Consider the following 141790-nt stretch of genomic DNA (forward strand, 5'->3'; position numbering starts at 1 on the left):
AGATCACGTCCAACAGCGTTGACGTCTTGAAAGCCTTCCCTGCAGGAGATCATGCTAAGGGCATTAAAGATCTTTACTTAGATGGAAGCGCAGTACCCACACAGCGAAGCCTTGGATTGAGTTGGGATGTTAAAAGGGACACATTCACCTTCCAAGTGTCAGTCAGTGACAAGCCATTCACACGACGTGGGATTCTCTCCACCATAAACAGTCTTTTTGACCCTCTCGGCTTCGTCGCTCCTGTGACCGTTCAAGGCAAGTCATTGCTGAGAGAGTTGACCTTAGATGGAACTGACTGGGACAGTCCACTCCCTCAGGACAAATGTAAGGTTTGGGAGACATGGAAAAATTCGCTTCAAGAACTGCAACATCTTCATATCCCTCGAGCGTATACCACCACCTCCTGTTCCAATGCCAGTCGTAAAGAGGTATGCATCTTTTCAGACGCTTCAACCAAAGCAATTGGTGCGGTGGCGTACCTCAAGACAACAGATGCAAACGACCAGGTTCATGTGGGTTTCATTCTTGGAAAAGCTAGACTTGCACCACCAACTGAACCTACCATACCTAGACTGGAGCTGTGTGTGGCAGTGCTAGCCGTAGAAATTGCTGAGTTCATCGTTCAAGAGATCGATATCCAAATCAATGCAGTCACCTTCTACTGTGACAGTAAAGTGGTGCTGGGCTACATTCATAATCAGTCCAAACGTTTCTATGTGTATGTCCACAACAGGGTCCAGAGAATCCGCCAGTCCACACAACCGAATCAGTGGAGGTATGTACCTACGGAGCATAACCCAGCTGACCATGCTTCTAGGTCCGTTCAAGCCTCACAGCTCACCAGAACCAACTGGTTCACGGGTCCAACATTTCTATACAAGTCACAGCCAAGCAGCGAGCAACAAGAGACCTTTGAGTTTATCAACCCAGACGCAGATGTTGAGATACGACCACAAGTTACAACCTGTGTTACAAGTCAAAAGGACAAGTTGCTGGGTTGTGAGAGATTCACGAAATTCTCTTCCTGGAAGTCCATACGGAGAGGAGTTGCAACACTCATCCATGTGGTTTGTTCCTTTAAGGCAAGCAGCCGAGGAACCAATGGATGTAATGGTTGGCATTGGTGCCCTAAACCTCTCACAGCTGACGAGTTGTCCAAGGCAACTACAGTGATTCTTCTTGCTGTGCAACAAGCTTCTTTCCTTGAAGAGCTAGATGCTCTCTCCAAGGGAGCCGATGTTTCCAAGAGAAGCGCTCTAACGAAACTCAACCGGATCATAGATGCAGATGGTCTGCTAAAGGTTGGAGGCAGGTTGACATTAGCTGACTTAAGCGACAAAGAAAGGCATCCCGTCATTCTGCCAGGCAAACACCATGTATCCACGTTGCTCATCAAACACTATCATGAGCAGGTCGAGCATCAAGGTCGTACCATCACAGAAGGTGCCATTCGAGCTGCTGGCATATGGCTAGTTGGCGGCAAGCGATGCGTGAGTACTGTTCTTCACGGATGTGTCACCTGTCGAAAGCTTCGTGGGAAAAGAGAGAAACAAAAGATGTCAGACCTGCCGCAAGAGAGACTAAGCACTTCACCACCCTTTACCTACACTGGTGTGGACATTTTCGGTCCTTGGGCCGTGATAGCCAGGCGCACAAGAGGAAGTATTGCTCAGAGTAAGTGTTGGGCCGTTCTCTTCACTTGCATGAGCACACGTGCAGTCCACATAGAAGTGATAGAGTCTTTAGACATCTCTTCGTTCATCAACTCCTTGAGAAGATTCTTTGCGTTCCGAGGTCCTTCTGAACACCTATACTCAGACTGTGGAACCAATTTCGTTGGTGCTTGCAAAGAGTTGGAGTTCCAAAAAGTTTTGTCGAAGTCAGAAGTTCAGAGATACACCAACAATCGCGGATGTACATGGCATTTCAATCCACCTCACTCCTCGCACATGGGCGGTGCGTGGGAACGCATGATAGGAATTGCAAGGAGAATCCTAGACTCAATGCTGATGCGTACTCCCTCCTCCAGTTTGACCCACGAAGTCCTGTGCACCCTGATGGCGGAGGTGACGGCCATCATCAACTCCAGACCGCTTGTCTCTGTCTCGTCAGATCCTGACGTCCCTCAGATACTTACCCCAGCAATGCTTCTCACTCAGAAGCAGAGTGTTCCACCTCCTCCAGGGACATTCACTGAGAAGGACCTGTATAAACAACAGTGGCGCCAAGTGCAAAGATTGGCTGACCAATTCTGGAATCGTTGGAAACGCGAATACTTGCAGACACTGCAACTTCGTTGTAAATGGCAAGAAACCAGCCCAAACATCGAAAGAGGTGATGTTGTCTTGATGAAAGATGATAGTACATGCCGGAACGACTGGCCCATGGCTCTTGTAACAAACACTTTCCCCGGTGGTGATGGAAAGGTCCGCAAGATCGAGATCCGGGTCGTCAAAGACAGAGTGGCCAAAGTGTACCTCAGGCCTATAACGGAGGTTGTTATGGTTTTAAAGAACCAGGACTGAAAAGGTTATGTTGTGGTTTGAATATTGATATATGGCATCTTAACAGATACCAGACGGGGAGTGTTCCGCTCTTAATTTATTGCAATATAGGCGCTCTTTGCAATGAGCTAATTTTATTTTGAAATTCGTTTTATTTTGAAAACCAGTTTCAGAAAGTGACAGGATGTCAGCCATGTTTGTTTAGTTCCTAGCGGATCACATGTGGGGAAATTTGATCCAGTGACATCTGCCTTTTGTTTGTGCCATCGACACCACCGTCTGTAAGTTTCATTTGTATTGAATTGTAGGATTGTATTTTATGTATATTTTGTGGAAATATTTGCTGTAGATGAATACTTTAGTAGCTGTGTGCTAACGCTAATGGATGTGTATTGGAATCTAATTTTGTTGTGCTAATGATGCTAGGTTAATTTTAGCTATGTTATTTGTATTTCAGTTTTACTCCATGAGGAAATACTCACTAATTAAAAGGAGTTGGACGCTACATCCTGACTTCGCGCGTTATTTCGAGTGGAGTTAGGCTACTGCTGAATTGTGTAGCGTACACACACAAGGAGAGCAGGATAGATACGATGTCACATGAATGTGGATATTACCTATATGACCAAAATTGGTTTAAGATGTTGGCTTTGTTTTTGTTTTCCACCTTTGGAGGTTGTCACTTGGTCATTCAGCTGTCGCTTTTTATTATGGGCATTCTAAGAAACTATTCCTAAAGAAAATCTAACAAAGGGGGGTTACTTTATTAACTTGGAACACCTGCTTCCAGAAACAGCAACTCTGGTAATGCTTTTACTGTGAAAACTGGGAAAGTCACTCATTAATGGTTGTTACCTTTTGTTTTTCAAATCCAACAAAGTGCGACTTAAAGAAATGTTCCCTTCTGTGTAGAGTCATGCACAAAATCCAAATGTATGGAAAACGTATGTGGAGGAATTTTTTTATTATTAGTACACCACAAGACAAGGGTTAGAAAACATCTGAAAGGCCGCACAAATCCATCTCCAGCCCATCTTTCACTGATCCGTCATCACCACGAGCAGTGACCTTAGCAGAGGCTGCAGAGGTCAAACCATGCTGTCCATCTCCGTTACTCAGTTCATGAATAAACAGAGGCCAGTGTATGGGCGTACACGTCCGCTAGGGTGATTACACGCACGCAGAAACATACGCATGCATGCTCAAACATCCTCGTGCCGATTCCACTGGCATAATTAGAAACATTTGGGATCATTTGCAAAGAGAACACAAGCTCTGATGGGATCCAGATGCACTACTGGGTTTCACTGAAAATACAGGAACCCTTATTTATGAGGGGCCTTTGCTGGTTCCTCACTCAGGGAAGTGTGTGTGTTTGTGTGTGCTGCCCAGTTTTTTCATATACTAAATGGGTGTTTGGGAGCAGATCATCCGTATTCAGGTCATACTTAGTTTAATGGCTTTTGTTTTTGTGAGAAAATGAAGGTTTGCATTTCTCAAAATTTCACTCAAATTAAAAAAAGAAGCAGTTAGTGGATCACAGAAATGCCTGATGACGGTTACGTCCCTCTGAATGATACTTGTTACATGTTACTTCAAGAGGTTTGCTCCAGTCATCTTCTTGTTTTGATGTCACCAAAATGTTTGCTGTGGAGAAAAATAAAACAAACCATAACCATTATGAACTAAGTCATAACACAAGACTCAGTACTAGTGATCTCTGGTGCAAGGCACAGACAGTGTTGTTACATGTAGCACAATGCTTCCACCTTGTGGATAAGATATGAACAAACACTTTAAGATCAGTGGGAGTTGATAGATCTCACAGTGGGGTATTGGCAGGAGAATTATGATGACGCGTGATAGCCCCTAGCAAGCTTCTGGTACAGTTTTGGAGGGTTTTGGTCGATCTTCTTATTTAAATTGGTTGGTTTTCTGGCACCAACCAAGCTTTTAAGCATAGTCTAAAACTTTTAATAGGGTTGAGTGTGGGGCTTTTTAAAGGTTAGTCTGCCTTATCCATTCCAAAACACAATCTACATCAATAACATTATTATTTCTCATTATCCAGACACTCACCTATACATCAGATATTCTGTGCAGACATAGCCATACTGTGTCTCCAGCCTCTCTGCTCTTCTATCCCGTCTTTATTTCTTTGAAAAACAAAGATAAACTTTCATTATTAGTTAGAAGCACAGCCTCTTAATCTAATAAAAGTTACATTCCTTCATGTCATGGCACGTTATGTAAGATGTTAGTGTTAGCAACATTATGCCAAATTACAATGTTAGTTATGTAAGAGCAGTGTTTATCCCTGTGGACTATCAAACACCATTAAATAGACTTTCCAGTGTCTTTCTGACAGTGATAAAAAGTGACCGTGTAATCACATATGACAAAACTCCCACAGGCTTTTTATCACAGTGTTGCTGTCAAGTCACATCAGCTGACGCTGTGGAACATTCCTGACCTTTCTACAGTGTTGGAGTCCATTTATGAGATCAGCTTAATGTTCCTGTCAACTGATCAAAACAGCTTTATCGGCCGTTCTCCCTACAGTCTCCGTCGCCACTCCCTGCTTTGTTCTAAAGCACACGGTTGCTTCAGATGATGCTGGCGAAGCAAGACGATGAGGTCACTCATGAGCCAGCGAACTGATCAATTGTAGGAAGAATCCCTGGTAAACAGGCAGACAAGTGGGTGAAGTCGGTGCATGTAGAAACGTGTATGTGCGTGTGTGTCAGAGTGCGTATTTACCTGGTGGAGGACGACAGAGGGTCAGCTGAACTTCAGGTGGAGAAGTTTTGAAAAGCTTTAGCACCTTCTGCAGGATAAATAGTTGATAACAAACAAAAATGCATGCAGATATTTTTGAGATTTTAATCATCGTATATACTGCATATAAACCAAGTTCAGTAGCATTCATACATATAAAATCCATCGTATCGTAAGGCTATATCTGATTTGAATGGAAGAAAATCAAAGCCCACTAACAAAATTAGCAAACACAGATGATTAAGCTTAAATGGACGGTTCACACCAAATTAACAAATCTTCCCTCTTGCCTGCAGTGCTGTTTATCCTACAGATTGTTTTGGTGTGAGCTGTCCACTTTTGTAGATATCAGCTGTAAAAATGTCAGCCCGCTCTTGAATATAACAGAACTAAATTGTACTTGCCTTGTGCTGCTCAAAGCACCAAAAAAGTACATTTGAAAAACTCAGCAGTGATGTCTCTTTCCAGTAATCATGACCCAGTTACTCAAAAAGATTCTCAAGTAAATCTCAATGAACATCTACCACAAAATCTACAGCCCCAAGGATGAATTTGCATTTGCACTGCCTACTTTAATTTAGCATCTCCACATACTGGATAGGACAGCTCCTTGAGCGACTGGCCATTGATGGCCAGCAGGACATCTCCCTCCTGGATTCTGCCGCTCTGCTGAGCAGGCTGACCCGGGAAAAGCTGCTTTATCCAGACGAGGCTCCCAAAATCTCGGGTGGGCGGGTCCAGCTCACACATCAAGAAGCTGAAGCCCAGCCCACTCTCATTCTTGATCAGAGTCACTTCCTTGGTGTTGTCTTTGAGGTCGAGGATAGGGCCGGTAATGGGATAATGATAAGGTGAAGCATTGGAAGGGCAAAGGAGAAGAAGAAGAAGGAAGATAGAAGAGTGTGTAGTAAATGCCTTCATTCAATAACGTCTCTGTTAATTCATGTTGCTTAAATGCTTACGAATATGTTACACCAACTCCTAAAAGTTCACTTATTCACCTATTCCTTTTTCCTTTTTTTCCTCTCTGGAAGGATTATGTGATAGGCCAGTCTGAATCTGTATTGTTTGCTCTTCAGTCAAGTCAGAGTGATGTCTCCTGTTTTCCCCACTACACCTTTTTGTGTAACAGTTTTTGTAAAGATAGTGGTCCAAAATCCCTCCTGACTAACTACATGAAACATCTCATTGATGTGCTTGCCATTAAGCATTTTGTATTAATTTTGTATTAATGTATTAATTTCTAAACCTGAGCTGAGGTGTCGTACCATCAGTAACAAAGCTGTACTCGTTGGGCCGATCAGATATCGTGTTTAAAGTAGTGCTCACAGATGAGGAGCTGTTGAGTCTTAGCTGGCTGGTAGATGAACTCAGGCTCGGATTGGATACAGTGCTGCTGGTGTCAGCAATAAGAGAGACCCTGGGTAGGTTGACCAACTCCCTCTCCACAACCAAGGACACTACCTATGATAGAAGAAGACAGGACAAGATTGGGATTTGGTTAAAAAAAAGGGGGGGAGAAGGAGATATGAGAGTAACAAAAGGAAAAATGTAAATGGATGGCCACGGTGGAACAGAATTCAGTTTGATATGAAGCAAAAAGATGAGACCGAAAACTGACAGGATAAATCCATTTGCAGCTGGACTGAAATGGAATTCATGTTGGATTTCTACTAATGTGGCTCAGTCTGGACGCTGTGCTCGCTCATATCTCATCTTTAAGTGTCTTTGGAGACACAATGACCACAGGACGTAGAACTCAAATCCAGAATCATGGAAGTGAACTAAATCCATCTTTATACTGTCAGGGTATTATAGTTGGCACCATGGACAGCAGCAATAGACAGAGTGCAGCACCGGCACTTTAGTGAGAGATTATTTTAGACCTTACTTTAGATCGCTTGAGATCCAATAAAGATACAAACTGTATCTAATATGAAGGCAAATGATTTTCAGGAGTTTTTCTGAGTCTGAGCACACAAATCTGATTCTATAATTTTGGATAGTTCATCATGCAGTAGTTGTTTCTCACATTGACATCCACAAATCCACATCATTAGTATGGCTAAATCATAAGTCACCATCAAATGCAGACACTGGTAATCCTTGGTCCCTTGTAGTCGCATTTCATGAATTTACCTCCCCAGTTTTACTCAAGCACTCCACAGCCTGCTGGTAGGTGAAGCCCTGGAAGTTAGTGCCGTCGATCTCCAACAGTCTGTCACCTGAAAATGAAAGAGTTAAGAAACAGTTAACTCTTACTATAACACTTCTTCCTTTTACAATTACAAATGTGTGATATTGTAGTTTTGACTCCTTTGTGCCTCCGTGTTATTTGCTTTTGGGTTGTTGGTTTTTTTAAATTTATTTGATTAAACCATTAGGTTTTAGCATTGCTTGATTTAACACAGAGTGTAAGAGATGAGAGATGAGATAGCCTTTATTTGTCAGTTGCAGTTGCTCACAACCGAGATGACAGACCTTGCCGACCGTACATACAATACACAAACATCACATTGGGGAGACAGGTCAGGCTAGGTAGCAAGGGGGAAAAAACATCGAAATGTGTAACACAAAAGGATAATCCAGGAATGCACAGATATCAACACACCATAACACAATAAAACACAGACAAGCAACATAGGAGAGTATTCCAGTGTGTACAGCTGATCTGGGACCGCTGCAATCTTCGATTGCGCCTCCAGCTGATCCGTTGTCCACATCGGATGGGAGGTAAGCAGGAGGCGTTGGATTCGGGGGAGGGAGGGTGATAGTGAGGGCGTGTCAGTATCAGTGTACATGTTTCGTGTGTGTGCATGTGTGTATCCCGTGTTCAGCTGAGAGAAAGTGTCACCACGCCCGGTTAAGCGAAGGTCAACAGTCTCCAGTGGACCCAGGTGGCCTTGAAGGAGGGACAAAGAGTTCTGACAACAATCCTGTTATCATGGGAAGAATTTGTTGTTCCAGTCGGCTTCAACCTTGGCAGGACTTCAGCTGGCGCCAGGGGGGCCGCATGAGTGAAGCTGATGAATGTTTGGGTTTAGTGCGAACAACTGCATCCAATTTTTACAGTTGGTCTAATGTCCATCACTGGTCACCAATTATCTCAATTCCCGTTGTTCTTCTCCAAGATCTTATCCATATTGCGTTCAAAACACAGTCTGAGTACTCAAAGCCCTGCTATCGTCTATCATGTCTGCCAGCCTCATAGGATTTTGAACAGCTGTAGCCGCTTCTTGTTCTTCGATAAGCCAGCTCCAATCAGCTCGAACTCTGTTATCGTGGTTCCAAATTGGTAGATGTCGTTCATTGTCCTCCGTCGAGAGTGTCGCCAGACACACGACGCAACCGACCATCGAGTATCCGGCAGCAAACGTCTCCGCAGGACAATCGGGCTCTCCCAAGCCTAGCAGGGTGTCAATTCCATTACAGGAGCAGTTGATCAAATCCATAATTCTTTAGGTTTTAGAGAACAAGACTGGGAAACTCTTTGAGGGTTAGAGTTAGACGAGACTAGACAAACACATAGAAGCAGCAGCAGGGAAGATAAGAGAGGGAGAGGGAGAAAGATGTGTCCACCTCTTCCGAGAGCCAAAGAACAAAAGAGTGTAATACCTATATGCAAACGTCCATCTCTCTCAGCAGCCCCTCCTGGAACAAGGCTCTTGATGTAGATTCCTCCATTAGGAAGGTTAGTGTTGATGCCACCCTAAACCATCATTAACAGAAGACCTTAGTTTAACTTGATGACAACATAGATATAATCAGAATCAGAATCAGAATACTTTATTGATCCCTGGGGGAAATTATTTTTTGTTACAGTGCTCCATTTTAAACCAACATTAAGACAAGACAGACAATACGCTAACTAAGAATAGTACAATATATACATATATATACATACATACATGCATAAGTCACTTATAAATAAATATTTGGAAAAGAAACATGTGTAGTTGTAGCAGCAAACAGTGTGTTAAGTGGATGCGTTGTACAGGGAGATGGCCACAGGCAGGAATGATTTCCTGTGTCGTTCAGTGGTGCTTTTCGGTAATCTCAGTCTCTCACTGAACGAGCTCCTGTGACTGACCAACATGTCATGGAGTGGGTGGGAGGTGTTATCCAACATTGTCTTTATCTTGGACAGCATCCGCCTCTCCGACACCACCTTGAGGGAGTCCAGCTCCATCCCCACAACATTGCTGGCCTTACGGATCAGTTTATTAAGTATATTGATAATTATACTGTGATATACTGATAATAAAGTTGCTTAAAAAGTTTATTTTGAATAAAATAGGAGAGCAACCTCTGTGATAGATTCTCAGCATATTCCAGTCAATCTGGGTCAGTCTCTTTGCAATGGAGAACTCAACTCAGCTGACTGTCAACTGGTTGTATCCTAGTTATTTTCCTAAATCGTCCATTCTGCGTGTTTTTATTGAAGAACATTTAAGGAGCTTCAACTACAAAGTACTTTACAGTGTCGTATTGCTTACTTTTCCAGTGCAGATCAGGTCAAGAAAGGTAACTCTCTCTAATCCTGTCAGACCATAGATGTTAATAAGATTGGCTGCAGTCTACTGCTGGAGATGAGCTGCTGTACTAATTGTCCTCCATGACTGTCAAGCCTAATGTTTTTAATCGAATTATTCTTCTTAACACGTTAGTTAGATGCGTACAGGCTATTGAACGCTAATACCAAAAAAGCTATTTTCAAAATCTCACTTTGTAGTCCACATCTTAAAAATGGGCAATACCCTGCCCAATCTGTTCATTCTATATTCATTCATGTCACAAACTTACAGATATGCTAATGCCCAGATTTCCTGATATCTTCCTGAGCTCCATGCTGATCTCTTCCGGCTTCACGCAGTTCATAGATGATGACAGAGAACAGCTATCCTGAACATAACACAGACATTAACAACACAAAGTTCAAGCTTCATCCTTACCTCACCTGAAGTATGCTTAAAGAAGGTTGTTAAAGAGATATTTAGCAATTAATTGTGCAGAATTATCACAGTTTAAATCCCTAAACTGCTTGGATGTTACCTGTGTACTGAGAACTCGAACTTCAGGGGGGAAGTGTAGTTTCTTGCTGGTCTTTGGCGTCATCATGACTGACACAATCTCATCGAGGCTATCATCTCTCGATCGTCCATCTGTCATTAGTGTTGTCTGGGATATATATTTTCTCAACCCAGGAGAACGACAATTATTACTGCTGGGACTGATGGGAACTGTGGATAATGGCAGCGACACTGTAAGAAAGAGAAACAGTATTCAAAGAATTGTAAATGAAAATGTACAGGATAATTTTGCAACAGCAAAGATGGTGGTAGTGCAAAAACTTTTTAAACCCTACTATAAGTGAAAAAAGAAGGGTTTAAAAAAAGTAGGGTTTTTTAAATTTATCTAAGCTAGCTAGTTGCTAGAGAGCATATGGGAGAAGGACGCAACCCATAACAACAATGCTCAGTGGCTATTGGACCAAAGAGCAGACCATGTCAACCTTCCTGAAAAGGGTCCAGTGACCATCACAGTGGCATATATCCAAGAAATGGTCCCAGTGTGAAGAATTACATCACTAGGCCCTGATATAATTCATGCCTACTGGCTGAAAAAGGCTGACTGCACTCCGTGAGCATCTGGCAGCACAAATGAACCAGCTGCTTGTAGATGAGAGACACCCGGAATGGCTAAGTTGAGGCCGGACAGTCCTGATCTCCAAGGACCTCCAGAAGACAACAGACCCATCCAACTAGCAGCCAATAATCGGCCTCATTACCACATAGAAGCTCCTGTCAGGCATCTTAGCAGCTATGATGAACAGGCACATGGTTCAATAAATGAGCGGGACACAGAAAGGAATTGGCAGGAATACCAGAGGGGCAAAACATCAGCTACTGGTAGACCAAGCAGTCGCTCAAGACTGTAAGACCACCGCCTGGATTGACTACAAGAAAGCCTATGAGTCAATACCCCACACATGGATGCTGGAATGCCTAACTATACAAGATCAACAGGACCATGAGAGCCTTCATCAGGAACTAAATGGCAGCACTAATAATGGCGCACGATCTGATATCGTCGTGTTGGTGTTGTTCCCAGATTAACATAGTAAATGTTGTTCCAGGATCAGCATTGCAAGTGACCAGTCAGAATGTTGTGATGTCATACTTTTGTGACTTCGGGAAAAACCGCCGTAAAACAAAAAACTGTACTTAAGCTGTGAGAAACCACCTCTGTCCGCCGATCAACGGACCCTGACCCTAACCCTTTAATAAACGCTAAGCAGAATTGACGCCCAGCTGGAAACACCTCACGCAAGTCGAGCTGCCCGAGATTCACAGAATTTACAGAAAATGTAAAATTTTTGTGATTTATATCATTATCGGGACAATAGATATCTTATATCAGGATATGAGATTTTGGTCATATCGCACAGCCCTACAGCACAGGAAGGGGGAGGCTGAGATCTACCACACCAGGCAAGACCCCAGGTGTGGGCTGTGTAATGCCCCACATGCCCTAAAGACAATCCAGCACATATCAGCAGGGTGCAAGATGCAGGTAGGGCATACATGGAACGCCATACCAAGTGACTGGCATAGTACACATAACATGTGTGCCATGTGTGACCTGGAAGTCCCGAGGTCAAAATGGGTAGTCAAGAATGACCGAGCTAAGATCCTGTGAGACTTCCAGGTACAGACAGACAAACCGGTGATGGCTAACCAACCTGCCATGCTAGTGGTGGACAAGCAGAGGAAGATGGCTGTCGTGGTAAATGTAGCTATACTGAGCGATAGCAAAATCAGGAAGAAGGCTGAGAGAAGAGCTCGAGAAGAAGTCGGGAGTGAACAGTGATCCCAGTGGTAATCGGAGCCCCCTGTATTGAGTGCTTCTGTAGTCTCTTTTTGATAGCTAGGTCTATACAAGCTAGCACATGAACTGAAACCTGACTAGTAACAAAATAAGTCTGTTGGGTACTTGCTAGTCTTGCAATCTGTCATCAAATCTTCTTGAAACTCTTGGACAGAGCAACAGTGGGCAGTTTCCCATTATAAATACTTATTTTTTAAACAAAGTTAAACAGAATCTGCTTGAAAAAATATTGCTGGTTTTAAATAAGAACATGTAATAAAATTATTCATTTACATTGATCTGAATCTTAAAATCTTAAAGTATACAAGCCATTTACGTAATCCTGTTTTATGTTTCTTTTTTTTAAATGGTAAATGGCCTGTATTTATATAGCGCTTTTACTAGTCCCTAAGGACCCCAAAGCGCTTTACATATCCAGTCATCCACCCATTCACACACTGGTGATGGCAAGCTACATTGTAGCCACAGCCGCCCTGGGGCGCACTGACAGAGGCGAGGCTGCCGGACACTGGCGCCACCGGGCCCTCTGACCACCACCAGTAGGCAACGGGTGAAGTGTCTTGCCCAAGGACACAACGACCGAGACTGTCCGAGCCGGGGCTCGAACCGGCAACCTTCCGATTACAAGGTGAACTCCCAACTCTTGAGCCACGATCGCCCCATAGCCACGATCGCCCCATAGAGTGCTATGGGGCGATCGTGGCTTACTTTAAATGTAAGGCAAAGCAGAAAGAATGAAATGCTAACACATATTAACACTCTCAGCATTAAGTCAAAATGGAGACTGCGGTTTCAAGCTTTTTATAGTGACAATGGAGGCTGGAAGGTGGAATCAACAAAAAGCTGAAATGTTGCTAGCAGGCTAAAAGGTAGAAAAAATTAAAAACCAGCTGAATCCTCAATATTACACATAAAAGTGGTCAAAGGTCACAAGTACTCAAGTATTATTACACACATACAGTAACCACACACACACATACATCCATACACACATGCACACAAAGCACCTTTCGGCTGTGAGATAATAAGCTGCACCTCCTCTGGGCTGTTTTGCATGACCTCTGCTGCCTCGCTGAAGGTAACACCTTCCAGGCTGATGTGGTTCAGAGAGATCAGACGGCCACCTGTAGGCAAAGGTCATGGTGAAATTAAATGGTGCTAGTGTCCAGTGACAGTACATGTACAGACTACATGTGACCTCAAACACCCCATAGACACCTCAAGTGCCATCTTTGTCCTCCTTTCTTCTTACATGCTACATATTCTCTGCATCATTTTTCTTAGAATAAAAGACGATGCTGGATGAAACAGTCAGCATAATATATTGGAATCCGTTTTCCTTCTTTCTAAGTGTTTTATGTGGTGTTACTTAACTTTAAGTAAAATATCCACATGAGTCCATACCAGCTCTGATGCGTCCATCTTTATCAGCAGGTCCACCAGGCACAATAGAGGCTACAAAGATGCCCAAATCATAACGCCCTACTGTGTCCTCGCCAACTATTACTATACCTGTAAAAACATAAACCAGATGAACAGAGAGTTTGTTGGGTTGAACATATTCCAGAGGAACCATCTGTCATGGTCCTGCGACCATGACTCAGTGACTTTATGTTTATGTTCTTTATTGTTATTACTTTCATTATTATTCATGGCTGTTTTGGGATGGTTTGTGTTTGGGATTTTAGACACTGGGTTCTGGGTTTGTGCTCCCTCTGTTGGTCCCTGGTGTTAGTGTTCCCCTGTCTCGTCAGGTTAATCAGGTCCAGCTGTTTCCCCCACCTGTGTGTGATTTCCCAGTGTCTCTTCGTGTACTTATAGTGTGTGATTTCCTCTGCTCCTCGTCACGTCGTCTGTGTTCATACCTGGTGTAATCCCCTGCGTGCTCTCCCTGCTGTTCTCCCTTCATGCTCAGGTTTGCTATTTCTTTGTGTAGTTTCTCCCAGTTAGTTCATCCTTAGTTCTGTTTTACCATCCCCACTTTATATTGGATATTATCAATAAATCACCCTCACACCTGAATAAGTGCTGCGTTTTGAGTCCTCCTTCCGCTCTCCACACGGCCGCTGCCCCGGACCGTGACACCATCACACATATTTATACAGAATAGTACTAATATGTAGCAGAAATGGCACAGTGATTGTATCTAACATGTATTAGTTATGTCCAGCTGGTTTTGAAAACAGCATTTTATATATACAAAGTGAATTTAGCTTACCTAGGCCAAGCTTTGGGTCTTTCTTTAAGGAAACACATATAACTTCTCTCTCAGATGGTGTCCCTAGTTTAGTTGGAGTTTCTACAAAAAAATATAGTTTAACAGTGGAGTTAACATGTGGGAAAAGCAGCTGTGTTTCAATGACTTGATGATGGAGCATTGAATCACAAGGCAACCAACCAGAATTAAACATTTTTAAGATGCTGCTCTATCATAAGAGTACTTGGTGTAAACCACCTGTCATATGTCGGTTAAAGTGGCTGAAAGTGTATTTGGTTATATAGTGTACCTTGGGCTGCTGGCGAACCACAAGGGGCTTCAGATCCACTCCTCTGAGAGCACGATGGTGAGAGCATAACACTGCTGCTGCGCTGACTGCTAGAGCAAGCATTAAATAAGAAACACAAAGCACAAAAAAATTACCCGTGGTAACTTCATGAAAGCTTTAATATCTTTCCTCTTCTATTCACCTGTCTAGTACACTTTTATAAAAATAATAATCTAGATAAGGATTACATAACTGCAGGAGAATCACTGACATTCTCACGAAAGTATGGGCCATAAAAGCCAATTGCTCCTCTGTCGTTGCTACAGTTATGAGATAAAAAGCTGATGACCCAAAACATTACGACCACCACTAGTTGGTAGTCACGTTGCACTACCAGCGCAGCTCTCACAAACCAAAGCATGGGTTTCTGAAGCAGTTCTGTAGCATTAGGCATCAACACGACAGCAGCAGATCCTTTAAGTCCTGTAAGGCGTGACTTGGATCAGCATTCTTCCAGCACATCCCCCAGCATGCTCTCTCCAGTTGGACGTTTGTCCCTGCCTTAGGTGTCGCTGCCTGTAAGTACTCACCACAAGCCTTGCTGTTTCAGAGATGATCCAACCCAGGTGGCTGGCAGCAACCAGTTGGTTCTTGTCAAAGTTACTCAGCTCTTAACACCTGCCCATTTCTGCTGCATCCAACACATTTCCTACAAGAACCAACTGTTCACTTATCATCTAATATATCCGTATATATTAGATGCTACAACACGATCAGTGTTCCTTAAGTGGTCATAATGATTTGGTTCATCTGTAAATTGAATGTTCAGTGCGGGAAACAGCGTTATGCTTGTAAAAACCGCTGGAAAACAAAGTACCTTTGCTCGTTGAGGCGCTGCTGTTTTATGCGGGCCTCGATCTTGGCTGTGACATCATCATACAGCTTGGTCATGGACTCATTCTGAGGCGTGGTCAGACCGCTGTCATCCTGAGGGGTCTCAGAACATGAGAAAGACTTAAGCTGGCTGCTCTGAGCACGGCACACTGCTGCGTACTGCACAATATTGTCCTCTGGAGAACAAAGAGGCAGAAGTCATCTTTAGTATTTGGACAGCAGAGTAGACTTTATGGTTGTGTTTTTGTTAGTTTCTTGGTGTATTTCTTCACTGAGACAGAGTAACACTGAAATAACTAACCTGACACCAGGCTGTGGCTTAGCTGACGGGAGTTCATCTCATTGTTAAACTTGTGTTGCGCTGAACAAAGGTTACAAAGGTATTTGGCTATCTTCGACCTCTCCGTGATGAACGTGTGCTTCTTCTTGCTGCCCCGGCACTCTACTACAAATTTATGCTTCTGCGGAAAAATGAAGGAAAATTTTCTAGACCATGAAAGGAAACTGTGTGTCACTCCCATAGACTGTATAAAACATGGAGGAAGGTTCCAAGTCTCATTCCTAATCAGCAGAAGGCAACTACTCTGGCTGCAAAGAGATGTCTGGTTGTGTGGAAGTCTATGGGCAAATGGCCCTAAGCTCCTTTGATTCATGCTCTCAGTAAATATTTTCCCGCTAGGTTTACGGTCTTAATAACTAGTTTGAAGTATTATGAAAGTACTTTTTGAATTCCATTACTATCCAGAAGGATAACTCAACAGGTTGAGCTTAAGGTCCGGACAACTTTGTGATGGACAAGCAGCTACCATGAAAGAGTATGGTTTCAAAGACCTAATACGGTGATAGCCAGAACTTATTGAGACTTAAGAATAGCTTAGCAAACAACAGCTCCATCCTTTACACAGAGTTTATGGTCACTACCAACCAATGGCGAAACCATTACTTCACTCACATAAGACGAGATGGTTGCTGTGTCCCTCCAATAGAAAGTCTGAGCAGTGGATCTGCTGCCATCTTTCACCTCATAGACAATAACACCTTTGGCACAAACCCCAAGAATAATCTCTCCGTCTGAAGGCTTTTTCTCTCGTGTCACACGGTGGAACGAAACGCCGTACTCAGGCAATTGTTGACATACCTAAGAAAACACAAAGCGGTAACCACCATTTCTGTGAGACTAACAGTGGTCACAGCTATGAAGATACAGTAAAACACACTGCATCATTATTTAAATATTGTCACAATAAAGACAGGTTTGATACCTTGAGAAATTCAAGTTCTGATTCGTCGGTGAGCATTTGAGCATTGTTGGTGTGAAGTCGCAACAGCTCCCCCTGAATGTAAGGCAAGGCACATTTCTCCAACACGCTCTTGGAGACATACTCATCAGGGCGGTAGTAACCCCTACCATATACCTGCAAAGAACACCAGATAACAGACTTATGTTAATGCTATTCAAATAATTTCTGAACAGAATTAAAGGATAATGACATCATCAGGATCATAAGCTAAACAATAATAATCAAAATATTCACCCCAAACTAAGGGTATGATGGATAAGCAGGATCTATAGAAGCACTCTACCTGGATTCCAGCTTGATCCAATCTATATATGAGTTACTAACTAACTATAGTGACGGCATATAACTACATTCTAACTATAGTTTAGCTTCAGGTACAGAACCTCAGGCATGGAGTCTCCATACTCCGTCTGCATGGCCAGACCTCCTAGGTACAGAGCAGTCTCCTCATGACAGGACAGCCTGTCCTCCAAAAGATCTCTCCTAAGCTGGAGGTAATACTGGTGTCGGGTCTGTTTGTGCCTGATGGAGAAGATCACACACACTCAAAGGTTTCTCCCTCAAACTAGGGCTGTTGGCAATAATCGAACAGGGGGAAAAACAACATACAAAAGAAGAGAAATGTCGTTGATGAAGAATTTGACCCTGAAGAAAAGGACAAAGGTGGCAGTAGGCACTTTTTTCCAGCTATCTGGAGCAACTTTAGAAATCTTGGTGTCGTTGTCCACAAAGAAAAACTCATTATCTGACCAGAGAAGAGAGAAAAGAAAGAAACTTTAGTGACTTGATAACGTATCAGTTACAGCATACCAGCACCACACAAAAACGTTTACCATCAATGTAAGCAAGGCCGAAGTAGAAATGCTCCACAAGGTTGAAGTGAGCCACAATCATGTCAAAGACGTCTCCTCCTCTGGATTTCACCTCGCACCTGACAAGGATGCTCTGGCCATTCGGCATTACAACACTCAGCTCTCTTTGAGTGGTAGGAGATTTCCCTTTCTTTGACTGCAAAAATAGAAGTTTGAGAATATCAGATTTTTATCTGTCTAATTAATCTAAGAGGATTGACGGGTCAATTTTGGTTGTAGATGAACAAAATAGATTATGAAAGATATAATTTTTTAGATGAATAGACAAAATATTCACTTTGCAAAATATTACTCTTCAGAATTCTATAATGGATATTTTGAAACTAAACTGATTAATATTCCATTCAACCAGAGACCAATGCAACTGAGGAAAGCACATCAAAACTGTACTTGAGTAAACACATTTAGCAGTATTCTAGTATTGTGTGTCCTTGAAAGAAAATCTCCTAAAATATCAGGACTGTACTCACCACAATGGATCCAGGAAGTTCCAAGACAACCAGCGGCTCATCCAGCACTCTAATAAACTCAGGACCCATGTCCTGCAACACAGGAAAATGGAGAGGAAAATATAGTGTCCTTAAGTAAGAATACTCATTACATAGAATGGCACTTTTCAGAAACATATACATATTACTGGATCATAAGTATTAATCCATTGTTGCTTGTATATCTCTTTAATGTTCTACGTGTTCATCATTCTTATTATTTGTATTTGGTTTTGTGGTTTATCTATAATAATGTAATTCAGCTGTAAAATAATAAGTACACTTTAAGGTAAAGGGTACAAAGCATGACATTTGTAATGAAAACGTAAAAGCAGAAAGTGGCACAACAAATACAAAATACAAGTATAAATACAAATGTATTAAATTTAAACTTTATTAAAGTAGCTGGGACATGGGGGAACTATGGTACCTTGTAGATACGCCACTGGAGGGTTGTGAAACTGACAATTTTACTGTGTGATTGTGGTACACACAGGAAGTGGTGTCCTACTCAATTTGTTAAGGGAAAAAAGTCTGGATGGCGGCATATGTTGCTCCAAATCCTTATCCCTGTAACCCTTGTTCCTTCTCTAACCTATGCTAACAGAATATCCCATATTATTTTAATTTTTTTACTTTTGAAGACTGTTTTCTTGAGTCTTGGCAATCAGTGAACAAAAGAAACAAACATTATAGCTAAAACTGAAAAATGTTCTCATTGTTGAGAATTTTGCCTACTTTGTCTTTCACAGACTGGTGAACCCTTCACTGTCAGCTTTGAAAGGACCTTGTTTATCTTGGGTGCTTCTTTAAGGTCAGTTATGTTTCTGATTCTGATCAATCTAACAATCAAAACCTGTTTAAGTCTGAAATCCATTTAAAAAGACCATATTTCTCAATGTGTTGTAGTAATAACTAAATATATAGATGATTCACAAATTACATACATTATCACAATTATTTTGGGAAACATTATACTATACTATAATATAATGTCACAAATGCACTCACCTTTACTTTCTTATCATTCAGACTCATTGAGGAGTCAAACTGTGTGAGGGATCTTGAGTTGGCATTTCGATTACCATCCATATAAGGACTACCGGGGCTGCGGTTCAGCTGCTGCCAGCTGCCGTACCTCTCTATTTGCCGGCCTCCCAAGGGAATCCTGGGGAAAATTAGATTTCCATTCTCAGTCTGATGGCAGGTGAGATCCGTCACTCATGAGATGATAGCTTGTGCACACAGGAGTAACATTTTGATGGAACTAGCTTTGTTAAACACTCCTTTGGGATTTGACAACTCTGTATGGTTTCTATGTCTTTTTTAGTTATTTTACCACACCTTATTTAAGCAAATACATTTCACTGAACATGCCCACCCGTGACGCAAACAAAATAGGATTTAAAATGTGGCAGAATGCTGTTATAAGATGTGTAAAACACATTTCATACCCTGTGGCATTAGCTGAATAAGATACCCCCGAGAATGTTCCGGACATCTTCTTCTTCAGCGACCATGTCGAGTTACTAAAAGAGCTCCCTGAAAAATAAACATGTATGTCACATAAAAGCTGAATATTATTTTTAAAATATGCTTCTTAGCTTTCTTGCAGGATAAAGACTGTACCACTGATGTCTAACATGTAGTTAGCTTAGCATATTAGCTTAGCCTGGAAGCAGGGACAAGCTCTGTCCACGGATGATGAGACTTCTGTGGCTCATTAATGAACACATTTTATATCAAAATCTATACTTTATCTATACTTTAAAAAAATATCAACTTTTGTTGGTTTTAAAGAATAATGTAGTTAGATTTACTGAACAAATTAGGTTTTCTTCAGTTGAGTCCTTTGTGTTGTTTCAGTGAAAAACTGCACCCGCGATCCTCACCAGGACCAGCAGAAGAGAATGGATGCATGGATGGAGGTTATGTAAAGGTTAGACTGTGTTTTACTCAAGAAACTTGTGACCCACCTGTGCAGGCTTGCTCTTATTTATTTTTATCTCTTTATACTATTTTAATTTGGTGTATACTTACTTCTGTACTGTAAAGCACTTTGTGAATTCTGCTCTTAAAAAGCACTATATAAATAAACCTTACTTACTCTAAAATGCTAAACTGATTTACTGAAAAGCCATTGAGTTAACCAGCCACAGTATTCTGCTGAAATAACACAAATGACTCAAGTAAATTTATACTGTTGCTTGGGAGTTACTTAACACAGTTATGTGTCTCTAGGACAGTAGGAAAGGGGATTTCCTTCAGGGGGCCCCGAAGGAACAACATAACTTTCTCTCTTTTGTTTAATTTAATATTTAGCATAAGTTAACTCAGCAAGCAGAGCAGTGCACACAGTCAGGAGTCAAAATTGGGACGCTGGCACTTGACAGCTAGCAAGCTGAAAGAACGTAGAATGACACAAATCAGTGAGAAATGACAAAACTCTTAGGCTGTGTCCCAATTCAGGGTCTGCACGAGTACTATAAGTACAAGAAGTGCGGAAATGAGAGGCTTGTGAAATGGGACGGTCTACCCTTCGTCGCGCTGTTCAGGTTGCCTAGCAACCATGATACTAACCGCAAGAAATGTTTCATACAGCTTTGTGTGACAGAAATGAAGGAGAAAAAATGTTTTGTTGGTCATTCATTTTTGTCATGACATCACTTTGATTAGTTGAGTATCTGAGGCTGAGACCACGTGACTGTAAAACATGATTGTTGGGCTTCATTCCTGTACTGAACAGTCATTTCAAGATTAGTTAGTAAATAACAATTAGCTAATGTTGGTCATGAGACTAAAATCATCTCACTGTGGTAATGTAAATATAATATGGACAATATTATATGTATTGTCCGATTATTATGATATATATATTTGTAGAGGCTTTAAAACCAAGTTAACACTGAAAGTCACTAATGTTACATAACTTTGCCGACATGTGGCCAACAGCAATGTTTTAATGTTATTAAACATTTGCACATAAATAAGTGACATCCTATTCAGTACTTACTTTTAACAGTTCACTCTTCGGCCGCTCCCTCCTGCAATATTTTGCAGCAAAATTATCCACACCCACCGCCACGCTATGAATTGTGGGATATATGGGACCACGAAGCGTGAACCGGACCATGCTTGATATTTGGGGAAATCAACGGCGCATTTGGAGTATGCATTTGAAGTACACTTCGAATTGGGACAGCCGTCGTCGCGTGGCGGTGACGTAATCGCACTTAAAATGCGTACTTCAAGCGTGCAGACCCTGAATTGGGACACAGCCTTCGTGTACCACGGAAAATGTTAGAGAAAAGTGGGACAGACCATAAAGCATGACTCATCTGAAGAGTACCTGTCCTATCAGTGCCACTAGAGGAGTATTGGTTCAGCACCAATCAGCACTATAGTTAGGACTGACATCAATCTCATGCTATTGTAAAGCATTGTTAGGTAGTGTACTTTGACCAGACCTTTGACAATCAACATTAAACTCTTTTTTTCCTCTTCAGACAAAGTGATAACTGATGAAAGACCTGCTTTCCCCCTATTAGGTGGACCTCAACTAGATCTACACTTTCACTAATGAGCACTAATGAACTATACCTGCTGATTGCAGCAGCTTTACATTTAATATACAGACATGAAAGTGCTATTGTTTTTCTAATGCTTTAAGCTAATAAGACTTTTCAGAAACATTACATTTGACAATTAGAAGCACTTTCTTACTGTGTAATCTGTCCCGGACCACTTGACTGCGGTCTGTTAGCTGGGATCCATTATCAGCCATAGAGACGTGATCAGCCTGTAAAGAAATCATTGTCAAACTCAAGGAAACAGAGTTATCACAAAAATCAAAACCAGACATGATCTCAGCTAACCGGCGGAGCTTCAACCTAAACACTTAACCACTACTCACCGAGTTTCTGTAAACATCCTCCACCAGCTGCCTAATAAGACGCTCTGCAGGAGGAAGCATTGAAGCCTTGTGGTGTAGCTCACAGGTTTCCAGCACCGTTAGCAGGTCCGTCCTTCTCAACATCATGTCCTCGCACATGCTCAGTAGCAAACCTTCCAGCTCAGCACTTATTTGGACTGGCTGTGGAGAAAAATACAGAAGAAAAGCAAAATGAATGGCACGCAAGTGCTAAGAATAAAGAAGAATGAGATTACGGGAAGATATAAGAGGAGGAGTACCTGGTTGTGAGGTAGGTGATAGTCAACACACCAATAAAGAGTCATCCCCAGTGAGTATACAACCATCTGAAGAGTAGATACACACCAAATACGTGACTACTAAATAAGTTAACCTGAGATTTCATTGTTATCTACAATTTAGAGATTATTTTTTTTAATCCTACAAGGTATCATGCATGATTTCCAATTATGGTTTTTCTTTTGGTCAGTGCAAGATTTTCCAAATTTAGTCAGCTGCATATTTAGCAAATTGGCCACAGCTGTGCTTGTGGAACATCTGTTTTTTGGAACAAGCACGCACTGCAATATAAAAGACCTCAAAGCAACAACAACACACCTTTTCGACTGCAGTCCTCGAGGAGGCGGTGTGACCCTGCTGGACTTCAGGGGCTGTGAAGGAGGCCACGTCTTCATTTCGAGCACAGCTTTTGAAGGCCAGACTCCCGTTGGCTGAGAGCAGCACTGAGCCTGGGCTCAGCACGCTGCTCATGTTGCCTGAACCTAAACGGAGAGCACACCACAAGCTTGTCACCAGCTCGAGAGATTTGATAAAAAGAGATTTCTTTGAATAAGATCATGCTTTCAGCCACAGTGTGTTTGTTATTGAACATTACTTTTGGACTAGAGAAAGAATATCAGAGATACTAAATGTAACTTTCAGATCTGAAAAGGGGGTCAACGAGAAGGTGACTTCTTTGGGCTCATGGGGAAAGGGCCCTCAGTTTAAAACATCAATAAACTTTCATGTATGGAAGCATTTACAGTCTTGGTTGCTAGTTTCAGGTCCTAATAATTACAACATGATTTTCATTTTGTACATTATGAGCTCCCTTAGCATCAAAAGAAAGAAAAAGTAGGATGCATACAGCTGCCTTACCTCCTAACTGACAAATAGTTAGTCTATGACTATGAGTTGTCCCCTGGTTACTTTGTAATCATCTACATCGACCGTTTCACATCGAAAACACCATGGCAAACGTGAAAGGTTTCAAAATGGGACCTCATACACTAATGAGTACAGTGGCTATATCCATCTTTATTGTACAGTCTATGTTTTAAATCAAGCCCTGTCCTTAAACAGTTGTGAATTTGGGAAGGTGATGAAGGAAAGTTACCTTTTTTGGAGATTTCGAGTAAGGCATCAGTGGTGGCAAGAAGCAGACACCAGACCTCATCCTCATCCAGCGGTGAGCCCCGGGCCTCCAAAACCTCTGCCAGGGTCACAAACGTACCCATACTTCTGGGATACTCAAGCAAAAGAGACAAACCCAAAGCACCCCATTACCAAATTTTTATTTTATTGCAAGAGAATAAGGCTCTTTGTTTCCTTATGTTACAACGTAAAAGTTCAGATGTTCATCTACACTACATTTTGTGAAATAGACTCATTTTAGATGAAATACTCAATCAAATGCCATAGAAGCTTTCTGAAAGTTGATTTTTCCTTTTTTGTGTCATTAGAATTATATTTAAATGAAAGCTCTTGTGACAAGTGCTTAGCGTATTTTCTTAACAAATCATACTGATATGCACATCTGAAGATTAAATGAAAGATAAGGAAACAGAAAACGTTAGATGTTGTAAGTGTATTTTTGAATCAGTTTCTTTATCAGTGCTAACTAAGAGCCTGCTGAGCTAAGCGTGGTGATCAGCACATTTAAAGCACTTATGTGCGTAGGTTAAAGGATTTCTGAAGTGCTAAATTACCTTGAGAAGCTTCCAGTAAGTGAAAACATCCGGTGTACTGAGCAGGAACATGAAACACGGCTTATTGCTCATCACTATTATCAATTTCCAATCCTATAAATTTAATATATGTATTTTAAACAATACATACTTAATACAGTTCAGGAAGATATGCAGGATGGGTCACAACTGAACACATTAAAATGCAATAATCCTTGATTTTTACCTGCTTATATTTACTTTAACATTGGCTTTAAAGTTCCTAAATGTTAGAAAATCATATAAAATACATTTTGAGTAAGTGGGATTTCTTAAAGGAAAAAATTGGCATTACTAGAAGAAGTGCTAGAAAGGCTTTCTTTCGGTTAATAGCCAGAAAAAAGGCAAAGCTTTTGTTCTTGGACTCGATCAGAACAGCCCTGCATGACTCACCGTTGGAAAAAAATGCATCTTATGCTGGGTATTACTGTAGCCCCTCAGTCTTTTTATCTCCTCTCACTTTAAGACCGCCCATCCTAAAAGGCCATCTTCTTCTGATTGGCTGCCTGTCAGGAGGGTGGGGCTCTCAGCATCTCTCACTGACATCACACAGACTCCAGAGCAGAAAAAAACTGTCTGAACTTGAACCTTTAGTGCTGTCTGAAGCCTGAGTTTATGGCTTACAGGGATTACTTGTACATTCTGTAACGTCATTATTTGAAACTTTGGCTATTGTAACAGTACGCCATATGTATATGACAGAATTTAAGGGAAAGCACAAAACTGATTATACACAATTTTTTTTTTTTTACAAAAAACTTATCATCATCAGCAACAACAAACCTGTCAACAAACTTTGTAGCAAATAACAAGACGAAGGAGAAAACTAAGTTACTATTTCATTATAGTACAGGGAATATAACAAGCTGTAATGTAACCAGATTAACAACCTAAGACATTTACACAACATTAATAACTTATAAGGTTTCCTGCTTTGTTGCCACTGCAGTATAATAAAGGAATAAAAGCGGAGGCATGGAAAGTTGTCGAGGCTTTATATATTGTTTTCACGCTGGTGTCTTTAATTTACTATATTTATTCATTCAGTTTATTTTTAGGTTGTGCTGGTGGCAGGTTCTTTGGCTGGACAGAACTAAAGTTTGGCATACAGTTTATTCCATGACCTTCCTGACACATGAACAGCATTAAAACAGTGACAGAAAGCAGACAAGATCGATTGCCAAGTAACCCAAGCTCTGTTAATCAGGTTACGTGTGCTTTGATTTAATTCAAGATGACCTAGGGTCAAGCGTCTGTGTGGAAACAATTAGTGTGGCCCTTTCTTACAACATGTCTATTAAAGCCAGGGCGGTATCCCAGTCATCCACCGTGCACAATACCAGTAACAACTGGAGAACTGAAGAAGCTTAATGGAATGCAACGAAAATGCCTTTCATTTTTCCTGCAAGTCATGTCAAAAAAATTCAGAGCTGAACACGGTTTATTGTTCATCGCCACTGTCATTTTCCATCCCTATTCTCGAGATAAGGCAATGCTGAGTTTCAAACGATCATCTAGGCAGCTCTTAAGGCCCTTTGCAGACACGATTCCAATAAGTTTGGGCTGTAAAAGGAAATAAATGATGCAGGACTTTTATTGTACATTGCTTCTTTACTGCAAATTAAGCACTTTTTTTTTTAGCATGCTGTTCTCTCCCTGCTGACCACTGCGAAGCCATGCCCAGGTAAAGTATTTTTCAGGCAGCCACTGCCTCACACTTGACCTTTTGGAAGTCAAGGGTGGGTGTTGCTTAGTGATCATGTATAGGCGTGATTGGGGATCAAGCTGTCGGTCCTCAAGTGTATACATGACATAACTGAAATTCTTGCTTTCTGCAGTGAATGGTGCACTTTTTCAGATATATGTAGAACTAACGTGTTTATTTCTTTAAATAATGTCGGTTTTTCTGTTTATTTCTTCAAAGATTTACTTAACCAAACTAGCTTACTCCATTGGGGTGGCTGTGGCTGAGGAGGTAGAGCACTAATCAGAGGGTTGTGGGTTTGCATGCCAAATATTCTCGGGCAAGATACTAACCTCAAGTTGCTTTCAGATGCATCAATCAAACCTATACTTTCAAAGTAGTTTTACCCAACACTGAAAATGCCTTCAATGAAAAGCCCTCTTTTTTAAAGATGTTTTATTGGCATGCAGACACATTCGTTGACACAAATAAGGCAAAGTACATCAGTTGATTTAAAAATCACAGCTCCAAATAAAAACTCCTGCAGAGAAAGTAAGTCACTGCATTGCTGACATAAATGACAAAAGTCACAGTCTTTCTCTTCACACAGAGCACATGATGAATGACTTCAGTTACTCTGTGTCACTTACACACAAACAGATAAAAATGAAGGCGGCTCAGTAAAATACTCCTGTTTTTCTTATTAATAAGCTGTATCTCACTCACTGTGTGTGGGATTGAAATGGGTGTTTTCTGCCTTCCTCAACCGCTCCCTGTTCTGCAAACTTACCAGCACTGTTCTAGAATAAAAAGTGAGTAGCTATAGCAGCTGACACAAAGGATAAAGTACAAAACATGCTGACTTTTGGTGACAAACTGTGTGACTGTACGCAAACACACACTTTTACACTTTGTCGGATGAGCGCTGCTCAGGCTATAAACGATAAAATCTGCATTCCACGCATTATGGAGCCTACCTTATTTCATCCAGTATCTGGAGAGATTCTTCTTAAGTTCCTTTCTCTGAACCTAATCCTTCCTCCTCTTATTCATCCCTTGCTGCCGTTCCACCCACCTCTCCCTCATCCCGGCGCTCCCGTCTGGCAGCTCGTGACACCCCAGTCATCTCCTCATCACAAGAAAAAGAACCCATAGCACAAATTTCCCCTGTGCTCGCATCTAATGACGTGGCCCTCTGCGTTTTCCCTTATTTTCTACTATTTTTAGACCGGGGAAACTAAGAACATAATTGGATTTGCAGGGCAAGCTAACAACAGATGGGGCAGCAAAGCACCAATCCATTGTAGGCAGCACTGTGTTAATCTGATGCTTCAACTACTAGTGACACATTAGGTTAAAGCAGGAATAAACACAGTGTGTTCATGCAGCTACTGACAGCTTCATGTGACTTCTCTAAAAGTGATTTTCTGAAACTTGGATTTATGCATCTGTGGACAGGCAAGCATTATGTTTCATTGGGCCCAGGTTCTTTTGTTTAAAGTATGCTGACAATCTACATCATTAGTAGTCAGCTTTGCGTTTAAAAACTTGCAAAATAACAACTCGGTTGTAAATCATGTAGGTTACAACCTCGGATACCTCAGTACTATAAAGTCCTGTAATTAGACAGGCTCAAAAGTTAAATATTCCTTGAGAAAACTGTGCCATTTTGGGGAGGCAGTTTTATATATTTTTTTGTCTGCTTAATTACTTCTTTTATTACCCTAACATATGAAAGAGCACTTCGTAGAGACGTCTGCATTTCCCCCATTCTCTGCCAGAGTAAGCTTTTTTTTTCTATATAGACAACAGGATGAAGTGTGGAGACAAGGTACTGACAGGACAAGGAATGGAAATTGATTTAATAAACTTACTATAATAAAAAATGGATAAACAGCTAAATAAAAGAAGGTAATTGATGTGTAAAGCTGTGTATAATTATATATTAGAAAATGTGGGGCTGGAATGATAAATATTGCAGTTCATAAGCTATGAAATAGCGATGAAATATTGAAGTCCACTGTGTGATTTCTTATTTCGAGGTGTTGATCTGACAATTGGGCATCACTGATTAGCGCTGCTGCAGTGAGCAGGTCAGTGAAAATGGCAAAGAAAGATGGAGATAGTGAGCTGTTGTGTGAATCTTTGTGGTGTGAGCCCGTCTGTGTACCATTCTCTCACTCAATGGGAGACTGCCTCTCCAACACCAAATCTGTGTAGGGTGCTGAATAAAATGTCATATGTATTTTACTTATACATAATTTAATTATATGTATGGGATATATGTTGATTTTGAGGCCTTGATAAGTCAAAATGTTACAAAGTATGATGCTATGGACCAACTTTTGTACTTTTAATGAAAGGTTTTTATCTAGAAAAGTAAAGCAAAGGCTACACCTCATAAAAGTAGTCTATAAATACCTTTAAATTGTCATTCAGGACAAAATTATTTTCATTTGGCGCTTTAACATGTATAAGTTTAACTGGAATAGTTATTTTTTATGTGAACCTGTCTTACATTTGCTTGATAGCTAGGTGTAGAAAACAGCTATAAAACTGATAATACTTTGTTAGCGCTATTTTAAATGTTACTCGTCACTTTTGTATAACGTTTTCAGTAGAAGATGAGTAGTTATACCTTTCAGGTTTTTAAATAACCCTTTAGCAAGGAGTTAACATCCACCCATTCCCATTGAACGCGACATCATTCCAAAACGTTGCAAAACCGTCGCTTCCGCTTTGCAGACGTAGCCGCCGGGAACGCGCAGGCGGTTTTGAACGCCCCCTGGTTCTCATTGTGCAGCCGAGGAAACATCGGAAGGTTTCGACGACGTTGGTATGAAATGGCAGAAACTGCCTGGGTCGCGGAAGCACTGAGACTAGGTTGCGTAGAAGCTACACATGTATCTTGCGGTGTTCCCAGCCTGCTAGTGTGACGAAACGGGAGTGTAACCGGAGTGAAGAAAGGGATTAAAGCGCTGTTTTCCTCCTAAACACCGTCCAGCTTGTGTCTCCGGCAGCAGGCAGCGAGTGGCGACTGCGGGGTCGACACTGTTGGAATTAACCAGAGAGGGGTGAGCTCGACATATGGATTTTTTTCCTCCCACTGAGACATGTTTGACGTGTTATTGTCAACTGCTGGGAGGGGAACGGACAAATGTGGGTCACACACGTTACTCTAAATAGGTGTCACCATAACGTATAGGGTGACCAGCACCACAGCAGGCAGGACAGGTCTGGCCTAAATGGTACAAGGCAACCAGAGTGAGCGGCTACACTGGGAAGTATACCTATCCATGTCATTAGCACAGCTTACACCGCCAAGCGTGAACCGGGTGGTGTTTGCCACTCGTGAAATCCTCAAGGAAACCGCTATGACCTCCAGCTTGTGCTCACCTACATCCCCAGTGTAAACAGAAATCACTTATTAACGCCTTTGAATACACCCTGTTTTTATTCAGCACCGGTTTTCTGCTTTTTTATGTTTTGTGTTTGGCAGCATAGCTGTACAGCTTGTAACATCACAGAGGTATAAAAGTATCAGGCTCAGACTGCAGTCTTTGTGCTTGTGTGTGTTTTTAATGTGATGATTTAACCTGCAGATTGACAAATGTACTCCTTTTTTTGCCAGTTGCATCAGTGTGAGAGCATTTCTTAGCTCCTGTCTTTATTATAAACAGGGATGAGATCAGAGGATTGTGTGTTTCTTATCTAACACACGAGATTATTAGCTGTATTAAGAATTTTATTATATGGCCAAAGTTGGGTTAGGCAGAAATCACCCCAGGTTGCAGCTTGTGCACTCAATATGTGCATCTTGGTTACACTGAAGTGCTTCTGTCGTCATATTTGGGCGATGCAGCTCTCACAGTGCACTGCACATTGCTAGCGGGGCTTTTGGGAACAACCTGCCAAGAGGACAGGGATGGTCAGGCCAAAAGATCCAAGAAATCTGATTCCTGCACCAAAAGCAAAAGGTAGCCTGCAGAGCCAGGATTATGAATCCACATCGAGCCCACTCTGACATCTTGATACTGAAATGTCCGAGGGATTATAAGCCTCTTAACTTGTGAATTTTACCATGGTTTCAGCTGATTTGTGTTGTCTTTTTGTGACAACTGTTTGTATCTAGACACCCATCAGCAGGCCATTTTATTAGTAGACACAAGTGTGTAGCATCATTTTTTTGGAGAGTGGAGTCATTGTTTGACATAAAACCAGTCATCACGGTAGCGATGCAGTGCTCGTCCTGCTTTAATTCTTCTGCTGGGACCAGCCCTAACACAAATACAACAATTAACCCAGCACGTCACAGTTCAAACAGTCACAGCTGAGAGCAGAGACGGTTGTGCCTCTCTGCACTTTTAGATTATGGACACAAAAGGTTGGTCCATATTGCTTTGTTTTTGCCTCCAGAGGCCCTAATATCATATACATTAACCTAAATAAATTAAGCTTCTTAAAAGAAGGGCCCAGAATTTCTGAGCAGGAAACGGAAACAATCATTTTTTTGTATATTATGAATTGTGACACGTCCTCTTCGTTATCTGCAACATTTTACACACTGCTCCGGTCGTCTTTGTTGTTTTCAGACGTCGTCTGTGATTTGACATCGCTGTCACAGTGTTTGCTACTACAGTATTAAATAGTAATGTTAGACTGTTATCAGTTATGTATACATACTTGGGTTGTGGACGTGCAGTCTCATATAATGCATTTATTTACTGTAAACAGCATGCTGATAAGACACTTAAGCGGAGCCAGTTTAAAAATGCTAAACTAGCCGACAGGGTGGGGGGAAAATCCAGTCTGTCAGCAGCTTATCCAGCTGCCTGGTTCGGTACCTGTAGATTGTCACCATTCTAAAATTTTCATCATCATCCATGAGCTGAACTTCTTATATGTTGGCGACAACAATGATGATGCTACCTGCAGGTCCTAATTGAAATAGGCTTTCAGGCTGTCAAACAGTGCACTCTTCAGTTTGTAGGAATATTTTGTGTTTGACCAGGCGTTTCCTCAGATTAGATGTATTGCCTTGTATTGAATTTTGAGCTACAAATAATGCAGAAAGCACTATTTTGAAAATGGAATCACACCTGAGACTGCTTTCTGCTTTCCACTGCCTCCTTTTCGGCGCATGTTGTTCTTCTAAACGTCGCGGAGGTGGCATCGGATGCTTTGGGTCCCTTTGTTGTTCTAACCCATTTTTTTTTAAATTTATTTATTTTAAAGTCAAGCCTTATGTTGTCTCACACATTAAAAGAATAATTCCCAGTGTCATCCTCAGAGTGAAGATTACAGCTCATTAACTCTGGTATCAGATTATTATTTGATACTGGCAGATACCTAAAGCCAAGGTATTGGTATCCTATCAGCACTGGAAAAAGCTGAATGAGCAGATCCCCAGTCTGGAGCCTAGGGGATGGGTCTATTTACTGGTATTATAGCATGTGCCCCTCTGCTTTATAGATTGGTTAAGCTTTTCTTGTGGTGTGTTTCCTGTCTGCTACCATGAGGCATGTGATACTCACACAAATTAACTGCCTGGGGTTTTTTGTTGTTGTTGTTTTTCTTTTTTTAAAATTTAGGTTTTTCTTATTCAGAGTATTGTCAATTACTTGATCAGCAGTTTGTCAGACAGCTTGAAATCTAGGCCAAGATTACAGGAAGTTTAACAATAAACCCCCCGTGGTTTGTGTCTGCAGATGGCCATGAGAGAAGTGTCATTCAGGGCCTTCATTGGTACCAGAATTTGGCACTGAATAAGGCCTTGTGAGCTCTTATCAGCAGCAGCTACTTTGGCTGAGTGCGAGCGCTTTGAAGATAAAAAGCGATACTGCTGGTGGAATCGACTGTGGTCACCCAGATAACTTGGAACTGTTTGATATTTGCAAGAATTTCGCGTTTATGGTTTTTCTTTTCTGGGTGAAACGGAACAAAGGTAGACAAGATGGGAAAAGAAGGATCAGCTCCCAGCAGTGACAGCGTGATGGACAGCTGTGTGGGAGAATATCTGGACAGGAGCGGCAGTTCAGAAGCCATATCTGCTACTTTTTGACACAGTTATCTGTTTAGTTCTGTCTGGCTGTCAGAGACCTTATTTGCCCACCACCAGTGTGTCAGTGGATGGCAGTAGCTGTGCCACATGTGCTTAATTTGAATTCTGATACAGCTGCAACTTTCATGTGCCACATGTGTTTATAAAAGCGGGTTGATGGGTTTAAAAATACTGTAGTGCTGTAGTATTGTCATTTATTTTCAGATTAGCATGTACAAACGAATCCTAATTGATAACTGAGCCAGTTGTCAAAAAACCTGCGCCACTGCTATGGCAATTTTTCTTTAAGAGATGTCTTAAACCTTAGTTCTACTGAGCTGCTTCAGTATGTTTTCACATGTGTAAAAACATTTATCATTAAGAGCAGGATAATAACATACATTAGCTAATTAAATGGTTGGAGCTGGTGTCTTAAGAAAACATCCCTGATGCTTGGGCCTGGCAGAGCGTTCAAAAGCCAGCCTGGCTGTGGTGAGAGCAGCTTACACTCGGAGTCCTGCTTGGTTTTCATCTGGAAAACTGCAGAATCTTACCTGTACAGACTAAATAATTAATAAGCTAGTTTAACAGCTTCTTGCACAGTTAAATATTTCCTGATTCATGTTGAGACAGAAATGATTGCTGCTTTTTTTCCCCCCATTCAGTTATATGTAGATCTTGGCCCGTCTTACCTTTGTGGTCGTCTAGGTTTGTGCTGTTGTGATTATAATTTCTTATTCAAGTGGTTCAAACCTACCTGTGTAGGTTGACTTGATTTGCAGCTCCACAATTCCTTTACATAGATTATTTTATTTTCATGCAGGCTTCCACACATGCACGATTCGCTGCTTTCTAACAACTGAGGTTGATGGGGCTGATAGCTTGATACACTCCATCAGATTGCTGAGTTCCATCTTAAAAGGAAGCTGGGGATTTACCTGTCTCACAGGGATCCTGAAAACCTTTGCACTGCTCTTCCTTCACATAGGAGAAATGATCATGTACCATTTGTTTAGACATACTCTTTGCAGCGCTGGGATAGAGCTACACATACTAAGTAAAACAGAGCTTGAATACGCCCTCTCCCTCCTGTGTGGCCTATATTTGATATGCTAAATGACTTTTTCTGAAAAGCGTGTCCAGGAGTGTTTTGCATGGTATTTCTGGTCTGTGCGCAGAAGGATACCTCTGGCAAATAAAGCTGACATTTTTGCTTTGTGGTGGATGCGGCTAAATGTTGTACATGAAAGAAGCTGAGCTCATTTGGATTGAACGGGGAACTGAATATGAAAGTGACGTGGAGGCCTCAGAGTATTCGCTGTCAAAGTTACGCTAGACATAATTGTTCTAGTAAATTCTTGCATAGTTGCTATAGTAGTCTAATTAAATGATTGAAAACTGAATCCTTAAAACCATTGCTGTTTCATACTTAACTTCATTTAAGAGCTGCTTTGAAGAAACATACTGATGACAATTTCTTTTCCTTTGATTCAACAAAAGCTGGTCAGCTGGCAGTTTTACTGTCGCCTTGGTAGTCGGCAGCATGCAAAGTGAGAAAAATTAAATATCTTCATAGGTCCATCTAGCTGAACTGGATAATTTAAATTATTAAAACAAACTAGTGGGGCTTTACACAGTGAGACCTGACCTGAGCATTATGATGATGATGATGATGAGGTAGCCTTTATTTGTCAGTTGCAGTTGCTCACAACCGAGATGACAGACCTTGCCAACCGTACATACAATACACAAACATCACATTGGGGAGACAGGTCAGGCCAGGTAGCAAGGGGGAAAAAAAACATCGAAATGTGTTACACAAAAGGATAATACAGGAATGCACAGATATCAACACTAGGGATGGGTATTGATAAGATTTTCATGATTCCGATTCCATTTTTGATTCTGTTTAACGATTCGATTCTTTAACGATTCTCTTATCGGTTCTTTTAAAAAAAAAAAAAAAAGGAGAACACTAAGGTCGATTAGCTTAGAACTTTTGTTTTATATCTTCTCTTTGAACAAGATAGAAATTTATGAGTAACATGGCCTTACAAACCCAACAGTGACATCTTAAGAGATCCACAGCCTACGGCTCTTCAATGGGGTGTCACAGGGTCCCCAGGAAAAAAAATTGTAAATGTAAAATAAAAAAATAAATATTCTTCTGTAGCAATTACACAAGAATATCCAGTAATGTCCCTGCCTACTATTAAACACATTCACTTACTGAAAATCGGGGCATCTGTTGTGGCAAATGGGTGCAAGCCTTTTACCACAAACTTAGTCACTGCTCGGTGACATTCGTCTATCCTGGCCTGAAAGGAGACGCTACCGGTAGACTGCAGCCAGAACTGCCAGCATCTGAGCCAGACTCTGTCTGTCTCTCTCATCATGGTCACCTAAATGCACAGCAATGGCAGGTTTTGTAATAAGACAGATCGCGCTAACATAATATGCACTGTTAGTTGATTATTTATCCGCCGCATTAACGGGAGAGGACGTGCAAACGTTACTGCTGCTGCTGGGTTGAGATTCACGAGTCCGGAGCGGAATTAAAAACACGACATTCATTTAAGGTCATCGCGTGTTTTGTGAGCAAATGCTTTTGCATATTCGTAGTGTTTCCTCCCTTAAATGAAATATCTACTTTGCAAGTATTGCAAGTTGCCCTGTTGTCATCCGTTCTCGTAAAGTGTAATCAAACTTTTGAGCGTTTGAGCCGCTTAGGCGCCGTGTTTCCTGCCAGGTAAATGACGCTCCGCAACGTGGTGACGTCATTCAGGGCGACTGGAACTGAATGACGTCAGTGAAACAGTGGGAGCCGGTTCTCAACAAGAACCAGGTTTCGATACCCATCTCTAATCAACACACCATAACACAATAAAACACAGACAAGCAACATAGGAGAGTATTCCAGTGTGTACAGCTGATCTGGGACCGCTGCAATCTTCGATTGCGCCTCCAGCTGATCCGTTGTCCACATTGGATGGGAGGTAAGCAGGAGGCGTTGGATTCGGGGGAGGGAGGGTGATAGTGAGGGCGTGTCAGTATCAGTGTACATGTTTCGTGTGTGTGCATGTGTGTATCCCGTGTTCAGCTGAGAGAAAGTGTCACCACGCCCGGTTAAGCGAAGGTCAACAGTCTCCAGTGGACCCAGGTGGCCTTGAAGGAGGGACAAAGAGTTCTGACAACAATCCTGTTATCATGGGAAGAATTTGTTGTTCCAGTCGGCTTCAACCTTGGCAGGACTTCAGCTGGCGCCAGGGGGGCCGCATGAGTGAAGATGATGAATGTTTGGGTTTAGTGCGAACAACTGCATCCAATTTTTACAGTTGGTCTAATGTCCATCACTGGTCACCAATTATCTCAATTCCCGTTGTTCTTCTCCAAGATTTTATCCATATTGCGTTCAAAACACAGTCTGAGTACTCAAAGCCCTGCTATCGTCTATCATGTCTGCCAGACTTATGGGATTTTGAACAGCTGTAGCCGCTTCTTGTTCTTCGATAAGCCAGCTCCAATCAGCCCGAACTCTGTTATCGTGGTTCCAAATTGGTAGATGTCGTTCATTGTCCTCCATCGAGAGTGTCGCCAGACACACGACGCAACCGACCATCGAGTATCCGGCAGCAAATGTCTCCGCAGGACAATCGGGCTCTCCCAAGCCTAGCAGGGTGTCAATTCCATTACAGGAGCAGTTGATCAAATCCATAATTCTTTAGGTTTTAGAGAACAAGACTGGGAAACTCTTTGAGGGTTAGAGTTAGACGAGACTAGACAAACACATAGAAGCAGCAGCAGGGAAGATAAGGGAGGGAGAGGGAGAAAGATGTGTCCACCTCTTCCGAGAGCCAAAGAGGGTTATGAACCCAATCCAGCATGTAGTTGAGCCAAAGAGACCAGTGCAAAGAGAGAGATCCTAAACACAAGAATAACCAAAACAATCTGACTGTGTGGTTCAAAGACACACGAGTTAAAAGGTGCGTTTGGTTTAATTTGGTTTAGTCTGTGGACTGAAAAAGACAGGGACCATTGGGCTTCTTATCTGCACTCAGTTCAAACGCCTGCATCACTGATGGTATGGGCTGCATTAGCGCCTGTGGAATCAGCTTGCACATTGGAAAGGCACCATAAGGGCTGTAAGGCTCAGACTAGTGTCGGTTGAAGCATCGTAGAAGAGCTGGTTGGAGTTTAAGGGAAGGATGGCTGCAGGTTTAATGTATGAGGGACATTGAGTGCACAGTTGGATACTATTACGTCACATTAACACAGCAAAATGTTGCATTTTCCTTCAGCTGAAATGCCAATCCAGAGAGCCTGTGTAGGTAAACTCTGATTAAAAATGCATGAAGACTGTTATTGAATTTAGCAGCTAGCACATTTATTATTGTTTCTCCTGCTGTTTTGTTGTGTACCCTTTGTTGTATACACTGTGTGTCTTTTTGTTCAACATCCAGCAGCACACTTCTTGCTTGTGTTCAGGGTTGTTTGTAAGTTGTGCTCTGTATTCATCCCTGTACCTCTTCGCTGTCCGGCTTAGATGCCGAATTTTGACATGGTTCTGCAACGGGGAAGAGAGATGTTCTGATCAGAGTCAAAGAGAATAATGCAGCAGGAGAGGAGAGGGCACAGATGAGGAGAAGCAGAAAAGACAAAACACAAGCAGCGCAGGCAGAGCTGTGTTTACAGCAGGGTGGCATGTGAGCCAGTATAAACATCCATTTCTGAATGAATCTGTTGTTTTCTTGTAATTCGGGTTTGTTAGTTTTAATTAAAACTCAAAAGATACGTCTTCAAACAGACGCGCATCTCATTTTTGATACTTGGAATTAGAGCCAACAGCTATATGCAAAACAAATAGTGTATTTTTAAAAATGTGGCAGGAGGCACATTATTTGACGTGACTACCGCCGCGTTTGAAGAAACGCAACAAAAAGAATGTGACCCCGTGTGACGTAGACCACTTCAGAATGTGGTCTAACAGATCCAGTCTCAGTACGTATTGGGTGCTTTCACAGCCGTCACTGTTGGGCAAGCGCAGTGACTCAGTTCCTTTCTGCACTGCGTCTCAGATGTGACTCAGGTTTAACTGAGGTGTTCTTGACTTCAGTCCTTCAAAGCAGCGTTGAAGCAAAAGTGAAGAAAATGAGATAAAGCTGAATGTTCTAGCCCTCAGCTGTTGGCTGTGTTTTCTTCTGTTCTTTGAAATGCACCTGTGTTGGTCACGTGGAGGGGCAGCAGCAGTAATCACTGTTTGTTTGACTGAAAGTGTGTTCTGGGTTTTATACTTATGCATTAAATGTGCCATAGGTACTTGACCCTTCTGAAATCCTACACTGTGCTGTATCCTCATTAGAGATGGCACGATACCACTTTTTTATGTCCGATACCGATATCATAAATTTGGATATCTGCCGATACCGATATGAATCCGATATAGTGTTTTTTAATCAACAAAACTGTTTTTTAAATATCTTGCTGCATTTTGTATAAGTTCATACTCAAGTTTAAAACAACAACTACACTAAAGCTATTCTGTTATACCTGTATGCAAAAAATTTTTTTCATAGTTCAGCAATACTGATCAATCTAATAAACTTAAACCTACACCATCCTCCCTATTCTGGTATTTTAAAGAGTACTTAGCGTAAATATTAAGCAACCTAACTAATAGGGTTCCAACTCCCAGCAACAACAAAAATAAATAAATAAAAAATAGGGAACCACCCCTCACGCTCCACCTCATGGTGCTTAATCGACGTAATCAACCTTAATTTGATGCAGTGTGAAAGAAAATGCACAGAAATCAATTATTTTTCAAGAAATATTAAATAGATTCAACATCTTTCTTCAACAAAATTGCAGACTGCACAGATGGTACCTTCCCAAAGGAAAAAGTACTATAGCTTACTAGGGTGGATATATATATATATATATATATATATATATATATATATATATATATATATATATATATATATATATATAACTTAATAGTCACTATATACAGTAATTGACTTCTATTCATTTTGCATCAAATTAAAACTTTGGGTGTCAGATAATTATTTATTAAAAGCTAGACATTTTAAATGAGAATAAGAAAGAAAAGTATGTCTTTGTGCCCCCTTTTCCCTGTTAATGCCCTGTCGGCCCCCCTGGCTAAACTTTGCTAGATCCGCCCCTGCACAGTTACCAGCCGTCAGCTACGTAGAAAAAGATCCTCGAGTAGAAAGTAATATTAAATACATTCTAACAACAGCTGATCAAGCTTAAACGTGCTGCTGTTGTTCAGCCGCTGGTTTCCTCTTTCTGGTGCAAAGTGGGCCAAAAGCAAACTAGAGACACGGACTCGCGACAGAAAAGCCGATCAGCTGATCATTAAGCAGTTTCATGATTGAAGTAGCAGCAAGAAGAGGCAGTCGCTTGTTAAGCTTAACGCAGGAATGCTTTACATTCAGAGATGGACTTACACACTTGCTTTACTTCTCTCGGGGATAACTTTGTCGGAGATGAAATGCCGGGTTGCTAGCGAAGCTCCAAATGCTATCCAGACCACTGACAGGTCCCGCATGCCACAGCCGCTCTATCACGTGATGCATACTGCTCCGACGTGCTAACATTCTGAGGTGAGTTACGGCGTGTTGCAAGTTTTGTGAGGTGCTTTCGTGATATTTAATGGATCGGATTACATTTTTTATTTTTCTCCGATATCCGATCCAGTAATTTAGGTCAGTATCGGACCGATACCAATACGTAATATCGGATCGGTCCATCTCTAATCCTCATACACACCTTCTTAGATATACTACATATTGAGTCATCACAGCCATACCACATCTGCTGTTTCTGCTACTTATGCCTCTGCTGCCATTTTTCAAATTGACTGGAACAGAATGATTCAATTCCAAGAGAGAGACCCCACCACTAACTAATGCTTCAGCAGTGAAAGGATAGAGCAACACAGGCACACTACCCCCAGGTTTAAAAGCTGGCACTGGTATCGGTCACTTGCTTTCTAGATTAATCTTAGTAAGTAATCACAGAATTTAAGATGACTCCACTGCTGTTATAAAGGGGTTTTTTCCCAAATAATATCTTCCATACCAAAACAGTATTTGTTGTTGTACTACTCTTACCAACAGAGTGCTTTGTTTAATATGATTTTGTTAATAGACATATTTCTTTGAAAGCTATCCTAGATAATAAGTTCTTAATTTCTGTGTATCAAACAGAGTAGAGGAGGTTGGTGGGCTGACTGATACTAAAAAGGAAGAGGGTGGGGTGTGGTCTGCCTGCAGTAGCTGGAGAAATCCAGTTCAGGGAATGACCCGTGGAACGTACAGCTATCACTACACAGCCAACCTCCTCAGCACAATGCTCCAAATTCCACTAATGATTTGTCATCTTCATCTCCTGCACGAAACCCGGCTTCCTTCTTCCTCTGTGCCTTGATCACTGCTCCCGTCGCCCTGACCTTTGGAATTTATATATGTGTGCGCAGGTCCTCTGGGCTATAAGTTGGATTGCAGAGGCTTAGTTGTCATTACAGTTGATGAAGCTTCCTTTAGGATTCAAGACACGGCTGGTTTGATTTTTCTGAGATTAATGAGTTCTTCCGGGTTTGAATGGGGGGGAAGAAGCGGAAGAAAGCAAGACAGGATTTGTACCATTATGTTTTGCGCTGCCGTAGACCTGATCACTACAAGTCAATTATTTTCAAGAAATAAATCTGATTTTGTTTGGTACAGATAATGATCCTAAATATTCATTATGACAGGGTCATACATAATGCTAACACTGTGAACATTTGATTAAATGTAACCGATAAGATAACTGCTTCCTCCTGGCTTGTTTGATTGAATTAACTAGTAGCCATTGTGAGATAATAAACTGTGTCAGACGGCCTATATTGTGGGATAGTGTATGGAAATACTTTCCTGAGTGCTTCAACAGAAATTCTTCAAATATCCGTTTTAAATTCGGTGCAGTTTTCTTTTCTATAAGAAAACTATAACCTGTAGATAAAAGATGGACCTAGCCACTGTCACATCACTCATTAGTTTTGAACTTTCGTTTTTGTTTTTTATTTCTTTCAAAACAGTATAACCCCTTTTCCCATTAATACTTACTCGGACTCGGATCGACTGGTTCACAACCCAGTGTGCGTGCTTGTCATCATAGCAACACGTCTGGGCATCCAGCAATGTAATTAATTTGCAACATGAACGCTACAACAAAGGTGGACATGTGGCTTTTTGTGAGACCCGGGGAACACAGCCATTTTGTTTTGTTTCTTTTTGGGGGGGGGGGTTCGGTGGCTTCAATTTTTGTGAACGAGACGCTCTCATGACTCATTCAGTGATGCTACTGCGGTGTGGCGACGTCACATTTTAGTACCTGCACGGATCGCTTGTCATCCCGGTCGAGCAGGTACTAAAAAAGTACCTGGTACCAGGTACTATGACCTTATGGGAAAATACTGAAAACCGTGGCGAACCGTGCCGAGTCGATCCGAGTAGGTACTACTGAAAAAGAGGATTATGTGACTGTCAACTGGAAGAAAGGGTACCACAGAGGAGTGATCAACTAATATATGTTCCTGCTACCTAGCTTGGTTAGTAACCTGTGTAATTTTGAGCACCAGAGAAACTTAAGAGCAGACTGTCACTGTGCCTTTAAAGCCAAATCTATTTGTTTATGTGCTGTGCAGTTGATCTGTGGGTATGGACTTTTGGAACTAGTCCCACATGGTGACTGAAGTAACTCCAGTTTTTAGAACTTGTTTACTTGCATTTCCTGAACAGGAAAGCCTTGAGAAAAACACTGTTGAAAATGTAGCTTTTCTGTTTTGTTTGATGTAATGAGTCAGTGAGGGTGGTCTTTGCTCAGATCTGATAGATTTGTTCCTCCAGTCTCAGCACAGTACAGTGTGTATCATTTACTCGATGATTTATCTGCTTAGTCTGTCAATTGTAGCATTTACAGACACACGGAGATGCATTTTCAACACTTTTCTGCTTTGTCATTCACATTTTTATGCACAAATTGTAAATATGCCAAAAAAGAAAAAGGACGGTGGAAAAATAGTTATTGGCAGAGATAACAAACGGCAACTTGGATGCTGGTAGGACCTGTTCGTATACTTTGCCTGGGGACAACTGTTTATGGCTCACTGATTTTACACTGGGCTTTAAACATAAAGAGGGTGTGCTGTAACACACAGCTATAGTGTTTCTTGATTGAAACGTGTTCTAGAAATCTCTATAGTCTGATCTCCTGTTAATACTTTGCAGGTCTTGAGAGGCGAGCTCCATTTGGATGCCCAGTCACCGATTGTGTCCAAGACTTCACCATGAACCGAAACAAGCGTGAAAGGGAGTACTACAGTATAGATGTGGGCGATTCAACTTTTACAGTTTTAAAGCGCTACCAGAACCTAAGACCCATTGGATCCGGCGCACAGGGAATTGTTTGGTGAGTATGTTTACTTTCTGCTGACCCAGATGACAACCTTCACTTGCAGATTGGTCACTTCTTTACTCAGCGAAAAGTTAGATTTAACTTCACCACCAAAACCTGTCTAACATTTGATGAAAGCTTGAAAAGCACACCTTGGACTTTGCCGGCTGCCGTTGACGAAAGTTGATAAGAACAGATGTAAAAAGAGCAGCATAAGTTGCATACAACACAGAAAATTGATGCGTAATATTCTATTTGTTGACAGCACCGTGTGGTGTTATCTTTCCTGTGAAGTTTTGTTGATGTGAGAGGGTTAGGTGTTGGAGTGAACTGATCCACACCACAATTGGTTTCTAAAATTTTCTAGGGGTTTTTTTTTTTTTTTTTGGTATTCTTTCATATTTGCAATGAGCCATGAATATATATATTTTTTTTTTTGCTTATGCATCAAGTGGTTGATTGATTGGCCCATCAAAATCACATGAGCTGTCAGAATGAATCCATTTCAACTTGCTGTCATTAACCTTCTCTCTTCCTCATACCAGGTAGGAATACCAGAAAACTGATGCACAACACAGTTAAGAGTGTCAGCTAAGACTTTAGCTTGTCATGTAAGAACTTGCTGGCTACAAAATCTCAACAACTGCAGTGCTTAGTGCTGGAAAAGGATTAATAGTGGGCCTGTTAAACGTTTCTTTATTTTCTGTCCCATCTGTAATGTTACGACGCCGTGAGGTCGTACACACGTGATCAAAGTTTTGTTTAAAGTAATAAATTCAGGTATGTACAAGTAATCCCTAAGAACCAAAAGCTCAGGCTTGACACTGCTCTAAATGCTCAGTTTCTTGTCTGTTATGTCAGGGAGAGGGGATATTCCTAATATCATCAATTCAGGCATACAGACCCACTCACATGAGGGGTGGACTACAAAGCAATTACAACACAGAGCCCTTTTTAACGTGCACGTTCTGCTTCAGGCATTCTGCACACTCACATTTCTGCACCATCTGACTCTAGTCCTCACAAAATGACACAGTTGAGTTCCACCTACAAGAGAATCCGCTCATATGAAGATTATAAAAATATTACTAGAAAATCCTACAGAGGGATGCTACATAAAACAATTGTAAATGTGTTTGTTTGTACACTTGTTTGACTATTCATTTTATTTCTATGACAGCTGCACAGTGGAGCTCTTTAACGTGACATTTAAGAGCATTTGCTGACATTTTAGCGGCATAAAACAGAGCAGCACAGCAGGACTAAACATGTTCGCGCATTTTCTACAGTTATAACTAAAGTTCCTCTGACAGTGTAAAGCATACTTGGCATTACTAATGTACATCTCTGTATATGAAACATCACTTATGGCCGGCATTGACAAGAAAAGAATTTGGGTCTACGTGGTGCTTTATCCAGCCAATTATAAACCTAAGCTCATTGGCAGCGATGTTGTTTTTGTTTTGTTTTTAACAGATAGAGTAACCAACCTAAGTTTAAAGTAGGAGGAGGCATTATGGGCTGTCCGAATGTATTGCTCAATAGACAAAGTTTGCTGACTCATTCTGCATAGAAATTTCCGATCCTCAGTTTATCCGTTATTACCAACTAAATTTGTTTCTTTTATTTAAAAGGAAACCGTACGGGTGTAAAGATTTAATATTTTGGTTGCAGAAATGAAGAAAAACCAAGCTTAGTTGTTTAAATAATGTAAAAAATAGGTCTCCCTCTCTCTTTCTAAGGCCTCGGGGAGCGTGTTATATGTTCTATTAGATGGATTTCTAAAATTCTCTCAAACCACATATGGTATATTTGGTCAGATTTAAAACCGAGCAAGGCATGCTATTTGTCAAATGATTATATAAAAATGCTTCAAAAGGCGCCGCAAACGTGGTCAAGACTTCAGGTCGAGTGGTTCTGTTACTGGCTGTGAAGCTGTAGCTTTCTGTAACCTTTAAACATACACAACATCGAAACCTTATTTGATGATTTATATCAAAATGTAGTTCGTGTATGGCTTTCATGACCGGGGAAATCATTTTTTGGTAATGGGATGTAAACATGTTTGTTTCTATTGTAAAGCTGGTCATTTAACCCAGGGGTCATTGGGCTTTATGGCAGTTTGCAGAACTACAGATTTTTGGACTTAAGTGCAACACAAGGGATAACTTTTTAGAGACTGCCACATTCAGTATAGCTCCCCTTAGGTGTATATTATGGGCAAAATATTAGCAACAGACTTGGCTCACTTTAGTTCAGTGGCGCTATTTCTCTCTTCCTCTGCTCTTCCTTTCCTGTCAGTCTCTACTGTCCCTAATAAATAAAGCTGAAAAAGGCAAAATCTTCATATTCCTTTGGCCGTCAGGGAAAAACAACAAAAACAAAGAACAATTTTTAACATCCATTATTGCTGACTGAATTTCTCCTGTACTCCTTCACCCCAGTTCGGCGTACGACCACAACTTGGAGAGGAACGTTGCCATCAAGAAGTTGAGCCGACCCTTTCAGAATCAAACTCATGCAAAACGGGCCTACAGGGAACTGGTGCTAATGAAATGTGTCAACCACAAGAATGTAAGAGCCAGAATTTAATGGCATTTTTGTTTCTTTTGCATGATTTGAATGTTTTGGTCTAATTCTTTAGACGTTAGAGGATAGCCTTACCTTTTGACTGTATAGTGTAGGTGCATTTCATGTAGATAAACCTGAGCATTGAATAGAAGTATAATTTAAGCAGGAGCAGAGAATGTACAGTAGAAATTAAAGGGGACAATTAGCTTTGAAAAGTGTTAGCAGGATGCATTTAAATACTATTCTCATTCCTGTCCATTACAATGATTTAAGTATTGATCTTTAGAGTCACTATATTCAGAGTTGTGTAAAGTATGAGTCAGCAGGGAAGCAAAAAGAACTGGACAATATGTTTGTTTTAAAGCAGAACCTGCTGAGCGCCACACATGGAAACGAACCATAAAAAATAGTGTTTTGAATGACCACAAACTTCTCGGTGCTGCTGCCTCGGAGGTGTGAATGAGGAAACTATCCTGCTGTTATTCATAAATAATGCTAACGCTTCCTCGTTTAACTTTTCAAATTAAGAGTTGGCCTTCGTGTCCAGGGACGTGGATGTGAAGATGTTGTCAAATATACAAAACAACTCCAGCAATTACACTTTTTTTTTGTTGTTGTTGTTGCAGATTATTGGGCTGTTAAATGTATTCACACCACAGAAGACACTGGAGGAATTCCAAGATGTGTGAGTATCAGCGAGTCAAATCGCAGCTGCTCAAATCAATACAGGATACAGAACGCCGGGGGCTTAGATGATCTTTTTGGGGGCTTAGCCGGATCTCTTGTTGTGCCTCACGTTAAATACTTCAGGGAAATGATGCTTTATAGTCAGTGGGATGTCAGGTGTGCACATTTCATGGTGAATATTAGAAAAGCACAGACTGAATCAGCTGGTGACAGGAATGAACCAGTTTTCAGGCTGATTGGCCACAATCTGTCACCAGCCTGACACTCACCTGTCAAGAGCTGTAGCTATACTATATACAGTGGGGCAAAAAAGTATTTAGTCAGCCACCGATTGTGCAAGTTCCTCCACCTAAAATGATGACAGAGGTCAGTAATTTGCACCAGAGGTACACTTCAACTGTGAGAGACAGAATGTGAAAAAAAAATCCATGAATCCACATGGTAGGATTTGTAAAGAATTTATTCGTAAATCAGGGTGGAAAATAAGTATTTGGTCAATAACAAAAATACAACTCAATACTTTGTAACATAACCTTTGTTGGCAATAACAGAGGTCAAACGTTTACTATAGGTCTTTACCAGGTTTGCACACACAGTAGCTGGTATTTTGGCCCATTCCTCCATGCAGATCTTCTCGAGAACAGTGATGTTTTGGGGCTGTCGCCGAGCAACACGGACTTTCAACTCCCGCCACAGATTTTCTATGGGGTTGAGGTCTGGAGACTGGCTAGGCCACTCCAGGACTTTCAAATGCTTCTTACGGAGCCACTCCTTTGTTGCCCGGGCGGTGTGTTTTGGATCAGTGTCATGTTGGAAGACCCAGCCTCGTTTCATCTTCAAAGTTCTCACTGATGGAAGGAGGTTTTGGCTCAAAATCTCACGATACATGGCCCCATTCATTCTGTCCTTAACACGGATCAGTTGTCCTGTCCCCTTGGCAGAAAAACAGCCCCATAGCATGATGTTTCCACCCCCATGCTTCACAGTAGGTATGGTGTTCTTGGGATGCAACTCAGTATTCTTCGTCCTCCAAACACGACGAGTTGAGTTTATACCAAAAAGTTCTACTTTGGTTTCATCTGACCACATGACATTCTCCCAATCCTCTGCTGTATCATCCATGTGCTCTCTGGCAAACTTCAGACGGGCCTGGACATGCACTGGCTTCAGCAGCGGAACACGTCTGGCACTGGGATTTGATTCCCTGCCGTTGTAGTGTGTTACTGATGGTGACCTTTGTTACTTTGGTCCCAGCTCTCTGCAGGTCATTCACCAGGTCCCCCCGTGTGGTTCTGGGATCTTTGCTCACCGTTCTCATGATCATTTTGACCCCACGGGATGAGATCTTGCGTGGAGCCCCAGATCGAGGGAGATTATCAGTGGTCTTGTATGTCTTCCATTTTCTGATGATTGCTCCCACAGTTGATTTTTTCACACCAAGCTGCTTGCCTATTGTAGATTCACTCTTCCCAGTCTGGTGCAGGTCTACAATACTTTTCCTGGTGTCCTTCGAAAGCTCTTTGGTCTTGGCCATGGCGGAGTTTGGAGTCTGACTGTTTGAGGCTGTGGACAGGTGTCTTTTATACAGATGATGAGTTCAAACAGGTGCCATTCATACAGGTAACGAGTGGGGGACAGAAAAGCTTCTTACAGAAGACGTTACAGGTCTGTGAGAGCCAGAGATTTTCCATGTTTGAGGTGACCAAATACTTATTTTCCACCCTGATTTACGAATAAATTCTTTACAAATCCTACCATGTGAATTCATGGATTTTTTTTTTCACATTCTGTCTCTCACAGTTGAAGTGTACCTCTGGTGCAAATTACTGACCTCTGTCATCATTTTAGGTGGGGGAACTTGCACAATCGGTGGCTGACTAAATACTTTTTTGCCCCACTGTATATGTGCCATGTATGAATGCACTTTAGTTGCCCTGGATGTGTTTCGAAGTCGACAAGATGTCCGTGTAAGTAGCTGTAAAATCAGAGGGGAATGCTGGGATGTGGGGGAAGTGATGGTTACCAAGAGTATGATGGGAACGAACATGATTAATGCCATCCTTTTGAAGCCCAGAGAGTGTGTGTGTGTGTGTGTGTGTGTGTGTGTGTGTGTGTGTGTGTGTGTCTACTCTGCTGTGTTTGCCTGATTGGAGCTAAAAAGGAAACTGGACAAATCGTAGCCAGAGGGTAGCGGGGCCATCGCAGAGTTGGAGGATGAACACTGCATTTGCTTTGGTGTTTGTTTACTTGAATGTATACCGGCACATACATATGTGTACCCATACTATTGGTAATGCATTGTAGCCAGTTTCAGTATTTTATAAGCTGTGTGCAAGCACAGGTTCTGCTTTGTAAATGATCGTTCTCACACAAAGATGTTGCTTTGTTTTTTGTTGTTGTTGTAACGGGAAAAAAAATCTGTCAGCGGTTTCTTACTCCATGTAGTGACTGATGATGTAACAGCTGACAACTGTGATAACATCATCACTGTTTGGAGGAGATAACGTACTGTCACTTCCAAAATGCCAGGCAAATAAAGCTGATTGGGTGAGAGAATCTCACACTTTAATGTCGCTTCATATTCTATTGGCATGTAGGAAACGTAATACAGAGTCAGGCACGTGCACATGCTGCATCTATACACTGTAATACACCCACTGAAACAAACATAAAAAGCCCCTGTGTTTGTTTGTCTCTGCCTGTGTGCTTATTTGAACCTCTTTCCTTGCAGGTATCTAGTAATGGAACTGATGGATGCCAACCTCTGTCAGGTGATTCAGATGGAGCTGGACCACGAGAGGCTGTCGTACCTGCTCTACCAGATGTTATGTGGAATCAAACATCTGCACGCCGCAGGGATCATACACAGGGTAAGCCATACCAGGGGGGCCATATATGCAGCTGTACAGATGTGACTGGGAGCAGTTGCAAGCTGAAGCTTACACTGAGTTAAGTCTGTGTTTTTATGAATTTAAAGTTTCACATCAAAGGAAAAATATGAGACTACTGAAAGATATCGAAGTGTAGTAGTGAAAACACAGTAGGGTGGTTGGAGGAAGGCAGTGACGGTGGTACGTTTTTGCTGACCAGTTGTGCAAACCAATGCTTAAATCATCTCTAAGTAAAATGTGATGTAATTTAACTTCCTGCCATGATATACACTATAGATGGCATGCTTGTGGGCTAAGCTTTATGGGTTCTTGCAGCTTCTTTAGTGTGCAGACATAAAAGTGGAACCTTCCAGCCCGTCCACAGGATAAGTTTGCCTGCTAAAATGTCAAGGCGCTCTTTTAAAGCTGCAGTTGACTGGATCTCATTGCATTTACATTTACTGACGTTTCTAACATGAAAGCACCAGATAACACAATCACACATTTACAGGTTGCAGTGGAGACACACACTGCACACTTGTCGTTACCTTGAAAGATCACACACAGAATGACAGTACACATCCTGAGGCATCAACAGCTGTATGAATAGGTTTTTCATATGGACACACTTACAGAGTGACTGGCAGCCTCCTGTCAATCACCCTCAGAGAGATGTGCTCCAGTAGATTAGCAGAGCTCCTCTTGCTCTGCCAGCCAGAACTAATTGAACCGCAGGCGGAGCTAACCAGCCTCGCTCACACTGGCACAGCTTGGCACGCGAAGCTTTCATCAGGTGAACAGATGCAACGTGAGTCACGGATCGCCAGAGATCGTGCTCTCGTTTTTTGGGGGGCATTGTCTCAGTGATCAGAGCTCTCTGGTCTGTTTCAGCTGCTCAGAAGCTACCTATGGAGGTGGCAGTATGACTGACTGTGGTTTAGCCCTCCAGTCTGATGTTCTTATGATTAACAAGTGATGATAATTATTATCAGGAGGATTTTCAGCTGTAGCGCATTAAAGATTTCCTGAAATTAGCGTTTGCCAGTGAGTACCCTTCAGGTGTAGTCTGTTTATTTTCTTCTCAAAACCAGACGAGGCTCATTAAGATGTTATCAGATTAGCCTGCATGCAAATAAGATTGAAAGGGGGAAATTATTGCAATAAATCACCTGGCATATGGCCAGGTTGTAGCCATAGGCAATGAGTCTTTATCGCAGGATTGCTTATAGTTCCTCTCGATTCTGTCAGGTTAGCTTCAGAAGAGAGGAGACACCCTTGAGCAGATGGGCTGTTTTTTAAGTTCTTGTAAGGAAGCATTGCCAAAAAAGAGCACACAGGGAAATGAACACACTGAACTCAAGAGAACAGATAAACAAGGATGAAATGGTGTAACCAAACAAAACAAAGACTTTGTGGTTACAGTGATTCATCATCCTTTCGGTGGGTATCAGCTTTTCATTTAGTAGAGGAGAGAATGATCGCCTCTTCTGAGGGAAAACAAACCCTGATATTTGAGCCCCATTACACCAGCGACTGTGTTTCCCATATATAGACATTTCTAGGAATATTTGTCCCTGCACCAAAAAAAAGTCTCCTTGCAAAGCGAGTTTGATTTTCAGTCAAGTCTTTTAGTTGTCTTTTGTGAAATGTTTAATCTATGTCAGGTTGTAACTTTTGCGGTGGTGTTGTGTTTGAACAGGACCTGAAACCCAGCAACATCGTGGTAAAGTCCGACTGCACACTGAAGATTCTGGACTTTGGTTTGGCCCGGACGGCCGCCACTGGTCTCCTCATGACGCCCTACGTGGTGACGCGTTACTACCGCGCCCCTGAAGTCATCCTGGGAATGGGCTACCAGGCCAACGGTAAGTGCAGGAAGTGGATGAAGCGGCTTCTTGACAGCGACCGGCTAATGAGGAGCTGCTGCCTGGCCTGCTGCATGGCCCTCACCCCCTGAGATGTTTCAGGATCACTTCCCAAACACACTCTCCCACACACAGGCACACACTCCCTTTTCCTGTAAAGGTTACGCTCAGGGGGGGGAGTTGGCATGTGTGGCATCGGTGCTTTGTGGGGAACTTCCTGTCTGAGGACTGTGGTGCCCAGCAGTGTTTTAGCATGTGTTTGATGTTTTATTAACAGGTTGCCTGAGCTCAGCTCAGCTAAGCCAAAAAGTAAACCTCAGTATGAATACAGGCACTAATGCATGCTTCAGCAGTTTCACCGTGCACCCCTGCTTGAAACACATCACAGTTTGAGCAAGGCAGTCTGAAGCACAGAAGTTGACGTATGGTATAATATGTCATATTGATCCATTAGATGCCAGAGCACCAATATCATATAGTTGAGCAGAAAGATTAGTAGAGGACTAGGAGGACTGTGCTGTGAATTAGTGCAGCCCAAAGCTAGCAGAGATGAAACGAAGCATAAGAGATGTACTGCGATATGTGATTAAAACCTATCACCACTAAAACCTCAGTTCTGTATATAGATAAAAATCTATAACAGTGCAGTAAAAGCTAGGGAGACGCATTGGGTGCAGCTGTGGTGCCGGTGGTTTGTGTTAGATGAGCATTTCCTTTTAAGAAGATGGCCTTGTTGTGGGAAGTCTGAGATTCTCTGCTGTGATTGTGTGAGACATTGACATTATCAGCACTGAGCTGCAGACACTGTAAGGTGAATGCCAGCACAGCTCATTAGGTTACCGTAATACTGGACATAAAATGTCTAGAGAAGCCCACGAGTGCAACAGTTTTGTTATAATGTTCTGTCCTAGTAAGGAAATAAAGACTGAATTCATTGGCTAATAACATGCTGAGAGTCAGGTGGAAGCAAAAACACTAAATGTAATTGGAGAGCTGCACTGTTTGTTTGTTACTTTTAAAATTCTGTTGATTTAAAGTGTACATATTGCCCTAGAGCACAGGTGCAGGTAGTACAAGTCCCCTCTCAAAAAACAATTAGAGGGTCTCATAAAAACTAATGCTCATCAGAAACACTGACCTGATTCTTTTTTTTTTCCTGCTGACTTGTTGCATCTTTCTTTCTTATTTTATTTCATTGTTTTGGGTTATTCTCTTCTCCCTCCTTTGATGCTGCGCATATGTAGTGGATATTTGGGCTGTGGGCTGCATTATGGCAGAAATGGTTCGCCACAAAATCCTTTTTCCAGGAAGGGATTGTATCCTTGAGCTGCTTGTAGCAGTGTCTGGCATTTCATGTGAAATGAAGATGGCCTCAAAACAGTCACCTTTTCAGATCTTCTTTTGTTTCCTGATTTTTATTTTTTGTTATTTTTCTTTCTCATCAAATACATCGCAGCTATAGAAATTCTGTTTCTTGGATTTGCCTGACACCTTGACTTGCAGCCGCCCACCTGCTCTTCCTGCAGATCCACTGGCTCGACTCCCTCCTCACTCACTCGAGCAGCAACACTGTTGCTTCGAGCACCATGACTGTCACATAAAAGACCTGAAATAGAATTGATAGTTTGCTCTGCCATAGCTGAGAAGTGAACTGCATAAAATGCCCTCCAGTATCCTCGAACTGCTTAGCGTATGGCTTTTGTTGTAATGTGAAAGAAAAACTCTTAATCTAAAATTTAACACAAAAAAATGATTTCTTGGCATCATTAGATAACACTTTCCAGCTTAAGTTGCAGTGAGGATACAGAGAACATTAAATTGCATTTTTGCAAAAAAACAAAGTTCTCATAAATGTTAAAAGTCATGGTCTGAAGGAGAAGTAAACATACATTTTTGCAGCTATGATGGAGACAAACACCTGTTAAACACTGATCCAGGTGTGAGAGTGCTCTCAGATGCATGCAGGTCATTTTGCGTCATGTGTCACCTTGCACGAACATCATCGTGTTTATGGATTATAATTTCCCCTCTCCTCTTGTTCTTATTTTCATTTTTGTTTTCCATTTGGTTTTCAGTCCTGCATGCTAATTCGGTGGTTGTCATTTCATTTTTCAGTTGATGTCTGGTCTGTTGGCTGTATCATGGCTGAAATGGTCCGGGGTAGTGTGTTGTTTCCAGGCACTGATCGTATCCTTAAGTTGAACCTCCATCCAAACCCCCGTCCTCCTCAAACGACCGTTGTCCCATCCTCTGTCTGACATCTTGTTCATATCTTTGCACACAAAAGGGGGGGGAAAAAAACCTGCCAAACCTGCTGTTTAATGAGCGATGACGACATTGCGCTCAGGGTCGACATTCATCACTCGCAGTGGCAGAGCTGGAAGAATTGTAGCCATCTTTCATGGCAAATGCTGGCTTCTTACAGCAGGAAAAGTACAAGTTTAATTATGTGGTGACAAGAATAATGGCTCCAATCTATTTAGGTGACCCAGTAAGTCTTATTACACCAAGGTTAGCACTTCTATTATGCTGTATCAGACCCTGTTCAATATAAATGGTTCTAACAAGAAAGTAAACATGCACTACAACCCTATTTGATCCCACTAGAGAAACTGTGAAGCAGTGGAGGGAAAGAATACAGGCATTTTATGCCCTGATTCAAAAAGGTCCCTATATAACAACATATTGTTAAAGAGCTCCTTTGTTTAGTAGTTATGGGTTTTTATTAATGGGCTGATCATGATGTCACCGACTAGTTCCTAGTCTTAAACTTCAATACGACATTAGAATTTCATCATCTAGGTGTATTATGTATCAGACTGTAAAACTGCACATTCACTGACTATCAGTCCGCAGTTGCTAGAATATCCTAAACAATCCTGCTTTCTGACACTTAAAGTAACAAAAATTCACATAATGGACTTAAAGTTTTATTCAGAATAAGTGACTGAGCCCATAAGATCAGGAAAGTATTTACCGAGGTAAATACAAACTTTTACTACAAACTTTCAAACAAGGCTTTTTGCAAACACCAGTATCGCCCCCTGTTGGACACTAGAGAGAATGCTGGTTTTAGGCCCTCCCCAATTGGTTTTAGTTTAAGATCCAAAAGCCAGCTCCACCTTTTATGTGAAAAAAAGGCCACTCTGTAGCTTTGTGTCAATGCCATCCTCTTTAAATTAAGTCAAGGATGATATTGTCAATTGATTTGTTTTTATCTGATCTTTTTAGCAGTGTAGGGTGTTTGGTTGAAAACATGGCTTAAAGGCTAGCTTCCTCATTAGCTTACTACTAGGATGCTAGCAGTCGGTAGCTTTGATTTGTCTTTATGCAAATTATTTACATTCACAAAAGCTGCTAAACAACAGACTAAAGGATAAAGAAAAAAAAAATCAATCATAGCAAATGTACTTTTGCATTAGGAACTTAACAACCAGAGCTTTTTGTTTTCTCAAGGCTAGGTTTCTCCTTCTGTTTGTTCATTCATGTTTGAGGATGAACAAAGATGTGAACAAGCAGTCTGAATGTGTTATCTGTCCTTACATGTGTGTGACTTGTATTTCCAACATCTGGATGTCTTACAGGTGAACCTCACATTGCTTCACTTGACGTCTAGCTATGCAGAGTGCAGATGTTTGAAATATGTGTGTGTATTGTTTTTTTCAGATTGTGTGTATCCCACTCAGCCCATCCTAACAGGTTTCTACAGGAATAATGTGCAAACGAAAATCGTTTAGTTTCAAAGCTGTGTTGTAGCTATTTGTGGTTGTAGTCATTTGCTTTCGTTCTTTTTTTTTGTTTTGTTTTGTTTTGTTTTGTTTGAGCTTTCTTTATCAGCTCAGTATTTGGGGAACATGTCCAAACCAGATCAAACATTCCTCAAACTGGAGCATCTTGTTTTCCAATCCAGCCGTACGCTTTTCTTAACACTATAACCAAAAGATATTGACCAGTGGAACAAGGTGATCGAGCAGCTGGGGACGCCATCTCAGGAGTTCCTGATGAAGCTCAACCAGTCCGTGAGGACCTATGTGGAGAACCGGCCACGGTATGCTGGCTACAGCTTCGAGAAGCTCTTCCCTGATGTCCTGTTTCCTGCAGACTCTGAGCACAATAAACTGAAAGGTAGGGGTGTCTTGTAAATTCTTACTCAAGCATAAGAAGGTAATGAGTGTTGAAACAGTTTTGGTGGATGGTTGTTAGTAGGAGCAATGAGGCAGTCATTAGTTATGCCACAGTGTGTTTCCGTTTTACTGCTTGAAACCACTGTTGTAAAGCTGTGTTGTTCTTTTTTTAATGTAGAATTTATCATCTGTGACCTTTTAGAGGGTTTTTTTTGGGGGGGGGGTTGTTTTTGCATTTGGAAGTGTAACAAATGAGTCCGTGGGTAGTCAGTGAGTACACATTCAAGGACGTATAGATATGAACTTCTCCTCCACATGTGCTTTGGGTTTGCAACCTAACAAATATCTGCTGACAGCAAAGCCAAAGCAAGATCACTGCTCGGCGGCAGTCTTTGCTTAACCACTTATTCTAGAAGCCGGCAGCACCAAAGTTGTTTCTTCTGTGAAGAGGAATTCACCTCAAGCGTGTCTTTCTCTGTAAATGCAGAGGTGGTGACAGGAACACTCACAGTGAGTGCCACAGAGCTGTTGTAAGATGTCGCAAAAAAAAAAAGTCGTTCTTTTTCAGTCCTTGTTACTTCACAGAGGTAGGAACGTGTGATGACAGTGTGTTCCCCCCTCAAGTTCTCTGCTTTAACAACATCAATTAGCTGTGATGACTCACTCTGTCAGGTTTCATACAGAATGTGAAACAATGTGTGATAATCAGGGCGGATGTCCTTGACAGGCTCAAATGGAGACAAAAGTGGATACATGTTCTCTGTTGAAAAGGCAAAAACCTCGGTGAGTTTCCCATCTTGGATAGCATCGGGGAGCAGTGTTTTGAAAGCTGGCTTTATTTGTTCTAAAGGCTTTGTGCAGTTTTTTTTCTAGTTTAAGGTCTGTGTGAGTCAGTGTCAAAACCCTAAAATAGACATCACAGGTACAAACCTCTGAGTGAGCAAATAAGCTCTAACCATGTACCGTTCAGACTTTTTGCTTGGGAGGGATAGCCAATCACAAGAAAGTTTAATTCTCTCAGTCATACAGGATTGGTTCATGACTTCCTATTAACCTCCGTTAGTTTAGGGTAGAATATGTATTCCCTGGGTAAAAATGGTCACAAAGACTACGCTGCACCAAAAACCACCTTGTGGACCTCACAACAGGAATTATTGTGATTTGTGGTGCTTTTCCGTACACTCAGCCATTTTCACCAATATTAGCGTTCCCCCATGTGCCAAATCCCACTTTAACCCTTGACTGCTCTTTTTTTTCTGTTTAGGTGTAGAGGCAAAGAAAAACAAAAAACGTTTGTATTCCCATGGACTGCTACATTTTATCATTATATAATTAAAAGAACAAGAGCTTCAGTTAGCTTGGCACGAAAAAAGCTGGTAGAAATGTCCTTCAAAGAGCTGCTTTTTACTATTTTGGGTATATTTCAGAGCTTGTACATTTTCACTTTTACTTGAATAAAGAAGTTTAATGAGTTAAAAAAAAAAACCCACCTTGTGATTGCTTTGATTGCTAGTAGATTGGCACAGTCGCCCGTGGTTTGATGCCCAAACTTGCTAGCCAATCAACAAGCAGTAGTGAAACTTGAAAAAGTGTGGTGCAGAGAATTTTAGCCCTGAAAGTAAAAGTTGTCTTACTGCTGAAATCAACCAATGACACAGCTTTTACTCTGAAGCTGAACGTGCTCTGTTTCTGAGTGGCATCTCACTCTTCAGTTTCACTGCTGCTTAGCAACTAGTTGGTGAATGTTTGCAAACAAGTTGGCAACAACGAGCAAACTCCTGTAATCCTTCACGATTAGTAGATTAGTCACACAGAGGTCACTTGTAGTCTCTATGTGAGTGAGGCCTTAACTTAAAAAGGAATGGTCAGTGTGATTCAGATAGAGGCAAACTTAGGGTCACAGAATAAGACAAATGGGGATTAATCTCAACTGTGAACCCCCAACCAATTTTGGCAGATGGCCTCCCTTTACCTGAGCCTGGTTCTGCTGGAGGTTTCTTCCTTTTTAAAGAGTTTTTCTTTCCCACTGTCACCACCTGCTCTCTCATAGGGGGTTGTCTGATTGTTGGGGTTTTCTCACTACTATTGAAGGGACCTCACAATATAAAGAATATTGAAGGGACTGTTGTGATTTGACGCTGTATTAGGAAAGAAAATGGGTCTGAAAATATACATTTGGAGCTTAATATAAGCAGAATTTTTCCTTTATGGAAAAACAGGACTTTATAAGTGGTACCACGAAAATTATGTTATGAATTTTTTCCCTTCCTCATGGATACTCATTCGTTTACATTTCAAAGCGGTTGCTGCCTACATTGTTTCCTGCACCAACATCCCATCTCAACAGGAAATGCATCTCATCAACCAAGCCGCACACTCCTGCATATTTTTTATGTTCAATTATTTCCTTTCAGCGAGCCAAGCCCGTGACCTCCTATCAAAGATGCTGGTAATAGATGCATCAAAGCGGATCTCAGTGGATGAGGCTCTCCAGCACCCCTATATCAACGTGTGGTACGACCCAACTGAGGTGGAGGCAGTAAGTACTTGAGTTTCGTGTATTTTCATTGCATTCCTGTTTGAGTGATAATCACATGGAAGTGGTTATCACTGCTAATAGCATCTATGTTCATTGATTATGGCAATCACACCTGAGCTCTACCCATTTCAGACCTCTTAAAAAATCCTTAATGTGCAACATCAAAGCCGCTCTAAGTGTAATATAATTTACTTTAGGCTGGAATATATCCCTCATATTGAATAGCTGATGGGAAAATTCGATTTAAGGGTCTTTTGAAGTTTAGCAGGAATGCCGCAATGTAGCTTTCCTCTGTAGAACATTGAACATTTTCCTGTAAAACAAGTGAAAAGGTAAAGTTTAACACCTTTCAAATGCCATTTTAAGCTCCCTTTTCTGTCTCAAGACTACAAACTGTAAAGCTGTGTCTTTGTGCTTCAGTCTCTAAAATTGAGATGGTGACAAATGTGAAGCCTCTCCTTGGAAACGCTGTGACTCAGCCAGTGCAGATTGATTTTTGACTGCGTTTTGGCAGATTGGGAAATGAGGCGAATTGTTGCTTTTTCCTCCTCTCCCCTGCCTGAAGGCTGATGGGTCAGATGGGTTTGAGTCTCAGTGACCTCTGACCTCATGGTCAGAGGTCAGATTTTATGAAAACCTTGTGAACACTTGAAGAAGGTGATGTAGTAATACCATAGGTGTGTCTAATAGCAGGCTGAGGGTACCACTTGTAGTCGCCAGTATTTTTCAACTCGGGATTCACTGAGTCCGAGACATCCTCATACACCTGCTGTATGTGAATGACTTCTGTAAATTTGACCTCTGGTTTGGTAACACTCATAAATCAGAGGCTACTAGCGTCGGCGTTTGTCTCTTAAAGAGGCAGCATCAGCATCTTCTCTTTGCTCTGTTAAATGTTAGAAAAGGGAGAGGTTTAAGCTATGGCCTGAGTCTATAATGTGTGCGGATGTGATATGAATGTGTGACCATTTGGTAAAAAGACACATTATTCTGTTTTTCTTTCCAGCCACCACCGGTGATCACAGACAAGCAGCTGGATGAGCGGGAGCACACAGTGGAGGAATGGAAAGGTAGGAAGGATCCTCTCCTCTCCTGTCATAAGTACTTAGCCGTTTACAGGGTGATGCATAAGGTTGGTCTAGCTTTGTGCTTCACAGCCTGTGGGACATTTAATCTTTGTTCTGGAAGGGAGTTGCATGTTTTCCTCTGCACAGTCTGTCAGAAACCATAAATGCCCCAGTGTCAGACACGTAGTCCTCATTTTCTGCTGAAAATAACTCTGTGTCCAAAGCAGCATATTTCCCCCGTTGGTCCCCTCGGCCAGAACATCAGAGCTTTAGTATTTAGTATTAGTATTTATTTATTTATTGTCATTGTCAAGAACAATGAAATTGCGTTTGGGGCTTCCATACAACCCAAAAAAAAGAAGAAAATAATAAATACCCCTTAAAACCCAAGTGTACATATTTAACCCAGTATGACTCCAATGCAATAAGACAATCCTTAGCAATAATGTTCGTAGAAATTCAGACAAAGACCTGAGAAACATGACAAAATACAACAATGCAACCCATTCAATATTATTGTACTGTGAGATATGATATCAGATATGATAGTTATCTATTTAAGAAAGAGGGGGGGGGGGGGCAGGAGGGGGAAGAGAATAAAGATATGATGCACCAATGCAGACCAGTTCATTGCTATTAAGAAGTTGGATATGGTTATTGTCCGTGAGAGGGGGGCAGAGAGTTCAGGAGCCTCACAGCCTGTGGATACAGGCTGTTGGCCAGTCTGGATGTTCTGGCCTGTATAGACCTGTACCTTCTCCCTGAGGGCAGCAGATGGAAAAGGTGGCGCGCAGGGTGATGTTGGTCCCGCAGGATACTGTGCACCCTCCTCAGACAGCGAGTGGGGAAGATATTACTGATCTCTGGCAGACTTGTTCCAATAATTCTGCCAGCTTCTTTCACCACCCGCTGGAGTGCTTGCTGATCGGCCTTGGTGCAGCTGGGGAACCACACTAGAAATCCATACGTCAGAACGCTGCTGATGGCACAGTTGTAGAAGTTCAACATCAGAGATCTGGGAATGTGTGCGCTCCGCAGTCTCCTCAGGTAGTAGAGGCGCTGTTGGGCCTTCCGTACAACTGAGGTGATATGGTTGCCCCAGGACAGGTCCTCGGTCACAGTTACCCCCAAGAATTTAAAACTGCTCACCCTCTCCACCGCCTCACTGCCAATGAAGAGAGGCAGATGGTTGTTATGGCCCCTCTTCCGGAAATCTACAATGATCTCCTTGGTCTTTTTGGTGTTTAAGACCAAGTTATTGTCGTGGCACCATGACTCTAGTTGTTGCACCTCTGTCCTATAGTTTGTCTCATCATTGTTGGATATAAGTCCGAGCACTGTGGTGTCATCTGCAAACTTAACAATGAGATTGGACGCGCAGGAGGAAATACAGTCATGGGTGAAGAGAGTGTATAGCAGAGGGCTCAGAACACACCCCTGAGGGGCACCGGTGTTGACCACAAGGGTGGAAGAGGTGTTCTTACCCACTCTGACACTCTGTCTACGGTTAGTGAGGAAGTCCACAATCCAGTTGCACAGAGAGGAGTTAAGTCCCAGTTGGTGGAGTTTGGGACGGAGTTTGTATGGCCGGATGGTATTAAAAGCCGAGCTGTAGTCTACAAAGAGGAGCCGTGCATAGGTGTTCCTGTGTTCCAAGTGCTTCAGTAATGTGTGCAGCACTGTGGCGATCGCATCCTCGGTTGACCGGTTCTCCCTGTATGCAAACTGGTGCGAGTCCAGGGATGGTGGAAAAGCAGCTCTGATGTGTTTAATGACCAGTCTCTCCAGGCATTTGGCGGGAATGGGGGTGAGTGCCACAGGTCTGAAATCGTTCAGACATGTGACATTTGACTGTTTTGGGATGGGAACGATGGTTGCTGCTTTGAAACAGGATGGTACCAGTGAACAGGACAACGAGGTGTTATATATAGAGGTGAAGACGTCCGCCAGGTCCGCAGCACAGTCTTTTAGCACCCGGCCCAGCACTCCATCCGGCCCGGCCGCCTTCCTGGTGTTAATGCTCCGGAACACACGCCTCAGCTCATGAGTGCTCAGGACCGGAGCAGGGAGAAAGATAGAGAAGAGGGAAAAGCTAATTTTCATTGGTGTATAAATGCAGATTTACATTTGGTTTTTGTTTAGTCTAAGTCTGCAAAATGAATGAAAGCTTTCAAAATTAGTGCAGTTCATTCTTCACGGTTACTTTACAATCCCCGTCATCTGTTTTTAGTCACAAATACTAAGGTGTGCAAACCTGCATCACCTTCCTGCTGGGTCTTTATTAACATAACTGTTCCTTTAATGTGAAAATGGTAAATTTAAAGCCTGTTTGCTTCATTCACAAAAATACATATTCCTGGATTATGATGCTTGGAAGCCTTGTGGGTAGAAAATGAAGTGTATGCTGAGGTGCTAAATGCTAGAGTTGCTTTATACTGGTGAGAAAATACCCACAGGCTACCATGTTAAAATGCTCATCTTATGCATACAGGTTCAGTTCTCGCTAGCTAATTTGTCCTTAATGACAAACGTTTGATTTTAGTGGTGTTAAGCCTTAAGGATGAATGGGGTGGGCACAGTGTAAGTGCTGCATTAGCTAGCACGACTCTTACATTTAAATACAATCACATCTGTTTTTATGAAACAAAACAAACTGAAAAACAAGCAAAACAAGTAGAACCAGTTTTTCCTTAAACTAATATGCATGTTTTATTATTCAAATTAATTTTAAATGCCGTAAAAACTAAACTGAGTAGCTGTTTTTCTTGTGTCCAGTCACATGTTTAGATTGAGCAAAATGGTGAGCTCATCACTTTAGGTTCAGGTTTTTGGAAATATTTGAGCTTTTTTAGATTTTTTTAATAGTAAAAGAGGTGTTTTCTCCATGTTAGTATTCCTTTGAATATCTTTAAGCTCCCCTGTCCTAGCAGAGCAGTGATAACAACAGGAGGTTCACACCTGAAAGTGTAAATGTGACACACAGATGGCTTGAAGACACACTGTCCCATTTCTGTCTCCTTAGAGTGAAATGTTCCCGTGTAAACTGGGCATTCATTTATTACCATTTTTTAGTCTGAAGCTTTTTGCCAAAAGAAGAAAAACATTTGTGCATGACCTCATCTTAAAACTGTCTTTCACCCTTTTTTTCTTCTTCAGTTTTTAAAGTGATCTGAATAAATGGCTTTCATTGTGTTTGTTACAGAGTTGATATATAAAGAAGTGCTAGACTGGGAAGAAAGGACGAAGAACGGCGTCATCAGGGGACAGCCGGCGTCCATAGGTTGGTGGACTTTGTTATGTGAGAGAAGGTTTTAAAATGAGTTTGTAATGGAAGAGATGAATATGTTTGCACTGCACAAGACGTCTGCGCATGATCACGGCTGCTGCACTATATTGCAAGTGATTGTAATGTATCTGAGACTAAGATGCTTTCCTTCAGATAACATTTGCAGCGCTTTGATTTCATTTCCCTAATCACTCTAATGGGAGCAGATGCGAACAGCGTTGGCCCTGACGTGACCCGCGCTCACATTTGTGTTAATTTATTTATTATTTCGGTGAATCTTCAAAGTCGTGTAGATAAACCGGATACATTCAGGCATTTATACGGCATGTGGTTCAGAATGAATCCACTCGTTGGTTTGTCAAATGTAAAAACCAGCCTTCACCATCCCGTCTTTATTAGATCAGCTGCTAAAGCACAATGCTGTTCCGTGACTGACCACAGGCCCATCCCTGCTTCTCATAGCACAGGTGCAGCAGTGAGCAGCAGCCCCCAGCAGCACCACCAGCACCATCCCTCCACTTCTTCCTCCACCTCCGCCAACGATGTCTCCTCAATGTCCACCGACCCGACCCTGACCGACACCGACAGCAGCCTGGAGACGGCGGGCCCTGCCGCCGCCGCTGCTACAGCCTCCGGCCCAATGGGCTGCTGCAGATGACTATCGCCTACACCTGGTTCTGGGCTGGGCCACGCCACCTGGTCACATCCAAGACCACCAGCCCGACACCGGCCCCTAGACCCACCCGCTGTGTTTGCTTCCCCTCCGTGCTCGTCTTCAGTAGTGTAGCTTTAACTAGCTAGCTGTTTGAAACATTTCTGAAAGGACAGATCTTTTTCTTTTTTAATGAAAGCTGTAGTCTTTTTCTTTACTTCTTTTCTTTTTTTAAAAAACAAAAACAAAATTAGGATTTCTTTTCAGTTGAGTCCTAGCTGTAATTTATTGTGGAATTTCTTAATTTTTTCAGAAACCTGAGATGATCAGAGAATTTTTATCATTTCACTATATTCTGGTTTGTATGAGCCAACAGTGAAAATTTAAAGAAATATCTGTAAAATGTTTCAATGTGATTTTTTTTTTCTCCACTTGTTAAGCTACTGCTTTTACAATTTGCCATATACGTGTAGATTGAGTTTGTACAGATTTTATTGTAGATGTAGTTTTACTCTTCGATACAAGTTTGCAGTGAGCCATTGAAAACCTAATTTAATTGACGAACTTTGTCTTAGCACTCCCCCCGTTTCTATTCTCTCTCCCATAATGTGGATATTAGATCATATGTATATCCTTTTATTTGAACTCTTTTGAGTCAGTACTACATTCTTCATTGTAAATTTTAACTTTAACGAAAGCTTTATAATCAACGTATTTTTCCCATCATTTAAAAATGCTGACATTTTCTCACCATGTGATTTGATTTTTTTTTTTTTTTTAACCTCTTACTACAGGATTGGTTATGGCACAGTTAGGTCCTGCAGGATATCCTCTTGATGACTGTCTTCTGTATTATTTTTAAGTGCTTTTAAAGTACCTCTTATCTGCAGATGGCTGTGCGACACGTTGGAAGTAGATAGGCGGAATAGTTTCGGTATCAATTCAGGACTTCAGAATGTTCTTCATTGTGCTTCGGGAGGTTTTTGTAAGACGTAGAGTAGTTTGAGGTTGTGAAGTCGGCGATGGCGTAAGTGGAATGTGTTTCGGTCAAGTAGGGCGACGTGATATTCGAGAACGCATGCGAACGTGTTGATATTTGGCATCTCGGAGCGACAGCGGTTAGGTGTAAAAGGTGTGTGCCTCCTTACTCTCAGATCCCGTTATTAGTAATGTGTTTTTGTTTTTAATTTTCAAATTTTTTTTCGTAATAATCAGCGAACACTTTGCGAACTAGACTTGCCTGTAACTATGGCTCAAACGAACTATCTCTATATAACCTAGCAGCACAAAAACCAGAGTCAAAAGAAACAAATTTTTTCTTACTGTATGCAATAATAGCGTCCTGTTTTAAGTGTATATGATTTTTGTGTTGAAAGGAAAAGTGCCTGTTGTTTGTCATTCATTCCTGAGTGCGTGTAGGAGGGAGCATTTTATCCGTCAGCTTCTGGATAACAACAGTAGTTTCCATGTCAGAGCGGTGACGTGCGAGGGGAGGTCGTAGTTCTCACGAGCGTGTTGTATATTTTTCTACTTGTTTTGGTTTTGGACTGTTGAGCAAGAGACTGCGGTGTCTTGCAGGAGAAGGTGGTGGTGACGTATGCATTGAGGTGCTTATGCATTTGTTGGAGTCATTTCAGAAGAAGAGGCAGTTTTATCAAGGTCTTTCATCAAAGTAAAAAGAAGTGTTTCTTTGCAGTGACAGCAACCAACATATAGAATAATGACAATTTTTATACATGTAATTTTCTTTAAGTAGTTCATTTAATTTGTTGACTGATGGACAGAAAAATTAAGTGCTGGATCAAACTATATGAGCAAACTCTGCGACTGAATTCATGCTAGTATTTTAAAAAGCTTTGGATAAAGTTTAATATTAGAAAGGCAGATTGACACTAGTAGAAAAAAGGCAGAGCCATGCAGCCACATCACATATAGCACATAACACTTGTATTAACTGAAAAGAATGTCCTTGCCATATTGAATCAGCTAGCCATATTAGCTTATTTTCTTGCAGCAAATCTGCCTGCCACCAAATGTTTGCATAATATTTATTTATGTGATGCGCTCTCACGTGGATCGTGGATGCTGACAGCAGAGGAGTACATGCTACAGTGCTAGGATTGTCAAATTGTGTAAGACAACACCGTCTGCATCCTGTTGTTTTCAGTGGTGACATTATCTTTAGACTGTAGCATACACTGTAGTTCCACTCAGGCAACTTCTCTGCCAGATATTTAACCATTTATTAACAGCATGATTTCTCAAATATTAACACCACTGAGGGCCTTGTCGGTGTCAGGTTCTGAATTCGCACCCTATTCATGTTATTGATCTATAACAACTAGTAACTTTACATCTAGTGGTTTTTACTCAATCAGGTTGAACCATAAAATATGTCTAAATAGCTGAAAAATTATCTATAGTAAAATTAACGTAAACGCCTAATATTGCACCAGTCTGTGATGGCTAATGCTCGCTAATAGTCCTAAGCTGGACATATTACATAAGCCAGCTAGTTATCCAAAACCTTATCAGATCCAAACTTATCAGATCAACAGTCACACATTATTCAAAACAGATTTTCCCAAAGGGTGGCATGTTTTCTTTCCTGAGCTAGCATGTAATTTATTAGCGAAACAACTGTTGGTTTTGTTTTTTGTTTTTTTGTCATGTTACTACCTTCGCTGGTGTCATTTAGCTGCACAGCCAATAGTATTTCATATATCAGCAGACAAACATGGCTATCACTTAGCTGCACAGTTGTTAATATTTTACATTACAAAGCAAAAGCTGGCCCTATCAGTGAGCTACAGGACAGTTAGCATCCAAAATGGCAGCCTGGTGTTAGCTTAATATCTGGTGTGTTAAGAGGCAAATGTTAGCGTTTACACTGAGCTACACTGTATTAAAGTATAAAAGATGGACGCAGTCTCTGTGATGACGTCTACATAAAAACAGGAAAGTGTTTACTGAGGTCAGAGCAGAGTGCTGTTTCTCCGAGCTTTATTTTTAATAGCCGACTCGTGGCTATTAAAAAGATTGCAAGTTTAAGGACAAAGTACAGCGTTAGCAGCTGTGGAGCTTCACCCATACAGCACAACAAAATCAACCTGCAGTCATTTAGTTTCTAACTAAATGTTGTAAACTAAAAATTGATTTTTTTTAAATGACACAGTTAATGCAGAGAAGCAGTGGTATGCATCAAATTGTCATATTAGCTGAAAAGAAAGATGATGTTCTGTAAAGTGCTCTTAATTTTCTTAGCCCATCGGTAGGAACAAATAATTGGAGTATTTTCTTCTTCTGAGGTTGTTGTTTTTGTCATTATTACATCTCTCAACCACTTTCATTCTGATTCAAGTCAGCTTTGATGAACTACCTCACGCTGAATTTCTGCCTGTTCTTGCATATAGTCGCCTGCAGAATTAGCTATCGAAGACATGTGAATAACAGATTCCATTATTTATTTATTTGAAAGTGTACTATTTGTCGGTTTCAACAGACTTCTAGTTTTGTACATTATGTATACTTCACCTAGAAGTAAGAGAATTGTTATATGTATTTTTTTTTTTTTTTGTTGTTGTTTTCTTTTTGTTTTTGAACTAAATGTGCAATACCTTCAGCAAACTGTGCGAGTAGTATGTGATGGGCCTAGCCTTTGTTAGCTGTCTCCTGAAGGTAAAGAAAATGTTTGGTACTGTCAATCCATGTTTTGATTTTGTTTTTTTAAATGAATAAGATCAGTTTTTATTTCTGTGACTTGTTTATAGTCAAAATGTTACGTATTTGGTCTTACCCGTCAAAAAACAAAGAAACAAAGAAAGTCTTTCACCTGGAGTTTGATGCAGAGACCGAAAGTTCTTTGACTCACACATGGGTGACAGATTTTTGATTTGGGGACATGCTTAGAATAATATTGTTAAGAAACTCACACAAAAAATGAGTCAATACCTACAAGAATTCATTATATGTATGGTGCTGGTTTGTAATGTTTGCTAGTGAATCCAGCCATGCAAGTAGTTTTAAGATTTCCTGGATCTGCGACACCCAAAAAACTGCAACCCACAAAGAAGTGCACTACTAGAATACATGCATTGGGATCTGATGATGCCACCTCTTAAAAACTCAAAAACGGAAAAAAAAATGAAAAAAATAAAATATACTGCAAATAAAACAAATACACTTTGATTCATTCATTGTATGTCTGTGTCTGTGAATAAAGACAAATGCAGTTCTTAAGGGTACTCGCGGTAAATCCCTGCATTTAAATCCTCCCAGAAGTAACTAATACTATCAACAGAATATGTATATTCGGTATAATCTTTATTTAACTGTGAAAGTCATTAAAGACACATTTTTCCTGGAAAAGGGTGATACAGAAAGTGGTCTTGGGCTAAAAAAAAAAAAAAAAATCAAACATTTCAACATACCACCTGGTAAAATACTGCCCCTTGGTGGTGCAAGGTTTATTTAAGATTCGCAGCGGGTAATTACATAAAGTACCTTTTAGGACCAGCAAACTGTGAAGCACCATAATAACAGTAATGAAAATAATAATAAAAAAAATATTCATGTAGTTGTCCTTAAACATCACCACACATGTCAAACATTCATGAAACCCTTTCAATCAAAATGTAGCTTCTGTTGAGACAATCAGTTTGGGTCAGTTGATATATTCATCAGCTAAGGACAAGTATTGATGTGTGTGTGTTTTTGGTTATTTGTGATATTTTGCAGGTATAGTTAAGATTAACAAGTGATGACCACTCATGGCTTGTTTGATTTTTTTTTTTTTTTGTTTAATGGCCTGAGTGATGTCATTGGGAAAGAACTGCTATAGACCAAATGACCTGAAACAAGGATGGGAACAGTCAGTTGTGGAAACGGAAGAAAAAAAGTAAACTATCAGTGACTAGTATTTTTTGCAGTTGCCATCTTGTTTTGTTTTCTGCTTATTGTGAACCAAAGTGACCGTATTTGAATAAGAAGCTAGGCATCGACAAAGAGCTGGGTCTGAATGAGAACCTAAAAACACCATGTACGTCTACATCCTGGCATCTTATCTATTCCTTTTTTCTTTTTTTTTTCCTCGCCTGTCCCGTTTGGTTCTTTTGCCATCAGAATTATTGTCTAAAGGCAAAGAAAGATGCCCAACGGATTTCTTTCACCAAATGGACCATCCCGGCCTTGCCGCATTGGTCCATTTGATTGACCTTTGTTTTTATTGTTTATTTTATTTTATTTTCACTTGCTACACACGGGACAGACATGACTGGGGGAAAGAAAAGGGAGGAAAAAAGAGAGGTAGGGAAAGAAAAACAGCGGGGAAGAGGAACGGTGATAAAGGGCAAAGAACAAACAAAACAAACAGACAAAAAATACATATTTCAATCACCTGTTGAGAAAGAAAAAAGAGAAAACAAGCAAGAAAAGAGAGCAATATAATGAACAACATCATTGCGATAATCTAACAGTAAAAAACAGTAAATATTGAATATTATTGTGCAGCACGTAAGATCGACAGCGCACAGTGTAATTTGAGGTAGGAGCCAAAAAGGGTGTAGTTTGTGTGTGTGAGCACCTGTGTGTACACCCCCGAAGGGGCCCGAGCGAGCCCCACGCTCCAGGCCCCGACAAGCAGCCACCAGGAGTGAGTCGGTGCATACCTGGACGCCCATCCCCGGACACCAAGAACCACCAACGCACCGATGTCTGAGGGTGTCTGCCACTGACAGGGGGAGTGGTGGGGGGAGATAGGCCTCCATACCTTGGAGGGCCTGAGATGCCCCTAGAGAGGTGGTGTCTGATACCCGACCTGACATATAGACACAGACAAACAGGCACACACAGAAACGAACATCCATTCCCACCCTCATGCTCTCATATGCACTTACTCCACACTCACCCAACGTGGAGACAGACATAAATAGACACTGTACACACAATCACACTCCCCAAGCGTACTCTATACCCCAGGTCTAGGTACCCTTGCATCTTATCTATTCCAAAGTAGCTGAATCTTAAAACTTATCTTCCTGGACCGTTTTACTCTGAATGGGATCATCAGCCATCATAAATCCACTAAAAAACTTAGCCTACTTGGTAAAAAGTGAAAACTCTACTTTTTGCAACAGTGCAGTTGTTTTATGTTGCTAATCTGAAAGAATGGCAGTTAGCATCACTTTGAAGCTAGGTTCACTTTTTTATTATCTCTGTGAGATCAAAATATGCTCACTGTGTTGTGCTTATTCTATCATTCAAAGTTTAAGTATTACAGGATTGTGAGGTGTGCCAGTATTGGATTGATTATTAGCCAGCATCTGCTATTTGGGCTAAGACTTTAGACAAGCAGTCCCCAATCCCCGGGCCGCAAGAGTTGAAGCTCGGGTGTGAAATTTATGGTTTATCGCTTTTTTTTTTTTTTTTTTAAATCATTTTTATCATTAACTCTGTTTCCATGGGTCTTTTCCCGTGTGTTATGAATAAATCCTCTTTTTTTTGGTACCAGTACTAGTTTTATTTTGTTGTATTTATCCGCGACACCTTAACGGCCGATCCATGAAAATATTGTCGGACATAAGCCGGCCCGTGGCGCAAAAAAGGTTGGGGACCGCTGCTTTAGACTGTATATAAAATTGGAGGCCAGTGTCAGGATTTGACCACACCCATTTTGATTCTGGGGCCAAAAGTGGCCATATTTGAACAGAAGGTGGAGCGCTAAGTTATCACCTGTAACGCTAACAGAAACTCCAGTAGGTCAGGTTAATCACCGTCATGTGTGTAATCCTTGTCACCTTTATTTCCATACATGGTCATTTGTTACAATAGTGGAAATCCATAATAAATAAGCACCATAGATGATCCGCAGAGCAATAACAAACATTTAACCTTCGTCATGAGACATATAGGAGAAAAGTAAAAGGCTGTTGGAATCAAAGAGTTAGACCAGCGTGTACATGTGCAAATGAAGTCAATATAACAACACTGTATTTTAGCTCTTTAAAAAATGGTCACATTGCCCAACCAAAAGCACGCTTTCACATATAATTGTACTGCCTAAGGGGCCCTTCGGGGATTGACTGTTACTAGTTACACCTCTCGATGTTCTGATTAACGGTAAGATGCTGAAGATAACGTTCTCACAAAACTCAGTAGTACTCACTCATCTTGGGAGCAGACATTTGAGTGTTACAGTGAGTTTGATGCTTTCTCTATTGTTTACAATTTTCTATCGGGCTGGTTTGATCAACGACACATTACATTCACTATAAAGATACATTCTTAATGCAAAACTTCCATTCAATTCACAATTCACTTTCACAAGAATTGGCACCTTCGAGGGACTCATCAGCATCAGCAGTTTATTCCATATGTCTTTTAAAAAAGCTATTATGGAGAAGTATATGCACCACATCTGTGGACAAGCAAGCAACACTTCATTTTTCCTAGTTCAGAACACTTCCCTGAAGGCACAACCAGGAAACTCCATTGTTTCTTTGAGGGCAGTGTTCAGCTTCGTGTGCCAAAATCAACATGGCTTCCAGGCAGGCCATTCTGATCTCTCGTGAGCGAACTGAGGCGGTCTAGCTTTGGTATTTTACTGTGTACTGTAAATGGACTTCATGTACTGAGGCACATATCCCGTGTGCTAAGCTGAAAAGAACCTGTTATATTATCTGTACATTAAAGGTATGTTGACATCAGTGAGGATCAGAGCGAACCAAAGATTGAGGCTTTGCCATCAAATGAGTTCGGGAACCATGTCGATGGTGACGAGAGGCACTGGAAGAGCCTGAGGATAAAAGAAGAGCTATGGCAGAAGTCCCATCTGTTAATGCGTTTGCTTTTTTTTTCCCCTCTGAAAAGAAACTGTTTGGAAAGAGTAGTTTTATTAAACCTGCCTTTGTGTTGCAATATACAAATTGAACCTCCTAAAGCTACCACTGTAGTTAAGGAGTCAGTTTACCCAAATAGTACAAAATACTCGTAATTAGAAGTTATAAGCTACTCAAAAACTTTCATTTGCCCAGATTTGAAGATATACAGTACATGAATGGGATTTTGGCCAGCACTAACCTAGTATAATTTCAGTGTCTGGTGTTTAAAAGATTAAAATGATATTTAAAAAGGGTCAATTTGTAAAAGTTACAGTTCTTTTTTAGAAACTAACATTTTCAAATTCTGAAACAGAAAAGCGTTTGCTAGCTTCCTCTACAGCCTAAACTGACCCTGCAGTATAAGACACTGTTTGACATTTTGGGAAGTGTATTTGCTTTCTTGCCAAGTTTTAGCTAAAAAGTCCAATATCATCATGCATACTAACGCTAGACATAGCTACCTCGGGTTAGCATGAAAACCACAACCTAATATTTTCTTAATATTTCAGTTTTTAAGTGCCCAGAAAATGAAATTATATATGTTAATCAATTAGCTTTGCAAGTGTCAGTGAAGTTTTTATATATAAACAGTACTAGGCCACCATTTTAACTTGTGTTACGCTAGGCTAATTGGTTAGCTACCTTTATCAAACGAGCCATTTCTAGCAATTTCTGACCAAAAAATCTATGTATGGGGCCAAAATGCTTTTTGAGGTGTATGATGAAGGAAACTACAGAGCCCCGCAGGGGACATGGGAGAAAAAAAAATTAAGACTGACTTTTGCGAGATCTCGCAAAACTATCTCGGGATCTCGCAAAAGTTTTGCGAGATCTCGCAAAACAAACTCGGGATCTCGCAAAAGTTTTGCGAGATCTCGCAAAACAAACTCGGGATCTCGCAAAACAAACTCGGGATCTCGCAAAACTTTTGCAAGATCTCACAAAACAAACTCGGGATCTCGCAAAACTTTTGCTAGATCTCGCAAAGGTTTTAGCCGCATTCTTCCCGTTAGCTCGAAGCTAACAGGAGGTCGAGACCTACTTCAGCCGGGAGGAACACCGCTTTCCCGGCACATCGTGCCTCGACCTCCCGGTCGACTTCGAGCCGGCGTCCGAAGAATGCGGCTAAAAGTTTTGCGAGATCCCGAGTTTGTTTTGCGAGATCTCGCAAAACTTTTGTGAGATCCCGAGTTAGTTTTGCGAGATCTCGCAAAAGTCCGTCTTAATTTTTTTTTCTCCCATGTCCCCTGCGGGGCTCCGTAGGAAACACCACCTGTTAGGTGTATAATGACTTATTACTAACAGGTGTAAATTAAAGTCTTTTACCATACCATGCATAACAGCTTTTGTCTATTAACGATTCTTTGTTGGTTTTAAGTTTTTATTACTAAAATGATATTTTGATCTAACAAAAACTAATTACTTTCCCTTTTTTAAAATCATCAACAAAGCAGAATAACTGTGAAGTGTAAGAAAATATCTCTAAGGTATTAGCTATTTATGTCTTAGCTACCTATTAACATGTTTACGCCTACTTTGAAACAATCACTATGAAGCTGTGTTCATAAGCCCAGTAGGCTTTTGCATTTTATAATCAATAGCCTAATAGCTTAAAAAAAAAAACTTCTTAAAAAATGGCTCTTTACCAATGGTTCTAGAGCCTCGTGTTTGTGCCCCTAAGCTAGGCTCAATGGCTATTAGCTTTAGCACCTTCTTTGACATACAGGCATGAGATTGGTTTCACACTTCTCATCTAACTCTGCAAGACAGCAAATAAGTGTATTTCCCAAAATGTGAAGCTATTGCTTTAAGATCCCATACAGATAGACAGCAGTCCACTGTCTTAAGTTGCACACTTTTAACACAAAATCCATTCAGTTATTGTCCTTTTAAAGTAGTGGTTAAAGAAGTCAGTGCTATCCACTTCATAAATTGTTACATTATGTTCCACCATTTATATCCAGGCACCTGAACTCAATTTGTAAGACAAACCTCTGCAGTAATCACAGGAGGGCCATCTTTTTAAAATGAGTTTGAAGCATGCGTAACAAAATCAAGACCACTTGCTGTTTAGTAGAGATGATCCTCAGAAAGAAAACAGTCAAAGTTTATTTCCTTCAGAATTTTCTATCTGATCTCTACGCATGTGCACAAGTAGGTTTTCTTTATTTTCTATTTTCAGTCTTATTTTGAGTTAGGACTCATACCACAAAATGCCCCACCCCCACCCCAAGACAGATGAGAGGCCGTGTATCAAAGGTCACTAGTCCTTGCACCAAGGGCCAGATCGCCCAGCGTGGCAAAAAAATCCTCCATTTCCTTTTCCAAGAGGCGGTTGCGATTCTCTGCATCCTCCCGTGCCCGCTCAGAGTTTCTGAGTTTTATCTCCAGCATGCGCTGCTTCTTCCTCTCCTGCTCCATCTCCTGTTCCAAACGCTCCATCTGGGCACACAGAGCAGCACTAGACTCTTCCAATCTGTGTGGAAGCACAATACACACAGAAAAGGTCACGGACATTTGCCTTTTTTCTGTTTGGCTGAACCACCCAGTAAAGCACATTTCAAACAACTTCCTACCTTCCCAACTTTTTGTCTGACCCGTGTGCCCAGATTAATACTAATGTGATATTCTTGGCATTGGAGGAAATAAAACAAATCTGCCCTGCAAGAACCGCTGTTAGCTATCTCTCTCTCTACATATATATATGTCTTACTTGCATAATATAATCTCTATCAGTTTTCTGCAAACATTTCCAACACTATCTGGAGCTGAGCTACCAAAACTGGCACACAGGTATAGCTTATAGTTCTTATCTATAGCAGATAATAACATCATCACGTTGCCTAGCCAACACCTACCAAGGGCTATAATGACCCATTTGCAGCATTTATGCACCTCTAATGCCTTATAAGAGCGTTGTATAACTTTAATTTTGCAACGGTAAAATTTCCTTTATATCCAGCTTTAATTATATATAATATATTATGATGTCATCATGTTGCCATGCAACCACCTAACAACAGACTAAAATTATAGACCAAACAATGTGTCCAAATTCATGGGCTGCATCCTCCTGAGGACGCATTTGTAGACCGATTACATCACAGCGACGCGCCGAAGGCTGTCCAAATTCGTAGACTCCTCCGAATGCAGCCGACAAATGCGTCCTCCTTTTCCCCAAATTTGAAGGATGGGTCGGGTGTGTCCTTCGTGGCCCACCATATCCCAGAATTCATAGCGCGGCCCAGCCAAACTCCAGTTTCCGGCAATGGCGGCCGCTACTAAGTTTTAAAATTACTCTTATTAATCTTTCTGGGTCACAAAATAAACTTTTAACATATTTTCAGACAAGAATGTGGGTGTGTAAACTTCAAATATCTGCTCGGTTTATCAAGATATCACATATTTCCAAAAGTGCTTCAATGTTTTCGGAGACGTCTGTTATCCACCAGCTCGATAGCTAGCCAAGAGCTGGCTATCTAGGGTCACTAGAGCCGCAGAGAATGGCACAACTCCCGGCACATCATTTTCAGATCACCGCGGGCTTTCGCTACTCAGGTTAAACGTAATATATAAGTCACTTAGACAACCTAAAATGTTATTGTTTGGCTTTTTTCAGTGTTTTATTTGTTGTAAAGTTATTAGATTAGATAAAATAAAACTTTATTAATCCTCCGGGTGGGTTCCTCCTTGGTTTTCAAACAGCTGAATAAACGTCAAACAGAAAACGGATTAAACAGAAGTGTGAGATTTACGCCAGTGTCCTGTTATATTTTAGATAGCAAGGAGCAGACGGCCAAGTTTATTAAACTCCACCGAGACAGCGGTGACGCTAATCAGAAGGCTAGACCGTCCAATTTCACAGTCGTTTACTTCCGGTTTACCCAACCTGAGGACCCGGCCCACGTAGACCGCGAAGGCCGGGTCCTCAGGAGGATGCAGCCCATGAATTTGGACACGCCAATAATGACGCATGGGCACAGGTATATAAATATGCTGCTTCCAGCCCAATGATTTAACATTTTGTTTGTTGCTTAAAGCACCTCTGTGTCATGGTCCTGGGTCATGTGACCCAGTATTCTGAGTTTTGTTATTTTTTTCAGTCTAGTTTCATTTCAGTTTATCTAGTTACATTCTGTCATGCCTAGGTTACAGTTTTAATTCATGATTTATCAAGCTCCCCATTTTTAAGAAGAATAAGGACCCACTTAAATGTGAGTCATATCGCCCAGTAAGTTTACTTGGATGTGATTATAAAATACTGACCAAGGTACTGGCAGCTAGAATTGAGCTTGTCATAAGTAAGATAATACATCCTGATCAGACAGGGTTTGTTGCAGGTAGACAACTCTCCAGCAATCTCCGCCGTCTGTTCAATGTAGTATATACTGCTGAAGATAACATTATGCCAGAGATTGTGATATCCTTAGATGCCCACAAAGCCTTTGATCGAATAGAGTATTACTACCTATTTACGGCCCTCGAAAGATTCGGCTTTGGTCCAACATTTTGCTCATGGATTAAAATAATTTATTCGAGCCCCCAGGCTATGGTGAGAACGAATAATATCATATCTGAACCCTTCTCTCTATTCCGGGGAACAAGACAGGGGTGCCCTTTGTCACCCCTGCTCTTTGATGTGGCAATTGAACCCCTTGCGATGATGCTGAGACAGGCTGCTGAATTGGTAGGGATACAAAGGGGGACACAAAACCATAGGCTGTCCTTATATGCTGACGATCTCCTCCTTTTTCTGTCAAACCCTGCCACTAGTATCCCGGTGGCCCTTGGTATTATCAAAGATTTTGGGAGGGTGTCGGGCTATAAAATTAATTTAGACAAAAGTGTTCTTTTCCCCATTAATAAACAGGCGAGGAAACTTTCTTTCCGGGCCTATCCCTTTGCAATACATAAGGATAGATTCGCATATTTAGGTGTTAATGTAACTAGTAAGTATAAAGATTTACTGGACTATAACTTTAAAGTTGCACTGGACAAAGCGAAATTAGATATGGAAAGGTGGGCGTCGCTCCCCTTATCATTAGCAGGGAAGGTAAATTCTGTTAAAATGATTATACTGCCGCGGCTCCTCTATTTATTTCAGACGATACCGATTTTCATTCCTAAATCATTTTTTAAGGAATTGAACAAATGTACGTCTGCCTTTATTTGGAAAAAAACTATCCCCAGGATAAGACGGGAGTTTCTTGAGAGACAGAAAGAAGAGGGAGGTCTGGCTCTGCCGAACTATATGCACTACTATTTTGCTGCTAATATACATAAGTTGTTATTTTGGGTCAAAGAGTTGGATGAGGATGAAACCCCAATATGGGTTCATATGGAAAGGTATGTCTCTAGTCCAGTGTCCCTGCGCTCCCTGGTCTGCGCTCCTCTACCCTTGAGCAAACATCTTTACACAAACAACCCGGTGGTATCTCATTCTCTGAAAATTTGGACTCAATTCAGATCACATTTTAAAAACAGAACCGCCCTCCTGTCTGCTCCCATCTATGGAAATCACTTGTTTCCCCCAGCCCTCGGGGGAACAGCCTTTAGGGAATGGCATAGAGCTGGGGTGGAATGTGTCAAACATCTTTTTAAAAATGGTACTTTTATGTCTGCTGCTCAACTGGAAAAGGACTATGGAATTTCCTCCAAGACTAATTACTTTAGATATTTCCAGATTCGGGACTTTGTGAAAAAGTCACTCAGCCCCTCCCTCGAGCTTCCACAAAGCGGATGGACAGACGAGTTGATGGACACAGATCCGACTGCTAAGGGGACAATCTCCACGCTATATACACATATTCAGAATGTGGCTTCCCCCTCCCTGGACAATGTAAGACGGAAATGGGAGGAAGAATTGGGGCTGGACATTTCAGAGGTTGACTGGGGGGGGGGCTGTAGATCTAGTACACTCTGCTTCTATATGTGTGAGACACGGATTGATACAGTTCAAGGTGTTGCACAGACTGCATTTGTCAAGGGAGAAACTGGCAAGAATGTACCAGGGGGCCAATCCGACCTGCCCCAGATGTAAACAGGTACCAGCCAACTTATGCCACATGTTCTGGTCTTGTTCCAGGCTGAAAGACTTTTGGGCTAACATCTTTAGAACATTCTCATTCATTTCTAATAAGGATATGGAACCAATGCCTCTGACAGCCATCTTTGGTGTGGCACCGAGGGAAACTCAACTAACAGCCTCTCAGAGGAAGGCAATAGCATTCGCCTCATTGCTGGCTAGGAGATTGATTCTACTTAACTGGATAAAGGCAACACCGCCATCCCATAAACGCTGGGTGGAGGAGGTGATGGCACACCTCAAATTAGAACATCTCAGATTTACTATACAGGGCAACACCAAGAAATTCTTTAAGGTCTGGCAGCCTTTCATTTCCTATTTTGAAGATGAGTTTCCTTCCACTCCATAACTGGCAACTCCCCCCCCCCTTTTTTTTTTCCCTTTTCTTTTCTTCCTCTGTCTGGGTATAGTTTTGTCTTACACTGTGCGGTAGGACTTGAGTTCGAGCTTTTCTGTATGAATGATATGCTTTCTGAAAACTCAATAAAAACACTTTGATTATTATTATCAAGCTCCCCATTTGTCTCATCCCTGTGTGAAGTTTTTTGTGTTAAGTCTTCGTGTGCTTATCTGTCATGTGTCATGTCCAAGTTTTCTTTGTTTGTCAAGTTCGAGTCATGTCTGGGTCTCGCTATGTTTCTCGTTTTATTTTGAAGGATCCTTGTGTTTTTTGTTTATTGTATTTAGCTTCGCGTCCCCTGTCCTGTCATTATGTTAATTGTTGTCAGCTGTTTTCCCCGTGTGATTCCGCTTCCCCTGATCATTCCTTATGTGTACTTAATCCGTGTGTTTCTGCTCAGTTGGTGTCAGATCGTCTGTTATCCTCACCTCATCTTTTCATAGTTTCCGTTATTGTCTCACTGTTTCATAGCCTGCCTAGTTACTCTGTGTTCATAGTTTTTTCATAGTTCTTTCACAGAGTGTCATAGTCTTTTTAGTTTACACAGTGTTCTTAGTCTCCTTAGTTTTCCCAGTTTCAGTGTTCTCTAATGTTTTTGTCATGCCATCAGCCACAATAAAGGCTCGCTTTATTTTTGGAAACCTAGTTCTGTCTCCACTGTGTCTGCATCTGGGTCTACCTCTTCTTCACACCGGTGCACCCCGCCGTGACACTCTATGTCTTAAAAAACATGCCATTTATTTCCATGACAGGTTTTAGTTGCAAAAAGGGAAAGGTTTTTGAAAATACCAGTTCATTTTCAGTGTTACAGATAACAACATTTTAAGTGTTAACACACTTAAATTGGTGTGTTACAAACTGAGCATAGGTGTGCTTTAACCATGCCATTTGGGTTTAGTATAAAAAATGGTAATTGGAATTATGGTAAATATACAATCTTTTGTTTTGGGAACTTTTTCCATCTCAGGATGTATTTCATATTTATTTATTCAGTCTTTATTCACTGTCTTCCTGACGTGTTCCCCCAACTGTAAAGAACAGCAATACGAAAGTGCCCTTTAAAGGGCTCACAGCAGGTTGTAATTGAAGTACTTCCATTGGTTCTGTGCTAATGAAATAAAAGCCTGACATCCAAAACCATAAAGTTCATTCAAATGTCTTTCTATTTACCATATAAAAGACCGACACTACTATTATAAGTTTGAAAGATCCTGCATCAGAGACTTACTTTTGGATCCTGGCCTCATATGTAGTCTTCTGTTTTCTCAGCTCGTCTTTCAGTCCCTCTACCAGGCTGCTCAGTGTTAGTTTTTCCCCATCTCCATCTTCGGATATGATAATGGACGGCACCCCGGCTGCCGTGGCCACGTTTCCATTTTCACTGCAGGCTGCGCTGCTGCTGCACAGCTCCATGGCCTCGCAACTGTCCTGCTCGGAGCTCGCGTCTGTCGTCATCCCTCCATCCCTTTCTTTGTTAATCTCTCTGTGGCTTTCTCCATCTTCCACCACACCTCCACAGTTCTGGTGCACCGGGGGCTCGCTTGCTGAGTCCGGGACAGATATTTCACAGGAGGACGTGGACCACGGTGTGCTGGATACACTTGGAACGCTCCCCATGCTAGAGGAGGAGGTCACGTTGTCATACGTGGACAGCCTCTGGGACGAGCCGGTGGAGTCACGGTCACGGGTGGACCGTTCCCCTGAAGATGTGCGCCGGTGTCCCCTCAAGGAGGACAAACCGTTCATAAGCCAGTTGCCCCCGCTTCCACCTCCTCCACCACCAGAAGACAGACTGGTTGTATCTGCTGCGGAGCCACTGCTGCTGGTTTGCTTAGCTTGCGGCTGGGAACGAGGCGCTGAAGAGCTTTTGAAGGAATATTTCCAGGAAGGCATGGTCTTGGCTTGTTTACTCGGACTGATTACCGTCTCACCCTTTCCCGATGAAGACCCAAGTTTTGGTCCAGGGTTTGGGTTAGGGGTCTGAGTGGGACTGACGGCTGCGCACAGCTTGGCGTCCAGGGATGAGGCACTGCTGTGCAGATCTTGGTCTGGGTTGGAGACGGGGCAACTCTGAAGGTCCTCTTCAGAGATCCAGGCTCCCAGGCTGCGGTGTTGGAGATGATGCCCTTGGATGGGGATCTCAGTTTGGGGTAGAGCTGGCCCCTCCTGTTCCCTCCCTGAGTACAAACGGTTGTGTTCCCTGATGAGGACTGTCATCAGGTGCTGGACAAGAGAAGTTCCTAGACAATACAAATCACATTCAGCCGGTGTCGGTATAACTTTTTTAGTTTTATTCTAAACTATCATTTTTAATAAATAAATTACAGAAAAACAGAACCTTATTTGATTGTCATTAATTTTCTGTACCTTCCATGATAGTGACTGGGTCCTCCATCTTCGGTCTAAGGATGTTAGGTCCAAATACTGTGGCAAGGTTCTGGACACTCATCTTGTTCTCATTACAGTGGGACTGGACCTCATCAAGGAATCTAAGGAGAGATATAGTGAAAAACTAGAGTAAAAAACTGATTAGGCTACAAAAGCCTAAGTTCTCAACCTAACGGGTGAAGTCACTCACTTGCATATGTACTTGAGGAGGTTGTAGTTCGGTAGAGGTAGAGTGCTAACTTGCTTTCCAAGCTCCTGGACTCCCTGATATGAGACAAATCATCCTTATTCTACTCACAGTACCACTCAAAGTCCTCACACCAAAGGTAAACAGCACATACCTCCTCCTCATCTTTGGCCAAAAGCTGCGCACAGGTTAGAAAGTCTTCATATTTGGAGAAGGGGATAACTGGTTCAGGCAGCTCTCGCAGGTACAACTTCAGCAAGGATGCCACTGTGTGGACGTCTGTGTTACTGCAAGTCAGAAAGAAAGATGATTCAGTAGAATTCAAATCAGTGATGATCATAAAAGTCTTTGGCAAAGTGAATTTTCCCATTTCATCCTCTCACCCACCTGTCAAACAGGGGCTTGTCCCCACAGTCGAAGGCCTCCTGCAGCTCCCTGACCAGGTTGGCCTGTCCTGGCATTCGAAAGAGACCTTCCTCATCCAGACCCCTCTCTCTGATAAAGTCCACACACTGCTCAACCAGCAGGGGTGCAAGGCGGGGGCCAAACTTCTTCTCGTACTGCACTGTGTCCTCTAGATGCTGGCCAAATATCCCTGTTGACAGATGGAAGAAACATAACATGTCAGGGCTTTCTGAAGGCACGAGGCCGTAGTTGGTTTTTGGATTGTGGAGCAAGTGATGAAAATATGTACATTTATTCTGTGGGAAAATTGAATATGACAGGATGTTTCTGGAACAGCATTTTTTGGTTATTTGTAGCCTTCATATGATTACAAAGATAATTAATAAATAAATAAAAAGTGACAGTTAACATGAACAGAGGAAAAAAATGCCCAGAATAAATATGCAATTTTATGCCAGGTTATTACCTGTTGTTTGGCTGCAGCAGTCACAGCTGGATGTTAGCTTGCAGTAATGGTAGTAATTGAAAGAACAGGAGCTGCACAGTTGCAGAAAGCGTTTGTCATACCTCCCCAGCCCACATTTCACCATGTTCATCCATTCCTGTTCAGGCATTTGACTCTTGTAGCTGGTAATTAATCTTTCATTTATCCCACAGACTTCAGCAGAAACAAGCCAAGTTGAGGAAAATGACAGAGAAGCTTGGAAAGAGCAGCTGAGGAAGCAGAGACATGTTGCATGGGATCTGCTGTGACTGCAGTGCTGCTGTTAAGGAGGGGTCTATGATTTGGCACAGATCTATTCTGGACACAGAGGCAGCAGACTGGCACATTTTGCCTGTGAACTGGAGAGGGAGGCTGGAAATACCACCCAGCCGGTCAGGGGATTCACTCTGAACATACACAGCAAAATCTCCAGTGTTAATTTAACACTGGAGATTTTGCTGTGTAGGTGTCAGTGTATTGACTTTCACTGTGCATTTAGTATGAATGTTGAGGGGAAAGTGAAAATTCTAGTGATATAGGCTAATGATAAGCTAAGCTAATGCGCAAAAATATATTATTATATATTCATTCTATTGTTTCTTTTTCACAATTTTTTTTCTATCTCGTTTTAAAACTTTTCCTTTGGAAAGATAAACCCCCGCGTATCAGCTTAAAAACGCTTCAAAGAACCAAGGATAAAGTCCCCTTCTGGCCACATGTGCCTCAATTTTATTCCACAACTTAGACATCCACATTACTCACACTCTCATAACACATACATATAGGGCCTTGAGGGTGGGCACGTTAACGGCGTCCAGTGGATGGTCTGTGTATTCAACCCCACCTCTGGCGCCGGTGCCCACCTCTCAATTTTAAATCCATGTAGACATTGAGGGTTCTCGGGAGGAGCCGTGCTAACGCCTGCTGCTCTCTGGCAGCAGCACCATGCTCTCCCGTGTTTTAAATGCACCTTAGAACAACACGCAGCAACACTACACATGAGCGAGAGAAGGGAGGTTTGGAGTCTTCACACACCCCTGTTCTCTGCTGGCCATTGGGGCGGGGGGGCTGGAAGGAGGTGTTGGCCGTCCCTGCTGCTGCGGAGCCTGGGGTGGTCTGCTTGCCTCCACCCCGGGGGAAAGGGTAACATCTCCTGGGTCTAGGTGCCGTTTCCCCCTCCAGGGGCGAGGGTACCTGGACCCGGGGTATAGAGTTTGTTTGGGGAGTGTGATTGTGTGTACAGTGTCCATGTATGTCTATCCCTACGTTGGGTTAGTGCTGAGTATTTGTATATGTGTGCATGAGGGTGGGAATGCATGTTTGTGTCCGTGTCTATATGTCAGGTCGGGTCTTACACTCCACCTCTCTGGGAACTCCCAGGCCCTCCAAGGCCTATCTCCCCTCACCACACTCCCTGCCGTTAACTGATGCCCTCAGGGGTCGGTGCGTTGGTGGTTCTTGGTGACCGGGGCTGGGCGCTCAGGTATGTACCGGCTCACTCCCGGTGACTACTTGGCGGGGCCTGGTGCCTGTTGCTCGGTCAGGCCTCTTCTGGGGCAAAGGGGGCCCTCGGGCCTCCGGCCTCTCGGCCTGCGGCTCAGTTCACTCTGGCACAGCTGGCTGCCGGCAGCTGGCGCCACTGCAGCCCCCTCTGGCTTCTGCTCCGTGGCTACTGGGTGACCCCTCATCTGGGGCTCTCCTCAGCTTTTCCCAGGAGGGTGGCACGGATGCCCCTCCGGTGGTCTTCCTTGGGCTCTCGCACTCTGGGGCCTCTGGATGTCTGGGGCCTGGATCTCCTCCATGCCTGCTTCATGCCCTGGGGGACGGGGCTATGGCTCTCTACATCCTCTAGCAGACTATTACATGTGGAAACCTGGAAACCATTTGAATACAAGCGCGCTGATCCACACAGGTGTGCACACAGGTGTTCACTGTTCATAGACATAAACTACACCTCTATTGGCTGCCATCTCCAAGCATATTGTGCACTGTCTGTCCTTTTTGCTACACAACAAAATTCAATATTTAGTATTTACTGCTGTTTACACTTAGCTAGATTAATGCGATGCTGTTGTGTTTAGTATGTTGCTTTGGTTTTTTTGCTTGTTTTCTCTTCTTTTTCTCTCAACAGGTGATCCAGGAGATTTTTTTTTCTTCTTTCTCTTTTTAAGTGCCCTTTTTCCACTGTCCCTCTCCCCTTCTGTTTTTCTTTTCCTTCATCTTTCTTTCTCCCTTTCCTATCCCTCAGTCATGTCTGTCCTGTTTGTAACAACTGAAAATAAAATAAAATAAATAATAACAACAAAGGTCGATCAAATGGACCAATACGGCAAGGCCGTGATGATCCATTTGCAAAGTAAATCCATTGGGTATCCTTGTTGGTCTGCAGACAACAAATCTGACAGCTAAAGAACCAAATGGGACAGGCAAAAAAAAAAAAAAAAAAAAAAAACTTTTTAAAGGTGCTTTAGTTTTTTTTCCTTTCGAAGACCTACACAAAAGCTAGCATTTTTTGCCATCTTTTCAACGGTCAAAAATCTAGAAAAAAACATGCTAGCTTTTTGTCCTAGCAGCACAAAAAGCTAGCATTTCAGAAAAGTTAACAAAAAGCTGGACAAAAATGCTGTTAGAATTTTATCAGTTGCTAGCACAAAATGCTAGCGTTTTAATAAAAAGCTAGCATAGACAAAAAACTAGCACATATTTATTACAAGATTAAAATGAATTATTATTTTTCCAATCTTTTGGGGGGTATTAAAAAAGTTCAGATAGTGAGAAATGCTGTCATTGTCCAAAACGATAAACATGTGACTGGAAAGATGACCCAGGACTCTTTACTCTCATTTCTTCATGCACCAAGTATAAAATCTATCTATCCATTTTCTTCTATTATCCAAATTGAGGGGGTGGCTAACACAGACACAAATACGTTACACTCACATTCACACTTAATGGTAATTTGGGACCTTTCAATTACTAACTGGATGCCTTTGGATTGTAGAAGTAAGCTGGAGAGAATCCACACAGACGCAGGGAGAACATGAAAACTACACACAGAAAGACCCCAGCAAGCCAGTGGATTCAAGCCCACATTTAAAACTTCTTGTTTTGTGAGAGCAGTGCTAACCTCCGTGCATAGCATTGTGGTATTGCAACTTTTTCTTAATTAATTAGGCCTATGCTAGCTATTTATAAACGTCTGTTATTTGTGTTTCTTGTGTGGACATTTAAGCTAGTCATGCTTGTCATAGATCTTCCCTTATTTTTCCATCAGCCAAGCTTACAGAACTTCTTTTTTTGGGTGTTTTTATTTTCTAAAATTGAGGGAATAAACAAAGATAAATGACTAATTTTCATAAAGAATAGGTCTGCTAGTTGCCAGCAGCTCTTAAACATGCTTTACTAAAGACAAGGATTAAAATTAGATTAATGATATCATACAGTATATTATTTATGTGTTATTCTACATTTATCCCCCTGTTAATATAGAGCTGCTTTGTAACCCAACACCTTCCTGCTCAGCTGCTCCTTATGCCCCACATCATAACCAGACAGGCCTGGTTATATTTCTGGCCTTAGACATCCCGAGCAGACAGGGTGAGAATTACCTGCAGGCTAAAGAAATGAGACAGAGTTGGGGTTGGAGATAGTTTGCATAGCTCAGCTCAAGTGTGTTACCTAAACATTAAAGACAGAGCAGAGATGTGGACTGCAGTCTTTTCTATTCTAGCAGAAAGAGCAAGTTTCATAAATTTTGGGCGATGTGTTGAGCTTATAAGGCAGAGAGGAAATCTCCTGCACTGGAAGGCATGCCTTGAATTATTGCTGGCAAAGAAATATGAATAATATATCTTGCTTTCTTTTACACAAAGATGATGAACAAAAGCAGTGTTAGCTGGGCGTCGGGGGGTTCCCCGGAGGCATTTTCCTTGGGGGGCTCAACCCGGGGTAGCGGTCATGTCCGGTTAGGGGCTCTGTTGGCTCTCAGGTGACTGTTTCCTCGCGGCTGCGTGCAGCGGGGCTAGAGGAGGGTCTGTGCTGACGGACGTGGGTTACTGACCTGGTAGCCTGGCTGCCCCTGGGTGGGTCCGGGATGGGCGTGAGCTTTCCTCTCCTCAGGGGCTCTCTCTACAGGAGGGGGAGATACAGGAGAGGTGGAGGAAGATCTCAGCCTGGGTGTTTATTGTCTTATGTAGTCTGGAAGAAGAGTGGATGGTGGGGTGGGTGCAGTTTTCTCTGTGGTGGGATTGGGTGGACTGTCCTGGGCTCTGTGGGGCCGGGAGGCGCTGCTGCGCTGGGCCCCGGTCTGGATGGACCTGGGCCCCCTTTCCCTGGTGGGTCGCGGAGTATGGGGGTGCCTACTGGGGTCAGCGGGGGAGCTGGCCCCAGGGAGGGGTCACTTGCCCCTCCCTTCCTTCCCTCCCCATCTCCAGCTGCCTCCCTCTTCCCACTCCACCACAACCACCCACACATGCAGGACCTTGGAGTAGGGGTATGTCACCAGGGTGCAGAGGAGGCCACCCCCCCCCCCCCCCCCCCCCCGTCCCCTTCTGGCTGCCTCTGCCTCAATTTTATCCCACAATTTAGACATTCACATTACTCACACTCTCATTACACGTACATATAGGATCTTGGGGGTGGGCACGATACACGGAATCCAAAGTACCATCAGGGTGTACACCCCACCCCTGGCATCGTTGCCCACCTCTCAATTTTAAATACACGTAGACATTGAGGGCCAGCAGGAGGGACCATGCGCTTACCTGCTGCTCTCTGGCAGGTAGCTCCATGCCCTCCTGGGTTTTAAATGCACCTTAGAACACACATGCATCAACACTACAATGAGCGGGTGGAGGGAGGTTCGGAGTCTTCTCTCACCCCCATTCTCTGCGACCTGCTGGAGCAGGGGGGCTAGGACTAGGAGGAGGAGTTGGCCGTCCGACTGCGGTCTGGAGTGTGGGGCCTCCCTGCTGCTGCGGAGTCGGGGCGGTCTGCCTCCCCCCACCGCAGGGAAAAGGGTAACACCACCTGGGTCTGGGTGCAGTTCCCCCCCTCCAGGGGCAAGGGTACCTAGACCTGGGGCTTAGAGTACGCTTGGGGAGTGTGATCGTGTGTACAGCGTCTCTTTATGTCTGTCTCCACGTTGGTTGAGTGTGGAGTAAGTGCATATGAGAGCATGAGGGTGGGAATGGATGTTTGTATCTGTGTGTGCCTGTATTTCTGTGTCTATATGTCAGGTTGGGTGTCAGGCGCCACCTCTCTGGGGACATCTCAGGCCCTCCAAGGTTTGGAGGCCTATCTCCCCCTACCACCACTTCCCCTGCCAGTGGCGGACTCCCTCAGACATCTGTGCGTTGGTGGTTCTTTGTGTCCAGGGATGGGCGTCCAGGTACACACCGGCTCACTCCTTGGCGGCCGCTTATCGGGGCCTGGAGCCTGGGGCTCGCTCGGGCCACTTCGGAGGTGGGGTGCCCCCGGCCTCTCGGCCTGGGGCTCGGTCACTCAGGCACGGCTGGCTGCCGGCGGAGCTCACGGGCGCGTCACTGCAACTCCCCCTGGCTTCTGCTCCGCGGCTTCTGAGTGAGCCCTCATCTGGGACTCTCCTCAGCTCTTTCTGGGACAGTGGCGCGGCTGCCCCTCTGTTGGTCTTCCTTGGTCTCTTGTGTTCTGGGGCCTCTGGATGTCTGGAGTTTTGATCTCCTCCATACCTGCTTCATGCCCTGGAGGACGGGGCTGTGGCCCCCCCACACCCTCTAGCAGATCATTACATGAAGGAACCTTTTAAAAAACAAAAAACAAGCGCGTCCATGCTCACAGGTGTACACACGGGTGATCACACCCACAAACTACACCCTTTTTGGCTCCTACCTCAAAGCACACTGTGTTCTGTTGATCTTATGTGCTGCACAATAATGTTTAACATTTAGTATTTACTGTCATATTCCCATATATCATTGTGATGTTGTTTATTCTATTACTCTTGTTCTCTTCTGCTTGTTTTCTTTTTTCTTTCTCAGCAGGTGACCCAGGTGATTGATATATGCATTTTTTTTCTCTGCCCGTTCTGTTGGTTTTTGTCTTTTGCCCCTCTCCCCCGTCCCTCTTCTCAGCTGTTTCTCTTTCCCTCTTTCTTTCTCCCCTTCTTTCCCCCAGTCAAGTCTGTCCCATATTCAGTAAGTGAAAATAAAATAAATAAAAGGTGAATCAAATGGACCATTATGGCAAGGCTGGGATGGTCAATTTGGTAAAGTAAATCCGTTGGGCATCTTTCTTTGCCTTTAGACAACAATTCTGATGGCAAAAGAGCCAAACGGGACAGGCCAAAAAAAAACAAAAAAAAAAACAAAACAAAAAAAAAACAAAAAAAAAAAACAAGCAGTGTTAGCTTGGCTTTTATGTTTGTATATTTTCCTTAGAGAAATATGGATTTTTAGTTGCTACTGATTGGTGGCCTAATATGTTTTTTTCGTGTTTCAGTTCAAAGGTTTGGCTTTACCTCCTCCAAATGGTGCCCAGATGACCCGCCGTATGGCCTTGACCCAGTCGTCCATATCGCTCTGGGAGTTTGCCATGAGCAGGAAGGATTCATGGCTGATGGGTGCCCGATCCTTCTCTCCTGTTCCGCCTGCGGGGACACACAAGGAAGAAGCGTATGAGTGAGTACAACAGAGATGAAATAGGGCTTAATCGTGGAATCAAACTTGTGCTCTGCAGTGTGATGCTACTAGATGGGTTTTATTTTTGGTTATTTGTTTGTTTTTTTGTCTTCATAGGGAACTGCCTCATAAATTTACCTTGAAATAAATGTCAAACTGCTCAGGACTTTCTCTGAAGTATCCTAGCAGTTGAATACAAGATAATAAATTGTTGAGAAGATGAACTCTAACAGAAAAAACATTTAAAACAAACCATTACTGTTAAGAATTAACAAGTAACTATTACAGATATCATAAACATGTAACATGATAAATAATAAGCCAAAAACCTCACAGATCTGATAAAGGGGAAATGATTATTTGGATTAAGTTGGAATTGTGATAGCAGCAGATTTCGCAGAGAGCATTGTTTACTAGTTACACATATATAAGTGAATTTGATCTTCTTTACCTTAAGGTGAAGAGGTTTTGAACTCTTATTAGGTCTCTATGTTATGCATGTTTGATACCAAAATAATACATTTAAACTGAAAACAAGTCCAAAACATACATTTGCACTGGACTTGAGTGGGCTAAATGCTGGGGTAAACGTTTTGGTTTGGTAAGGTGGATTCAATTCAATTCAATTCGCCTCAAGGCACTTTATATTGTAAGGTAGACCCTACAATAACACATACAGGGAAAAACCCTGTAAAAAAAACTTTGGCGAAAGTGGGAAGGAAAAACTCCCTTTTAACAGGAAGAAACCTCCGGCAGAACCAGGCTCAGGGAGGAGCGGGGCCATCTGCTGCAACTGGTTGGGGAGAGAGAAGGAAGACAGGATAAAAGACATGCTGTGGACAAGAGCCAGAGATTGATAACAAGTGTGATTCAGTGTAGAGAGGTCTGTTAACACATAGTGGGTAATAAATGTAACTGAGGCAGAAACACTCATAGGATGCATCATCGGAATCCCCCAGCAACCTACACCTATTGCAGCATAACTAACGGTGTGTTCACACCGAACGCGATAGAGGCAGGCAGAGCGTCAGGCTTACATGTAAAGTCAATGGAAAGGCGCGCTGACCCGCGATTGCGGCTCCCGCGAAAATTCGGAAGCAGATTTGCGTCGCGAAAACGCCAAAACGCCTGAAACGCGCGTGAGTGTAGCGCGTTTCAGGCGTTTGACTCGCGAAAAAAACCACGCGCGTGAGTTTATGTGTTGCATTTTGTGCATACACGCGTTTCGCGTCCCCCGCTCGAGTTGGAAAAATCTGAACTCCAGCGTCAAATCGCGCCGCGACAACCAATCAGGAGCCTGGTGACGTGGCTGTTACCTAGTTCAAAGAGGCAGATCCAGCCAAAGCCCTTTATTCTTCAATAGAAGGAAGGCTAATCAATGCCGTAGCAAACAACCCGGAGCCGTACGACACCAGCTGCTTTCTGGACCGAGACAGGAATATAAAGGACCGAGCTTGGAGGAAGATATGTAAAGAGATCGGGCAACCTGGTAAGTTCATTTTTCTTAATTTTCATTTTCTTATTTTTGCACCGGACAGCATTGCATTCTGCAGCCTGATTGACAAATCTCCTGCGCTTGCCAAATTTATCATGTTTGGTTTTGATAACCATCACGTCCAATAGAAAAAACAGCACAAAAACACCCATAACTATGAGCCTCATTCGGAAATAGACACCTGCACCGCGAGGGAAAAAGGCGCACGAAAGTGGCAGGCAGATGAAGACAAAACACGGCATAATAATACTTTTACGTTTTGCAATCTACAAAGGTTTGCACTTTGAGAATCAATTGTGAGAACTGTGACCAATGTTCATGTGTGTGGGGAAAACAGTGTATAAAGTGCGTGGCCAGGGGCTAGTTATTCTGAGAACCCCTGCTGCAATAAATGAGGGACCACTGTCTACTCTATGATTATTATATTCAACCTGTTAACATTTAATACTGTATTGATAGAACCAACTGATTCTGAAGCAGAGCATCCCCTGTTGCTTCTCCTGGCTCCCCAGTCCCTGAGCTCCTGCTGCTGCACCCACAGATATGTACAGCAAGCACTGATACCTTTTTAGTCGGTGGGATTGCCTGTGATCACCTTTACTAAAGATCTACAACCAATCTGATTATATCCTGTTTTTGGTTTGTTTGTTTTTTTCAATGTTGAAATTAAAATCTAGTAGCACCCTTCTCATTTCTTTGTGTTTTGTGCTGTTTTACAGGCCCACAGGGGAGGATGGCTCCGAGGCAGATGAGGGACGGGTCCCAGGACGGTCCATCGGTGGTGGAGCTGGAGCCACACCAGTCTCCAATGGAGCATTTCCTCCTCAGCCTGGTTCCTGCTCTGGAGAGCAGCTGGTCCTTTTTATTCCTGTCTCTCTGTAAATACTTATATTTTATATATTTATGCTTAATGTATTTCTGTGTGAGAATTTTAATATTATTTCAAATCAAAAATCAACCAAGATGGCGCCGCGTATGGTTGCCCTGGTGCTTCAGTGCGTTACTTTTGTTTTGTTTTTGTGCATTTCTTCTGTGTCTGGGCACTCCTCTGGATACTCGTACACCAGAGAAGAGCTCCTTAACTACAGGACTACAACGCCTGTGGATTTATTTCCAATATTTGTCGCATCTGCGGCAGATTTACTGCTGACTCTGACCAGGAAAGCGAGACGCCGAAAGAGAGGGAAGCGAGCCGGCGCACTCGTGCGTTTGAGGAGACGCGGACTGCGAACTGCTCTTCCTGGGATCTTCCTTTCTAATGTACGCTCACTCGGGAATAAGATTGACGAACTGGCCCTGATGAGAAGCATGAACAGAGACTTTGCCTCCTCCTGTGTCTTATGTTTTACGGAGTCGTGGCTCAGTGAGAACATCCCAGACTGCGCGCTCAAGCTGGAGGGCTTCCATCTGCTGCGCGCGGACCGGCAGGCCGCTCTCTCCGGTAAGTCCAAAGGTGGAGGTCTCTGCTTCTACATCAATAGTGGCTGGTGCACAGATGTGACAGTGATTGCTCAGCACTGCTCTTCCTCTCTGGAATACCTTTTCATTCACTGCAAACCGTTTTATTCTCCGCGGGAGTTTGCTTCATTCATCCTGGCCGCTGTTTACATCCCGCCAGACGCAGATGCGCAGGCAGCTCAGTGCGCACTCGCGGAGCAGATTCTCCACACGGAGCGGACATTCCCGGACTCTCTCATCATTGCTCTTGGGGACTTTAACAAAGCCAATCTGAGCCATGAGCTCCCGAAATATAAGCAGTATATTAAATGCCCGACCAGAGAGGAGAGGACATTGGACCACTGTTACAGCACGATCAGCGGGGCCTATCGCGCGGTGCCCCGCTCTTCACTCGGACTTTCTGACCACGTCATGATCCACCTGATCCCCGCGTACAGACAGAGGCTGAAGCTCTCCAAACCTGTCGTGAGGACTAAAAAACTGTGGAGCAACGAGGCTGTGGAGGAGCTTCGCACGTGTTTGGAGACCACAGACTGGGACACATTGAAGGCTGCTTCTAACAGCTTGGACGAGTTTACGGACACTGTCACCTCCTATATCCACTTCTGTGAGGACAGCATTGTGCCATCACGCACCAGGGTGAGTTATAACAATGACAAACCCTGGTTTACTCCTAAACTCAAAAAGCTGTGGCTGGAAAAGAGAAAGGCGTTCAGAAGCAGAGACAGGGACTGCTACAGAGAGGCCAAGTACAGGTTCACTAAAGAAGTGGACATTGCTAAACATCAGCACTCTGAGAAGATGCAGCAGCAGATCTCAGAGAATGACTCGGCCTCTGTGTGGAAAGGTTTTAGGAATATTACAAACTACAAGCCTAAAACCCCCCACTCCACTGACGACTTGCTCTTGGCCAACACCCTTAACGACTTTTACTGCCGTTTTGACAAGCCATCAGGCAGCCTTCACACCTCCAACGGCCCCAACAATAGAGGCACTTTGGACACTCATTCCCCCACCTCTCCCCCCTCCATAGAGCCATCACCACCTTCAAACTGTTCACCTACAACACCCCCCTCCTCACCCCACACAAAAGAGGATTTCACACCACCTCCTCCCACCACAACTCTTCATATTCATGAAGCAGATGTGAGGAAGCAGTTTAAGAACCTGAATGCTCGGAAAGCTCCCGGCCCAGACGGCGTGTCTCCTGCCACCCTCAGACACTGTGCAAACGAGCTGGCCCCAGTGTTTTCTGGCATTTTCAACTCCTCACTGCAGGCATGCCATGTGCCTGCCTGCTTCAAGTCCTCTACCATAATCCCTGTCCCCAAGAAACTTAGGATCACTGAACTAAATGACTACAGACCCGTGGCTCTGACATCTGTGGTCATGAAGTCATTTGAGCGTCTGGTTCTCTCCCATCTCAGGACCCTCACGGCCCCCCTCCTGGACCCCCTGCAGTTTGCATATAGAGCCAACAGGTCTGTAGACGACGCCATCAACATGGCCCTACACTTCATCCTGCAGCATCTGGACTCCCCAGGAACCTACGCCAGGATCCTGTTTGTGGACTTCAGCTCTGCCTTCAACACCATCCTTCCAGACCATCTCCGAGACAAGCTTTCCCAGATGAATGTGCCTGATCCCATCTGCCGGTGGATCACTGACTTCCTGACGGACAGGAAGCAGCATGTGAGGCTGGGAAAGAATGTCTCGGACTCCCGGACCATCAGCACCGGCTCCCCTCAGGGCTGTGTTCTTTCTCCTCTGCTCTTCTCCCTGTACACCAACTGCTGCACCTCCACCCACCAGTCTGTCAAGCTAATCAAGTTCGCAGATGACACCACCGTTATTGGGCTCATCTCTGACGGGGATGAGTCTGCCTACAGGAGGGAGGTTGAACGTCTGGTGTCCTGGTGCAGCCACAACAACCTGGTGCTGAATGCCCAGAAGACAGTGGAGATTATTGTGGACTTCAGGAAGCACACAGCCCCACTCCCCCCCATCATCCTGACTGACACCCCCATCACCTCTGTGGACTCATTCCGCTTCCTGGGTACCACCATCACCCAGGACCTGAAGTGGGAGCCCACCATCACCTCCGTCATCAAGAAAGCCCAGCAGAGGATGTACTTCCTGAGGCAGCTGAAGAAATTCAACCTGCCAACACGGACGATGATGCAATTCTACACTGCAATCATCGAGTCCATCCTCACCTCCTCCATCACCGTGTGGTACGCTGGAGCCACTATCAGGGACAAACAGAGACTGCAGCGTGTTGTGCGCTCTGCTGAGAAGGTGATTGGCTGCAGACTCCCATCTTTGCAGGACCTGTACACCTCCAGGACACTGGGGCGTGCAGCTCGGATCTCAGCTGACCCTTCTCACCCTGGACACAGTCTGTTTGACCTGCTCCCCTCAGGCAGGAGGCTCCGGTCCATTCGCACCAGAACCTCTCGCCATAAGAACAGTTTCTTCCCCTCTGCTGTTGGACACATGAACAATAACCATATGACTGTTCCCACCACTAACACATGACCCTACGCTGTGTCACTGCATCATTCCATGTTTGGCACTGATCACCACCTGCACTCATGTATATATCTTTCAACGTAGCACTCTTAATTCTTATTCTCATGTATATATCCCATGTATATCTCATGCACATATCTTTCTACGTAGCACTTTTAATTCTTATCCCTACTTTTATTTTTTTTTCATGTCTATTTAAGTGCTATTTATGACACTATGTTTGCACTGAAGCACCGCAGCAATTTCCTAATGTTGTAAACCTGCTCAACATTTGGCAATAAACCCCTTTCTGATTCTGATTCTGAAATACATTTTTATAATGACTAATGTCTCAGTTCTACTACACAGCAAATGTTGGCACACGACTTGACACATGTAGAATTTATTTCATATTATACTAATGACAAAATATACTAATACAGTGGGATGCAGAAGTTTGGGCAACCTTGTTAATAGACATCATTTTCCTGTATAAATCGTTGGTTGTTACAATAAAAAAAATGTCAGTTAAATATCATACAGGAGACACACAGTGATATTTGAGAAGTGAAAAGAAGTTTACTGGATTTACAAAAAGTGTGCAATAATTATTTAAACAAAATCAAGCAGGTGCATAAATTTGGGCACCACAAAAAAGAAATGAAATAAATATTTAGTGTATATCAATGTGTGTGTCTCCTATATGATATATGGGGTGCCTTTGTCTGGACGTGCTTCCCATCCAGAGCTGCACAGCACAGAGGGAAGTTCCAGCGCTCCTGGAATCCCTCTGTGATGAACCGCCAGTCTCCAGGTGAAGGCACAGCCATGAAGTCGTCCACTAGACAGTCCCAGATGGCCGTCGCTGCCTGGGGGGTGATCTGACACACCGACTCTGTAACTGAACGCTTGGTGCTGAAGCAGTCCGCGGTGACAAGGAACCTGGACAAAATTGTTCAAAATCAGTATTATGTGTACTGCAGTTACAAAATACATTATTCAAATTCCAAAATACTTTGGTGATGTCAGATTTAAATCACAAAACTTAAATCTTACATAAAACATTTTGTAATTATAAGGATAATTACAAAATGTATATTAGATAATATCTAAAACAGTTGTGTTTTGTTTTAACTTTAACATATCATAATTTGATTGGTAGCAACTTTTGCCACTACAGTGAGCCAATCACTCATAATTCCTAAACATGTCAATCAGGTAGGAATGAAGTGAGACATTAATAGAAATAAAGAGTTGTATGTTGACATGTAGCCCTTTCCTTGCTTAAATCATTAATATTTTTGAAAAATTAATCTGTGATAAGACAGCTTATCAAGATAGAACCATGTAACTAGAGATGAACCAAACTGTTCACAGTTTTATCTAACTCTGTTTTAATAAAGGCTGTGACCCCTGCTATAGAGTCTGACAGCTGCAGGGATTATATACAAATATTCAACTATCCCAGAATTAAACCAGGTCTAAATAAAAAGGAGTGAGTATCACTACAAAGTTAACTCAGTGGTGCTAATGCTACAGTTTGATATCAGCAAACACCGAGCGCATACATTGATGTGACACCACAGCCATGCTATCATCGCAAACACTGATAACAGCATAAATCGAATTAAATCGGGACTTGATGAGACCTTCTGAGTATCACTAGAAATATTATAAAGAGTCGTCTCTGTACCACAGTTTGCTTTCAGTAAACACCGACAGCATTCACTGTTAGCATAGCACATCCATGTTAGCAGTGTATAAATGGATGGTTTAGCATATATTAGCACAGGTATCAGTAAAGGACTACGTATTAAACACTTTTACTAACCTCAGGCAGACGGACAGGCGCTCTGCAGGTGGGATTGAGCGCCTGTAGTCGGTGTCTAGGCGGGCGATTCTGGGACCGACGCGGGACAGCAGCTCCTCAAACTGGCCGAGTGAATGACGGGGATAGCGCTGGAATCGGCCGTCATCCAGGCGCAGCTCCTGGAGCAAGTGGTGAAACTCACCAAACTGCTCACGCCTCTGGAGTACCTGATGGACCCAGGTACGGCAAGGATGTCCTTTACGCCGCTACTCTGCTCTCCACAGTAAATAGAGAAAGGAGACTCTCTCTTCAAGCGCTAGCTCGACAGCTGCCATCTTGCAAAGATACCGGTCTTGCAAAACTTCCTCCCACATCCCTCCCACATTTCCGGTTCACGCGCGTTAAAATATGATATTTTGGGGCGCGATGGATTTTTCTTGGACACGCGTAGAGGTGCGAATGTGCACGCGTCAAGTTAGGGGCGTTTGGGGCTTTTTTCACGCGCCCATCGCGTTCGGTAGAGTGCGACCAATTTGGTCGCAAATGCGACCAAATTTTTCAGTGGTGCGACTAAAAATAAATATTTGGTCGCACCTGTGCGACCAACTGTTCGGGTAACAAACAAAAAAAAATCTCTGCAACTCTCTGTGTGGTCAACAACAGACACACATTATGCCCCTATCGTGGACTAAACCAATCAGAGATAGTCAGGGGCGGGACCTCTCTGATTGGCCGTGGTCCAGTTGAAAGTGCAGGTGGAAGAGAGAGGTGAGTAGCTTGAATAAAGCGATATCAATTCATTAACGGATTCCACACAAAGACGTAAACACAGAGCGGACCCGACACAGAATCAGCTTTGTCTTTCTCGGCTTTCTCACCCGACAGCCCGTACACGGACACGCTGTCGGAGCTTAGCAATTCTGATGCGTCGGGTCCGCTCTGTGTTTATGTCTTTTTTGCGCTGATTCTGAGCTGTAGGTTTTGTCTCTCTCCAACCAAAATTCGCCGAGCCAGCAGCAAAAGAAGCAGCAAACTACGCTTCACATTTGATCAATGTCGTCATGAATTCCCTCTGACTTTTGCTGTTTTGCTTCCACCAGGATAAAAATCGCACTTCATGCACAGCTCTCTCTCTCTGTACTTCAAGAACAGTTTGCCGTCTCAAATCCCTGTTTTCTGCATTATTCATTTGCTTATTACCCACCAGTCTACCGTTGTTTACAGCGCTGTCTTTTTCTTTTTTCACTTAAATGACCTCGGACAAGAAAGTCTAATTTCTGCTTTCAATACTGAAGAAATTTAAACTTCTTAAAATTATGCAAAATTGCAGAATATTGCAGAATATTTTTAAGGTTATCTGCTATCAAAAGCCAGACCAGAAAAATCTCCATGTTTTTCTGTGTTTTATTCTCAGTTACTTTCACACAAAGGCATCTGCTGTGATTTTCACAATTCTGATGAAGTCTCATGTGTGTCAGTATTGATAAATGATCAGAATTATATTATTTCTGACTGTCTGAGGCTAAATTGAATCAAATCAGGACTTTGAGAACCGGAATCGAATGGATTATAGAAATCAGTGATGATACCCAGCCCTAGTGAGCAGCCTACGCCTGAGAGAAGTGGATGTAGCTGTGGGTAATAAAAAAAGATGAAAATAAATTTTGTTAAGTTAAGGCCTGATCTGTCTGAAATTCATAGCCAGTGCTCTGACACGGTGCCATCAATCTTTGAATGCTGAAAAAGCACAGTGTATCCAGGAAACACATTATATGCTGCAATAAATGCACTGCCCAAGTGTCCCCTCTCCCTACTGCCTTTCAGCAACAGACAGCAGCAAACAGGTCGTCAGAGGAGGCCGAGATGATTAAGTTTAACATTTTCTACAATATTGACAAAGCACTTTAAGCACAAGTTTGTTAGTTAATAATTTAGAAATGAATATTGTCTGTATGGACTTCCCCCCCAAAGAAAGTGCACAAGTAAAACTGCGGTGTTAAGCGATGCGGTTGAAAAATTTGAGTGCGCCTAACTTTTGTGCTGGTACGCCTAAATTTTTAAAGTTAGGCGTACCGGTGCGCCCATGTCAAAAAGTTAGTCTAGAGCCCTGGGGAGGATTCAGGGTTTCCTGATCCAGCACTAACAACAAGCTTTAGCAAAAAAGGAAAGTTTCAAGCCTAATCTTAAAAGTGGAGATACAGTTTCTTGTTCTAGAACTGTATTCAAAGCCTACTTGGGAGCTAGTGTATTGCAGATCCTTGACACAGTGCTTTTGAGACTAGCATCTTTGGCTAAAAGGGTATCTATCAATGTTGCTCGGGGTATCTCAGAGACAGAACGGTAATGGTTGTGTGAATAACAGTACAAATGAAAGATAATTCCTCTGCTAGTCGATTGAATGTCCTAAACATCCCAAAGGTGCTCTTGGACTAAGAGCTGGATATTTACTTTTTATTTATTTATTTATTTATTTCATTTTTAAGGGCATTTTAAAATCTAGAAAAGGTATATAGTTATAGGTTTTGGTACTGTGACTCTGTGAATATGGCTATGGGCTCAAAATGTGGTCATAAATATTTTGTACTTGTAAAAAAGATTTGTGTGTGTAAAAAAGATTTGTGTGTGCGTAAAAAAGATTTGTATGTGTAAAAAGAATTTGTGTGTGCGTAAAAAAGATTTGTGTGTGCGTAAAAAAGATTTGTATGTGTAAAAAAGATTTGTGTGTGGACTTAGAAAAAAAACCCCTGCAAGTTACAAGTACGGATTTTTGACCCTATTTTTCTACCCTTCATCTGATTGGTTAATGTCATGTCAATCACAAATGTAACAATCCAATCAGAGAACAGATGGGTTTGGCTGTCGGAGGGGCGCTTTTTTGAACTGCAGGTCCTTGAAGGGTGATACCGTTTGAAGCTGGAGGATTGCTATATAAATATCCGATAGCAGCTAGGTCCCCTAACTTTCAGTAGCTGTTGAAAGGAAAAAGTTGTGGTATATCAGTGGTTAGAAATACCATTATTACTTTAGGATTAGTTTAACACAAAGTCAGGGCTGACCCAGGACCATTGCTGTGAGTCACAGTGCGCAGCATAAAAGTCCTTTCACATCGGATGCAGGATACGCTGCTAATGCTAACTGCTAACTAAAAGCAAAGGATCCAGAATTTGTTTCGCTGGCTGCTGGGCTCTATGGGTTTTTGCAGCAGCTCTACCTGTACTAGATGCACCTGCTCCTTGCCTTTTCTATCTCTGACTTTATGTCCTCTACAAGAGTTTGTTTTTTTTGCTAGTTCTTCAAATGTTCAATAAAAACATGTATGCTAATTCATAACGAAGAAAGCTTTGTAATGAAGACTGTCCTTTCCAAAACACTGCCCGCCCCCACCCCGCGGTCCGCAGCGCTGTTGAAAAGGCTGTGGAAGTCCCTGTATTAAACACGTAGACCTGTGACATAAAAATCACCAAACTCGGACGACCACAGACTGTTTTCCTTCGTGGTGATGAAGGAAAACGCTGGGTTGGCATGTAAAAGGGCATTTATTCCCTTCAAAGACCTGCAGTTCAAAAAAAGCGCCCCTCGACAGCCAAACCCATCTGTTCTCTGATTGGATTGTTACATTTGTGATTGACATGACATTGACCAATCAGATGAAGGGAAGAAAAATAGGGTCAAAAATCCGTACTTGTAACTTGCAGGGTTTTTTTTTTCTAAGTCCACACACAAATCTTTTTTACACATACAAATCTTTTTTACGCACACACAAATCTTTTTTACGCACACACAAATCTTTTTTACGCACACACAAATTCTTTTTACACATACAAATCTTTTTTACAAGTACAAAATATTTATGACCACATTTTGAGCCCATATATGGCCTCATGATGTAACAACAACGAACAAGAGCTGATTTGAAGGACTGGAGAAACCACAGTTTTGCTGGTAGGGTGTTGATATCTAAATGTATAGTTTATTCATCAAACTGAACATTTTACAGACAATGACACTTGAAGATACCCCCCCCCCCCCCCCACACACACACACACACACACACACACACATCCAACTTCTAAACAATTAAAAAAATAAATAACATAATCACATTTTGAAATAACCCCTCAATCTCTTGAAAACTCCTTTTTTAAATTTAAATTGAAGGTCTTAATTTAGGCTCAAATATCAACATCGTTTAAAGGTTTAAAAAATGTTATTTGAAGATGAACAAGGTAGCAGATTTTCTTTTCCCTCCCTAGATGAGACATTTAGATGGGACATTAGTGAATTCAAAGTGAAAATTATCTTATTTTATCAAAGATATTTTATAATATTTCTGACAGCAGCAAATGTCCATTTTTAAATTTTGTGTATTAAACTTGTTTCGTTTGGATAAACCAGGTTGAAAAATCACTGTGCTTTAGAAATGTGGGTTTCTTACCACTAGATGGCAGAGTTGTCCTATTGGGTGCTTGTACTTTTGCACTGTGACCCACACTGTGGTCCAGAGAAGAAGTGAGGGATCTAAAACATTAGCAAAGCTCATAGCTGCCTGAAAACATGTGGGGAAGAAAATCACATCGTACTGTAAACTCGGTGTGAGTCACAGTGAGCGACGCCAGGTTGATATAAGAATACCAAACATCTTATTTTTGTTTTTCAAATGTGTGAAATGTGATCTTCAGCAGCACTTGGGCATTAGGGTTAGATGTGGGCAATTGGCTGTGGCTGCACAGTCACTGTTGTTACAGTCATTTAGTTGTGAGAAGGGAAACCAAATATAAACAGTGGTGCTATAAAGCCAAGTGCCATTGTCACCCAGCTTTTCAAACTCACACTACCATGATCAACAATACACAGCGGCGTGTCATCACAAATGCTCCACTGTCTGGGAATACTGTGAGGAAATAGACTCACTGTCAAGCTTGCTTGTATTAATGAGCAATATCTGTAGTGTCATAGAAGCATGAGTCGTAAATAAGTCCACAGGAGAAGAGGGGTGATAAAAATGTAGAGAAGAGATTTGGACATTAAAGTGCTACCAGATCTCCTCTACACACACAGAGCCACTTAAATCGGAACATCCAAGCCTGGATTGACCAGCGACACAAAGATCCTATTTGCAGCCAGTTAAGATAATGTTTACTGCAGACAGTCGTCTGACTGGGTTTTCCTCTTCAGCTCCCTGCAATGAATTTGATTTTGGTTGCTCCACACAGGCATGAGACAGAGGTTGACATTTGAGCCTGCAAAGAGGATAAATGTTTGCAGAGCACATGCGTAAAGCTGCAGTGTTAGGAGTTAGGAGTGCCTGTGTATATTTCATTGAAGATACGCCCTGGAGAAATCCTGCTTCAGTATTTAAATGTCACAAAGCTCATAGACACTGTGGAATAAACGATAAGGAGTGGAAAGGATGAGTGGAGGAGGACAGGAGTATAAACAAGAGCTCTCCTAGCTGAAGTTACTGTTAGAACTTAGTAAACTGTCACAATAGGTTGAGATACCTGCACTCAGTTGAGGTAGTGCATTACTTTCTCATCATAAGTATATTTATGTCCAGGGGTGCACACAAGTGAACACAAAAGACAGCATATTCTGCACCACATCTTTGTGCGTTCATCATTTGTTTGAAGCCAGCTCACCTCCTCTAACCACTTTTCCGAGAATACGCGCTTCTTTTGCGGTTCGGACTCTTCTGACATTTCTTTGGAGGTGGAGGAACACCAAAGTAATTACTTAAAGGAGCTTGCTTCTTCGACATCTTTAGGAGTTCTAAACAAAGGTCTGTCCTCCTCCAGAAAATCTTATGTACGCAAACGTGCGTTGCAACGTCTTATCTAGTGCACGTGTTTTATGTAGAGAGCGAATGCGCACCTGCGGACCACTTATGTGCAGCCCTGTTTATGTCACTTATATTTTTATCCTGTGGACTGGCTGTCTGTTTTCTTATTAAACAAAATTGAACAATTAAAAATCGTTTGAAATGTAATTAATTGACAGGAAAAGTAACACTATTATTTGTTACAGCAAACAAGCAAAAGACGTTTCAGTATGTTTGCATTAAAGGTTTTCAAATAATAAGAAATACAGGTAATATACTTGTGTCATCATCTGATTCAGCCGCAACATACCTGCAAAATATAAAAAGTAAAGCTTATAAATCTGGATACTGCCCCTCAGTAAGCTTCCAGAAACTGGACAATCAGAAGAATGTGGGTTTTTGAGAGGGAGCGGTTAAAGAGCATGAGCAGCTTGTTTCAGATAGTGGATGAACTAAGGAACTGCATAAAGGGTTGGTGTAAGATAAGCAGGTCAAGTTTTTTTTTTTAAGGGAAATCATATAAAGTTACTCTGTTAGTTACTATAGTTACTCTGAAGTTACTCTACTCCAGGAATGGACATATGGAGCTGTGTGCATGGGGTCTTTCCGGGTACTCCGGCTTCCTCCCAAAGACATGAAGTTAGTGGGGTTAGGTTAATTGGTAACTGTGTCTATGTGTCAGCCCTGTGACAGACTGGCGACCTGTCCAGGGTGTACCCTGCTTCTTGACCTGGGATAGGCTCCAAATGAATGAGTGACCAAGAAAGGGAAACAATAAAAACAATAAAAATAGATTACACAACAGGTTCTGCTTCCTGATATGTTGTACCAACTATACAGTGAGTGATGGCTACGAGATCAAATAGTGGTATGACCAAGTGGCAGCCTCTGAAACTTAAAAATGAAGTTCCTGAAAGACTGCACGTCCTCTAGTGGCCACTTGAGGCACCAGAAAGCAAGTAACTCCCAACAGACGGTCTCGTTAGAACGCCTAACTTTTGAGCATTAACAAGAATGTTTACAGCCTATGGGTGGTTTCCTGCTTCATAAGAACTTTACAGGGGGTTGAATGCAATAACTTTTCCACAAAGCTACCTGGACTTAGCACTCCACTTTTTCTTCCATATAAGCTTCTGGTTCCATGAAATCCACGTGCCAGCAACCAAAACACTAACATCAAACCTTCAAAATGTGTAGTCCAAAATGAGTGGGTCAAATGCCATAGGCTTTCTATCTACAGATATCTATAGTTTGACAATCTATTACAGACTGTAGCAGTGCTAACCATAACCAAAGACACAGATACCCTTGTTACCACAAAGTAGAACTATTGTATTCTCCAAACATGCATTACAGCACAGGAACAGCTGTAATTTACTAGTAGCTGTGTGCAAGTGACCTCTCAGTCATGCAAGTAACTGCCAAGAGACATTAATTTGCTCATAAGGGTATAAAACCACTTTACCTAAAACAGAAGGGAAGAAGTTCAACAAGTCAGTATACTGCAGTGTGAAAATATGAGTGGATTAAACTAAAAGAAAAGTTGTTAGACAGGAATTAGCCAGCTCAGTGCTTTTCTGCAAAGTAGTCAGCATGTCATTCTCTTTTGTATTCACATTTTGCAGCAAAGCTTTTCATATAATTGCTCTTGTTGAGGCATAGAAATTTTAAAAAAACACCATCCGTTAAAAGTGTTCTTTGTGGGGCAGGAGGACAGGGCGGTCATGTTAAATCTGTGAAAAAAAAGCTCCATAAATAAAAGTTCTAAACATGCTGTAAATCTGACAGTCTCAAAGCTGCTCGGCCGCTCCACCTCACTGTCTACTACACTTGTAAAAAATCTCCAGCATCTGTTTCCCGTTACCTTGGAGATGTTGTTTCTTCAGTCTGTCCGGTTTACAGCAGACCGGCCCCATGGCTGAGTGAGCGGCGTGGGCTGGGGCAGGCGCTGCCTCCGGCCTAAAGCTAGAGCTCGAAGGAGTGGCTCCTCCGCCACCACCGAGTCCGTTTGGAAGCAGATCAGTACGCAGGTAGCACCGATGGCCAGAACCTGCCAGCGAGGCATGCTCGATGCCAGCGGAAACTAAACCCCGTCAAATGACCCCAGCCTCTTACTCCTCACTCGTTTATTCTGCCCTTCCATTCACTCCTCTCTTCCTGTCTCTCACATTCAGCAGTGTGGGCAGCAGGTCCGTTCCCTCAGCCCCCCTGGGGAGAAGCAAATCCCTGAGGAGGAGTGTAACAAGTCTCTCTCTCTCTCTTTCTGAGTGTGCAGTATCTGGGAGATGGGCTGTCCTCCAGTCTTTGTCAAACAAACCCGTACACACACACACACAGACACACACATATACAAAGAGAAACGGGGCAGTTCCTATCAGGCTCTGTGAGACAGATTCTTCCTTAAATGAGACAGAACAAAAAACATGTTACTGATACATATCCCTTTTACAAACTATTCTAGACATTTCTGAAGCTGGTTGCAATTTCAGAAAACTTTAGGAAGATGTGTTGTTCTGTCTTGTAAAATGTCTCTTGAGCAATTTAACCAGCCACTATGTGACCATGTATTCTGTTGACAGAAAAGAAGCAAAAAAGAAAACACAAGCATATTTTTCATACCCGCTGCTATAAAATACTGTTAATGTGATGCATCTTGCATGCATCTGACTCATTTAAAGTCAGAGAGAATCAACATGGGACCCAACATGTAGCTGTGTTAATGTTACAAAGGTCAAAGTGTAAAGAGAACTGGTTCTTTACTTGCAGTCAGACATTTAGGGTTGCCATATGAGGCAAAATGGCTTTTCAAACACACAAAAATCCTATGTGTGTGTGTCTGTGTGTATTATTCATCCATGGGTGATGTACTGTGTGAGCAACTAGTCCACAGCAGAAGCTATCACATTTGCACACCGCAATTGCATGTGCTCTTGTCCAGGTGGCTTATCATTGCGCCGCACCGCCAGAATAAAGGGTTAATATCCCCGAGCCAGCCGTTAAGTTAAAAAAGAATAATTTAAGATATCTACTTATTTGCTTATTTCCCTCATGCCTGTAGGCTTTAAGACAAGCTCAATTCAGACTCAGGCACATGACTGTTGAATCGGCTTTGTTTGGGTGCGCTGCTAGCTTTGTCTCGAGTACACACTGATTTAAAAAAAAAACAAAAAAACATAATAGAAGCCCAGTTTTTAATTGCAGGCATGCAGAACTACTCATGTTATTTCAGACAAATGCCAAAAGGAATTTGGTGTTTTTTCTGCTTCCACTCAAGTGATATTTAAGAGAGGGCTGTCTGCAGAGATGCAGGATAAATGCAGGCTGGTTATGACTTTGATGTTTCACATTTGTCAAACACTGAAAACCATTCAGCAGCACTTGCTTGCTTGCATGGGGGTTATTGTGTTGCTAGTGTCTGCCTTGCGTCTACCTTTTCCAATACGGTTGGCTACTTAGCACCACAAAAAAGAATGACCAGTAGATTTACTCTGCAGCCAGACACACACACACACACACACAAACGTAATCTTGCCAGAGCAGAGTCTATCAGTCAATGACATGACCCAGATGAAAAGCCAAGGTCTCTGGGCTCCCTTGAAAGACAAGGCTACTATTACAGCAGACAAAAGAGTGCTGAAAGTGAAGGAAAACCAGGCGCTGATTTATCAGCACTGATAGAAAAGTCCCCACCTTCATTTCTGGTCTGACCTCATATCGAGGGGTTACCAGTGCAGAAGTCCCAAACAGCTGCAGTGCGTGTGGGTTGCACTGCTGCTCATGACTGCCTGTTGCAAACAGATGTAGTTCAAAATGGTTCACTTTTAAACCTTTACATACAAATGATTCATTTTCCAGCCAGAAATAAAAGGTGAACCTAATGTGAGGGAACATAGAGATCCATGCACTATTTAACCATTTTAAACGGGAGAGTGAATTTGGGCTGCAATCTGTTTGTCTTTTTCTCAAATCTGTTTGTGTACAAATCATAAAAACTGAAAAAAAACTATGGATACTGACAATAATTTGACCATAAAATATGTTTGATTCAGTTCATCTTTATTACATATTGGGCAATAATGCAGCCCCTCAGGTCATCTTCTACCTGAAACAAGCTTGTTAACCCTTCCCATTTAACCCTCTGAACTGTAAATCATCATAGGTGTTGATGCTAGCCCTACCCATACTCTAACCTCATATTCTGAGGTTTTCTTTGTTCCCTGATTTCCAGCTCAACAAAAAAATCTGCCTGCCTGGAATTAGAGGTAGGGCTAGCGTTAGGGTTTTCTTTGATGATTATACTTTCTATATTTGCAAGTCCATTAGAGGGTCTGAGTTATGTAAATTTTGTCATTGGGCGATGAGGGTCCGTGCGGACCACATGCTTCCTTGGTTTTTGTGACCACATAGACTTGTCTGCGGAGAATTTCCGTTACAATGGACAAACTACACATGCTCCCCGGGTGGTGGACTTCAAAGAAATATAACAGAAATGACTACTCTGCAATCAGGTCTCCAGCTGTCTGCAGTGGAGGAAAATCAAGGCTTTAGACTTCTGAAGGTTAAAGGTCCTGATCCTATGCTTTACAGGCCCAACTATCAACGTGGGAACATAAATCCCCCATGAGGCCACCCCACCCCTTTGAATCCAGGTTTCTTCTGATTGGCTGTCCCTCACTAAAAGAACATTTGAACTCCAGGTGGGTGAGGCTGTTGCGCTCACAACCAGATCTGTGTGGCTGATGTGAGCATCTTACATATATATACACATATATATGTGTGTGTGTAATTGCTTAGAATCAGAATACTTTAATAATCCCTAAGGAAATTATGGCAAAATTATGGAAAGCATTTTCAGTGCTCAGAGTGAGTAGGAAAGTGCTATACTAGCCCATTTATATAGAATATGACTGAAAATTAGGAAACGCACAATAAAAATACCCTTAAAAAAATTAGCTGCCACCTAATTAACTAACAGATTAACATTTTTAGGTCTCTGCTCTATGTAAACGTATGCAAATGTAAATTTTACAAAAGACAAAAATCCTGTTTATTGTATAACAGAGACTACAACATAGCAACACGGCACTCCACTGTATATGTTATAGTGGCGAATCACTGTTCAGTGAGCTCATTATTGTATGTTTCAAGAGGGACCGCTCTGTGAAATTGGCTGCACACATGGCCAGACACATTAATGATTGCTTTAGAAATGAGAGGAAGCATCATTTTAACACAAGGTACAGACTCAAATCTCCAAGCCTATTCATTTCATACTAACGGGAGCGTGTAAACCTTCATCACACTAAGCCGATTACAGGCTGGAGGAAGAAAGGGCATGCTAACACGTGCTTCTGCGCTGAGCAGACAACAAATCTAACGTGATGTAAACAGCAGATGGAGTCGTCATAAATTATGGACAGGAGGGAAAACATAACTTATACAGACTGATCCCGATAAGCTTTTATTACAGTTAGAATCCGGCAGGATGTGGACTGTGGATGTGACTAACTTCCACACTCAGCATGTACACACCTAACATGAACTGAATTTCTTTGGAGTCTTGTGGTTCCTGCATCCTTCTAAATTATATTTGTCTCCTTTGACTGACCTCCTCCTCTCCTCTTTCTTTACACTCTTCTCCTGCCTTCTGTGCTTCTTACAGTTCACTCACATGTCGGGGTTCTTAAGACTTTTCTGGGGTTCACACCCGTCTGCGATATTGACTGGCCTTAAACAAACCACATAGACACTCACAAGCCTGTCGGCCAGTCTAAACAGAAGAAAGGATCTCCAAGCAAACACCACAGAATGTGTAATAAACAGTCAAACTATTACAGAGGTCATTTGCAGTATGGATTAGATCAGCGGTCCCCAACCCCCGGGCCTTGGACCGGTACCGGTCCGTGAGTCGTTTGGTACCGGGCCGCGAGAGTTGAGGCTCAGGTGTAAAATGTATGGTTTTCAGGGTTTTTATCGGTTTTTAGCGTTATTTTGTTATCGTTTTTTCGTTAACTCGATTTTCCTGGGTCTTTGGGTCATGTGTTATGAATAAATCTTCTTTTTTTCGGTACCGGTACTAGTTTTATTTTGTTGTATTTATCCGCGACACCTTAAAGGCCGGTCCGTGAAAATATTGTCGGGCATAAACCGGTCCGTGACGCAAAAAAGGTTGGAGACCGCTGGATTAGACAACCCGATTTAGAGATTATACCTGTAGCTCTGTGGCTGTTTAGTTGTGGCCCATTTTTATACTCATATCTTCTTAGATATGTCTTAATATACACTTTAAACTGCTGCTCAGAGATGGTATTATTTTAATCTGTTACACAAAAGGTTAAGTATTATGACAAACTTCACCTTCATGACAATAAAATGTGTTGTATTGATTGAGTGAAACCTTGGAAAGCCATGTGAGGTCAATCTAGCTAGACCAGTTGGCCACAGGCAGTGCTTCTGTGTTTGAAGCATGACGGCTCACTAACAGTCCTGAAATCTACGGTCTCAGAGCAACAGCATGATGGAGGGCGAGGCTGTTCTCTGTCTTATTTTATGTTACGCTCACACAGTAATTGACTTTCATGCTCACACGCCACAAGCTAGAAATACAACACTGGAACTGCCAGCACTGAGGTCAAGAGACGCAAGACAAGGAGGCAGACACTGTGGACAACAGCGCTCTCTAGTGTTAGCAAACAGAGTAGGAACTAAAGAATAAATAGAGTCCAGGCACAATGCATACGAGTAGGTATGTGAGGCGATATGAGATGGTGAATAGCAAATTTAATGCTAACTATAACAGCTAGGAGAGAGTAAAATTATTTTACAGGTTCTTTTTTAATACAAAAGGAAGCTCAGTGAAATTAATGTCATGCAAACTAGCAACTGATGGGAATTCCTTGCTGCTTCCTGTATCTAATCTGTGGTCACGTGACTTCAGATATTTGCATCGCTCACCATAAAACAGGATATTACATTTTGGCTCAGACGGTCAGCACAGAGATAAACGCACAATGGGAAACCTGCAGGTTTTTGTGATAAGGGTGCAGAGAATAAGGGATCTCACCTGGTACGATCTCAAACAGGTGCCTTCCTGGTTCGTCTGGATTAGCTGTGAGTTCATTGACCAGGCATCCCTGCAGTGGTATACAGCCCTGAAACGTACAGGAAGAAGCTTTCAAATAGTTTCCCACCACAGAAGCATCGATTTCCTTTGTCTTTTCTCCACTTTCACTAGTTTCTCGACTTTTTACTTATATTTTACTGTAACTTTCCAGAAAACTGGCTAAAGAAAGAAAGAAAGAAAGAAAGACAAATATGAGGAGCTGGGCACACTGAGATAAACACTTGTGGTTTGGAGTGACCGTGACCTACAACATGACCTGTGATGGATGTAAATTTCCTGGCTTCTGTGACGAAACACTCGGTCAGTTGGTAGTTTATGAAAATCTTATTTTAACAGGTAACCTTATCTATGGCCAATGTTTAGGATGCAAATGAGTCCAAGCCTGTGATAAAATCTGTTTTTGTGCCCCACTTGACTCCCTGCAGTGGTGACACCCTCTCTCGAGCTCTGCATTGATTATTGGTGTTCTCTGTTTTCAGTCACCTCTGCCAACGTGTTATCACAGCTTCCAAATAGTTTGCTTGTGGTCTCTATTCCTAACTAAACTCTCAGTTATTCTGGCAGGATATGGTGGAAACTCCAGGCTAATTTTAAGATCATTTGACAGACAGGTACAGCTAGTACCTGCGTAACCCTCTGAGGTCTAAACCCAAACCTGTGTCATGTTTTCAAGGGTTATGGTTTAACTCTGTTAGGTCTAAGTCATCATTGATGATCTTTTTAAGTTGAAATTTGGCACGCCATTTGGAATGATATTAAGACTGAGGGTACTCCCATTAGGCAATCCAAAGTGTGGCCAAGCATGCTGGACCAACAGTGCCCGATTCTTTTGGGATTGCTGCAAATTGTGCTTGGGCAAGTGTGCCATGCCCTGACCTGCTCAAAGAGGCGTCCCTGGCTGATTGATCTGGAGTGATTGACCATGTCTAAGAAAAGATCTTCAGTCCTTTGTCAATAACCGACTCTGCAAACCTGAGGACTGGGTGTGACTGATTCCAAAAGCAGCCCCAAATGAACCACAAAATAGCGCACAGAGTTACTCGGATTCTGCAAGATTGCCTGTTTTTGCCATTACATCGTAATAAAATGTGTGCATGACGGGCTTGAGTCTGACTTAGTTGCCTACTCTCACCCCCCCACCTCCTGTTTCCTCCCTCCTTATTACTCACCTCTTAGCCCCTCTAAAAATTTAAGCAGCTACTCCTGTGATTGAACAGGGACCCACACAGATTATCAGAATACATTATCCAGATCAATACCCATTTAGCCCCGAGAACTTAGGGCCAAGTGAGCTGTGAAGAGATGCCAGCGTCTGTAGGTCGGCCCCGTTAATCTCCACACTGGCATCCTCCATCAAACAGGCAGAAGAGTCTGCCAAACAGCCTCAGCCTGAGGGCCGGGCTGTCGCCAGCATTAGTCGCCATGGCAACAAATGGAAAGGGGTGGAAGCTGTGGATGGATAGAGCACAGGGGCAGGGCAGGATGGGTGTCCCAAGGGTGCTATGTGCTCAGAATAACACAAGTAGCTGGCTGGGGATGAATGACTAAGAAAAGGCAACACGTAACCCGAGAACACAAATCACGCAGAAAAGTAGGCTAGATAGCACTGTTTGTCCTTCCCTGCATTTTAACCAATGATACGGGAACTGTGCGCACATGTAAGAGCTTCAAAGCAGCTGCAAACAGATGCGGCCACGCCTACTTTAACCTCGTTTGTACACGAATGCCAGTCAGTTATTATTCTAGCCTGGCCTCTCGAGGTTTGTTCACACTTTTATCTCACGTTGGCAACAGTGCAACATGAACAGCTAGCGCATTGTTACTCATGGACATTACGCAGTGCTGTTGATCGGTACCGTGTGTCTAGATCTGGACCTGAAGCACCCCAGACTCGTCCTGTTTGGCGCGTGCCATGCCCAGGTCTATAGACGCACGCCTCTTAAAAGTAATCGGTGCCAGAAGTGGACGTAAAGCAAGAAACGAAGGAGCAGTAAAGAATTACTGGAACAGAAAGCCATGTACAATGCTGATGCTGCCAAGGTTTCGGAGCACCATAATGTCAGGCTGAAAAAATCTAAAATCATATGAAAGCAGTAAGTGATGGGGTTGGGCATGAATCAAATCAAAACAAAACCAAATATAAACTTTAAGTTTAAGCTGTTTTTAAGCTTTTTTTGTTTATTTTGTCAAAGGTTTTGTGTATTACAACCAGAGTCATGGTTGTGTGATGGTGGTGCCCTTTGTGTACCGCCAGATAACTGGACTCTGTTTGTTCAGCAGTGTATTCCACCCCCCCAGACCAACACACACGATGAAAAGAAAACCCCCATAGATCCTCATCCAGCGCTGCCTTCCCTGCTACCAATTATCACATCCTTTCATCTTGGTAGTGGGGCAGTCATGTTCTGTTCGCAACACCCTCCCCACCCACACCTCCACCCCCGACCACACTCCCGGCCTCGGGTTTCCTATTGATTAAGAGATGAGAGGGTTAAAAAAAAAGGCCAGAATCACAGTTTCTCACACAACTCAGAGGGTGTGCATGCATGAGTGGGTTTGTGATGGTGTGTGTGTGTGTTGTGTGTGTGCGCGTGTGCAGTCAGCCACACTCAGCACATGTGACTTGAATCCCTTGGAAGTTGCGAATCAATATGAGCTGGATGAGTATTGGCAAGCTCTGATTAAAGACTGTCATTTTTTCTCCTCAAAATTGGAGACAGAGAAGTGGGGAACACGTCATTGTGTGTGTGTGTGTGTGTGTGTGTGTGTGTGTGTGTGTGTGTGTGTGGGCATCAGTCAATCATGAACCTTCTGTCTTTTATTGTTGGATTACATCACTCCTTGTTGCATCTACAACTAAACCTATTAGCTTCACTGAATCTCCACCTAAAAGTATTCGATATAAGTGTGTGTGTGTTTGTGTTTTGTAGGAATGCAGAGTGGGAAAATGTGAGTCAGCTGTTTGCCACAGTTCAACAAAGAAGCAATGGGATTGATTGGAGGTTTACTCTGTAGACAATTTTACAATGATGTACTAATGCAGTAGGAAGACAGGCGTCACACGCTGCCCTGCTGTTTGTACTAATGCACTGAAGCGTCTGCTGAGTGTGGTGAGTTATCATTACAGCTGAGTGTTTTCATCTGACAGCAATAAAGCACACGCAGTGTTACTGTTGGTAGCGGTCACTCATTGTACATAATTAGCTCCAAGTCTTGATGTTTTTAACTATGAGAACCATGAGGAGGCAGAATTGGAATTTGTTACTTACTTACATGTAAATGTAAAAAAATGAGGTGTTTAGCAAATATAAATAATAATATTGGATAAATATAAGCTTTAAGAATGTGCCTTATTGCACTCTGCACTTTTATTAGTCATTGTTCAAGTTTTTAGGGATAAATAGGGATAAATGTTTTTTCTGCGTATCTTCAGTGTGTCTTTGATTTATTACTGTTAGTTTATTGCTTTATATTTATTGCTTTATTCAAATGTAATCATTTGTAGTGGCAGTATCTGCCTAGTGCAGCTGCATAAGGTGCTCAAGAAGAAGTGATATTGATATATGTTGTTATATGTTGCATTTTTCCCACCCCTAAAGAAATGTTAAAAATCTGAAAATGAAATACTGAGCCACATATAATGTTACCCACATATATGTGGGTAACAGACATCTCCAAAAACGTTGGAGCACTTATATATGTGATGTCTTCATAAATCGAGCAGTTATTTGAAATTTACACAGCTACATTCTTGCCTGAAAATATCTTAAAAGTTTATTTTGTGACCCAGAAAGAGTAACATTAAAACTAAGTAGCCTGTTTACTTCATAAACCTCTCTATTGCCCCCAAGTAGCCAATAAATGGAATGAATGAATGTTTAAGGTGGGTTTAAGTCCAGTGCTCAACTGTAGAGTGACTTAAAACAAGCAGATTTCTCACAGATGGGAATTAGGATAATTTTTTCTTGAGGTAATGGCTCAAAGTGCTGTTTGGCAAAACTGCAATCAGTTCCAATGATACAGAAAAAATGTTTGGGAACAAAGTCGTTTACAGAGATGACGTCAGAGGAAAACAGGGCTTGCTCGAGAGTACTTAGGGATCAACAAGAGTTTCTTTAATTAATGGGCAATTTGCTCTGCCGCGTGAGCTGCTCATGCTTTGATTTGAAAGACCTAAATTAGTTTTTTCCCCTTCCGTCACTCAGACACTCAGACTGAACAAAAGCTTCAGATCAAATCATTTACATGAAGGTTTCTCATGTATTCAGCTGCACATTAAACTCCATATGTTTGAGCTGCATGACTCAGCTGTCCCGTCCTCCAAAAGGAAGCTGCACCTCATTATGTAAATATAATCACGCCGGCCAAAGAGCAGTGCTCCAGCTTTTAATTTCGCCACCCTCTGACTGTTTTCCGTTGTGTGTGAACGTGGCTGAAATATTACCTGCGGTTTGGTTTCTTCCTCGTCTTTGTAGAAGTAGAGCTGGTCCGAGCGCAGCACGAACCAGCGCAGCTGCCAGTTCTTCATGATGCTGCGCTGCTTCTTCAGCCACCCCGCCTTCAGAGCCCCCTCGTGGAGGCTCGGGGAGGCTGGGCGGCACGATCCTCGCGACACCTCGCTCATCACCATGCTCTTTGACCTGGCTGATGACACATACACAACACACAGCATATTTTTTAGGCTTATACACAAGCAGCTGAAAGCAAAGGATATTGTTTGTTTTGATTTATTTACCATTTGTCTTATTGTTTGTGTTCTAGTAGGTGTATGTTGTCCCTCTTTTTTTATCCTGAATGCACATAGTGCTCTACCAGGGGCTTTAGTCATGACAGCCTTTTAACCCAGGCTGCTCCACATAAAAGGGAATGGGACTGCAGAGAGGCAGCAGACACAAAAACTAAGGGGAAAAACACACACACACCCACACAGACCCACACCATGCATAGCCTCGGGTGACAGGGATACCCCCCCTTCAATTTCAGAGGTCCTTGGAATAGACTTATTGTGCAGAGGTACAACCCAGCAGAATAGCTGAGGCTTTTGAGCTCAGATAATAGGACCACATGGGACTGACTGGCTGACTGAATGCTCCTCAATAAATGTGTGTAACCTGAGCTCAAGTCAAAGATGGGTTTTAAAAGGGAGTGTGTGGCAGCTTTATAGCTACCGAGGTACTCAGATTTTCCTGGTATGACATCAGCGGTTAAATAATGTCATTTTTGTAGTTATTGCACTGACATTTAAATAAAACTTCTGTAGACATAAAGGAGCGTGACTCTACACTGAGGTGTGTTTTCATCAGACGCTAAAGGATACATTATTTTTACACACTTACAAAAAGGTTTGGCACAGATAAATAAACCTGGGGCAAACTAGTGAAAGGCTATTTGATGATCATGTATTATTTAGAGCAATCAATTCTGCTGACATCCTCCCTGCTGGTGTGTGTTCTTTGCCCCCCCACATACCTCAGACACACACACACACACACACACACACACGTATACATGGAATCGATGGCACTGAGGCATGGAAGGGGAAGAAAATCAATTTTTATTCTTTTTTATTGTCCCACATCTTTACCTTCAGCCTATACATTGAGCTTAACGAACATGGCTCATATCATTTTTATTGCACATTACAGCCTGTTTTGACACCCTGAAAAGCCTGTTGATTCTGACAGACGTGGTGTGGCCCACTATTTTTTTATGCAAACTGGGTCCAGGCTTGCTGTGGAAACCTCTTTAATATATATCAGTAATATATATTCAGTAATATATTACCTTAAAGTGGTATCTTTTTTCCACTCTGTGTCTAATGCTGTCCTGTCTGCATTCTTTAATAAGAAGGTTTTAGAGAGCACACAAATGCTGCCTAAACTGCAAGAATAATTTGCTAGTGCAGCTGTGACTTTAACTTGGTTGGATTCAGTTTGAAATTTGCTGAATATGGTTTGAAATTTGCTTCAGTGTGTGGCTTTCATTATGATTGTGCAATTTAGCCTTTTTGCCAGTGACCAAGCATTATTCATGTTCCCTGGTTTCAACAAAGAGTGGTGTCATATTACCCTTTTTGTTTAATCCAGCTTTTCATTGTTAGCTTGCTCCTTTATTCTGAATGTTTGTGCAGATATTTGGAAAACACTGGCGGCAGATACAGAGTACTGCATCGTGGTGCTAGTGTTTGGGCTGCTGCTCAGGGCATGTTTAAAGGTGTAATATGTAAGATAATAATATACAGTCTATTAACAGCAACCCACAAGGGAGAGCAGCTTATTACTAGAATGCTTTTGTAGTGGTATGCTCCACTATTGTAGAGTAAAGTAAGGTAAGCCTTCTGGTCAGGTGACTGTAATCACCTATGACTTCAGTTTTTTCCAAAACACTAAAGATTGGCACGAATTCACGTATTGCTCTAGATGGTTTTCTTTCAAAAGACTCTTGAAGTCATGGAGAGTGCCTCTAATTGGGATTTATTTATATGGTCACATTGACACATGACTCATGAGGAAAGATAACCAGTTTAGGGATGGGGAGTGAATCTGAGGGCTCAGTAGAGCCAGAGCCACTGACTAAGTAACATTTTCCCATTTTCCATTTTAATATGAAGTGACGTTTTCCTTTATTTCATGTTTTCATACATGGAACACTCTTTTTCCACATCTCTGTTTAGACAGTTGCTCTTGCAAAAGAAGGAATCAGATGCATTCAGTCTGTCAGTACCGACCCACAACTTACTGAGGAGGATAGAGGCAGCGTTGCTAGTTAAACATAAAAATAAATACCTTTTTTGCAAAGAGCCGTCTCCTTTGGCTGCCATTAATAACACAAGCTCATCATATGCAGTGTAGGTAGTGCTACCCATGGACTCATTATCACCTCTTAAGCTACGAAGACAGATTACAAGGGTCTGGTTGGGACTAGCTGCTTGTTATGGGTCAATATTTCTGCAACGTTATGCAAGACAACTTTGAAATTTGGTCAGACTCTTTATTTCTCCACATTCTGCTGTTGAGTTCATTTTGAATCATTTTAAAGTAATTATAACATATTTTAAAAAGCTTTAATATCAGCAGACTCACCTCTCTTTATGATTTACCTCTCTCCTCTAGATTGGCTTTCTTTCTTTTTCACTGCTAACAGTTCCCGTCTCCCCTGGCTCTTTATTTTCACTCCTCTGCCCGACACCCTCCATTTCTCGTACTTTGACTCGCTCTAATTCTTCTCGTCTTTTGAATCAAAGAGCACCCAGCGCACATGCATTTAAAGGACAGTTTTGTTATCAAACTGGCACGGTAACTAATTTTTGAATTACAGCTAAACTTTAATTGGCTGCATATAATCTTTTACATGTAAAATAATTTTCATTTTTCATGAGAAGTCAATTTGAAGCACTGCAAAGCATAGGGTTATCTGTTATTGTTTTGAACAAGAGACTCTTCTGCAGCTGGCTTTTTCTCTAACCAGTTAATATTTAGCAGAAGAAGCATAACTTGAATCTCTCTTATATCATTTTACTTTGTAGATCTCTAGTTTTCTTTTGAATCCTAAGCTATGCTTTCCTTAGCTGTCACTATTCTTTGATGTTTTGGTTGTCCAGTGTTGCCTTGACTACACAAATGTGATAGCACAACCCCTGCACAGATCAGCTGGATATTTCGACATGGTGAAGTGTCTCATGTGGGCAGCATCAGCGGTGTAAACAAATCAGTCTTACCCTGACTGGGATCATCGCTACAACTAACAAATTGCAGTTGTATTGCAGTTGTGTAACTCACCTTCCCTGTCCTTTTTAACACCTCTCCTTTTTCGCACCACATCCCGTCCCTCTTGCCTTTCCATCGCTCCTCAACCTGCCACTGCTCCCATAAAAGAGGACCACTGTTCAACACATAAGCTGCCTGGATCTTGGACTCAATGGAACATACGCAGGGCGATGATTCACGCCTGACTCACAACTGATTTTTGATTTGTGTGTGTGTGCATGTGTGTGTGTGTGCGTATCAAGCACAACTACCCACTGTGCCAATTTGGACCTTCTATTCAGAGTGATTCAGACGTTCCTTGGTTTGGGTGGAGCTGGTCTGTGGTCACTTCTACAACTATCAACTACAATGAAGGAAAAAAGGCCATTTTGCTGTAAAAGTGCACTTTATACACAATCACTGCAATTCAGTGTGGTTATGGAAGCGCTGAGTCAAATTGCAAGGGCTCATCATCATGGATGACTTTGTGCAGTACAATATACCCATTATTGTCCATCATGACTTCTCTGATGATAACTTATGTAACTGAGAGAATGCATCATGTTATTTCACTGTCACGGAATAATTGTATGTATATCAAGGAATACCTGATGGATTGGCTACATATCCAGTTACGATATCATGAAAATTGAAGCTGGTTAAAAGGAAATTGTTAAAAAAAAAAAAGGCCATATACTGTAGATCACTTTAAAAAACATATTTTTTGTGCTATTTACCAATAATTATATTTATCTGTCCAGTACACTACACCCCTGAGTTACAATCAAGAGTCTAAAATGTAGAAAGCTGTTGTAGCTTATTAGCTATATGCTTTGTGCTTTTCAAGACCAATTAGTTGTACAAATGTGCCTTTTGACCAAACTTACCGTTCAAAGCCCCAGAAACAAGCTGACTAAATGATAGCTAAGTCAGCTAGCTTAAAAATTAAAGCACAGAAAGCTAATGTGACTGACTACTTCTAGCATGTTCTTAGATTACAGTTGTGTTAGCTTTTAGCTCAGCAGCTACATTAGTTTACCAACTAGCCCAGTGAGTAGCTCCTAGGTCAACAAGCCTCTAGCACTAGCAACTAACATTAGCGACTTCAAGTCAAACAAGTACAGGGATGTAAATACATTAGAAGTTTTTTTTTAAGCCAGGATAGTCCACTAGCAGCCATCAGCTACAAACTGATGTGGAACCTTTCCTTTGGTTCATGTCAAATAAAACGAGGTTACTATGATTACTATTAGATATTAGTAATGCTACTACTGAAACTCATTCTTCTTTCAAAGTGCTTTGGCCCAGTAATGTCATGAGGACTGATACTTACGATACCAACATTCAAAAAAGGAAACAGTACTTATTTTATTTAGCACCGCAGGCATCCCCAAGGCTGCAGTTAGGGTTGCCAATTGTCCTGTTTTAGCCGGGACATGCAGTATAATGAGCAAAACTGGTGCATCCCTTATATTAACTAAAATGTCCCGTTTATTGATTGTTACGGGGTGGCTGTAGCTCAGGTGGCAGAGCAGGTCAGCCACTAATCAGAAGGTCGGTGGTTCGATCCCAGGCTGCCTCCTGGCTGCATGCCAAATATCCTTGGGCAAGATAATAACCCCATGTTTGCCTACTGGTGGTGGTCAGAGGGCCCGGTGGCGCCTGTGTCCGGCAGCCTCGCCTCTGTCAGTGCGCCCCAGGGCAGCTGTGGCTACAATGTAGCTTGCCATCGCCAGTGTGTGAATGTGTGTGTGTGGATGGGTGAATGACTGAATGTAGTGTAAAGCGCTTTGGGGTCCTATGGACTAGAAAAGCGCTATACAAATGCAGGCCATTTACCATTTTACCTGCAACGTCACTTTCTGACCAACAGTTGGCACTCTTACAAATACCAAATATGATTTGACCGTAATTATATCAGATGAGTGCTTGTGTCCAGTCACAACTGATGTGAGGAGTAATATGTGAGTCATAAAAATACGGTGCCATTTGGTCTGCTTAATAAACTGAGTAATTGAAACCTGTATTTACAGTATTTTGTTTGATCATTTTTCTTTTTTTTCCCATGTGATTTCTGTCATTTATTGTTTTAGATGAGGTATTGATTATGAACATACAGTGCATATTTACACTATGCCCAGCTAGCTGTGCACTGTGTTTCTGGCACACCAGAGTGTCAGTTTGCAACCCTAGCTGCAACTCTTCTGTGAATTTTAGTCTATCCTTACATGCTAAGGAATCATGTAAGGAAGTACTTTGCATTGTTGTCCTGAAATACACGTTACTACCTATTATTATTTATGTATTGAGACAGTTAGCACTGCCGTTGTAAATCAGTTATTTTCTACATGCTAAAATGTTTACAAAGGACTGATATTTGTACTGACTATTAAATTTCTGGTATCATGACATTCCTACTTTGGCCAGTAATTTACATAATGTTCACTGCTTCACAGTGGCATGTTAACAGTGGATTTTTATAACTTCACCAGTATTGATGAAATTTTTAGGTCTACTGCTCATTGTTAAAATGTTTTATTCACCATTGTATTATGTGGAAGATAAAGCCGCAGTATAAACATGGCAGATAAGTGCATATGTTTGCTAATTTGTGTGAACTGAGCCTTAAAGAAGGCTTTACAGGACAGAGGACTCCACAAAGCAAAACCATGTGAGGATGTAGCTTCATTCAGTTTGCTCGTGTATAAACAGGAGAACGGTGATGCTGATTGTTCAGCCACAGAAATAGACAAACTCACAGAGACTGAAATTCATGCAACCCTCAAAATAGCAGCGATGGAGTGCCCTGTCCTGGACTCAGCAGTGGCACATATGGAACTAATGCCACAATGTGAACAAATGGTTGTCAACAAACGTAAAACAAAGCACAAGTGGTCTGACACATGAAGACACATGATGCCTCGCACACATGCCTGAACGCGCACACTGCCTGTGACGTCACTTTATACAGTTTGGAGCTGTATATTTATCACCAGTGGGAAATTGATATAAGGCTGTTATGCACATCAGAGAGGAGTGGATCCATTAGCATGGCCGGGCGAGTGCTCCAGAGTAGCTCAGTAGCACTACACTGATGGCTAAATCACATGCACGCAAGCACAAACATTGGCATGTTGGAAGAATCCAATTTCATTAATCTGGTTTTTGTCCAGTGATTTATGGCTTGCGAAAAAAAACAGCACAGGGAGTTACAGGTGCATCAATACGTTAGCCTATCACTGCTGATTAATGCGTTAGCTGTTATGTGTGTGTGGTAGCATTTCTTGGGTGGGGGCTGCAAATAATATACAGCCTGTTATGTTAAAACTGCAGTGGGGTGGACGTGATCTGCACTGGTGGGTGCGCGTTATCGTCTCTACATGTACGTTATATGTGTGAATTTTTCCTCCACAGTCTTGCTCACAGCATGTAGTTGTGAGGGTGTTCGTTCATGTTTCTTTGACAGGCGTTATGTCAGGGTGTTGCTACATTGGAGCACTTTGATCACAAAACCATGGTAACACAGATCAAAAAGACGCAGCTGATATGTGGGCAATTAAATCTGCTACTATTTCTGTAGCCAACCATTGTAACCACAACCCTGTTACAGTTTCAATGTGTTAGTGGCTGACACAGTTATTGCTAAAAGCCAACAGTTAGATAGAAGCTAAAAGGTAAATAATATCAAGTCTGTAGTTTAGACATGGTAGAAATTGACCTTTATTTGCTTCCTTGATAGAAAGATAAATCTGATACGGTTTGTCTGTTTGCTAAATAAGAAGCAGAAGCATCTGAAGAGCAGTGTGCAACAGCCAGACTGAACATTGTGTTACGTCTTCAATATCTGCAAAAACACAAGGCCCTATAGGATCTGGGTGACATGCTGTCATTTACCCTCCAATTTGTTACAAGGGCAACTGCCTCCATTAGCTCTAAAACCAAAATGGACACTGTACCAGGGACATTGTCAAGACTTCTTGTACACAGCATATGGTTGTTCACGTCAAGTAGCAACCTCTGAGGTTAAAAAATGTAGCCAATGTGGAAATGGCAATTTCCTCAAATGGGTAGTTGAGGTTGGTTCCAAAAGTGGAGTCAGTCCCAATAGACTCCCATGTAAATATGTCCAGCAACAGAACTAGACATGTTCTGTAGACTGACACACCAAAACATCTTTGGTCTTTATAGAGTGGACTGGAGAGATTCCAGCTGGATTCAAGCTTGTGCCACCAACTCTTGTTTTTTGGGGGTCATTAAAGATGTAAATTGTAAAATCGTTCCATTGTGGAGAAAGGTCATTGGAGGACTTCCGATCACAACTTTATCCTGCGAAATTAATATTTATACTTTTATACTAAATATTTCTTTTCACATGTATAACTCATATTCTTATAACTGTTTTATTTTTGATTCAGTCTAGCTGTAGACTTTTGATCAGACGGAAATGACATTTCAATTGTGTATGCCACATTCCACATATTTTAGAACTGACAATAAAGTTGACTTTGACTTTTCCTTTCTTTGTGTCCATTGTGCAAGAGAAAAGGTTATTTTTTTTAATATAATGCAATTAGTTTATGTTATATTAAGACTTAAAGTTGACACGATAAGGACAGTTTGTTTGCAATTCATCTTATTCAGTTAAAATAAGTAAGAAGTTAAAACAGTGCTGTAATGAAACGAGTGTACGGTAATCCCCATCTCTAACCTGCCGTCCAAAAACCAAAACAGTGCCAACTGAAATGTTCAGAAAAACAGAAATCACAAAGCAACGGGTGACTTCACAGCCATCGTTTACATACAGGCTACACTGTAGAAAAAAATTGCAATATAAAAGTATTTTACTGTGTATTTTACAGTTTTGTACTGTTTTTCTAGAATATCATTAAATTCACATAAATAGACTGTGATTTTACATTTCAAATGTAAATTAACGTAAAATCACTGTAAATGTAATAAAACATAATTTTCTTGTTTTTCAAAAAAAAATTTTTTTGTCAAATTCAAATTTTATTTGTCACGTACACAGTCATACACAGTACGATATGCAGTGAAATGATTAGACAACTGCTCGTGACCTAAAGAAAAAAAAGGAAAAGGCTATGAATAAGATAGGAAATAAATATGAAAAATTAAAAAGTGTAAATTTAACTAGGAAGGAATAAAATATAAAAAATTAAGGTTAAAAATGAGTTAAAATTTTTAAATGTATCTGTCTGTACATATGCATATTTAGATATTAATAATATTCTCACTGTTATTTAGGGCGATCGTGGCTCAAGAGTTGGCAGTTTGCCTTGTAATCAGAAGGTTGCCGGTTTGAGCCCCGGCTCGGACTCTCTCAGTCGTTGTGTCCTTGGGCACTTCACCTACTGGTGATGGCCAGAGGGGCCGATGGTGCGCTATGGCAGCCTCGCCTCTGTCAGTCTGTCCCAGGGCAGCTCTGGCTACGATTCTAGCTGCCTTCACCAGTGTGTGAATGAATAGTGGAATTGTACAGCGCTTTGAGGGTCTCGAAAAGCGCTATATAAATGCAATCCATTATTATTTAAACCAACTGTTAACTGTATATTTCTGTACATTTAAGTATTAGTATTCATATTGCCGCATTCATTGACCTTGTTTATTATGGGCTCAAAATGTGGTCATAAATATTTTGTACTTGTAAAAAAGATTTGTGTGTGTAAAAAAGATTTGTGTGTGCGTAAAAAAGATTTGTATGTGTAAAAAGAATTTGTGTGTGGACTTAGAAAAAAAAACCCTGCAAGTTACAAGTACGGATTTTTGACCCTATTTTTCTACCCTTCATCTGATTGGTCAATGTCATGTCAATCACAAATGTAACAATCCAATCAGAGAACAGATGGGTTTGGCTGTCGGAGGGGCGCTTTTTTGAACTGCAGGTCCTTGAAGGGTGATACCGTTTGAAGCTGGAGAATCGCTATATAAATATCCGATAGCAGCTAGGTCCCCTAACTTTCAGTAGCTGTTGAAAGGAAAAAGTTGTGGTATATCAGTGGTTAGAAATAACACTATTACTTTAGGATTAGTTTAACACAAAGTCAGGGCTGACCCAGGACCATTGCTGTGAGTCACAGTGCGCAGCATAAAAGTCCTTTCACATCGGATGCAGGATACGCTGCTAATGCTAACTGCTAACTAAAAGCAAAGGATCCAGAATTTGTTACGCTGGCTGCTGGGCTCTGTGGGTTTTTGCAGCAGCTCTACCTGTACTAGATGCACCTGCTCCTTGTCTTTTCTATCTCTGACTTTATGTCCTCTACAAGAGTTTGTTTTTTTAGCTAGTTCTTCAAATGTTCAATAAAAACATGTATGCTAATTCATAACGAAGAAAGCTTTGTAATGAAGACTGTCATTTCCAAAACACTGCCCGCCCCCACCCCGCAGTCCGCAGCGCTGTTGAAAAGGCTGTGGAAGTCCCTGTATTAAACACGTAGACCTGTGACATAAAAATCACCAAACTCGGACGACCACAGACTGTTTTCCTTCGTGGTGATGAAGGAAAACGCTGGGTTGGCATGTAAAAGGGCATTTATTCCCTTCAAAGACCTGCAGTTCAAAAAAAGCGCCCCTCGACAGCCAAACCCATCTGTTCTCTGATTGGATTGTTACATTTGTGATTGACATGACATTGACCAATCAGATGAAGGGAAGAAAAATAGGGTCAAAAATCCGTACTTGTAACTTGCAGGGTTTTTTTTTTCTAAGTCCACACATAAATCTTTTTTACACATACAAATCTTTTTTACACATACAAATCTTTTTTACAAGTACAAAATATTTATGACCACATTTTGAGCCCATAGTTTATAGGTAATTTAATTGTTTAATCATGTTAAAATGTTCCTAATTTAATGTTTAAAAGCACTTGACAAAGGCAAATCCCATGGAAAATTAGGGCAACAAACTGTATTGTCATTACTGAAAATAACCGTATTTTTATGAGAAAGTTATTTTCTGTTATTTTATGGTGTTATTTTGCCGCCCCAGCTGCCGGAATATTACTGTTTTTTTAGGATTTTTTTTTTTACGCTGTATGGTTTACATAGCTTGACCTTCTGCTGTCATGAATTCAGGAGCCAGGAATGATCAATACATGCGTGACACATCGTTAATTTATATTATGAGTGTCTTCTTCGGCTTACCTGTACAAGCAGCCTAATCATCCACAGCGTCGCCACCACGCTGGTTGGTGCCCCGTCCCTTCTCGACCTACTGTGACCTTAGCTCAACTTGTGATATGCGTCTGTGCGATACTCCATGCAACAAATGTGATGCTGTCAGCAGTGAAGCACTAATTTACAGACGGTATGCAGAGAATGTTTCCCACGCGGGGCTCACACAGTCGCTATAATCTCTTTCATTTTCACTGTCTCAGATGTGCAGCGAGGATGTGAAGTAGTGTCAGCTTATACGAAATATTCTTCCCTAGACTACCTTCCTTGATTCATAAAAATGCATTTTTGACCTTTATGCTATAGGAAACGAGGGATTTTGTCTATAAAACCCCTTGTTTAGGTCAGACTACAGATTTAACTGACTTTGCAACCAGTTCTGTGCCACTCCAGAGGATTTAAACATCGCTCTGCCATTCCTGGGAACTATTCATGTCATCTTATCAGATCCAGTTAGATAATTGTAGTTTTCTATTGGTGCCAAAAAAGAAATGGGAGACAGACGCACACTCTCACACACATATTAATGTATCCATCCACAAAGACACACACATGCCACACGGCTGCAGCTTCAGCGGCAGCTGACGGCAGCCTGATAGTGCCTAGCGCTGCAGTGATGAAACTAGAGATGCTGCTCACGCCTCCTAATAGAATTCACACCGACGGCATCGACCAGCTGTAGTAAAATGCTAATATACGCGAGAGGTTCCCTGTATGGGCAGATCGCCTGTTTCATTCAGAAATGTGAGCCAAACAGATGGAGGGGAGAAAAAGTGCTTCTCCATGGGTATTAGAAAACCATAAGTATAGGAGCAATTGTTTTTTATAGTAAAAGTGCGATGCAGTGTCATAAGGAGTTAGTGCATCTACTAATCCATCATCTAAAACTCTCACCACAGTCCCTGTGAGATGTGACGTGATGTATCTCCGTCCATGTGAAGGCAGAGAGAGTGAACCTACCTCTCCTGGTCTGTCTGATCTTTGGGCTCAGCATGGCTGTCATCGCTCGTCCGCACGCTCTCCTGTCGGCATGTTCCTGTACATCCACGCACCCCACCCCTGCGTTTCCCTCTGCCTCTCTCCTCTCCTTCTCCCACTGACCTTCTGCAGTGCAGCCGGCAGCTAGGGGGTTGGGTGAACACGGGGAGGGGAGGAGAATGGAAAGAGAAGAGGGGTGGTGAAGGGAAGGAGGGGGAGGAACTACCCCTGTTTTTTTGCCATGCCTGCGCTCACGCCCAGTGTCCTCCACCCCTTCCTTTTACATTATTCATAGTGGTACATCCGCCTGTGGTACATGAGGAGGATCTCCTCCAAAAAATGGGTCTGACTGGCTATTAGATGGCTGATTTTAAGTGCTCTTATTTTCCACTGTGATTACTTTTTTTTACGTCAAGATCTGTCTGTTTGTAAAAGGGAGGAAGAGGAGGAGTGCTCATCTGGCAGGTGTCTCCTCCTTCTGCCACTAATTAAGCAGCAGAGCTCTGCAGCTCGTCTCTGCCTTCCACCCTTAATTACTCATTTCCCCTCACCCATCTCCTGCTTTCTCTCTCACTCATCTCTCCTCCTTGCTGTACCAATATTTGATCTGCTCACTTCCTTCCCTTCCTCTCTCACCCCAGTTCCTGTTTTTAAATTCCTCTATAGCCTATGATCTGGCAATCCATTTTTATCTTTGCCAGCGTTGGCTTTCTAAGAATGATACAGCCTCCGGTTCAAAATCGGGTGTAAGAAATTCCCAGTTCATGCACTAGGCTGTAATTGCACCTTCCAGGCATACCAGTGGCACTACTCAGAAAGACCAGGGGAAATAAAAAATACAGATCCCCTTCTAAAAGACAACGTCCTGTCTCCTTGAGCTGCGACAGCCTGTAATTGACTCAGGAAAATGAGTAGGAGTGTGGCCCTTGGGAAGGAAAATTCAAAGCTGTTTTTTGTTCATTTTAGTACTTCTGGCTTTCATCAGTAAAATTTTTGTCTATTTTGTAAACTTGTATAGGCTTTTATGGAATCTGAGGCTATTTCAATCATTTTAGTAGTTGTTACAGGTGTTCTTTTTTCAGGTTAGCAGAAAGGATACTTCATTAACTCAGCAAGCTGCTGTAGTTCACATCTTCAACATCCATGTTTTTGTCATGAAGGTTTCGCTTAAGGGAAGAAGCTAAAACATAATTGCCAGGTTAGATTGAATCAATTACATTAGTAAAAATTCACATTATAGGAAGATTCGGATAGTATCCATGCCTGAATCACCTATAGGGAAGCACTTACAGGGAGTGCAGAATTATTAGGCAAATGAGTATTTTGTCCACATCATCCTCTTCATGCATGTTGTCTTACTCCAAGCTGTATAGGCTCGAAAGCCTACTACCAATTAAGCATATTAGGTGATGTGCATCCCTGTAATGAGAAGGGGTGTGGTCTAATGACATCAACACCCTATATCAGGTGTGCATAATTATTAGGCAACGTCCTTTCCTTTGGCAAAATGGGTCAAAAGAAGGACTTAACAGGCTCAGAAAAGTCAAAAATAGTGAGATATCTTGCAGAGGGATGCAGCAGTCTCAAAATTGCAAAGCTTCTGAAGCGTGATCATCGAACAATCAAGCGTTTCATTCAAAACAGTCAACAGGGTCGCAAGAAGCGTGTGGAAAAACCAAGGCGCAAAATAACTGCCCATGAACTGAGAAAAGTCAAGCGTGCAGCTGCCAAGATGCCACTTGGCACCAGTTTGGCCATATTTCAGAGCTGCAACATCACTGGAGTGCCCAAAAGCACAAGGTGTGCAATACTCAGAGACATGGCCAAGGTAAGAAAGGCTGAAAGACGACCACCACTGAACAAGACACACAAGCTGAGACGTCAAGACTGGGCCAAGAAATATCTCAAGACTGGTTTTTCTAAGGTTTTATGGACTGATGAAATGAGAGTGAGTCTTGATGGGCCAGATGGATGGGCCCGTGGCTGGATTGGTAAAGGGCAGAGAGCTCCAGTCCGACTCAGCAAGGTGGAGGTGGAGTACTGGTTTGGGCTGGTATCATCAAAGATGAGCTTGTGGGGCCTTTTCGGGTTGAGGATGGAGTCAAGCTCAACTCCCAGTCCTACTGCCAGTTTCTGGAAGACACCTTCTTCAAACAGTGGTACAGGAAGAAGTCTGCATCCTTCAAGAAAAACATGATTTTCATGCAGGACAATGCTCCATCACACGCGTCCAAGTACTCCACAGCGTGGCTGGCAAGAAAGGGTATAAAAGAAGAAAAACTAATGACATGGCCTCCTTGTTCACCTGATCTGAACCCCATTGAGAACCTGTGGTCCATCGTCAAATGTGAGATTTACAAGGAGGGAAAACAGTACACCTCTCTGAACAGTGTCTGGGAGGCTGTGGTTGCTGCTGCGCGCAATGTTGATGGTGAACAGATCAAAACACTGACAGAATCCATGGATGGCAGGCTTTTGAGTGTCCTTGCAAAGAAAGGTGGCTATATTGGTCGCTGATTTGTTTTTGTTTTGTTTTTGAATGTCAGAAATGTATATTTGTGAATGTGGAGATGTTATATTGGTTTCACTGGTAAAAATAAATAATTCAAATGGGTATATATTTGTTTTTTGTTACGTTGCCTAATAATTATGCACAGTAATAGTCACCTGCACACACAGATATCCCCCTAAAATAGCTAAAACTAAAAACAAACTAAAAACTACTTCCAAAAACATTCAGCTTTGATATTAATGAGTTTTTTGGGTTCATTGAGAACATGGTTGTTGTTCAATAATAAAATTATTCCTCAAAAATACAACTTACTTAATAATTCTGCACTCCCTGTATAGTGAAATTTTGGGATTTTAAAATAATGCAAATACTTTGTATCAGTGAGTCAGCACTAATTATGGAATGAAGAATATGCAAACAAGCAAACAAACACTGCAGGTAAATTAGTGTTTACTGTTGAACTTTAATCATAATAAAAAAAAAAGGAATCATTAAAGCAGCAGTGTGTCTTTAATTCACTATTTTCCACTCCAATCTTTGGGGATTTGGCGTTCGTACCTGAGACATCTTACTCAGGACTACACATTGTAGAGTATAACCACAATTAAAAGGAAAAGAAATTGAGGTTTTAGGCAAGAGTTAGTTCGTAGTTTTCTTTTTTATCTTTTTTTGGTAGTGTGTAGCATGCATATTTTTTAAACTGGGGAATAAAAATAATGGTAAATGGCCTGTATTTGTATAGCGCTTTACTAGTCCCTAAGGATCCCAAAGCGCTTTACACATTCAGTCATCCACCCATTCACACACACATTCACACACTGGTGATGGCAAGCTACATTGTAGCCACAGCCACCCTGGGGCACACTGACAGAGCCTACTGACCACCACCAGTAGGCAACGGGTGAAGTGTCTTGACCAAGGACACAACGACTGAGACTGCCAAGCCGGGGCTCGAACCGGCAACCCAAAAAACTAATCGCTTACAACAATGAAATAAATGTACTTCCATTTGTTTTGGTTGATACATTTGTTATAGCATTTTTGTAAAAAAGCTGAATTTAATTGTAATGGACAAAATAAACAAAACAAATAGTCCTAAAACATTAAGCTAGTAAGCTAAAAGCTAGTTAGCTAAAAGCTAATTAGCCTAGCGAAATGCTAATTAGCCTAATGTATGTGTCCTTTATACTGTTTATGAACTGAACATGCCTCTTTAGTTTTAAGCTTTTTTCAGTAAAATTCAATGTCACTGTAATGTTTACTGTCTGCTTATTTGTTGTTTTTTTCCTTCAGATTTAATTTTGGTTAAAATATGACTTTACTGATGGACACTGGTTATTGAACAGGACTTAAGTCTCTACATTTGTCCAGTATTTACGTATATCATTTCGTGTTTATTGCTGATAATAAATTCATAATATCTAAACACATTTCACTGAGAAATTTAGGACAAAATGTATCAAAATTGACTAAATTGACCAAATACCTTGACTGCATTTGGTTTAACAGGGATATTCTGTGTTAGAGGGCTGTTTGTCCCTGTCTGATGTCTGAAATATCCCGCTCTCAGTCATCTCTGGAAGGCGGCATCAAACCTGTCGTTGCTGTAGCAGCTGTGCTGCTCTCCTCCTCCAGCATACAGAGGATAATAGCCTTAAGTCCTGCACTGCAATTGAATCAGAGCTGGCCTCACGACAACCACAGCTGCTCTTATTACAGAGCAAAGTGGGAGACACAGAGGGGGTCAGGGGTGTGCGTCTCCACACATACAGGCACACATACCCACAAGATAACAAGCAGCTAAAATGAAGCAGCAAATGCAGAGACAGATCTAGCGCACACACGCAGAGAGCAAACCAGAATGGAGCCAAAATGAGGCTGAAACAAACAGAGATAGGGGTCACATAAGCTACAATGAAACAGTGGAAGGAGGAGGGACACACACACACACACATACACACCAAGAAGCCAAAATGAGCCAGCAGTGGGGGGGGGAAAAGCCTTCGGTGCCAGCGTTCCCTTTAAGACTGAGGCTGGGTTAAAGCGATGTGGCCACACGGTGCAGGGTGTGGCTCTCAGCGTTGTTCCCTCTATATTTATCACCCAAATCATCCACATGTTGTTGTGTTATCACAGTGTGGAATGTTGGATAAAAGAGGAAGAAGCAAGATAGACTCGAGACTGGACATATGAAGCCACAGAGTGAGACCAGTGGCAAACCAACAGAGCAACCCACAAACAACCCTTTCTGTTGTTGTTTAGCCATAACCACAGGCCAGTGCTCTGTGTACACCACAATTCACCAGAACTCTGATATATACTGTTGGGCCTAAGAGCTCGCTTAAATGTCAGGTTGTCCAGTCTGAGGGAGACAGGATGTACTAAAGAAGGGTGACACTTTTTCTCCTGTACCTCTGCCTACGCCTTCTTGATTTTTTCCTTTCTGTACATTTTCCAGTGTCTCACACACAAGCTTTTGGCTGTGTATACAAGTGGAACCCTGTAACGCACAAGGCAGTGGCCATCAAAATAAACACACACCACTCAGCCATCAGCTGTCTGGCACAGGGATGGGAAAAGCTGAATCTGACTGTTTGGAAAACTTTCATTTGGATTTTGCCTCTGATGAGAACATCATTCACCTGGCTTTTAAAGAGGTTGTGGATTTAATGTAGTATAGAGTGGAGTCCTTAGCAAAGACTAAATTCACTTCGACTGACCAGCTTAGATCAGAGTCAGAGAAGCCTTTCAGGCCCTTGAACGAGCTTAATTTTTTTTACCAATATATTTGAACATAACTGAAAACTGAATAAAGCTGCTCATATGGTCTAATTCAAGAAGTTACTGTTCAGTTTCCTCCGGCCAGTTGTCAAGGTCCTTGTATGATTTTTTTAAGAATTACAAACAACAATAAAACCGTTCATTTAACATGAGTTAAAACAGTAACTTGTATATAGAATGTCTGTCTGAACACAGTGTAGAAAGGTTCTTGCTCAAGGACCATTGAATTTACACAAATAGGCGTCCATCCATCCGTCCCTCCTCTTGGTCCGATTTCAGCAGTGTTGAGAAGGTTACTTTTAAAATGTATTCCACTACAGATTACAGAATACATGCCCCAAAATGTATTTTGTAACGTATTCTGTTACGTTACTCAGTGAGAGTAACGTATTTGAAATATTTTGGATTACTTAATATATTATCAAGCTTTTTACTACTACATGAATGTACTATTGCTGTGTGATTTATTACTATTACTGAAGGTTACTCGTCATATCAATACCAACTAGATATTTAAATCTTAATATAAAATGAGTAACAGTAGGGTGGACATTAGGTAAGGCTGCACTTTTTGCAGCGATCTCATATAGAAAACTATTCCGCACGTATATAAAACAGGTAGGCGGGTCCGAACCGTAGTAAAGGGACCTCTGGCTAATACGTCGGGTTCGTGTCGGGCTTATAGCCGAAAACTAGCTTTACTTTCTTGCCTGGGTCAACTTTGCTAGCGAGAGACAGGGAGAGGCGTTGAAAGACTGCTCCTACGGAACCTATTGTTTCGGAGGAAAACACGAACACAGTGTACAGTCGAGTCTTAATAGCTTACTTACAGCTGGGCTACACTGCCCATGAGGCTACATTCTTTAGGGCTATGCCTGTAACACTCTGCCTATTGCCTTCATAATAAAACATTTTTTGAACAATAATTTTTAAAAATATATCATCACGTCATTATGCGGGCCGCAACTTGAGGTGACATGGGATTGAGACCCAGGTGTCAGAGTCTCTTAATGCGTGTTTTGTTCTGGTGTGGAATTACCAAAAAAAAACAAACAGAGGGGACAGCCTAACATATGAAAAAGGAAAAGACCGCCATGAAATCCCTTTATTTCAACAAAGTAACTGTATTCTGAATACCACATTTTTAAACAGTAACTGTAACAGAATACAGTTACTCATATTTTGTATTTTAAATACGTAACGCCGGTACATGTATTCCGTTACTCCCCAACACTGGATTACAGTGATACTTGAACACGGTGACAACTTTGATCAGGGAATTTAAAATTTAAGCACATACCCTGCTTGTCAATGAAAAAGCCACTCCATTTGATGCAAATGTCTGAATCCAAGCAATGCAGCCACTCCAATATGAACATTTCCAATTCCGCCTAGCAACATTCGGATGGTAGTGTCAGAACTTGGTGTAAATAAATGAAAGCATCCTCCTCGGAACAGCGGTTCACACTGGTGTTGTAATGGTGTGGTAGATATTTTCTTGGCACACTGGGCCACTTAGTAGCAGCTAAACATCATCTAAACACACAACTTATTTGAATATTGTTGCTGACAGTGTAGGACAATGGATAGACAGATACATGTATGATGAGTAATGAAAGAGAAGCTGTTGTCATATTCAGATTAGAGATACATGGCTTGTGTAGCTGGGATGACCTGCAGTGATCAGTGATTTAAATCAGTATTTTGCATTGTTTTTATTGATTGCTCCTGCTAGAAGAGCTTCCACAAATTTAGCAATTGGATGAACAGGACTGTTAGTTCGACAAGCAGTGACGCCCAACACATTCCCTTCAATTTTCCAAGTCTATAATTGTGTTTATTTTTCCTCACCTTTGAGGTCAAATAATGTCACTGGGGATGATGGTCAGAATGATAATAAGTCCACAGTGTTTGGAAAACCTTTTCAAATATTGATAGTGAGAATGATTAAAATTTCATAATGGCACTGATGGGCTGTGCTAAAACAGAATCACAGGGTGGCTACTGAAGGTGTGATTGTTGACTTAGCATTACTTATTGATCACCACTGACCGACTGTGATGGGCAGCAGTTCACCAGCATTGGCTATAGTGCTGTTAATGCCATCTAAATAATTATGTGGAAAACATTTCATATAAACAACACTAGGGTTGCAATAAATGACAACCTAGACCCCCAAGATAACATTTATAAGCTATCATAGAATTTTATATATTCATACAGCTTGCATCTATGCAGTGAAATATCCTATCTTATTGTATCAGCTATTATAGAAAGTGCTCTTAGTCTAAATAGCATTTCATTCAATTATTGTGCATCTATTTTGTTAAATATTTAGCTTTAGTCATCTACTACTCTTATCATCATTTAGGAAGGTTGAGGTTGTCACTGGTTGGTTTTGGTCAAAAGCACACTTGCTTTAGAAATGGATAGGGTCAAAATGACTTCTCAATCATCGAGCTTTTGCGTAAAAGAGGCCTAAAGGCAAATCTTTTTTTTATTAGCTAAACTACACCACACCCACACAGGTTATCAGAAAATCTCTAAAGGGGAAATGGCCTTCATTCCCATTGCCTGCAGCAAATTTATTAGTTTTTTCATTTATTGGTTGAAGCTCTATTTCAAAGCTTTAAAAAATAATTGTTGAAGCAATTAGATCAAAATTCAGAAAAGCAGTTGGGATCTGTCCCCACAATCCTAGTGCAGGTGTCTATGCAGTTTTAATTGCACTTTGGCTTGTATGCAGAGTATGATGTGGATCGCACTGGTACAAATGTTCTTAAATTTGCCCAAATAATAAATCGAATGCCTTTAATTGGGAGAAAGGAAAGTAAATTTGCACACAACACACAGGTGTTTTCCTTTGAGGTTTATCCGTCTGTCTTCCACTGTCTTTATCTCTCTCTAACCCCACTCTGCCCCCATTACCCTCCCTTACTCCTCTGTCACTGACAATTAGCACAGAACCATGACTTCATCCACTAATGGCTGTGAGAGGAGCAGACAGGAGAGCAGACTGTGGTGTATGCAATATGGATGACATTTGTCTGACTTCCCCTCTCTTTATCTGAATTTTCTTACTCTGTCCTTTTCCTACGTTAGGGTTGATGCATATGTGCATTTAGGACTCCACTAACTAAACAGCAAGCTAAATCATGCAGTGTAAATCAGCAGGCTTGTGCTCGCTACCTGTAATCTACATACCTCCATGCCCCCATTTCTCTATATAAAGAAACGTGTTTACCTAAACGTGACGTGGAGAGAGCCAGAGCTTTATTTAAAACAAGCTTAATTTATGTTACAGCTGCAGATGTACTGCTTCCACACATCTGCTGAGATAATGCTATAAGATATGCAAAACTAGTGTATTTTTGACTGCATAAATAAAAATGATAACACTTCAAATACTGGTGATAAATAAATAAATATATATGACACATAAGCAATATAAGCAGATCACTTGCTGGCGGTACAAATCTTAAAGGTCAGAGACAGTAAGCACGTGTGCCAGATGAACTGAATCAGCTGTTAATCTCTCCATGACAGCCAATAAACCTTTTTCATGGCAGACATTATGACTTGTCACTGTAGCACAGGAGTATTAATAATGGCTCCATTCCCCTCAGGGGGGTTGTCCTGCTTTTGTTCATGCTGTTTCACTGTCGTGGCTTTCTGGGACACTTAATGGAAGTGAGCCATTATGAATTCTGCCGTTACTTTCCATGCTGTGACATGGTGTCACGGTGTCTTCTGAAAGAAAGTCTGTTTCCCTGAGGAAGTCTAGGTGCAAGAGTTAGAGAGTGGAAAGAGTGTGCCGGTGTAGATGCATAGAGGAGTAACATCATCATCATCATAATCATTCTGTCACAAGCAGAAGAGTCCACACTGAGCTGGGCAGCAGCCTGAAGAATGCAACAAGCTGCACAAACCGAGTCGAGGATAATGCTAGTGTGGTAGATTAGTGGTTTTAAAAAATTATTTTAATTTGATACATATTTGTGACGATATGATGAAGAATGGTTTGCGATGGTAACGAATTTTAGACCCAGATCCAAATCCAGAACAACTCTAAATAACAAATTACTTCTAAGTAAGGCCAAGATCTGCCTCAGTTAAAAATGTTGTGTAAATCCACCCATGTTCTTCTGAGTAATAAACAAACTCACCATGCAGTCACCAAGTTAATTGGTGATTATAAATTGTCTATAGGTGTGAATGTGAGTGCCAATGGTTGTCTGTCTCTTTTAGGGTTGCCAACTCCCTGAAAAATAAATAAGGAACACCTCGTGGCCAGGGCCGGGCGACCCAGTTGTCTTCACCCTTCCCAGTGTGGTGAATTTTCTAGCTCTTTTTTTGTGTGTGAAATTATTTTTTTAACCATTTGACTTGAAGTTGATTTAAGTAGATGCATATTCTATTCTTTGTGATATGAACACATGTGAAACAAATGATCATTTAGCCATTTATTTTTAGCTCAAAATGACAACATTAACACAGTAAAACAGGTCTCTTTCTTAAACAGAAGCCTGTCATGCTTAACTTTTGAGAATATAAGTAAATCTTTCTTTAAAAGAACTCTGTCCTGCTTAACTTAAAATAATAGAAAACAATAGAAAGAAAAATATTCTTGTAACAGTGCACATTTAGTGCATTTAGTACAATTGGCTTCAGTTGAGGTATTATTTCAGCTTTTCTAATGCTAATCAGCTGCTCCTGTTTGTAAACCCGCTTGTTCCCATGATTACGCATCATAACTCATCATCATTATTCATCTATGTATTACTTTTATGTATTAGTCATCAATTTGTTGTAATCATCTATCTTTGCAGTTGTTTATTACACAAAATAAATTATATTATCACACTTCTGGCCACATAGCGCTGATATTCACTGCACATGCCCATATTAACGTTTTCCAGCCAGGTGTTTTCCTTTTCCCATTCTTCCCTTTCTCTGAGGGGAACAAACATTGCTGCTCTAATGCTGGGCTTACACTGTGCGATTTTTGGCCCATTTTGAGCCGATTTTTGAGTGATCGGACCGATTTTGGCCTTCATTGTGCGTCGTGTAGTATACGTGGGGTAACGAGAAGTGATTAACACCTCACGACCAGCTCCCGATCATCAATCGCTCGTGAGGGTGTCACCACAGGCGCTCACACTGCTCACGCGCAAACGTAAACGTTGGTGAAAAAGACGGCGCAGCACGGCTGTGCAGCGTGTGATCTGGACACAAGCGATGGAGGCACAACTTGTAGAACTTTGGAAAGCTCATCCGAGCCTTTTCGATGTGGCATCACAAAATTATCACGACCACAACAACCGTGAAAATAGTTGGATTTACATTGCTGCTCAATCACAGCTGCCTGATCAATGTTTTTCATTAGCAATTTAGCAAAGTTGATGGTGGTGGTGTGTCTGTGTGAGTGAAAGACAGAGAGAGCGAGCGACAGATTTTCTGTTATAACCTTCATGTTATGGAGGCACAGTGTGAGCACTCAGGTCGCATCAGAGCATCGGGCCGTATAGTGTGAGACCCTGCATCGTGACCTACCAACTTCTAACCCCTGTGAGTCAATCGTGCAGTTTGAGCAGGAGCTGAATAACGTGACTGAAAAAAATCGCACAGTGTTTGCCCAGCTTTAGGTGTACTGTCGTCCGAGACTTGCACCGCAGAGTCGGCGTTTGTTTCCCTGTTGGCCATGCTTCTTGTTGTGGTCATCTGTTGTCTTCCGGTATTTTCTCCGCAAGCGACCTTTCCTCGACCAATGAGATGAGCGGTAATCTGAATTGTCATACTCGAATTGTCATAAGTGTGCTGTCAGCTCATTGGTCACAAAGCAGGAGAGGGGCTGGGAATTATGTTTTCAAACAAAGTGTTAATTCCATAAACATTTATAGACTACTTTTGATTCTCACTGTATTACGGGACAAAGTGCGTCCCTTATTAGCTCAATACGGGACGTGTACTTTTGTTTCGAAATACGGGACGATTCCGTATTTTAAGGGACGGTTGGCAACCCTAGTCTCTTTGCATTAGCACTGCAATCTGTCCAGGGTGTACCCTGCCAGTCTCTCTATGGTAGCTGACCCTGATTTGGATAAGCGTTGGATGTGTTTTGTGGATGTGTATATACGCAGCCACAAACTATTGTATCTTCCATTACTATTGAATCTAACTAGAGAAACGAGACAGTCCAGCTTTGTTTGCCAGCTTGTATAAAATAAAGGAGAAGCACTGTGCAATCCAAATTAATTAGATTCTATTTGTGGCCACATTGCTTTGCCTGCTCAGCAGTTGTGTTTCTTTCATTAAGCTGCCTTTGTGTTTGGTTGATTGACGGAGAATGGGGGTTGGGAGACAGCTGAAATAGATGAGGGGAAAAAGCAGGCAAAAACTGAACGACCGGACATCTGTAGATGGATGCGAATGGATTTTCAATAGCACTGACAGTGTCCGTGTGTCCAGGAAGATCGCACAGGACATTTCAAGTTTGACCAGTCTCCAGGTGGCTGGTGGAGGCAGTTAAATAAAGATCATTCCACTGTATACTAGTATGCTGAGTCAATACCAGAGAGAAGGCATCTTAATGAGCCTGTGTGTACGGAGATCTTAATCCAGTCTACTCAGCAGTCTTTGGCTTGTAGTAGAAAGTGAATGACATGAGCCTTAGAGGATATTCCCTGTTTTCAGATGGTATCGAGTCGACTGGACATAGTGAGGCAAATGAGAACATAGTGAAAACAGAATGAATTGCTTTTAAGGTTGTGGGATAGAGGGAAGTAATCTGAGGACTGAAGCTAAAGACGTCATCCTCTTGGCAAAGCAGTTTATTGGTTTTCCAACAAATTATTTTGTTGCAGCAGTTGAAGTAACAACATACCAAGAGTAGTCATAACAGTAACTAAAATAGAGTGATAACAATAATGATAAAAATAACTCATAAAATAATATGTAACGTAAATTATTATTATTATCAGACTGTGCCAGATAACAGTGACATATGGTATCACACATGGTAGTGTGAGGTCTGAAAGAATTCCTGTATTATCCTGTGGCAACGGCGCTGGCGCCGGTCACCTCCTTCTCGTTTACAGCCTCCGTGTTGGTCTCCCAGTTCAGCTTCCACCACATCCTGTCACAGACACGGACCATGTAGCCATCCTCTTCCTTCTGAAGTTGGTTGGCATCTATCTTATTCACATTCAGAAGCAGATGATTCCTCCTGACCACTTCAGAAAATCATCCACAGGGGTTACGAACTCTTCCACCTGCCCATCAGCCACTGCAGAATTGCTTAATTATTTCTGTAGGTGTTGTAATGAAAGTCTGGGGTGTACAAGATGAGCAGGAATGGAAACAGTATAGTCCTCTGAGGTGTTCCCGGACAGACTAATAGTAAAACTACCGGATTTCGGACTTCCTTTTACCGCCTGCTGCTGGATCAGAGTCTTTCTCTTGGACCGTGTACAGAGAGTTAGAGTGGGTCCCCATCTTTCCTGAGTCCTCAGCCTTAACACCGGCTCTCCAAAAGGCTGTGTACAAAGTCCCCTACTGTACACTCTATACACTCATAACTGTGTCAGTACCGCCCCAGACAAAGTTTGCACATGATACCACCATGGTGGGGGTCATCTCTGGGGGCCATGAGAAAGCATACAGAGCTGAGGCTCAGAAGCTGTCAGATTTGTGTGCAGACAACAACTTGGACCTCAATACCACCAAGAGAAAAGAGCTGGTAGTTGACTTCAGAAGGAGGAAGTCTGTGCTGCAGCCCATCAGCATCGATGGGGAGTGCGTGGAAAGAAAAGTGGTATTTGAGAACGAGGTTGTCAGTATTAGTGTGGTCTCTGCTGCCCTCTAGGCCCTAGAAACTGTACAAACACAAAGAAAATGAATGAGAGTCAAGATTTAGGAACACAGTGTGGTATTTATCAGCTTCTTCCTCTCAGCTTTGCACAGAAACTTTCTCTCTCTGTCTTAAATGTTTCTTCTCGCTGGGTATCTTCTTAGAAAATGTATTAGTTGTATTTTAATTGTATTTTGCATATACATTTTTTCATCTGAGTTTTACAATTTTACACCAACTTTAGAAACTACCCTTCCCACGAGGCACCTCAGTATTGTGGCTGTACAGTAACTACGATTGATTCACTGGCTTTTTAACTCTTTAACTGCAGGTAAACGTTAAGAGTTATCTGCCATGCTCACGTGGTTGTCGTGCAAATCCAAAACAGACATTCTGATTAATTTTCCTGATCATGTTCCCACTCAGGTCCACTGCATCCACGTCAAAGAGTTTCTGGACGCACAGCTGCAATCCGTATCAAACTGGGGCTCAGTCTTTAGGAATCCTACATGACTGTTTATCAAAATATCAGATGACTGTTAAAGACGTAGAATCTGCTTTTCTTTTTCTAGCAACAATGACAAGCCCCGAGTTCTTAATATTTTTTATTCAGTGATTAACCTCTGTGCCACTGTTCCTAAGGAGGCTTCCTCTGCACTTTGTGCAAACTTTTTGAAATACTTTGGTGAACAAATCTCCGCTTTAAGGTCTCCACATTCACAGGCAGTGCTAGACCTAGATTCGTCTTCTAAATACAGTTTTTCAGCACATTAAACCTGTTACTTTTTCTATCTTAAAGGCAGTAATCGATCATTTAAGACCCTCTAATTCCCCTCAGGATGTCCTCCCTTCTCGCCTTTTCAAGGAAGCTTTTCACGTTATTGGGCCTAGTATTTTACTTTTATTAAATGCTTCCTTGTGATCAGGTTATGTACCAGCTCTTTTCAAACACGCTGTTGTGCAACCAATTATTAAAAAGCAACTTCAGACTTTTTTAGACACTCGTGGCATTTCTGAAGAGTTCCAGTCTGGCTTTAATCTCATCACAGTACTAAGACGGCTCTTTTAAGAGTTTTAAATAATCTTATTTTAACTGTCGACTCAGGTTGTTCTGCTATTTTAGTCCTTTTAGATTTGACTGCTGCTTTTGACACGGTTGATCATAACATCCTTTTATCGAGATTTGAACACGTTTTTGGTTTTAAAGGCACCGTTGTATCATTTTTTTTAAATCATACCTGTCAGAGAGGTCTTTTTCTGTTGCTGGGGAAAACTCCTCTTCTGCCCCTATTTGTTGTAACACATGGGTCTGTTTTGGGTTCCACTCTGTTCTCTTGATACATGTTAAGGTAAGTTACCTGATACCTTTGGTCCTTTTACTTGTCATCATTCCCACACTGTATGTACTCAGAAATCATTTTAAGATCAAAATCTCCTCTGACAGCAATCATAGGTGTCGTCATAGACCGTGGCATTGGTTGCTATTGACAACAAGATAAAAGCAGGGGGGTATGTTGTATGACCTGAACTGGGTCCTTATGTGATACACTCAGTTTTAGAATTCATATTTAAAGTTAATTGTAGCTAGACTTGCTCAAAGCATCAGTACTAGCTTATTTTAACAGAAAACACTGTCATATGCAAAACTAGATGGAACTAGTGGTGGCGAGAGGTTATAAGATGCACCCCATGTCAGTACGTGGGGTCAAAACAGCCCCATCTGATTTCATTATTTAGATACAATGCAGATAATTACTTGGAGCTACTGAAAACTAAATGATACCAGATTCAAAAGATGGCAAAGAAGCTTTGAATTAATAATGTGGATTGTACTTGGGGTAAATGCTGCAGCTTGAAATCTATAAAAGTATATATTACCATCTGTGCTTGTTTTACTTACCTTGTGGTTTCTATGTGCTCTAGTCATTCCCAGTGTTGGGTAAGTTACTTTAAATTAGTAACTTAGTTACATTACTAGTTACTTCTATCAAAAGTAACTCAGTTACTTCAAGTTACTCGTTACTTTCAGAGTAACTAGTTACTAGGGAAAGTAACTTTGGTTTAACTCAGAATTCTCTTGTTAATGTGTTGCTTCCGTAACTGGATACCCAGCAAGATTGCCAGTCTTCTAGCTTGCTTACTTGCCACAAGTGCACTGTGCCACCTACCAATAGAAAGGAAAAAATAATGTGCACATTTCCACGAGAGAAATCCCACGCCTGATTCTATCCTAGCCATTCTATCCTCGCTTTTTACATCCAACACAAAAACTGCAGTCGTGGTGCTTTCAATTGTACTCAGAAATTCTGCCTTCTGAATAGGAAGATGTAGGTAACACCAGACTGCAGATGAGCTGCTTACAGGGCTGGACTGGGACAAAAAAATCGTCCCGGGCATTTTGACTAGAGACCGGCCGCCATTATAGGAAAAATCATAAAGCCTTTGAATGAAAATAAACACTGTTGTGACAGTGATGTACACTGTTCTGATGGTATATATGTATCAATCTATCAATCGTTTGTTGTAAGACGCAGATAATTATTTTTTTAAAAGTGAGACATTTTAAATGAGAATAAGAAAGTCTTTCCTTGTGCCCCCCTTTCCCTTTTAATTCCCTACATGGACCCCTGGCAACACTTTGCTAGACCCGCCCCTGCACAGTTACCAGCTGTCAGCTACTTAGAAAAGGATCCTGGTGTTATTTGTCTCTCAGAAACAGTTCATAACTTCTCTTCAACTCATCCATGTCACCTAAAAGGTAAACCTGTTTCTCCATCACCTGTTCAGCTCTGATGATTCAGTAAGGACATCTCCTGGTTTCATCTTCATGTTTCCATCTCATCACATAACCAAACCATATCATGACCAGCAGCTTTACAGCTGTGGCTCCAGCAAACATCAGCTGATACTAGAAATTAATATTAAATAAATTCTAACAACAGCTGATCAAGCTTAACCGTGCTGCTGTTGTTTACCGCGACATCCGCTGGTTTCCTCTTTCTGGCGCAAAGTGGGCGATAAACAAACAAGAGAGAAAAGCCGATCAGCTGATCATTGATCAGTTTCATGACTGAAGTAGAAACAGGAGAGGGAGGGTGAGAGGATGAGAGAAGAAGAGGCAGCTGTGCAGCGTAAACACAGAATAACTCCAGCTTTGTGTCTTTTTCATTGTAGCTGAAGTCCGGGACAAACTGTTCCTTTTCACCTAAATACGAAACGCGTAATATTTTCTCTGAATACGAGACGATTCTGTTTTTTACGGGACGGTTGGCAACTCTAATAATTAACCTTATGAACAAAATAAAGTTCAACATCAGTAACATAGCACCACCCAGCTGTATAGAAACTCCGTCATGCTAGCTAGCACGCAGTACGAAAAAGTCAGCACAACGAAAATAAACTCCTCCTAAACTTGGTTCATATCTGACCCAGATGGACTGCAGGTTATAACTTCTTACCTGAAGTTCAGTTCACCTGACACTCGGACCAGCGGCCGCTTCGGGTCTCTCCTCTTGCCTCCCTTTTCCTTCGTCCACCTGCTGGCTTCCACCACTTGCTAATGTTATTGAATTTGTGGAAGCTCCGCGATAGCCACCACACGAAGTAACGAATAACGAGCCTATCTGTTGTGATATTTTGATACCATGGTAGCATTTACAGGATATTGTTTTATAGTGATATTATACAGGAAAACTGTTACTCAATAAGGCCCATTTACTAGTTGTTTTTCTCTTTCTCTGTGACCCAAGAATTAATGTGTAAGACTCACAGGCTGGTACCCCAAGGTCGAAAATACCACAGAGACGAGACCACTTCCTTACTCCCATCCTCCCTTCCTTATCCTTTAGAAAAGAGCTTGTTAAAGGCCAGGTGGTTTGTTTCAGAATTCACTAATGAAAGAACTCTGTATTCTATGTCTAGGAGTGTATTTTGCTGGGATGATCATAAATTGTAGCTGAACTGATAAACTACACAAAGGATACTTCTTTGCTCAGAAGGCAGGAAGACGTTTCCTTATTTGGTCTGTACCGGTTTGAACTGAGAACCTGCTGACACACGAACCTTTTTTTCTTCTATATAAACTGTTGTATACTGAATAAACCTTTGAGTTGATTTTGGGAAAGCAACCTGAACAGTCTCTGTATCATTTTGTTCTCCTAACTGCTCCCGACGTCGTAACTAACCCAGCTGAACGGCATACCTGAGCGTTACTTTGAATAATTAGGAATCTTATAAGGAAAGGACAAAACTCTGCTTATCGGTGCTCACGCCTTGGAGGAAACCCGATCCACGGAGAAACCCGGGACGGAGATTTCTTTCACTATCTAAATCCCAGTAACGAGTAACACGTTCCCGGTTTTGGCATAATAACTAGTTACTGTGCTCGTTACCACAATAATAACGTAGTTACTGTAACGCGTTACTTAATAACGCGTTAGTCCCAACACTGGTCATTCCTCGGATCCTTTACTCACCCACTCTGCAATACTCACGTCATCGGACGCTGGTCTTCTCTGTTTAATCTCTGCCGCGACTCATACTCTTCCAGGCTCCGCCTGCCTGCCCTTCTGTCTTCACTATTCAGAATCTCTGGATCGCTCCACCTGGACTCTCTGCTACCGCTCCCACCAGCTGGATACTCACCAGTAGAATTACCTGTCGAAATTCCCCATGATCTCACCAGTGCACCTCTGATATCTCTTCCTCTGCTGCAGTGACTCTGACTATCGTCCCTCGGACCATGACCCCATCTTCGAATCACCCGTAGCTCACGCTTTATGTTTGGAGCTTCAAGTGCAATCCTCGTGTTTTGTAAATAAAGCTTTGTTATTTCGATCAAGTAAAGTGCCGCCGTATGAATCTGCTTTTGGGTCCACTCTCGTGCTCTGCCGTAAAAATACGACCAGAGACAGAGACTTCATCTGCCAGTATTTGTATGAATGCGCTCCGTATTTATGTACATGTCTGTAACTTTACCTAGCAACGTCTCAGTGCTGTGCTGTGGTTGACATCCTGATGGAAGAAGCATGAAAATATTTGTTACGTCAGGCTGGGAAAACCTAATGGAGGACGACTGCTGACTATTAGCAGAGAGTCTGATGGCTACACTCACTGCACGCCTCAGAGGACAGATGCTCATTTGCTGCTGACACATGAAGGTTTTTTTATATTAAGACATATTTTTGGTATGTTAGAAAATTTCTTTCATACCTAAAAATGTAATTCACTGCATGGATAGTTATCTAAAAAAGATTATCAAGAATTGTATCAGGCACCTCCACCTTAAAAATATGAAGACTGAGAGATGACTAAGTCGAGTCTGTGCCTTCAGTTATGTATGAGTGTCATTAAATGTATCATCCTAGGACAATCAACCATGTCACACCCCCGGCTCAACAGGAAGGGCATATTATGGACATGACACATGACTATGTGTACTATAAAAAGTACATTTATTAAAAAGTGTCTTGTGTCATCAGTTGATTGTTAATGTGTGCAGTCTGTGTATGGGTGTTTCTGTGCTGTGCAAAGCTAACAAAATTCAAACAAAACCAAAGTAACAAAAATTGTTCCAAATGAGCCACTCTCCTAATCCAAAAATCCTGGAAGTGGATATAGAGGCCTGAGGGCCATCACACACATTTATTTAGAATCAAACAGTTGAAATCACAAGTAAAAATACACAGTAGAAATCAGTGCAGACAGCTGTGCTTAAAAAGGTCAAAGAAAAATGACGTCGATTTGACTTGACCTGGATTTTCTCTTTCTGTAAAGAAATCTAATTAAAATAAAAAAAACAAGAAAATAATAATAAGGAGAAAACACCCCTGTTTTGTAAAATCTTATAATTTATTTAAATTGAGGCATTAAGTGTCTTAAAGATGAACATCATTAACACAGTTTTGGATTTATCTGACATCAGAAGGACAGAACCCCCTGATTTAATCTGCCATAATGCTTTGTGTTATGTTGTCACGGCAACATTAAGTTTAAAAAAATCAAGAACAGAAACTGAACTAAGCAAATTTAAAGGACAACAACAAGACTGATAAGTGGAAGACAGGAGCTTTTGAAGAGGAAAAACCTTTCTGGATTACTCTTAACTTTGGAAATTTTACCAATACAAGTCAAGGTGGAAACAGGGAGGAAGGAGTCAGGATTACATCTGAAGACAGGACACATTAACGTACAGGATAAGGAGAGAGAAAAACAGCAAAAAAGAGAGACCAGAGCAAATCATGAAGTCAAAGAGACGGACGGCAAAACTGTGAGTAACATAACACACTAAGAGCGCTGAAAATTAATAGATAGTTCAAGTTCAAAGTATCTTAATCCTGGTTAGCTGCAGTTACATTAAGAATAGAGAAATATTTTGGACTGATTAAATTAAATATTAAATTTGATAAGGTCAGGGTCAAAAGCTTCAGATTTATGTGTTCAAGTGGTCTGAAAAGACACAAAAACAGGAAAATGAAAAGCTTGTTGTGGAAAACTTATTGTGGCATATGAAAAGTATTCAATGTGGGAAACAAGAAAAATCTAAAAAATTTTGAATACCTGACTTTGATTATTGATCGAAAAGTGCAACCTTGGAAAGAAAAAACATGGGATGATCAGTACAATATTGTGGGAAAGTGTTTGGTTTCTTGGGAAGAGAAACCAAACACTTTTGGAGAGTGTTGATGTCTTTGTGAATATGTTTCTTGTATGACTAGATGGGATTTAACACGACAAACTGACAGTAGTTAACACAATGTACCACTGAAACACAGCAGATATTATTGCTGAAACTGGAACTCTGTATACCTATGTAGATATTCCACTGAACCTCATTCATCAACTGTGATCAATGTCACTTTTAAACATTCATATTTCTTGACATTTCTGATTAATTTAACAAAAATATGAACATGAATTTCAGTGTTTTTAGAAAATCTGATGTTTCTGGTGCACTTCAAGCTTTTGAGCTGCAGTGTAGATGCAATGATAGTGTATGGCTCTTGATTATAGCAGATGATATAGGAGTATGAGGACAGGGAGAGACTGTGAAAACGTTA

General features: G+C 41.8%; 3 protein-coding genes across 16 annotated transcripts; 1 reads left to right on the plus strand and 2 right to left on the minus strand.

Moving 5' to 3' along the window:
- Positions 1-4977: 4977 nt before the first annotated feature.
- frmpd2 (FERM and PDZ domain containing 2) lies at positions 4978-27005 on the minus strand. Of its 5 annotated transcripts, none has more exons than XR_014893575.1 (27): positions 23518-27005; positions 22740-22903; positions 22403-22468; positions 22125-22304; positions 21935-22010; positions 19666-19753; positions 19223-19379; positions 18194-18265; positions 17685-17859; positions 17461-17596; positions 17235-17373; positions 16813-16965; positions 16503-16688; positions 15852-16011; positions 15534-15726; positions 14678-14766; positions 14389-14469; positions 13575-13682; positions 13178-13294; positions 10335-10543; positions 10086-10184; positions 8898-8991; positions 7422-7507; positions 6551-6746; positions 5854-6091; positions 5265-5331; positions 4978-5184 (listed from the first exon to the last, which is right to left on the minus strand). XR_014893575.1 is itself a non-coding variant. In XM_085283921.1 (27 exons), the coding sequence occupies exons 1-27, from the start codon at positions 23636-23638 to the stop codon at positions 5147-5149; spliced, it is 3462 nt and encodes a 1153-aa protein (XP_085140047.1). In that variant the 5' UTR covers positions 23639-27005; the 3' UTR covers positions 4978-5146. The 5 variants fall into 5 exon arrangements, 4 of the variants coding, with proteins under 4 accessions (XP_085140047.1, XP_085140046.1, XP_085140048.1 ...); XM_085283921.1 differs by having other exon boundaries at positions 5265-5328; positions 5877-6091; XM_085283920.1 differs by having other exon boundaries at positions 5877-6091; positions 23518-27004.
- Positions 27006-28593: 1588 nt separating this feature from the next.
- mapk8b (mitogen-activated protein kinase 8b) lies at positions 28594-65162 on the plus strand. Of its 4 annotated transcripts, none has more exons than XM_085283926.1 (12): positions 28594-28885; positions 41148-41328; positions 43758-43887; positions 44511-44569; positions 47303-47441; positions 49141-49306; positions 50551-50622; positions 53249-53431; positions 55845-55969; positions 56976-57039; positions 60239-60316; positions 60790-65162. In XM_085283926.1, exons 2-12 carry the CDS (start codon positions 41207-41209, stop codon positions 60978-60980), a joined length of 1329 nt encoding a protein of 442 aa, XP_085140052.1. In that variant the 5' UTR covers positions 28594-28885; positions 41148-41206; the 3' UTR covers positions 60981-65162. The 4 variants fall into 4 exon arrangements, with proteins under 4 accessions (XP_085140052.1, XP_085140050.1, XP_085140053.1 ...); XM_085283924.1 differs by lacking the exon at positions 50551-50622 and adding an exon at positions 51422-51493; XM_085283927.1 differs by lacking the exon at positions 50551-50622 and adding an exon at positions 51422-51493 and having other exon boundaries at positions 60785-60948.
- A 5933-nt stretch (positions 65163-71095) lies between these two features.
- On the minus strand, positions 71096-121681 carry arhgap22b (Rho GTPase activating protein 22b). Of its 7 annotated transcripts, XM_085283930.1 has the most exons (11): positions 113693-113781; positions 113450-113530; positions 110116-110315; positions 105612-105699; positions 85297-85425; positions 78299-78506; positions 78066-78198; positions 77915-77988; positions 77704-77825; positions 76565-77576; positions 71096-71327 (listed from the first exon to the last, which is right to left on the minus strand). In XM_085283930.1, exons 2-11 carry the CDS (start codon positions 113511-113513, stop codon positions 71105-71107), a joined length of 2253 nt encoding a protein of 750 aa, XP_085140056.1. In that variant the 5' UTR covers positions 113514-113530; positions 113693-113781; the 3' UTR covers positions 71096-71104. The 7 variants fall into 7 exon arrangements, with proteins under 7 accessions (XP_085140056.1, XP_085140057.1, XP_085140055.1 ...); XM_085283931.1 differs by lacking the exons at positions 113450-113530; positions 113693-113781 and adding an exon at positions 121573-121681; XM_085283929.1 differs by lacking the exon at positions 113693-113781 and having other exon boundaries at positions 113450-113545.
- Between the last annotated feature and the right edge of the window lie 20109 nt (positions 121682-141790).

The sequence above is a fragment of the Mchenga conophoros genome, linkage group LG8, assembly GCF_057382185.1.
Source record: "Mchenga conophoros isolate Kocher_MC1m ecotype Shallow Benthic linkage group LG8, M_conophoros_male_GT1.1, whole genome shotgun sequence".
Lineage (NCBI taxonomy): Eukaryota > Metazoa > Chordata > Actinopteri > Cichliformes > Cichlidae > Mchenga > Mchenga conophoros.

Excerpts from the sequence above, each read along its gene's own strand:
- arhgap22b (XM_085283930.1), bottom strand. The coding sequence starts at position 113,513 with ATGGAAAGGCAAGAGGGACGGGATGTGGTGCGAAAAAGGAGAGGTGTT. Across the intron at positions 105,700-110,115 it reads AGGAAGAAACCAAACCGCAG|GGCTGTATACCACTGCAGGG; the intron begins GTAATATTTCAG and ends TGTACGTTTCAG. Across the intron at positions 71,328-76,564 it reads TATGAGGCCAGGATCCAAAA|ATTGGAAGAGTCTAGTGCTG; the intron begins GTAAGTCTCTGA and ends GCTTCCACACAG.
- frmpd2 (XM_085283920.1), bottom strand. The coding sequence starts at position 23,638 with ATGGGTACGTTTGTGACCCTGGCAGAGGTTTTGGAGGCCCGGGGCTCA. Across the intron at positions 18,266-19,222 it reads TGAATGATAAGAAAGTAAAG|GACATGGGTCCTGAGTTTAT; the intron begins GTGAGTGCATTT and ends CCTGTGTTGCAG. Across the intron at positions 17,597-17,684 it reads CGGCCTTGCTTACATTGATG|ATAATGAGTTTTTCTTTGTG; the intron begins GTAAACGTTTTT and ends TTCTCTGGTCAG.
- mapk8b (XM_085283928.1), top strand. The coding sequence starts at position 41,207 with ATGAACCGAAACAAGCGTGAAAGGGAGTACTACAGTATAGATGTGGGC. Across the intron at positions 51,494-53,248 it reads GTTGTTTCCAGGCACTGATC|ATATTGACCAGTGGAACAAG; the intron begins GTATCCTTAAGT and ends TATAACCAAAAG. Across the intron at positions 60,317-60,789 it reads GGGACAGCCGGCGTCCATAG|GTGCAGCAGTGAGCAGCAGC; the intron begins GTTGGTGGACTT and ends CTCATAGCACAG.